The sequence below is a fragment of the Perissodus microlepis genome, chromosome 16 (assembly GCF_051167445.1).
Source record: "Perissodus microlepis isolate ML-2025 ecotype Zambia chromosome 16, ASM5116744v1, whole genome shotgun sequence".
Lineage (NCBI taxonomy): Eukaryota > Metazoa > Chordata > Actinopteri > Cichliformes > Cichlidae > Perissodus > Perissodus microlepis.
Genome location: NC_140476.1, coordinates 32,402,759 through 32,546,937, shown reverse-complemented (window position 1 = coordinate 32,546,937; position 144,179 = coordinate 32,402,759). Strand labels below are relative to the sequence as shown.

Here is a 144,179-nt window from a genome sequence, read left to right as displayed (position 1 = left end):
CTGAAAAAGAACAGAGGCCAACTTTGACATTAAAAGGTGTAAAAACAAGTACAAGATATTTACAATAAGCAGACCTCAGTGCAAGAAAGAGTCTTTCCAACACTGAAAAGCACAAAGGCCAACTTTGACATTAAAAGGTGTTCAAACAAGTACAAGATATTTACAATAAGCAGCCCTCAGTGCAAGAAAGAGACTTCCCAACACTGAAAAAGCACAAAGGCCAACTTTGACATTAAAATGTGCAAAAACAAGTACAAGATATTTACAATAAGCAGACCTCAGTGCAAGAAAGAATCTTTCCAACACTGAAAAAGCACAAAGGCCAACTTTGACATTAAAATGTGTAAAACAAGTACAAGATATTTACAATAAGCAGACCTCAGTGCAAGAAAGACTCTTTCCAACACTGAAAAGCACAAAGACCAACTTTGACATTAAAAGGTTTAAAAACAAGTACAAGATATTTACAATAAGCAGACCTCAGTGCAAGAAAGAGTCTTTCCACCACTGAAAAAGCACAAAGGCCAACTTTGACATTAAGATGTCTAAATAGAAGTACAAGATATTTACAATAAGCAGACCTCAGTGCAAGAAAGAGTCTTTCCAACACTGAAAAGCACAAAGACCAACTTTGACATTAAAAGGTGTAAAAACAAGTACAAGATATTTACAATAAGCAGACCTCAGTGCAAGAAAGAGTCTTTCCACCACTGAAAAAGCACAAAGGCCAACTTTGACATTAAGATGTGTAAATAGAAGTACAAGATATTTACAATAAGCAGACCTCAGTGCAAGAAAGAGTCTTTCCAACACTGAAAAAGAACAAAGGCCAACTTTGACATTAAAAGGTGTAAAAACAAGTACAAGATATTTACAATAAGCAGACCTCAGTGCAAGAAAGAGTCTTTCCAACACTGAAAAGCACAAAGGCCAACTTTGACATTAAAAGGTGTAAAAACTAGTACAAGATATTTACAATAAGCAGACCTCAGTGCAAGAAAGAGTCTTTCCAACACTGAAAAGCACAAAGGCCAACTTTGACATTAAAAGGTGTTCAAACAAGTACAAGATATTTACAATAAGCAGCCCTCAGTGCAAGAAAGACTCTTTCCAACACTGAAAAAGCACAAAGGCCAACTTTGACATTAAAACAAGTACAAGATATTTACAATAAGCAGACCTCAGTGCAAGAAAGAGTCTTTCCAACACTGAAAAGCACAAAGACCAACTTTGACATTAAAATGTGCAAAATAAGTACAATATATTTACAATAAGCAGACCTCAGTGCAAGAAAGAGTCTTTCCAACACTGAAAAAGCACAGAGGCCAACTTTGACATTAAAATGTGCAAAACAAGTACAAGATATTTACAACAAGCAGACCTCAGTGCAAGAAAGAGTCTTTCCAACACTGAAAAGCACAAAGGCCAACTTTGACATTAAAAGGTGTTCAAACAAGTACAAGATATTTACAATAAGCAGCCCTCAGTGCAAGAAAGACTCTTTCCAACACTGAAAAAGCACAAAGGCCAACTTTGACATTAAAATGTGCAAAAACAAGTACAAGATATTTACAATAAGCAGACCTCAGTGCAAGAAAGACTCTTTCCACCACTGAAAAAGCACAGAGGCCAACTTTGACATTAAAAGGTGTAAAAACAAGTACAAGATATTTACAATAAGCAGCCCTCAGTGCAAGAAAGACTCTTTCCAACACTGAAAAAGCACAAAGGCCAACTTTGACATTAAAATGTGCAAAAACAAGTACAAGATATTTACAATAAGCAGACCTCAGTGCAAGAAAGAATCTTTCAAACACTGAAAAAGCACAAAGGCCAACTTTGACATTAAAAGGTGTTCAAACAAGTACAAGATATTTACAATAAGCAGACCTCAGTGCAAGAAAGACTCTTTCCAACACTGAAAAAGCAAAAAAGGCCAACTTTGACATTAAAAGGTGTTCAAACAAGTACAAGATATTTAAAATAAGCAGCCCTCAGTGCAAGAAAGACTCTTTCCAACACTGAAAAAGCACAAAGGCCAACTTTGACATTAAAATGTGCAAAAACAAGTACAAGATATTTACAATAAGCAGACCTCAGTGCAAGAAAGACTCTTTCCAACACTGAAAAAGCACAAAGGCCAACTTTGACATTAAAAGGTGTTCAAACAAGTACAAGATATTTACAATAAGCAGCCCTCAGTGCAAGAAAGACTCTTTCCACCACTGAAAAAGCACAAAGGCCAACTTTGACATTAAAATGTGCAAAAACAAGTACAAGATATTTACAATAAGCAGACCTCAGTGCAAGAAAGAGTCTTTCCAACACTGAAAAGCACAAAGACCAACTTTGACATTAAAATGTGCAAAACAAGTACAAGATATTTACAATAAGCAGACCTCAGTGCAAGAAAGAGTCTTTCCAACACTGAAAAAGCACAAAGGCCAACTTTGACATTAAAATGTGCAAAAACAAGTACAAGATATTTACAATAAGCAGACCTCAGTGCAAGAAAGAGTCTTTCCAACACTGAAAAAGCACAAAGGCCAACTTTGACATTAAAACAAGTACAATATATTTACAATAAGCAGACCTCAGTGCAAGAAAGAGTCTTTCCAACACTGAAAAAGCACAGAGGCCAACTTTGACATTAAAACAAGTACAATATATTTACAATAAGCAGACCTCAGTGCAAGAAAGACTCTTTCCAACACTGAAAAAGCACAGAGGCCAACTTTGACATTAAAAGGTGTAAAAACAAGTACAATATATTTACAATAAGCAGACCTCAGTGCAAGAAAGAATCTTTCCAACACTGAAAAAGCACAAAGGCCAACTTTGACATTAAAATATGCAAAAACAAGTACAAGATATTTACAATAAGCAGACCTCAGTGCAAGAAAGACTCTTTCCAACACTGAAAAGCACAAAGGCCAACTTTGACATTAAAAGGTGTTCAAACAAGTACAAGATATTTACAATAAGCAGACATCAGCGCAAGAAACACTCTTTCCAACACTGAAAAAGCACAAAGGCCAACTTTGACATTAAAATGTGCAAAAACAAGTACAAGATATTTACAATAAGCAGACCTCAGTGCAAGAAAGAGTCTTTCCAACACTGAAAAAGCACAGAGGCCAACTTTGACATTAAAAGGTGTAAAAACAAGTACAAGATATTTACAATAAGCTGACCTCAGTGCAAGAAAGAGTCTTTCCAACACTGAAAAAGCACAGAGGCCAACTTTGACATTAAAACAAGTACAATATATTTACAATAAGCAGACCTCAGTGCAAGAAAGACTCTTTCCAACACTGAAAAAGCACAGAGGCCAACTTTGACATTAAAAGGTGTAAAAACAAGTACAAGATATTTACAATAAGCAGACCTCAGTGCAAGAAAGAATCTTTCCAACACTGAAAAAGCACAAAGGCCAACTTTGACATTAAAATGTGCAAAACAAGTACAAGATATTTACAATAAGCAGACCTCAGTGCAAGAAACACTCTTTCCAACACTGAAAAGCACAAAGACCAACTTTGACATTAAAATGTGCAAAACAAGTACAAGATATTTACAATAAGCAGACCTCAGTGCAAGAAAGAGTCTTTCCAACACTGAAAAAGCACAAAGACCAACTTTGACATTAAAAGGTGTAAAAACAAGTACAAGATATTTACAATAAGCAGACCTCAGTGCAAGAAAGAGTCTTTCCAACACTGAAAAGCACAAAGGCCAACTTTGACATTAAAAGGTGTTCAAACAAGTACAAGATATTTACAATAAGCAGCCCTCAGTGCAAGAAAGACTCTTTCCAACACTGAAAAAGCACAGAGGCCAACTTTGACATTAAAATGTGCAAAAACAAGTACAAGATATTTACAATAAGCAGACCTCAGTGCAAGAAAGAGTCTTTCCAACACTGAAAAGCACAAAGACCAACTTTGACATTAAAATGTGCAAAAAAAGTACAATATATTTACAATAAGCAGACCTCAGTGCAAGAAAGACTCTTTCCAACACTGAAAAGCACAAAGGCCAACTTTGACATTAAAAGGTGTTCAAACAAGTACAATATATTTACAATAAGCAGACCTCAGTGCAAGAAAGAGTCTTTCCAACACTGAAAAGCACAAAGGCCAACTTTGACATTAAAAGGTGTTCAAACAAGTACAAGATATTTACAATAAGCAGCCCTCAGTGCAAGAAAGAGTCTTTCCAACACTGAAAAGCACAAAGACCAACTTTGACATTAAAATGTGCAAAAAAAGTACAATATATTTACAATAAGCAGACCTCAGTGCAAGAAAGACTCTTTCCAACACTGAAAAGCACAAAGGCCAACTTTGACATTAAAAGGTGTTCAAACAAGTACAATATATTTACAATAAGCAGACCTCAGTGCAAGAAAGAATCTTTCCAACACTGAAAAGCACAGAGGCAAACTTTGACATTAAAATGTGCAAAAACAAGTACAAGATATTTACAATAAGCAGACCTCAGTGCAAGAAAGAGTCTTTCCAACACTGAAAAGCACAAAGACCAACATTGACATTAAAATGTGCAAAAAAAGTACAATATATTTACAATAAGCAGACCTCAGTGCAAGAAAGACTCTTTCCAACACTGAAAAAGCACAGAGGCCAACTTTGACATTAAAATGTGCAAAAACAAGTACAAGATATTTACAATAAGCAGACCTCAGTGCAAGAAAGAGTCTTTCCAACACTGAAAAGCACAAAGACCAACTTTGACATTAAAATGTGCAAAAAAAGTACAATATATTTACAATAAGCAGACCTCAGTGCAAGAAAGACTCTTTCCAACACTGAAAAGCACAAAGGCCAACTTTGACATTAAAAGGTGTTCAAACAAGTACAATATATTTACAATAAGCAGACCTCAGTGCAAGAAAGAATCTTTCCAACACTGAAAAGCACAAAGGCCAACTTTGACATTAAAACAAGTACAAGATATTTACAATAAGCAGACCTCAGTGCAAGAAAGACTCTTTCCAACACTGAAAAGCACAAAGGCCAACTTTGACATTAAAAGGTGTTCAAACAAGTACAATATATTTACAATAAGCAGACCTCAGTGCAAGAAAGAGTCTTTCCAACATTGAAAAGCACAAAGACCAACTTTGACATTAAAATGTGCAAAAAAAGTACAATATATTTACAATAAGCAGACCTCAGTGCAAGAAAGAGTCTTTCCAACACTGAAAAAGCACAAAGGCCAACTTTGACATTAAAATGTGCAAAAACAAGTACAAGATATTTACAATAAGCAGACCTCAGTGCAAGAAAGAGTCTTTCCAACACTGAAAAGCACAAAGACCAACTTTGACATTAAAATGTGCAAAACAAGTACAAGATATTTACAATAAGCAGACCTCAGTGCAAGAAAGACTCTTTCCAACACTGAAAAAGTACAAAGGCCAACTTTGACATTAAAATGTGCAAAAAAAGTACAATATATTTACAATAAGCAGACCTCAGTGCAAGAAAGACTCTTTCCAACACTGAAAAGCACAAAGGCCAACTTTGACATTAAAAGGTGTTCAAACAAGTACAAGATATTTACAATAAGCAGACCTCAGTGCAAGAAAGAATCTTTCCAACACTGAAAAGCACAAAGGCCAACTTTGACATTAAAACAAGTACAAGATATTTACAATAAGCAGACCTCAGTGCAAGAAAGGCTCTTTCCAACACTGAAAAGCACAAAGACCAACTTTGACATTAAAATGTGCAAAAAAAGTACAATATATTTACAATAAGCAGACCTCAGTGCAAGAAAGAGTCTTTCCAACACTGAAAAGCACAAAGGCCAACTTTGACATTAAAAGGTGTAAAAACAAGTACAAGATATTTACAATAAGCAGACCTCAGTGCAAGAAAGACTCTTTCCAACACTGAAAAAGCACAAAGGCCAACTTTGACATTAAAACAAGTACGAGATATTTACCATAAGCAGACCTCAGTGCAAGAAAGACTCTTTCCAACACTGAAAAGCACAAAGGCCAACTTTGACATTAAAAGGTGTTCAAACAAGTACAAGATATTTACAATAAGCAGACCTCAGTGCAAGAAAGACTCTTTCCAACACTGAAAAAGCACAAAGGCCAACTTTGACATTAAAACAAGTACGAGATATTTACCATAAGCAGACCTCAGTGCAAGAAAGACTCTTTCCAACACTGAAAAAGCACAAAGGCCAACTTTGACATTAAAACAAGTACGAGATATTTACCATAAGCAGACCTCAGCGCAAGAAACACTCTTTCCAACACTGAAAAAGCACAAAGGCCAACTTTGACATTAAAATGTGCAAAAACAAGTACAAGATATTTACAATAAGCAGACCTCAGTGCAAGCAAGAGAATTTCCAACACTGAAAAAGCACAAAGGCCAACTTTGACATTAAAACAAGTACAATATATTTACAATAAGCAGACCTCAGTGCAAGAAAGAGTCTTTCCAACACTGAAAAAGCACAGAGGCCAACTTTGACATTAAAATGTGCAAAAACAAGTACAAGATATTTACAATAAGCAGACCTCAGTGCAAGAAAGACTCTTTCCAACACTGAAAAGCACAGAGGCCAACTTTGACATTAAAATGTGTAAAACAAGTACAAGATATTTACAATAAGCAGACCTCAGTGCAAGAAAGACTCTTTCCACCACTGAAAAAGCACAGAGGCCAACTTTGACATTAAAAGGTGTAAAAACAAGTACAAGATATTTACAATAAGCAGCCCTCAGTGCAAGAAAGAGACTTTCCAACACTGAAAAAGCACAAAGGCCAACTTTGACATTAAAACAAGTACAAGATATTTACAATAAGCAGACCTCAGTGCAAGAAAGACTCTTTCCAACACTGAAAAAGCACAAAGGCCAACTTTGACATTAAAACAAGTACAAGATATTTACAATAAGCAGACCTCAGTGCAAGAAAGACTCTTTCCAACACTGAAAAAGCACAAAGGCCAACTTTGACATGAAAATGTGCAAAAACATGTACAAGATATTTACAATAAGCAGACCTCAGTGCAAGAAAGAGTCTTTCCAACACTGAAAAAGCACAGAGGCCAACTTTGACATTGAAAGGTGTAAAAACAAGTACAAGATATTTACAATAAGCAGACCTCAGTGCAAGAAAGAATCTTTCCAACACTGAAAAAGCACAAAGGCCAACTTTGACATTAAAACAAGTACAAGATATTTACAATAAGCAGACCTCAGTGCAAGAAAGAGTCTTTCCAACACTGAAAAGCACAAAGACCAACTTTGACATTAAAATGTGCAAAATAAGTACAATATATTTACAATAAGCAGACCTCAGTGCAAGAAAGAGTCTTTCCAACACTGAAAAACCACAGAGGCCAACTTTGACATTAAAAGGTGTAAAAACAAGTACAAGATATTTACAATAAGCAGACCTCAGTGCAAGAAAGAGTCTTTCCAACACTGAAAAGCACAAAGGCCAACTTTGACATTAAAATGTGCAAAAACAAGTACAAGATATTTACAATAAGCAGACCTCAGTGCAAGAAAGACTCTTTCCAACACTGAAAAAGCACAAAGGCCAACTTTGACATTAAAATGTGCAAAAACAAGTACAAGATATTTACAATAAGCAGACCTCAGTGCAAGAAAGACTCTTTCCAACACTGAAAAAGCACAAAGGCCAACTTTGACATTAAAAGGTGTAAAAACAAGTACAAGATATTTACAATAAGCAGACCTCAGTGCAAGAAAGACTCTTTCCAACACTGAAAAAGCACAAAGGCCAACTTTGACATTAAAATGTGCAAAAACAAGTACAAGATATTTACAATAAGCAGACCTCAGTGCAAGAAAGAGTCTTTCCAACACTGAAAAAGCACAGAGGCCAACTTTGACATTAAAACAAGTACAAGATATTTACAATAAGCAGACCTCAGTGCAAGAAAGAGTCTTTCCAACACTGAAAAGCACAAAGACCAACTTTGACATTAAAATGTGCAAAATAAGTACAATATATTTACAATAAGCAGACCTCAGTGCAAGAAAGAGTCTTTCCAACACTGAAAAACCACAGAGGCCAACTTTGACATTAAAAGGTGTAAAAACAAGTACAAGATATTTACAATAAGCAGACCTCAGTGCAAGAAAGACTCTTTCCAACACTGAAAAGCACAAAGGCCAACTTTGACATTAAAAGGTGTAAAAACAAGTACAAGATATTTACAATAAGCAGACCTCAGTGCAAGAAAGAGTCTTTCCAACACTGAAAAGCACAAAGGCCAACTTTGACATTAAAATGTGCAAAAACAAGTACAAGATATTTACAATAAGCAGACCTCAGTGCAAGAAAGACTCTTTCCAACACTGAAAAAGCACAAAGGCCAACTTTGACATTAAAATGTGCAAAAACAAGTACAAGATATTTACAATAAGCAGACCTCAGTGCAAGAAAGACTCTTTCCAACACTGAAAAAGCACAGAGGCCAACTTTGACAATAAAAGGTGTAAAAACAAGTACAAGATATTAACAATAAGCAGACCTCAGTGCAAGAAAGACTCTTTCCAACACTGAAAAAGCACAAAGGCCAACTTTGACATTAAAATGTGCAAAAACAAGTACAAGATATTTACAATAAGCAGACCTCAGTGCAAGAAAGAATCTTTCAAACACTGAAAAAGCACAAAGGCCAACTTTGACATTAAAAGGTGTAAAAACAAGTACAAGATATTTACAATAAGCAGACCTCAGTGCAAGAAAGACTCTTTCCAACACTGAAAAAGCACAAAGGCCAACTTTGACATTAAAAGGTGTAAAAACAAGTACAAGATATTTACAATAAGCAGACCTCAGTGCAAGAAAGACTCTTTCCAACACTGAAAAAGCACAGAGGCCAACTTTGACATTAAAAGGTGTAAAAACAAGTACAAGATATTTACAATAAGCAGACCTCAGTGCAAGAAAGACTCTTTCCAACACTGAAAAAGCACAAAGGCCAACTTTGACATTAAAATGTGCAAAAACAAGTACAAGATATTTACAATAAGCAGACCTCAGTGCAAGAAAGACTCTTTCCACCACTGAAAAAGCACAGAGGCCAACTTTGACAATAAAAGGTGTAAAAACAAGTACAAGATATTAACAATAAGCAGACCTCAGTGCAAGAAAGACTCTTTCCAACACTGAAAAAGCACAAAGGCCAACTTTGACATTAAAATGTGCAAAAACAAGTACAAGATATTTACAATAAGCAGACCTCAGTGCAAGAAAGAGTCTTTCCAACACTGAAAAAGCACAGAGGCCAACTTTGACATTAAAAGGTGTAAAAACAAGTACAAGATATTTACAATAAGCAGACCTCAGTGCAAGAAAATATCTTTCCAACACTGAAAAAGCAAAAAGGCCAACTTTGACATTAAAAGGTGTAAAAACAAGTACAAGATATTTACAATAAGCAGACCTCAGTGCAAGAAAGACTCTTTCCAACACTGAAAAAGCACAAAGGCCAACTTTGACATTAAAAGGTGTTCAAACAAGTACAAGATATTTACAATAAGCAGACATCAGTGCAAGAAACACTCTTTCCAACACTGAAAAAGCACAAAGGCCAAGTTTGACATTAAAATGTGCAAAAACAAGTACAAGATATTTACAATAAGCAGCCCTCAGTGCAAGAAAGACTCTTTCCAACACTGAAAAAGCACAAAGGCCAACTTTGACATTAAAATGTGCAAAAACAAGTACAAGATATTTACAATAAGCTGACATCAGTGCAAGAAACACTCTTTCCAAAACTGAAAAAGCACAAAGGCCAACTTTGACATTAAAATGTGCAAAACAAGTACAATATATTTACAATAAGCAGCCCTCAGTGCAAGAAAGAGTCTTTCCAACACTGAAAAAGCACAAAGGCCAACTTTGACATTAAAAGGTGTTCAAACAAGTACAAGATATTTACAATAAGCAGACCTCAGTGCAAGAAAGAGTCTTTCCAACACTGAAAAGCACAAAGACCAACTTTGACATTAAAATGTGCAAAACAAGTACAATATATTTACAATAAGCAGACCTCAGTGCAAGAAAGACTCTTTCCACCACTGAAAAAGCACAGAGGCCAACTTTGACATTAAAAGGTGTAAAAACAAGTACAAGATATTTACAATAAGCAGCCCTCAGTGCAAGAAAGAGACTTTCCAACACTGAAAAAGCACAAAGGCCAACTTTGACATTAAAACAAGTACAAGATATTTACAATAAGCAGACCTCAGTGCAAGAAAGACTCTTTCCAACACTGAAAAAGCACAAAGGCCAACTTTGACATGAAAATGTGCAAAAACAAGTACAAGATATTTACAATAAGCAGACCTCAGTGCAAGAAAGAGTCTTTCCAACACTGAAAAAGCACAGAGGCCAACTTTGACATTGAAAGGTGTAAAAACAAGTACAAGATATTTACAATAAGCAGACCTCAGTGCAAGAAAGAATCTTTCCAACACTGAAAAAGCACAAAGGCCAACTTTGACATTAAAACAAGTACAAGATATTTACAATAAGCAGACCTCAGTGCAAGAAAGAGTCTTTCCAACACTGAAAAGCACAAAGACCAACTTTGACATTAAAATGTGCAAAATAAGTACAATATATTTACAATAAGCAGACCTCAGTGCAAGAAAGAGTCTTTCCAACACTGAAAAACCACAGAGGCCAACTTTGACATTAAAAGGTGTAAAAACAAGTACAAGATATTTACAATAAGCAGACCTCAGTGCAAGAAAGACTCTTTCCAACACTGAAAAGCTCAAAGGCCAACTTTGACATTAAAAGGTGTAAAAACAAGTACAAGATATTTACAATAAGCAGACCTCAGTGCAAGAAAGAGTCTTTCCAACACTGAAAAGCACAAAGGCCAACTTTGACATTAAAATGTGCAAAAACAAGTACAAGATATTTACAATAAGCAGACCTCAGTGCAAGAAAGACTCTTTCCAACACTGAAAAAGCACAAAGGCCAACTTTGACATTAAAATGTGCAAAAACAAGTACAAGATATTTACAATAAGCAGACCTCAGTGCAAGAAAGACTCTTTCCACCACTGAAAAAGCACAGAGGCCAACTTTGACATTAAAAGGTGTAAAAACAAGTACAAGATATTTACAATAAGCAGACCTCAGTGCAAGAAAGACTCTTTCCAACACTGAAAAAGCACAAAGGCCAACTTTGACATTAAAATGTGCAAAACAAGTACAAGATATTTACAATAAGCAGACCTCAGTGCAAGAAAGACTCTTTCCAACACTGAAAAAGCACAAAGGCCAACTTTGACATTAAAATGTGCAAAAACAAGTACAAGATATTTACAATAAGCAGACCTCAGTGCAAGAAAGAATCTTTCAAACACTGAAAAAGCACAAAGGCCAACTTTGACATTAAAACAAGTACAAGATATTTACAATAAGCAGACCTCAGTGCAAGAAAGAGTCTTTCCAACACTGAAAAAGCACAGAGGCCAACTTTGACATTAAAAGGTGTAAAAACAAGTACAAGATATTTACAATAAGCAGACCTCAGTGCAAGAAAATATCTTTCCAACACTGAAAAAGCAAAAAGGCCAACTTTGACATTAAAAGGTGTAAAAACAAGTACAAGATATTTACAATAAGCAGACCTCAGTGCAAGAAAGACTCTTTCCAACACTGAAAAAGCACAAAGGCCAACTTTGACATTAAAAGGTGTTCAAACAAGTACAAGATATTTACAATAAGCAGACATCAGTGCAAGAAACACTCTTTCCAACACTGAAAAAGCACAAAGGCCAAGTTTGACATTAAAATGTGCAAAAACAAGTACAAGATATTTACAATAAGCAGCCCTCAGTGCAAGAAAGACTCTTTCCAACACTGAAAAAGCACAAAGGCCAACTTTGACATTAAAATGTGCAAAAACAAGTACAAGATATTTACAATAAGCTGACATCAGTGCAAGAAACACTCTTTCCAAAACTGAAAAAGCACAAAGGCCAACTTTGACATTAAAATGTGCAAAACAAGTACAATATATTTACAATAAGCAGCCCTCAGTGCAAGAAAGAGTCTTTCCAACACTGAAAAGCACAAAGGCCAACTTTGACATTAAAATGTGCAAAAACAAGTACAAGATATTTACAATAAGCAGACCTCAGTGCAAGAAAGAGTCTTTCCAACACTGAAAAAGCACAAAGGCCAACTTTGACATTAAAATGTGCAAAACAAGTACAATATATTTACAATAAGCAGCCCTCAGTGCAAGAAAGAGTCTTTCCAACACTGAAAAGAACAAAGGCCAACTTTGACATTAAAATGTGCAAAACAAGTACAATATATTTACAATAAGCAGACCTCAGTGCAAGAAAGAGTCTTTCCAACACTGAAAAGAACAAAGGCCAACTTTGACATTAAAATGTGCAAAACAAGTACAATATATTTACAATAAGCAGCCCTCAGTGCAAGAAAGAGTCTTTCCAACACTGAAAAAGCACAAAGGCCAACTTTGACATTAAAATGTGCAAAAACAAGTACAAGATATTTACAATAAGCAGACCTCAGTGCAAGAAAGAGTCTTTCCAACACTGAAAAAGCACAAAGGCCAACTTTGACATTAAAACAAGTACAAGATATTTACAATAAGCAGACCTCAGTGCAAGAAAGAGTCTTTCCAACACTGAAAAAGCACAGAGGCCAACTTTGACATTAAAAGGTGTAAAAACAAGTACAAGATATTTACAATAAGCAGACCTCAGTGCAAGAAAGAATCTTTCCAACACTGAAAAAGCACAAAGGCCAACTTTAACATTAAAACAAGTACAATATATTTACAATAAGCAGACCTCAGTGCAAGAAAGACTCTTTCCAACACTGAAAAGCACAAAGACCAACTTTGACATTAAAATGTGCAAAACAAGTACAAGATATTTACAATAAGCAGACCTCAGTGCAAGAAAGAGTCTTTCCAACACTGAAAAAGCACAGAGGCCAACTTTGACATTAAAAGGTGTTCAAACAAGTACAAGATATTTACAATAAGCAGACCTCAGTGCAAGAAAGACTCTTTCCAACACTGAAAAAGCACAGAGGCCAACTTTGACATTAAAATGTGCAAAAACAAGTACAAGATATTTACAATAAGCAGACCTCAGTGCAAGAAAGAGTCTTTCCAACACTGAAAAAGCACAAAGGCCAACTTTGACATTAAAATGTGCAAAACAAGTACAATATATTTACAATAAGCAGCCCTCAGTGCAAGAAAGAGTCTTTCCAACACTGAAAAGAACAAAGGCCAACTTTGACATTAAAATGTGCAAAACAAGTACAATATATTTACAATAAGCAGACCTCAGTGCAAGAAAGAGTCTTTCCAACACTGAAAAGAACAAAGGCCAACTTTGACATTAAAATGTGCAAAACAAGTACAATATATTTACAATAAGCAGCCCTCAGTGCAAGAAAGAGTCTTTCCAACACTGAAAAAGCACAAAGGCCAACTTTGACATTAAAATGTGCAAAAACAAGTACAAGATATTTACAATAAGCAGACCTCAGTGCAAGAAAGAGTCTTTCCAACACTGAAAAAGCACAAAGGCCAACTTTGACATTAAAACAAGTACAAGATATTTACAATAAGCAGACCTCAGTGCAAGAAAGAGTCTTTCCAACACTGAAAAAGCACAGAGGCCAACTTTGACATTAAAAGGTGTAAAAACAAGTACAAGATATTTACAATAAGCAGACCTCAGTGCAAGAAAGAATCTTTCCAACACTGAAAAAGCACAAAGGCCAACTTTAACATTAAAACAAGTACAATATATTTACAATAAGCAGACCTCAGTGCAAGAAAGACTCTTTCCAACACTGAAAAGCACAAAGACCAACTTTGACATTAAAATGTGCAAAACAAGTACAAGATATTTACAATAAGCAGACCTCAGTGCAAGAAAGAGTCTTTCCAACACTGAAAAAGCACAGAGGCCAACTTTGACATTAAAAGGTGTTCAAACAAGTACAAGATATTTACAATAAGCAGACCTCAGTGCAAGAAAGACTCTTTCCAACACTGAAAAAGCACAGAGGCCAACTTTGACATTAAAATGTGCAAAAACAAGTACAAGATATTTACAATAAGCAGACCTCAGTGCAAGAAAGAGTCTTTCCAACACTGAAAAGCACAAAGACCAACTTTGACATTAAAATGTGCAAAAAAAGTACAATATATTTACAATAAGCAGACCTCAGTGCAAGAAAGAGTCTTTCCAACACTGAAAAAGCACAAAGGCCAACTTTAACATTAAAACAAGTACAATATATTTACAATAAGCAGACCTCAGTGCAAGAAAGACTCTTTCCAACACTGAAAAGCACAAAGACCAACTTTGACATTAAAATGTGCAAAACAAGTACAAGATATTTACAATAAGCAGACCTCAGTGCAAGAAAGACTCTTTCCAACACTGAAAAAGCACAAAGGCCAACTTTGACATTAAAACAAGTACGAGATATTTACCATAAGCAGACCTCAGTGCAAGAAAGACTCTTTCCAACACTGAAAAGCACAAAGGCCAACTTTGACATTAAAAGGTGTTCAAACAAGTACAAGATATTTACAATAAGCAGACATCAGCGCAAGAAACACTCTTTCCAACACTGAAAAAGCACAAAGGCCAACTTTGACATTAAAAGGTGTTCAAACAAGTACAAGATATTTACAATAAGCAGACATCAGCGCAAGAAACACTCTTTCCAACACTGAAAAAGCACAAAGGCCAACTTTGACATTAAAATGTGCAAAAACAAGTACAAGATATTTACAATAAGCAGACCTCAGTGCAAGAAAGAGAATTTCCAAGACTGAAAAAGCACAAAGGCCAACTTTGACATTAAAACAAGTACAATATATTTACAATAAGCAGACCTCAGTGCAAGAAAGAGTCTTTCCAACAATGAAAAAGCACAGAGGCCAACTTTGACATTGAAAGGTGTAAAAACAAGTACAAGATATTTACAATAAGCAGACCTCAGTGCAAGAAAGAATCTTTCCAACACTGAAAAAGCACAAAGGCCAACTTTGACATTAAAACAAGTACAATATATTTACAATAAGCAGACCTCAGTGCAAGAAAGACTCTTTCCAACACTGAAAAAGCACAGAGGCCAACTTTGACATTAAAATGTGCAAAAACAAGTACAAGATATTTACAATAAGCAGACCTCAGTGCAAGAAAGACTCTTTCCAACACTGAAAAGCACAAAGGCCAACTTTGACATTAAAAGGTGTTCAAACAAGTACAAGATATTTACAATAAGCAGACATCAGCGCAAGAAACACTCTTTCCAACACTGAAAAAGCACAAAGGCCAACTTTGACATTAAAATGTGCAAAAACAAGTACAAGATATTTACAATAAGCAGACCTCAGTGCAAGAAAGAGTCTTTCCAACACTGAAAAAGCAAAGAGGCCAACTTTGACATTGAAATGTGCAAAAACAAGTACAAGATATTTACAATAAGCAGCCCTCAGTGCAAGAAAGACTCTTTCCAACACTGAAAAAGCACAAAGGCCAACTTTGACATTAAAATGTGCAAAAACAAGTACAAGATATTTACAATAAGCTGACATCAGTGCAAGAAACACTCTTTCCAAAACTGAAAAAGCACAAAGGCCAACTTTGACATTAAAATGTGCAAAACAAGTACAATATATTTACAATAAGCAGCCCTCAGTGCAAGAAAGAGTCTTTCCAACACTGAAAAAGCACAAAGGCCAACTTTGACATTAAAATGTGCAAAAACAAGTACAAGATATTTACAATAAGCAGACCTCAGTGCAAGAAAGAGTCTTTCCAACACTGAAAAAGCACAAAGGCCAACTTTGACATTAAAATGTGCAAAACAAGTACAATATATTTACAATAAGCAGCCCTCAGTGCAAGAAAGAGTCTTTCCAACACTGAAAAGAACAAAGGCCAACTTTGACATTAAAATGTGCAAAACAAGTACAATATATTTACAATAAGCAGACCTCAGTGCAAGAAAGAGTCTTTCCAACACTGAAAAGAACAAAGGCCAACTTTGACATTAAAATGTGCAAAACAAGTACAATATATTTACAATAAGCAGCCCTCAGTGCAAGAAAGAGTCTTTCCAACACTGAAAAAGCACAAAGGCCAACTTTGACATTAAAATGTGCAAAAACAAGTACAAGATATTTACAATAAGCAGACCTCAGTGCAAGAAAGAGTCTTTCCAACACTGAAAAAGCACAAAGGCCAACTTTGACATTAAAACAAGTACAAGATATTTACAATAAGCAGACCTCAGTGCAAGAAAGAGTCTTTCCAACACTGAAAAAGCACAGAGGCCAACTTTGACATTAAAAGGTGTAAAAACAAGTACAAGATATTTACAATAAGCAGACCTCAGTGCAAGAAAGAATCTTTCCAACACTGAAAAAGCACAAAGGCCAACTTTAACATTAAAACAAGTACAATATATTTACAATAAGCAGACCTCAGTGCAAGAAAGACTCTTTCCAACACTGAAAAGCACAAAGACCAACTTTGACATTAAAATGTGCAAAACAAGTACAAGATATTTACAATAAGCAGACCTCAGTGCAAGAAAGAGTCTTTCCAACACTGAAAAAGCACAGAGGCCAACTTTGACATTAAAAGGTGTTCAAACAAGTACAAGATATTTACGATAAGCAGACCTCAGTGCAAGAAAGACTCTTTCCAACACTGAAAAAGCACAGAGGCCAACTTTGACATTAAAATGTGCAAAAACAAGTACAAGATATTTACAATAAGCAGACCTCAGTGCAAGAAAGAGTCTTTCCAACACTGAAAAGCACAAAGACCAACTTTGACATTAAAATGTGCAAAAAAAGTACAATATATTTACAATAAGCAGACCTCAGTGCAAGAAAGAGTCTTTCCAACACTGAAAAAGCACAAAGGCCAACTTTAACATTAAAACAAGTACAATATATTTACAATAAGCAGACCTCAGTGCAAGAAAGACTCTTTCCAACACTGAAAAGCACAAAGACCAACTTTGACATTAAAATGTGCAAAACAAGTACAAGATATTTACAATAAGCAGACCTCAGTGCAAGAAAGACTCTTTCCAACACTGAAAAAGCACAAAGGCCAACTTTGACATTAAAACAAGTACGAGATATTTACCATAAGCAGACCTCAGTGCAAGAAAGACTCTTTCCAACACTGAAAAGCACAGAGGCCAACTTTGACATTAAAAGGTGTTCAAACAAGTACAAGATATTTACAATAAGCAGACATCAGCGCAAGAAACACTCTTTCCAACACTGAAAAAGCACAAAGGCCAACTTTGACATTAAAAGGTGTTCAAACAAGTACAAGATATTTACAATAAGCAGACATCAGCGCAAGAAACACTCTTTCCAACACTGAAAAAGCACAAAGGCCAACTTTGACATTAAAATGTGCAAAAACAAGTACAAGATATTTACAATAAGCAGACCTCAGTGCAAGAAAGAGAATTTCCAACACTGAAAAAGCACAGAGGCCAACTTTGACATTAAAACAAGTACAATATATTTACAATAAGCAGACCTCAGTGCAAGAAAGAGTCTTTCCAACAATGAAAAAGCACAGAGGCCAACTTTGACATTGAAAGGTGTAAAAACAAGTACAAGATATTTACAATAAGCAGACCTCAGTGCAAGAAAGAATCTTTCCAACACTGAAAAAGCACAAAGGCCAACTTTGACATTAAAACAAGTACAATATATTTACAATAAGCAGACCTCAGTGCAAGAAAGACTCTTTCCAACACTGAAAAAGCACAGAGGCCAACTTTGACATTAAAATGTGCAAAAACAAGTACAAGATATTTACAATAAGCAGACCTCAGTGCAAGAAAGACTCTTTCCAACACTGAAAAGCACAAAGGCCAACTTTGACATTAAAAGGTGTTCAAACAAGTACAAGATATTTACAATAAGCAGACATCAGCGCAAGAAACACTCTTTCCAACACTGAAAAAGCACAAAGGCCAACTTTGACATTAAAATGTGCAAAAACAAGTACAAGATATTTACAATAAGCAGACCTCAGTGCAAGAAAGAGTCTTTCCAACACTGAAAAAGCAAAGAGGCCAACTTTGACATTGAAAGGTGTAAAAACAAGTACAAGATATTTACAATAAGCAGACCTCAGTGCAAGAAAGAATCTTTCCAACACTGAAAAAGCACAAAGGCCAACTTTGACATTAAAACAAGTACAAGATATTTACAATAAGCAGACCTCAGTGCAAGAAAGAATCTTTCCAACACTGAAAAAGCACAAAGGCCAACTTTGACATTAAAACAAGTACAATATATTTACAATAAGCAGACCTCAGTGCAAGAAAGACTCTTTCCAACACTGAAAAAGCACAGAGGCCAACTTTGACATTAAAATGTGCAAAAACAAGTACAAGATATTTACAATAAGCAGACCTCAGTGCAAGAAAGACTCTTTCCAACACTGAAAAAGCACAAAGGCCAACTTTGACATTAAAAGGTGTTCAAACAAGTACAAGATATTTACAATAAGCAGACATCAGTGCAAGAAAGACTCTTTCCAAAACTGAAAAAGCACAAAGGCCAACTTTGACATTAAAAGGTGTTCAAACAAGTACAAGATATTTACAATAAGCAGACCTCAGTGCAAGAAAGACTCTTTCCAACACTGAAAAAGCACAAAGGCCAACTTTGACATTAAAAGGTGTTCAAACAAGTACAAGATATTTACAATAAGCAGACCTCAGTGCAAGAAACACTCTTTTCAACACTGAAAAAGCACAAAGGCCAACTTTGACATTAAAACAAGTACAAGATATTTACAATAAGCAGACATCAGTGCAAGAAACACTCTTTCCAACACTGAAAAAGCACAAAGGCCAACTTTGACATTAAAAGGTGTTCAAACAAGTACAAGATATTTACAATAAGCAGACCTCAGTGCAAGAAAGACTCTTTCCAACACTGAAAAAGCACAAAGGCCAACTTTGACATTAAAAGGTGTTCAAACAAGTACAAGATATTTACAATAAGCAGTCCTCAGTGCAAGAAAGAGTCTTTCCAACACTGAAAAAGCACAAAGGCCAACTTTGACATTAAAACAAGTACAAGATATTTACAATAAGCAGACCTCAGTGCAAGAAACACTCTTTCCAACACTGAAAAAGCACAGAGGCCAACTTTGACATTAAAAGGTGTAAAAACAAGTACAAGATATTTACAATAAGCAGACCGCAGTGCAAGAAACACTCTTTCCAACACTGAAAAAGCACAAAGGCCAACTTTGACATTAAAAGGTGTTCAAACAAGTACAAGATATTTACAATAAGCAGACCGCAGTGCAAGAAACACTCTTTCCAACACTGAAAAAGCACAAAGGCCAACTTTGACATTAAAACAAGTACAAGATATTTACAATAAGTAGACCTCAGTGCAAGAAACACTCTTTCCAACACTGAAAAAGCACAGAGGCCAACTTTGACATTAAAAGGTGTAAAAACAAGTACAAGATATTTACAATAAGCAGACCGCAGTGCAAGAAACACTCTTTCCAACACTGAAAAAGCACAGAGGCCAACTTTGACATGAAAAGGTGTTCAAACAAGTACAAGATATTTACAATAAGCAGACCTCGGTGCAAGAAAGTCTTTCCACCACTGAAAAAGCACAGAGGCCAACTTTGACATTAAAAGGTGTAAAAACAAGTACAGGATATTTACAATAAGCAGACCTCAGTGCAAGAAAGACTCTTTCCACCACTGAAAAAGCACAGAGGCCAACTTTGACATTAAAAGGTGTAAAAACAAGTACAAGATATTTACAATAAGCAGCCCTCAGTACAAGAAAGACTCTTTCCAACACTGAAAAAGCACAAAGGCCAACTTTGACATTAAAATGTGCAAAAACAAGTACAAGATATTTACAATAAGCAGACCTCAGTGCAAGAAAGAATCTTTCAAACACTGAAAAAGCACAAAGGCCAACTTTGACATTAAAACAAGTACAAGATATTTACAATAAGCAGACCTAAGTGCAAGAAAGAGTCTTTCCAACACTGAAAAAGCACAGAGGCCAACTTTGACGTTAAAAGGTGTAAAAACAAGTACAAGATATTTACAATAAGCAGACCTCAGTGCAAGAAAATATCTTTCCAACACTGAAAAAGCAAAAAGGCCAACTTTGACATTAAAAGGTGTAAAAACAAGTACAAGATATTTACAATAAGCAGACCTCAGTGCAAGAAAGACTCTTTCCAACACTGAAAAAGCACAAAGGCCAACTTTGACATTAAAAGGTGTTCAAACAAGTACAAGATATTTACAATAAGCAGACATCAGTGCAAGAAACACTCTTTCCAACACTGAAAAAGCACAAAGGCCAACTTTGACATTAAAATGTGCAAAAACAAGTACAAGATATTTACAATAAGCTGACCTCAGTGCAAGAAAGAGTCTTTCCAAAACTGAAAAGCACAAAGGCCAACTTTGACATTAAAAGGTGTTCAAACAAGTACAAGATATTTACAATAAGCAGACCTCAGTGCAAGAAAGAGTCTTTCCAACACTGAAAAAGCACAAAGGCCAACTTTGACATTAAAATGTGCAAAAACAAGTACAAGATATTTACAATAAGCAGACCTCAGTGCAAGAAAGAGTCTTTCCAACACTGAAAAAGCACAAAGGCCAACTTTGACATTAAAAGGTGTTCAAACAAGTACAAGATATTTACAATAAGCAGACATCAGCGCAAGAAACACTCTTTCCAACACTGAAAAAGCACAAAGGCCAACTTTGACATTAAAATGTGCAAAAACAAGTACAAGATATTTACAATAAGCAGACCTCAGTGCAAGAAAGAGTCTTTCCAACACTGAAAAAGCACAAAGGCCAACTTTGACATTAAAACAAGTACAATATATTTACAATAAGCAGACCGCAGTGCAAGAAAGAATCTTTCCAACACTGAAAAAGCACAAAGGCCAACTTTGACATTAAAACAAGTACAAGATATTTACAATAAGCAGACCTCAGTGCAAGAAAGAATCTTTCCAACACTGAAAAGCACAAAGACCAACTTTGACATTAAAATGTGCAAAACAAGTACAAGATATTTACAATAAGCAGACCTCAGTGCAAGAAAGAGTCTTTCCAACACTGAAAAAGCACAGAGGCCAACTTTGACATTAAAAGGTGTAAAAACAAGTACAAGATATTTACAATAAGCAGACCTCAGTGCAAGAAAGAGTCTTTCCAACACTGAAAAGCACAAAGGCCAACTTTGACATTAAAAGGTGTTCAAACAAGTACAAGATATTTACAATAAGCAGCCCTCAGTGCAAGAAAGACTCTTTCCAACACTGAAAAAGCACAGAGGCCAACTTTGACATTAAAATGTGCAAAAACAAGTACAAGATATTTACAATAAGCAGACCTCAGTGCAAGAAAGAGTCTTTCCAACACTGAAAAGCACAAAGACCAACTTTGACATTAAAATGTGCAAAAAAAGTACAATATATTTACAATAAGCAGACCTCAGTGCAAGAAAGACTCTTTCCAACACTGAAAAGCACAAAGGCCAACTTTGACATTAAAAGGTGTTCAAACAAGTACAATATATTTACAATAAGCAGACCTCAGTGCAAGAAAGAGTCTTTCCAACACTGAAAAGCACAAAGGCCAACTTTGACATTAAAAGGTATAAAAACAAGTACAAGATATTTACAATAAGCAGACCTCAGTGCAAGAAAGACTCTTTCCAACACTGAAAAAGCACAAAGGCCAACTTTGACATTAAAACAAGTACGAGATATTTACAATAAGCAGACCTCAGTGCAAGAAAGACTCTTTCCAACACTGAAAAAGCACAAAGGCCAACTTTGACATTAAAACAAGTACAAGATATTTACAATAAGCAGACCTCAGTGCAAGAAAGACTCTTTCCAACACTGAAAAAGCACAAAGGCCAACTTTGACATTAAAACAAGTACAAGATATTTACAATAAGCAGCCCTCAGTGCAAGAAAGACTCTTTCCAACACTGAAAAAGCACAAAGGCCAACTTTGACATTAAAACAAGTACAAGATATTTACAATAAGCAGACCTCAGTGCAAGAAAGACTCTTTCCAACACTGAAAAAGCACAAAGGCCAACTTTGACATTAAAACAAGTACAAGATATTTACAATAAGCAGACCTCAGTGCAAGAAAGACTCTTTCCAACACTGAAAAAGCACAAAGGCCAACTTTGACATTAAAACAAGTACGAGATATTTACCATAAGCAGACCTCAGTGCAAGAAAGACTCTTTCCAACACTGAAAAGCACAAAGGCCAACTTTGACATTAAAAGGTGTTCAAACAAGTACAAGATATTTACAATAAGCAGACATCAGCGCAAGAAACACTCTTTCCAACACTGAAAAAGCACAAAGGCCAACTTTGACATTAAAATGTGCAAAAACAAGTACAAGATATTTACAATAAGCAGACCTCAGTGCAAGAAAGAGAATTTCCAACACTGAAAAAGCACAAAGGCCAACTTTGACATTAAAACAAGTACAATATATTTACAATAAGCAGACCTCAGTGCAAGAAAGAGTCTTTCCAACAATGAAAAAGCACAGAGGCCAACTTTGACATTGAAAGGTGTAAAAACAAGTACAAGATATTTACAATAAGCAGACCTCAGTGCAAGAAAGAATCTTTCCAACACTGAAAAAGCACAAAGGCCAACTTTGACATTAAAACAAGTACAATATATTTACAATAAGCAGACCTCAGTGCAAGAAAGAGTCTTTCCAACACTGAAAAAGCACAGAGGCCAACTTTGAAATTAAAATGTGCAAAAACAAGTACAAGATATTTACAATAAGCAGACCTCAGTGCAAGAAAGACTCTTTCCAACACTGAAAAGCACAAAGGCCAACTTTGACATTAAAAGGTGTTCAAACAAGTACAAGATATTTACAATAAGCAGACATCAGCGCAAGAAACACTCTTTCCAACACTGAAAAAGCACAAAGGCCAACTTTGACATTAAAATGTGCAAAAACAAGTACAAGATATTTACAATAAGCAGACCTCAGTGCAAGAAAGAGTCTTTCCAACAATGAAAAAGCACAGAGGCCAACTTTGACATTGAAAGGTGTAAAAACAAGTACAAGATATTTACAATAAGCAGACCTCAGTGCAAGAAAGAATCTTTCCAACACTGAAAAAGCACAAAGGCCAACTTTGACATTAAAACAAGTACAATATATTTACAATAAGCAGACCTCAGTGCAAGAAAGAGTCTTTCCAACACTGAAAAAGCACAAAGGCCAACTTTGACATTAAAATGTGCAAAAACAAGTACAAGATATTTACAATAAGCAGACCTCAGTGCAAGAAAGACTCTTTCCAACACTGAAAAGCACAAAGGCCAACTTTGACATTAAAAGGTGTTCAAACAAGTACAAGATATTTACAATAAGCAGACATCAGCGCAAGAAACACTCTTTCCAACACTGAAAAAGCACAAAGGCCAACTTTGACATTAAAATGTGCAAAAACAAGTACAAGATATTTACAATAAGCAGACCTCAGTGCAAGAAAGAGTCTTTCCAACACTGAAAAAGCAAAGAGGCCAACTTTGACATTGAAAGGTGTAAAAACAAGTACAAGATATTTACAATAAGCAGACCTCAGTGCAAGAAAGAATCTTTCCAACACTGAAAAAGCACAAAGGCCAACTTTGACATTAAAACAAGTACAATATATTTACAATAAGCAGACCTCAGTGCAAGAAAGAGTCTTTCCAACACTGAAAAAGCAAAGAGGCCAACTTTGACATTGAAAGGTGTAAAAACAAGTACAAGATATTTACAATAAGCAGACCTCAGTGCAAGAAAGAATCTTTCCAACACTGAAAAAGCACAAAGGCCAACTTTGACATTAAAACAAGTACAATATATTTACAATAAGCAGACCTCAGTGCAAGAAAGAGTCTTTCCAACACTGAAAAAGCACAGAGGCCAACTTTGACATTAAAATGTGCAAAAACAAGTACAAGATATTTACAATAAGCAGACCTCAGTGCAAGAAAGACTCTTTCCAACACTGAAAAAGCACAAAGGCCAACTTTGACATTAAAAGGTGTTCAAACAAGTACAAGATATTTACAATAAGCAGACATCAGTGCAAGAAACACTCTTTCCAAAACTGAAAAAGCACAAAGGCCAACTTTGACATTAAAAGGTGTTCAAACAAGTACAAGATATTTACAATAAGCAGACCTCAGTGCAAGAAAGACTCTTTCCAACACTGAAAAATCACAAAGGCCAACTTTGACATTAAAAGGTGTTCAAACAAGTACAAGATATTTACAATAAGCAGCCCTCAGTGCAAGAAAGAGTCTTTCCAACACTGAAAAAGCACAAAGGCCAACTTTGACATTAAAACAAGTACAAGATATTTACAATAAGCAGACATCAGTGCAAGAAAGACTCTTTCCAACACTGAAAAAGCACAAAGGCCAACTTTGACATTAAAAGGTGTTCAAACAAGTACAAGATATTTACAATAAGCAGACCTCAGTGCAAGAAAGACTCTTTCCAACACTGAAAAAGCACAAAGGCCAACTTTGACATTAAAAGGTGTTCAAACAAGTACAAGATATTTACAATAAGCAGACCTCAGTGCAAGAAAGAGTCTTTCCAACACTGAAAAAGCACAAAGGCCAACTTTGACATTAAAACAAGTACAAGATATTTACAATAAGCAGACCTCAGTGCAAGAAACACTCTTTCCAACACTGAAAAAGCACAGAGGCCAACTTTGACATTAAAAGGTGTAAAAACAAGTACAAGATATTTACAATAAGCAGACCGCAGTGCAAGAAACACTCTTTCCAACACTGAAAAAGCACAAAGGCCAACTTTGACATTAAAAGGTGTTCAAACAAGTACAAGATATTTACAATAAGCAGACCGCAGTGCAACAAACACTCTTTCCAACACTGAAAAAGCACAAAGGCCAACTTTGACATTAAAACAAGTACAAGATATTTACAATAAGTAGACCTCAGTGCAAGAAACACTCTTTCCAACACTGAAAAAGCACAGAGGCCAACTTTGACATTAAAAGGTGTAAAAACAAGTACAAGATATTTACAATAAGCAGACCGCAGTGCAAGAAACACTCTTTCCAACACTGAAAAAGCACAGAGGCCAACTTTGACATTAAAAGGTGTAAAAACAAGTACAAGATATTTACAATAAGCAGACATCAGTGCAAGAAACACTCTTTCCAACACTGAAAAAGCACAAAGGCCAACTTTGACATTAAAAGAAGTACAAGATATTTACAATAAGCAGACCTCAGTGCAAGAAAGAGTCTTTCCAACACTGAAAAAGCACAAAGGCCAACTTTGACATTAAAACAAGTACAAGATATTTACAATAAGCAGACCTCAGTGCAAGAAAGACTCTTTCCAACACTGAAAAAGCACAAAGGCCAACTTTGACATTAAAACAAGTACAAGATATTTACAATAAGCAGACCTCAGTGCAAGAAAGACTCTTTCCAACACTGAAAAAGCACAAAGGCCAACTTTGACATTAAAACAAGTACGAGATATTTACAATAAGCAGACCTCAGTGCAAGAAAGACTCTTTCCAACACTGAAAAAGCACAAAGGCCAACTTTGACATTAAAACAAGTACAAGATATTTACAATAAGCAGACCTCAGTGCAAGAAAGACTCTTTCCAACACTGAAAAAGCACAAAGGCCAACTTTGACATTAAAACAAGTACGAGATATTTACCATAAGCAGACCTCAGTGCAAGAAAGACTCTTTCCAACACTGAAAAGCACAAAGGCCAACTTTGACATTAAAAGGTGTTCAAACAAGTACAAGATATTTACAATAAGCAGACATCAGCGCAAGAAACACTCTTTCCAACACTGAAAAAGCACAAAGGCCAACTTTGACATTAAAATGTGCAAAAACAAGTACAAGATATTTACAACAAGCAGACCTCAGTGCAAGAAAGAGAATTTCCAACACTGAAAAAGCACAAAGGCCAACTTTGACATTAAAACAAGTACAATATATTTACAATAAGCAGACCTCAGTGCAAGAAAGAGTCTTTCCAACAATGAAAAAGCACAGAGGCCAACTTTGACATTGAAAGGTGTAAAAACAAGTACAAGATATTTACAATAAGCAGACCTCAGTGCAAGAAAGAATCTTTCCAACACTGAAAAAGCACAAAGGCCAACTTTGACATTAAAACAAGTACAATATATTTACAATAAGCAGACCTCAGTGCAAGAAAGTGTCTTTCCAACACTGAAAAAGCACAGAGGCCAACTTTGAAATTAAAATGTGCAAAAACAAGTACAAGATATTTACAATAAGCAGACCTCAGTGCAAGAAAGACTCTTTCCAACACTGAAAAGCACAAAGGCCAACTTTGACATTAAAAGGTGTTCAAACAAGTACAAGATATTTACAATAAGCAGACATCAGCGCAAGAAACACTCTTTCCAACACTGAAAAAGCACAAAGGCCAACTTTGACATTAAAATGTGCAAAAACAAGTACAAGATATTTACAATAAGCAGACCTCAGTGCAAGAAAGAGTCTTTCCAACAATGAAAAAGCACAGAGGCCAACTTTGACATTGAAAGGTGTAAAAACAAGTACAAGATATTTACAATAAGCAGACCTCAGTGCAAGAAAGAATCTTTCCAACACTGAAAAAGCACAAAGGCCAACTTTGACATTAAAACAAGTACAATATATTTACAATAAGCAGACCTCAGTGCAAGAAAGAGTCTTTCCAACACTGAAAAAGCACAAAGGCCAACTTTGACATTAAAATGTGCAAAAACAAGTACAAGATATTTACAATAAGCAGACCTCAGTGCAAGAAAGACTCTTTCCAACACTGAAAAGCACAAAGGCCAACTTTGACATTAAAAGGTGTTCAAACAAGTACAAGATATTTACAATAAGCAGACATCAGCGCAAGAAAGACTCTTTCCAACACTGAAAAAGCACAAAGGCCACCTTTGACATTAAAATGTGCAAAAACAAGTACAAGATATTTACAATAAGCAGACCTCAGTGCAAGAAAGAGTCTTTCCAACACTGAAAAAGCAAAGAGGCCAACTTTGACATTGAAAGGTGTAAAAACAAGTACAAGATATTTACAATAAGCAGACCTCAGTGCAAGAAAGAATCTTTCCAACACTGAAAAAGCACAAAGGCCAACTTTGACATTAAAACAAGTACAATATATTTACAATAAGCAGACCTCAGTGCAAGAAAGAGTCTTTCCAACACTGAAAAAGCAAAGAGGCCAACTTTGACATTGAAAGGTGTAAAAACAAGTACAAGATATTTACAATAAGCAGACCTCAGTGCAAGAAAGAATCTTTCCAACACTGAAAAAGCACAAAGGCCAACTTTGACATTAAAACAAGTACAATATATTTACAATAAGCAGACCTCAGTGCAAGAAAGAGTCTTTCCAACACTGAAAAAGCACAGAGGCCAACTTTGACATTAAAATGTGCAAAAACAAGTACAAGATATTTACAATAAGCAGACCTCAGTGCAAGAAAGACTCTTTCCAACACTGAAAAAGCACAAAGGCCAACTTTGACATTAAAAGGTGTTCAAACAAGTACAAGATATTTACAATAAGCAGACATCAGTGCAAGAAACACTCTTTCCAAAACTGAAAAAGCACAAAGGCCAACTTTGACATTAAAAGGTGTTCAAACAAGTACAAGATATTTACAATAAGCAGACCTCAGTGCAAGAAAGACTCTTTCCAACACTGAAAAATCACAAAGGCCACCTTTGACATTAAAATGTGCAAAAACAAGTACAAGATATTTACAATAAGCAGACCTCAGTGCAAGAAAGAGTCTTTCCAACACTGAAAAAGCAAAGAGGCCAACTTTGACATTGAAAGGTGTAAAAACAAGTACAAGATATTTACAATAAGCAGACCTCAGTGCAAGAAAGAATCTTTCCAACACTGAAAAAGCACAAAGGCCAACTTTGACATTAAAACAAGTACAATATATTTACAATAAGCAGACCTCAGTGCAAGAAAGAGTCTTTCCAACACTGAAAAAGCAAAGAGGCCAACTTTGACATTGAAAGGTGTAAAAACAAGTACAAGATATTTACAATAAGCAGACCTCAGTGCAAGAAAGAATCTTTCCAACACTGAAAAAGCACAAAGGCCAACTTTGACATTAAAACAAGTACAATATATTTACAATAAGCAGACCTCAGTGCAAGAAAGAGTCTTTCCAACACTGAAAAAGCACAGAGGCCAACTTTGACATTAAAATGTGCAAAAACAAGTACAAGATATTTACAATAAGCAGACCTCAGTGCAAGAAAGACTCTTTCCAACACTGAAAAAGCACAAAGGCCAACTTTGACATTAAAAGGTGTTCAAACAAGTACAAGATATTTACAATAAGCAGACATCAGTGCAAGAAACACTCTTTCCAAAACTGAAAAAGCACAAAGGCCAACTTTGACATTAAAAGGTGTTCAAACAAGTACAAGATATTTACAATAAGCAGACCTCAGTGCAAGAAAGACTCTTTCCAACACTGAAAAATCACAAAGGCCAACTTTGACATTAAAAGGTGTTCAAACAAGTACAAGATATTTACAATAAGCAGCCCTCAGTGCAAGAAAGAGTCTTTCCAACACTGAAAAAGCACAAAGGCCAACTTTGACATTAAAACAAGTACAAGATATTTACAATAAGCAGACATCAGTGCAAGAAAGACTCTTTCCAACACTGAAAAAGCACAAAGGCCAACTTTGACATTAAAAGGTGTTCAAACAAGTACAAGATATTTACAATAAGCAGACCTCAGTGCAAGAAAGACTCTTTCCAACACTGAAAAAGCACAAAGGCCAACTTTGACATTAAAAGGTGTTCAAACAAGTACAAGATATTTACAATAAGCAGACCTCAGTGCAAGAAAGAGTCTTTCCAACACTGAAAAAGCACAAAGGCCAACTTTGACATTAAAACAAGTACAAGATATTTACAATAAGCAGACCTCAGTGCAAGAAACACTCTTTCCAACACTGAAAAAGCACAGAGGCCAACTTTGACATTAAAAGGTGTAAAAACAAGTACAAGATATTTACAATAAGCAGACCGCAGTGCAAGAAAGACTCTTTCCAACACTGAAAAAGCACAAAGGCCAACTTTGACATTAAAAGGTGTTCAAACAAGTACAAGATATTTACAATAAGCAGACCGCAGTGCAAGAAACACTCTTTCCAACACTGAAAAAGCACAAAGGCCAACTTTGACATTAAAACAAGTACAAGATATTTACAATAAGTAGACCTCAGTGCAAGAAACACTCTTTCCAACACTGAAAAAGCACAGAGGCCAACTTTGACATTAAAAGGTGTAAAAACAAGTACAAGATATTTACAATAAGCAGACCGCAGTGCAAGAAACACTCTTTCCAACACTGAAAAAGCACAGAGGCCAACTTTGACATTAAAAGGTGTAAAAACAAGTACAAGATATTTACAATAAGCAGACATCAGTGCAAGAAACACTCTTTCCAACACTGAAAAAGCACAAAGGCCAACTTTGACATTAAAAGAAGTACAAGATATTTACAATAAGCAGACCTCAGTGCAAGAAAGAGTCTTTCCAACACTGAAAAAGCACAAAGGCCAACTTTGACATTAAAACAAGTACAAGATATTTACAATAAGCAGACCTCAGTGCAAGAAAGACTCTTTCCAACACTGAAAAAGCACAAAGGCCAACTTTGACATTAAAACAAGTACAAGATATTTACAATAAGCAGACCTCAGTGCAAGAAAGACTCTTTCCAACACTGAAAAAGCACAAAGGCCAACTTTGACATTAAAACAAGTACGAGATATTTACAATAAGCAGACCTCAGTGCAAGAAAGACTCTTTCCAACACTGAAAAAGCACAAAGGCCAACTTTGACATTAAAACAAGTACAAGATATTTACAATAAGCAGACCTCAGTGCAAGAAAGACTCTTTCCAACACTGAAAAAGCACAAAGGCCAACTTTGACATTAAAACAAGTACGAGATATTTACCATAAGCAGACCTCAGTGCAAGAAAGACTCTTTCCAACACTGAAAAGCACAAAGGCCAACTTTGACATTAAAAGGTGTTCAAACAAGTACAAGATATTTACAATAAGCAGACATCAGCGCAAGAAACACTCTTTCCAACACTGAAAAAGCACAAAGGCCAACTTTGACATTAAAATGTGCAAAAACAAGTACAAGATATTTACAACAAGCAGACCTCAGTGCAAGAAAGAGAATTTCCAACACTGAAAAAGCACAAAGGCCAACTTTGACATTAAAACAAGTACAATATATTTACAATAAGCAGACCTCAGTGCAAGAAAGAGTCTTTCCAACAATGAAAAAGCACAGAGGCCAACTTTGACATTGAAAGGTGTAAAAACAAGTACAAGATATTTACAATAAGCAGACCTCAGTGCAAGAAAGAATCTTTCCAACACTGAAAAAGCACAAAGGCCAACTTTGACATTAAAACAAGTACAATATATTTACAATAAGCAGACCTCAGTGCAAGAAAGTGTCTTTCCAACACTGAAAAAGCACAGAGGCCAACTTTGAAATTAAAATTTGCAAAAACAAGTACAAGATATTTACAATAAGCAGACCTCAGTGCAAGAAAGACTCTTTCCAACACTGAAAAGCACAAAGGCCAACTTTGACATTAAAAGGTGTTCAAACAAGTACAAGATATTTACAATAAGCAGACATCAGCGCAAGAAACACTCTTTCCAACACTGAAAAAGCACAAAGGCCAACTTTGACATTAAAATGTGCAAAAACAAGTACAAGATATTTACAATAAGCAGACCTCAGTGCAAGAAAGAGTCTTTCCAACAATGAAAAAGCACAGAGGCCAACTTTGACATTGAAAGGTGTAAAAACAAGTACAAGATATTTACAATAAGCAGACCTCAGTGCAAGAAAGAATCTTTCCAACACTGAAAAAGCACAAAGGCCAACTTTGACATTAAAACAAGTACAATATATTTACAATAAGCAGACCTCAGTGCAAGAAAGAGTCTTTCCAACACTGAAAAAGCACAAAGGCCAACTTTGACATTAAAATGTGCAAAAACAAGTACAAGATATTTACAATAAGCAGACCTCAGTGCAAGAAAGACTCTTTCCAACACTGAAAAGCACAAAGGCCAACTTTGACATTAAAAGGTGTTCAAACAAGTACAAGATATTTACAATAAGCAGACATCAGCGCAAGAAAGACTCTTTCCAACACTGAAAAAGCACAAAGGCCACCTTTGACATTAAAATGTGCAAAAACAAGTACAAGATATTTACAATAAGCAGACCTCAGTGCAAGAAAGAGTCTTTCCAACACTGAAAAAGCAAAGAGGCCAACTTTGACATTGAAAGGTGTAAAAACAAGTACAAGATATTTACAATAAGCAGACCTCAGTGCAAGAAAGAATCTTTCCAACACTGAAAAAGCACAAAGGCCAACTTTGACATTAAAACAAGTACAATATATTTACAATAAGCAGACCTCAGTGCAAGAAAGAGTCTTTCCAACACTGAAAAAGCAAAGAGGCCAACTTTGACATTGAAAGGTGTAAAAACAAGTACAAGATATTTACAATAAGCAGACCTCAGTGCAAGAAAGAATCTTTCCAACACTGAAAAAGCACAAAGGCCAACTTTGACATTAAAACAAGTACAATATATTTACAATAAGCAGACCTCAGTGCAAGAAAGAGTCTTTCCAACACTGAAAAAGCACAGAGGCCAACTTTGACATTAAAATGTGCAAAAACAAGTACAAGATATTTACAATAAGCAGACCTCAGTGCAAGAAAGACTCTTTCCAACACTGAAAAAGCACAAAGGCCAACTTTGACATTAAAAGGTGTTCAAACAAGTACAAGATATTTACAATAAGCAGACATCAGTGCAAGAAACACTCTTTCCAAAACTGAAAAAGCACAAAGGCCAACTTTGACATTAAAAGGTGTTCAAACAAGTACAAGATATTTACAATAAGCAGACCTCAGTGCAAGAAAGACTCTTTCCAACACTGAAAAATCACAAAGGCCAACTTTGACATTAAAAGGTGTTCAAACAAGTACAAGATATTTACAATAAGCAGCCCTCAGTGCAAGAAAGAGTCTTTCCAACACTGAAAAAGCACAAAGGCCAACTTTGACATTAAAACAAGTACAAGATATTTACAATAAGCAGACATCAGTGCAAGAAAGACTCTTTCCAACACTGAAAAAGCACAAAGGCCAACTTTGACATTAAAAGGTGTTCAAACAAGTACAAGATATTTACAATAAGCAGACCTCAGTGCAAGAAAGACTCTTTCCAACACTGAAAAAGCACAAAGGCCAACTTTGACATTAAAAGGTGTTCAAACAAGTACAAGATATTTACAATAAGCAGACCTCAGTGCAAGAAAGAGTCTTTCCAACACTGAAAAAGCACAAAGGCCAACTTTGACATTAAAACAAGTACAAGATATTTACAATAAGCAGACCTCAGTGCAAGAAACACTCTTTCCAACACTGAAAAAGCACAGAGGCCAACTTTGACATTAAAAGGTGTAAAAACAAGTACAAGATATTTACAATAAGCAGACCGCAGTGCAAGAAACACTCTTTCCAACACTGAAAAAGCACAAAGGCCAACTTTGACATTAAAAGGTGTTCAAACAAGTACAAGATATTTACAATAAGCAGACCGCAGTGCAAGAAACACTCTTTCCAACACTGAAAAAGCACAAAGGCCAACTTTGACATTAAAACAAGTACAAGATATTTACAATAAGTAGACCTCAGTGCAAGAAACACTCTTTCCAACACTGAAAAAGCACAGAGGCCAACTTTGACATTAAAAGGTGTAAAAACAAGTACAAGATATTTACAATAAGCAGACCGCAGTGCAAGAAACACTCTTTCCAACACTGAAAAAGCACAGAGGCCAACTTTGACATTAAAAGGTGTAAAAACAAGTACAAGATATTTACAATAAGCAGACATCAGTGCAAGAAACACTCTTTCCAACACTGAAAAAGCACAAAGGCCAACTTTGACATTAAAAGAAGTACAAGATATTTACAATAAGCAGACCTCAGTGCAAGAAAGAGTCTTTCCAACACTGAAAAAGCACAAAGGCCAACTTTGACATTAAAACAAGTACAAGATATTTACAATAAGCAGACCTCAGTGCAAGAAAGACTCTTTCCAACACTGAAAAAGCACAAAGGCCAACTTTGACATTAAAACAAGTACAAGATATTTACAATAAGCAGACCTCAGTGCAAGAAAGACTCTTTCCAACACTGAAAAAGCACAAAGGCCAACTTTGACATTAAAACAAGTACGAGATATTTACAATAAGCAGACCTCAGTGCAAGAAAGACTCTTTCCAACACTGAAAAAGCACAAAGGCCAACTTTGACATTAAAACAAGTACAAGATATTTACAATAAGCAGACCTCAGTGCAAGAAAGACTCTTTCCAACACTGAAAAAGCACAAAGGCCAACTTTGACATTAAAACAAGTACGAGATATTTACCATAAGCAGACCTCAGTGCAAGAAAGACTCTTTCCAACACTGAAAAGCACAAAGGCCAACTTTGACATTAAAAGGTGTTCAAACAAGTACAAGATATTTACAATAAGCAGACATCAGCGCAAGAAACACTCTTTCCAACACTGAAAAAGCACAAAGGCCAACTTTGACATTAAAATGTGCAAAAACAAGTACAAGATATTTACAATAAGCAGACCTCAGTGCAAGAAAGAGAATTTCCAACACTGAAAAAGCACAAAGGCCAACTTTGACATTAAAACAAGTACAATATATTTACAATAAGCAGACCTCAGTGCAAGAAAGAGTCTTTCCAACAATGAAAAAGCACAGAGGCCAACTTTGACATTGAAAGGTGTAAAAACAAGTACAAGATATTTACAATAAGCAGACCTCAGTGCAAGAAAGAATCTTTCCAACACTGAAAAAGCACAAAGGCCAACTTTGACATTAAAACAAGTACAATATATTTACAATAAGCAGACCTCAGTGCAAGAAAGTGTCTTTCCAACACTGAAAAAGCACAGAGGCCAACTTTGAAATTAAAATTTGCAAAAACAAGTACAAGATATTTACAATAAGCAGACCTCAGTGCAAGAAAGACTCTTTCCAACACTGAAAAGCACAAAGGCCAACTTTGACATTAAAAGGTGTTCAAACAAGTACAAGATATTTACAATAAGCAGACATCAGCGCAAGAAACACTCTTTCCAACACTGAAAAAGCACAAAGGCCAACTTTGACATTAAAATGTGCAAAAACAAGTACAAGATATTTACAATAAGCAGACCTCAGTGCAAGAAAGAGTCTTTCCAACAATGAAAAAGCACAGAGGCCAACTTTGACATTGAAAGGTGTAAAAACAAGTACAAGATATTTACAATAAGCAGACCTCAGTGCAAGAAAGAATCTTTCCAACACTGAAAAAGCACAAAGGCCAACTTTGACATTAAAACAAGTACAATATATTTACAATAAGCAGACCTCAGTGCAAGAAAGAGTCTTTCCAACACTGAAAAAGCACAAAGGCCAACTTTGACATTAAAATGTGCAAAAACAAGTACAAGATATTTACAATAAGCAGACCTCAGTGCAAGAAAGACTCTTTCCAACACTGAAAAGCACAAAGGCCAACTTTGACATTAAAAGGTGTTCAAACAAGTACAAGATATTTACAATAAGCAGACATCAGCGCAAGAAAGACTCTTTCCAACACTGAAAAAGCACAAAGGCCAACTTTGACATTAAAATGTGCAAAAACAAGTACAAGATATTTACAATAAGCAGACCTCAGTGCAAGAAAGAGTCTTTCCAACACTGAAAAAGCAAAGAGGCCAACTTTGACATTGAAAGGTGTAAAAACAAGTACAAGATATTTACAATAAGCAGACCTCAGTGCAAGAAAGAATCTTTCCAACACTGAAAAAGCACAAAGGCCAACTTTGACATTAAAACAAGTACAATATATTTACAATAAGCAGACCTCAGTGCAAGAAAGAGTCTTTCCAACACTGAAAAAGCAAAGAGGCCAACTTTGACATTGAAAGGTGTAAAAACAAGTACAAGATATTTACAATAAGCAGACCTCAGTGCAAGAAAGAATCTTTCCAACACTGAAAAAGCACAAAGGCCAACTTTGACATTAAAACAAGTACAATATATTTACAATAAGCAGACCTCAGTGCAAGAAAGAGTCTTTCCAACACTGAAAAAGCACAGAGGCCAACTTTGACATTAAAATGTGCAAAAACAAGTACAAGATATTTACAATAAGCAGACCTCAGTGCAAGAAAGACTCTTTCCAACACTGAAAAAGCACAAAGGCCAACTTTGACATTAAAAGGTGTTCAAACAAGTACAAGATATTTACAATAAGCAGACATCAGTGCAAGAAACACTCTTTCCAAAACTGAAAAAGCACAAAGGCCAACTTTGACATTAAAAGGTGTTCAAACAAGTACAAGATATTTACAATAAGCAGACCTCAGTGCAAGAAAGACTCTTTCCAACACTGAAAAAGCACAAAGGCCAACTTTGACATTAAAAGGTGTTCAAACAAGTACAAGATATTTACAATAAGCAGCCCTCAGTGCAAGAAAGAGTCTTTCCAACACTGAAAAAGCACAAAGGCCAACTTTGACATTAAAACAAGTACAAGATATTTACAATAAGCAGACCTCAGTGCAAGAAAGAGTCTTTCCAACACTGAAAAAGCACAAAGGCCAACTTTGACATTAAAAGGTGTTCAAACAAGTACAAGATATTTACAATAAGCAGACCTCAGTGCAAGAAAGACTCTTTCCAACACTGAAAAAGCACAAAGGCCAACTTTGACATTAAAAGGTGTTCAAACAAGTACAAGATATTTACAATAAGCAGACCTCAGTGCAAGAAAGAGTCTTTCCAACACTGAAAAAGCACAAAGGCCAACTTTGACATTAAAACAAGTACAAGATATTTACAATAAGCAGACCTCAGTGCAAGAAACACTCTTTCCAACACTGAAAAAGCACAGAGGCCAACTTTGACATTAAAAGGTGTAAAAACAAGTACAAGATATTTACAATAAGCAGACCGCAGTGCAAGAAACACTCTTTCCAACACTGAAAAAGCACAAAGGCCAACTTTGACATGAAAAAGGTGTTCAAACAAGTACAAGATATTTACAATAAGCAGACCGCAGTGCAAGAAACACTCTTTCCAACACTGAAAAAGCACAAAGGCCAACTTTGACATTAAAACAAGTACAAGATATTTACAATAAGCAGACCTCAGTGCAAGAAAGAGTCTTTCCAACACTGAAAAAGCAAAGAGGCCAACTTTGACATTGAAAGGTGTAAAAACAAGTACAAGATATTTACAATAAGCAGACCTCAGTGCAAGAAAGAATCTTTCCAACACTGAAAAAGCACAAAGGCCAACTTTGACATTAAAACAAGTACAATATATTTACAATAAGCAGACCTCAGTGCAAGAAAGAGTCTTTCCAACACTGAAAAAGCAAAGAGGCCAACTTTGACATTGAAAGGTGTAAAAACAAGTACAAGATATTTACAATAAGCAGACCTCAGTGCAAGAAAGAATCTTTCCAACACTGAAAAAGCACAAAGGCCAACTTTGACATTAAAACAAGTACAATATATTTACAATAAGCAGACCTCAGTGCAAGAAAGAGTCTTTCCAACACTGAAAAAGCACAGAGGCCAACTTTGACATTAAAATGTGCAAAAACAAGTACAAGATATTTACAATAAGCAGACCTCAGTGCAAGAAAGACTCTTTCCAACACTGAAAAAGCACAAAGGCCAACTTTGACATTAAAAGGTGTTCAAACAAGTACAAGATATTTACAATAAGCAGACATCAGTGCAAGAAACACTCTTTCCAAAACTGAAAAAGCACAAAGGCCAACTTTGACATTAAAAGGTGTTCAAACAAGTACAAGATATTTACAATAAGCAGACCTCAGTGCAAGAAAGACTCTTTCCAACACTGAAAAAGCACAAAGGCCAACTTTGACATTAAAAGGTGTTCAAACAAGTACAAGATATTTACAATAAGCAGCCCTCAGTGCAAGAAAGAGTCTTTCCAACACTGAAAAAGCACAAAGGCCAACTTTGACATTAAAACAAGTACAAGATATTTACAATAAGCAGACCTCAGTGCAAGAAAGAGTCTTTCCAACACTGAAAAAGCACAAAGGCCAACTTTGACATTAAAAGGTGTTCAAACAAGTACAAGATATTTACAATAAGCAGACCTCAGTGCAAGAAAGACTCTTTCCAACACTGAAAAAGCACAAAGGCCAACTTTGACATTAAAAGGTGTTCAAACAAGTACAAGATATTTACAATAAGCAGACCTCAGTGCAAGAAAGAGTCTTTCCAACACTGAAAAAGCACAAAGGCCAACTTTGACATTAAAACAAGTACAAGATATTTACAATAAGCAGACCTCAGTGCAAGAAACACTCTTTCCAACACTGAAAAAGCACAGAGGCCAACTTTGACATTAAAAGGTGTAAAAACAAGTACAAGATATTTACAATAAGCAGACCGCAGTGCAAGAAACACTCTTTCCAACACTGAAAAAGCACAAAGGCCAACTTTGACATGAAAAAGGTGTTCAAACAAGTACAAGATATTTACAATAAGCAGACCGCAGTGCAAGAAACACTCTTTCCAACACTGAAAAAGCACAAAGGCCAACTTTGACATTAAAACAAGTACAAGATATTTACAATAAGTAGACCTCAGTGCAAGAAACACTCTTTCCAACACTGAAAAAGCACAGAGGCCAACTTTGACATTAAAAGGTGTAAAAACAAGTACAAGATATTTACAATAAGCAGACCGCAGTGCAAGAAACACTCTTTCCAACACTGAAAAAGCACAGAGGCCAACTTTGACATTAAAAGGTGTAAAAACAAGTACAAGATATTTACAATAAGCAGACATCAGTGCAAGAAACACTCTTTCCAACACTGAAAAAGCACAAAGGCCAACTTTGACATTAAAAGAAGTACAAGATATTTACAATAAGCAGACCTCAGTGCAAGAAAGAGTCTTTCCAACACTGAAAAAGCACAAAGGCCAACTTTGACATTAAAACAAGTACAAGATATTTACAATAAGCAGACCTCAGTGCAAGAAAGACTCTTTCCAACACTGAAAAAGCACAAAGGCCAACTTTGACATTAAAACAAGTACAAGATATTTACAATAAGCAGACCTCAGTGCAAGAAAGACTCTTTCCAACACTGAAAAGCACAAAGACCAACTTTGACATTAAAATGTGTAAAACAAGTACAAGATATTTACAATAAGCAGACCTCAGTGCAAGAAAGAGTCTTTCCAACACTGAAAAAGCACAAAGGCCAACTTTGACATTAAAATGTGCAAAAACAAGTACAAGATATTTACAATAAGCAGACCTCAGTGCAAGAAAGAGTCTTTCCAACACTGAAAAGCACAAAGACCAACTTTGACATTAAAACAAGTACAAGATATTTACAATAAGAGGACCTCAGTGCAAGAAAGAGTCTTTCCAACACTGAAAAAGCACAAAGGCCAACTTTGACATTAAAACAAGTACAAGATATTTACAATAAGCAGACCTCAGTGCAAGAAAGACTCTTTCCAACACTGAAAAAGCACAAAGGCCAACTTTGACATTAAAACAAGTACAAGATATTTACAATAAGCAGACCTCAGTGCAAGAAAGACTCTTTCCAACACTGAAAAAGCACAAAGGCCAACTTTGACATTAAAACAAGTACAAGATATTTACAATAAGCAGACCTCAGTGCAAGAAAGACTCTTTCCAACACTGAAAAAGCACAAAGGCCAACTTTGACATTAAAACAAGTACAAGATATTTACAATAAGCAGACCTCAGTGCAAGAAAGACTCTTTCCAACACTGAAAAAGCACAAAGGCCAACTTTGACATTAAAACAAGTACAAGATATTTACAATAAGCAGCCCTCAGTGCAAGAAAGAGTCTTTCCAACACTGAAAAAGCACAAAGGCCAACTTTGACATTAAAACAAGTACAAGATATTTACAATAAGCAGACCTCAGTGCAAGAAAGACTCTTTCCAACACTGAAAAAGCACAAAGGCCAACTTTGACATTAAAACAAGTACAAGATATTTACAATAAGCAGACCTCAGTGCAAGAAAGACTCTTTCCAACACTGAAAAAGCACAAAGGCCAACTTTGACATTAAAACAAGTACAAGATATTTACAATAAGCAGACCTCAGTGCAAGAAAGAGTCTTTCCAACACTGAAAAAGCACAAAGGCCAACTTTGACATTAAAATGTGCAAAAACAAGTACAAGATATTTACAATAAGCAGACCTCAGTGCAAGAAAGAGTCTTTCCAACACTGAAAAAGCACAAAGGCCAACTTTGACATTAAAACAAGTACAAGATATTTACAATAAGCAGACCTCAGTGCAAGAAAGACTCTTTCCAACACTGAAAAAGCACAAAGGCCAACTTTGACATTAAAAGGTGTTCAAACAAGTACAAGATATTTACAATAAGCAGACATCAGTGCAAGAAACACTCTTTCCAAAACTGAAAAAGCACAGAGGCCAACTTTGACATTAAAAGGTGTTCAAACAAGTACAAGATATTTACAATAAGCAGACCTCAGTGCAAGAAAGACTCTTTCCAACACTGAAAGAGCACAAAGGCCAACTTTGACATTAAAAGGTGTAAAAACAAGTACAAGATATTTACAATAAGCAGACCGCAGTGCAAGAAACACTCTTTCCAACACTGAAAAAGCACAGAGGCCAACTTTGACATTAAAAGGTGTAAAAACAAGTACAAGATATTTACAATAAGCAGACCTCAGTGCAAGAAACACTCTTTCCAACACTGAAAAAGCACAAAGGCCAACTTTGACATTAAAAGAAGTACAAGATATTTACAATAAGCAGACCTCAGTGCAAGAAAGAGTCTTTCCAACACTGAAAAAGCACAAAGGCCAACTTTGACATTAAAACAAGTACAAGATATTTACAATAAGCAGACCTCAGTGCAAGAAAGACTCTTTCCAACACTGAAAAAGCACAAAGGCCAACTTTGACATTAAAACAAGTACAAGATATTTACAATAAGCAGACCTCAGTGCAAGAAAGACTCTTTCCAACACTGAAAAGCACAAAGACCAACTTTGACATTAAAATGTGTAAAACAAGTACAAGATATTTACAATAAGCAGACCTCAGTGCAAGAAAGAGTCTTTCCAACACTGAAAAAGCACAAAGGCCAACTTTGACATTAAAATGTGCAAAAACAAGTACAAGATATTTACAATAAGCAGACCTCAGTGCAAGAAAGAGTCTTTCCAACACTGAAAAGCACAAAGACCAACTTTGACATTAAAACAAGTACAAGATATTTACAATAAGAGGACCTCAGTGCAAGAAAGAGTCTTTCCAACACTGAAAAAGCACAAAGGCCAACTTTGACATTAAAACAAGTACAAGATATTTACAATAAGCAGACCTCAGTGCAAGAAAGACTCTTTCCAACACTGAAAAAGCACAAAGGCCAACTTTGACATTAAAACAAGTACAAGATATTTACAATAAGCAGACCTCAGTGCAAGAAAGACTCTTTCCAACACTGAAAAAGCACAAAGGCCAACTTTGACATTAAAACAAGTACAAGATATTTACAATAAGCAGACCTCAGTGCAAGAAAGACTCTTTCCAACACTGAAAAAGCACAAAGGCCAACTTTGACATTAAAACAAGTACAAGATATTTACAATAAGCAGCCCTCAGTGCAAGAAAGAGTCTTTCCAACACTGAAAAAGCACAAAGGCCAACTTTGACATTAAAACAAGTACAAGATATTTACAATAAGCAGACCTCAGTGCAAGAAAGACTCTTTCCAACACTGAAAAAGCACAAAGGCCAACTTTGACATTAAAACAAGTACAAGATATTTACAATAAGCAGACCTCAGTGCAAGAAAGACTCTTTCCAACACTGAAAAAGCACAAAGGCCAACTTTGACATTAAAACAAGTACAAGATATTTACAATAAGCAGACCTCAGTGCAAGAAAGAGTCTTTCCAACACTGAAAAAGCACAAAGGCCAACTTTGACATTAAAATGTGCAAAAACAAGTACAAGATATTTACAATAAGCAGACCTCAGTGCAAGAAAGAGTCTTTCCAACACGGAAAAAGCACAAAGGCCAACTTTGACATTAAAACAAGTACAAGATATTTACAATAAGCAGACCTCAGTGCAAGAAAGAGTCTTTCCAACACTGAAAAAGCACAAAGGCCAACTTTGACATTAAAAGGTGTTCAAACAAGTACAAGATATTTACAATAAGCAGACATCAGTGCAAGAAACACTCTTTCCAAAACTGAAAAAGCACAGAGGCCAACTTTGACATTAAAAGGTGTTCAAACAAGTACAAGATATTTACAATAAGCAGACCTCAGTGCAAGAAAGACTCTTTCCAACACTGAAAGAGCACAAAGGCCAACTTTGACATTAAAAGGTGTTCAAACAAGTACAAGATATTTACAATAAGCAGCCCTCAGTGCAAGAAAGAGTCTTTCCAACACTGAAAAAGCACAAAGGCCAACTTTGACATTAAAACAAGTACAAGATATTTACAATAAGCAGACATCAGTGCAAGAAACACTCTTTCCAACACTGAAAAAGCACAGAGGCCAACTTTGACATTAAAAGGTGTAAAAACAAGTACAAGATATTTACAATAAGCAGACCGCAGTGCAAGAAACACTCTTTCCAACACTGAAAAAGCACAGAGGCCAACTTTGACATTAAAAGGTGTAAAAACAAGTACAAGATATTTACAATAAGCAGACATCAGTGCAAGAAACACTCTTTCCAACACTGAAAAAGCACAAAGGCCAACTTTGACATTAAAAGAAGTACAAGATATTTACAATAAGCAGACCTCAGTGCAAGAAAGAGTCTTTCCAACACTGAAAAAGCACAAAGGCCAACTTTGACATTAAAACAAGTACAAGATATTTACAATAAGCAGACCTCAGTGCAAGAAAGACTCTTTCCAACACTGAAAAAGCACAAAGGCCAACTTTGACATTAAAACAAGTACAAGATATTTACAATAAGCAGACCTCAGTGCAAGAAAGACTCTTTCCAACACTGAAAAGCACAAAGACCAACTTTGACATTAAAATGTGTAAAACAAGTACAAGATATTTACAATAAGCAGACCTCAGTGCAAGAAAGAGTCTTTCCAACACTGAAAAAGCACAAAGGCCAACTTTGACATTAAAATGTGCAAAAACAAGTACAAGATATTTACAATAAGCAGACCTCAGTGCAAGAAAGAGTCTTTCCAACACTGAAAAGCACAAAGACCAACTTTGACATTAAAACAAGTACAAGATATTTACAATAAGAGGACCTCAGTGCAAGAAAGAGTCTTTCCAACACTGAAAAAGCACAAAGGCCAACTTTGACATTAAAACAAGTACAAGATATTTACAATAAGCAGACCTCAGTGCAAGAAAGACTCTTTCCAACACTGAAAAAGCACAAAGGCCAACTTTGACATTAAAACAAGTACAAGATATTTACAATAAGCAGACCTCAGTGCAAGAAAGACTCTTTCCAACACTGAAAAAGCACAAAGGCCAACTTTGACATTAAAACAAGTACAAGATATTTACAATAAGCAGACCTCAGTGCAAGAAAGACTCTTTCCAACACTGAAAAAGCACAAAGGCCAACTTTGACATTAAAACAAGTACAAGATATTTACAATAAGCAGACCTCAGTGCAAGAAAGACTCTTTCCAACACTGAAAAAGCACAAAGGCCAACTTTGACATTAAAACAAGTACAAGATATTTACAATAAGCAGCCCTCAGTGCAAGAAAGACTCTTTCCAACACTGAAAAAGCACAAAGGCCAACTTTGACATTAAAACAAGTACAAGATATTTACAATAAGCAGACCTCAGTGCAAGAAAGACTCTTTCCAACACTGAAAAAGCACAAAGGCCAACTTTGACATTAAAACAAGTACAAGATATTTACAATAAGCAGACCTCAGTGCAAGAAAGACTCTTTCCAACACTGAAAAAGCACAAAGGCCAACTTTGACATTAAAACAAGTACAAGATATTTACAATAAGCAGACCTCAGTGCAAGAAAGAGTCTTTCCAACACTGAAAAAGCACAAAGGCCAACTTTGACATTAAAATGTGCAAAAACAAGTACAAGATATTTACAATAAGCAGACCTCAGTGCAAGAAAGAGTCTTTCCAACACTGAAAAAGCACAAAGGCCAACTTTGACATTAAAACAAGTACAAGATATTTACAATAAGCAGACCTCAGTGCAAGAAAGACTCTTTCCAACACTGAAAAAGCACAAAGGCCAACTTTGACATTAAAACAAGTACAAGATATTTACAATAAGCAGACCTCAGTGCAAGAAAGACTCTTTCCAACACTGAAAAAGCACAAAGGCCAACTTTGACATTAAAACAAGTACAAGATATTTACAATAAGCAGACCTCAGTGCAAGAAAGACTCTTTCCAACACTGAAAAAGCAAAGAGGCCAACTTTGACATTGAAAGGTGTAAAAACAAGTACAAGATATTTACAATAAGCAGACCTCAGTGCAAGAAAGAATCTTTCCAACACTGAAAAAGCACAAAGGCCAACTTTGACATTAAAACAAGTACAATATATTTACAATAAGCAGACCTCAGTGCAAGAAAGAGTCTTTCCAACACTGAAAAAGCAAAGAGGCCAACTTTGACATTGAAAGGTGTAAAAACAAGTACAAGATATTTACAATAAGCAGACCTCAGTGCAAGAAAGAATCTTTCCAACACTGAAAAAGCACAAAGGCCAACTTTGACATTAAAACAAGTACAATATATTTACAATAAGCAGACCTCAGTGCAAGAAAGAGTCTTTCCAACACTGAAAAAGCACAGAGGCCAACTTTGACATTAAAATGTGCAAAAACAAGTACAAGATATTTACAATAAGCAGACCTCAGTGCAAGAAAGACTCTTTCCAACACTGAAAAAGCACAAAGGCCAACTTTGACATTAAAAGGTGTTCAAACAAGTACAAGATATTTACAATAAGCAGACATCAGTGCAAGAAACACTCTTTCCAAAACTGAAAAAGCACAAAGGCCAACTTTGACATTAAAAGGTGTTCAAACAAGTACAAGATATTTACAATAAGCAGACCTCAGTGCAAGAAAGACTCTTTCCAACACTGAAAAAGCACAAAGGCCAACTTTGACATTAAAAGGTGTTCAAACAAGTACAAGATATTTACAATAAGCAGCCCTCAGTGCAAGAAAGAGTCTTTCCAACACTGAAAAAGCACAAAGGCCAACTTTGACATTAAAACAAGTACAAGATATTTACAATAAGCAGACCTCAGTGCAAGAAAGAGTCTTTCCAACACTGAAAAAGCACAAAGGCCAACTTTGACATTAAAAGGTGTTCAAACAAGTACAAGATATTTACAATAAGCAGACCTCAGTGCAAGAAAGACTCTTTCCAACACTGAAAAAGCACAAAGGCCAACTTTGACATTAAAAGGTGTTCAAACAAGTACAAGATATTTACAATAAGCAGACCTCAGTGCAAGAAAGAGTCTTTCCAACACTGAAAAAGCACAAAGGCCAACTTTGACATTAAAACAAGTACAAGATATTTACAATAAGCAGACCTCAGTGCAAGAAACACTCTTTCCAACACTGAAAAAGCACAGAGGCCAACTTTGACATTAAAAGGTGTAAAAACAAGTACAAGATATTTACAATAAGCAGACCGCAGTGCAAGAAACACTCTTTCCAACACTGAAAAAGCACAAAGGCCAACTTTGACATGAAAAAGGTGTTCAAACAAGTACAAGATATTTACAATAAGCAGACCGCAGTGCAAGAAACACTCTTTCCAACACTGAAAAAGCACAAAGGCCAACTTTGACATTAAAACAAGTACAAGATATTTACAATAAGTAGACCTCAGTGCAAGAAACACTCTTTCCAACACTGAAAAAGCACAGAGGCCAACTTTGACATTAAAAGGTGTAAAAACAAGTACAAGATATTTACAATAAGCAGACCGCAGTGCAAGAAACACTCTTTCCAACACTGAAAAAGCACAGAGGCCAACTTTGACATTAAAAGGTGTAAAAACAAGTACAAGATATTTACAATAAGCAGACATCAGTGCAAGAAACACTCTTTCCAACACTGAAAAAGCACAAAGGCCAACTTTGACATTAAAAGAAGTACAAGATATTTACAATAAGCAGACCTCAGTGCAAGAAAGAGTCTTTCCAACACTGAAAAAGCACAAAGGCCAACTTTGACATTAAAACAAGTACAAGATATTTACAATAAGCAGACCTCAGTGCAAGAAAGACTCTTTCCAACACTGAAAAAGCACAAAGGCCAACTTTGACATTAAAACAAGTACAAGATATTTACAATAAGCAGACCTCAGTGCAAGAAAGACTCTTTCCAACACTGAAAAGCACAAAGACCAACTTTGACATTAAAATGTGTAAAACAAGTACAAGATATTTACAATAAGCAGACCTCAGTGCAAGAAAGAGTCTTTCCAACACTGAAAAAGCACAAAGGCCAACTTTGACATTAAAATGTGCAAAAACAAGTACAAGATATTTACAATAAGCAGACCTCAGTGCAAGAAAGAGTCTTTCCAACACTGAAAAGCACAAAGACCAACTTTGACATTAAAACAAGTACAAGATATTTACAATAAGAGGACCTCAGTGCAAGAAAGAGTCTTTCCAACACTGAAAAAGCACAAAGGCCAACTTTGACATTAAAACAAGTACAAGATATTTACAATAAGCAGACCTCAGTGCAAGAAAGACTCTTTCCAACACTGAAAAAGCACAAAGGCCAACTTTGACATTAAAACAAGTACAAGATATTTACAATAAGCAGACCTCAGTGCAAGAAAGACTCTTTCCAACACTGAAAAAGCACAAAGGCCAACTTTGACATTAAAACAAGTACAAGATATTTACAATAAGCAGACCTCAGTGCAAGAAAGACTCTTTCCAACACTGAAAAAGCACAAAGGCCAACTTTGACATTAAAACAAGTACAAGATATTTACAATAAGCAGACCTCAGTGCAAGAAAGACTCTTTCCAACACTGAAAAAGCACAAAGGCCAACTTTGACATTAAAACAAGTACAAGATATTTACAATAAGCAGCCCTCAGTGGAAGAAAGAGTCTTTCCAACACTGAAAAAGCACAAAGGCCAACTTTGACATTAAAACAAGTACAAGATATTTACAATAAGCAGACCTCAGTGCAAGAAAGACTATTTCCAACACTGAAAAAGCACAAAGGCCAACTTTGACATTAAAACAAGTACAAGATATTTACAATAAGCAGACCTCAGTGCAAGAAAGACTCTTTCCAACACTGAAAAAGCACAAAGGCCAACTTTGACATTAAAATGTGCAAAAACAAGTACAAGATATTTACAATAAGCAGACCTCAGTGCAAGAAAGAGTCTTTCCAACACTGAAAAAGCACAAAGGCCAACTTTGACATTAAAACAAGTACAAGATATTTACAATAAGCAGACCTCAGTGCAAGAAAGACTCTTTCCAACACTGAAAAAGCACAAAGGCCAACTTTGACATTAAAAGGTGTTCAAACAAGTACAAGATATTTACAATAAGCAGACATCAGTGCAAGAAACACTCTTTCCAAAACTGAAAAAGCACAGAGGCCAACTTTGACATTAAAAGGTGTTCAAACAAGTACAAGATATTTACAATAAGCAGACCTCAGTGCAAGAAAGACTCTTTCCAACACTGAAAGAGCACAAAGGCCAACTTTGACATTAAAAGGTGTAAAAACAAGTACAAGATATTTACAATAAGCAGACCGCAGTGCAAGAAACACTCTTTCCAACACTGAAAAAGCACAGAGGCCAACTTTGACATTAAAAGGTGTAAAAACAAGTACAAGATATTTACAATAAGCAGACATCAGTGCAAGAAACACTCTTTCCAACACTGAAAAAGCACAAAGGCCAACTTTGACATTAAAACAAGTACAAGATATTTACAATAAGCAGACCTCAGTGCAAGAAAGACTCTTTCCAACACTGAAAAAGCACAAAGGCCAACTTTGACATTAAAACAAGTACAAGATATTTACAATAAGCAGACCTCAGTGCAAGAAAGACTCTTTCCAACACTGAAAAGCACAAAGACCAACTTTGACATTAAAATGTGTAAAACAAGTACAAGATATTTACAATAAGCAGACCTCAGTGCAAGAAAGAGTCTTTCCAACACTGAAAAAGCACAAAGGCCAACTTTGACATTAAAATGTGCAAAAACAAGTACAAGATATTTACAATAAGCAGACCTCAGTGCAAGAAAGAGTCTTTCCAACACTGAAAAGCACAAAGACCAACTTTGACATTAAAACAAGTACAAGATATTTACAATAAGAGGACCTCAGTGCAAGAAAGAGTCTTTCCAACACTGAAAAAGCACAAAGGCCAACTTTGACATTAAAACAAGTACAAGATATTTACAATAAGCAGACCTCAGTGCAAGAAAGACTCTTTCCAACACTGAAAAAGCACAAAGGCCAACTTTGACATTAAAACAAGTACAAGATATTTACAATAAGCAGACCTCAGTGCAAGAAAGACTCTTTCCAACACTGAAAAAGCACAAAGGCCAACTTTGACATTAAAACAAGTACAAGATATTTACAATAAGCAGACCTCAGTGCAAGAAAGACTCTTTCCAACACTGAAAAAGCACAAAGGCCAACTTTGACATTAAAACAAGTACAAGATATTTACAATAAGCAGACCTCAGTGCAAGAAAGACTCTTTCCAACACTGAAAAAGCACAAAGGCCAACTTTGACATTAAAACAAGTACAAGATATTTACAATAAGCAGCCCTCAGTGCAAGAAAGAGTCTTTCCAACACTGAAAAAGCACAAAGGCCAACTTTGACATTAAAACAAGTACAAGATATTTACAATAAGCAGACCTCAGTGCAAGAAAGACTCTTTCCAACACTGAAAAAGCACAAAGGCCAACTTTGACATTAAAACAAGTACAAGATATTTACAATAAGCAGACCTCAGTGCAAGAAAGACTCTTTCCAACACTGAAAAAGCACAAAGGCCAACTTTGACATTAAAACAAGTACAAGATATTTACAATAAGCAGACCTCAGTGCAAGAAAGAGTCTTTCCAACACTGAAAAAGCACAAAGGCCAACTTTGACATTAAAATGTGCAAAAACAAGTACAAGATATTTACAATAAGCAGACCTCAGTGCAAGAAAGAGTCTTTCCAACACTGAAAAAGCACAAAGGCCAACTTTGACATTAAAACAAGTACAAGATATTTACAATAAGCAGACCTCAGTGCAAGAAAGACTCTTTCCAACACTGAAAAAGCACAAAGGCCAACTTTGACATTAAAAGGTGTTCAAACAAGTACAAGATATTTACAATAAGCAGACATCAGTGCAAGAAACACTCTTTCCAAAACTGAAAAAGCACAGAGGCCAACTTTGACATTAAAAGGTGTTCAAACAAGTACAAGATATTTACAATAAGCAGACCTCAGTGCAAGAAAGACTCTTTCCAACACTGAAAGAGCACAAAGGCCAACTTTGACATTAAAAGGTGTTCAAACAAGTACAAGATATTTACAATAAGCAGCCCTCAGTGCAAGAAAGAGTCTTTCCAACACTGAAAAAGCACAAAGGCCAACTTTGACATTAAAACAAGTACAAGATATTTACAATAAGCAGACATCAGTGCAAGAAAGACTCTTTCCAACACTGAAAAAGCACAAAGGCCAACTTTGACATTAAAAGGTGTTCAAACAAGTACAAGATATTTACAATAAGCAGACCTCAGTGCAAGAAAGACTCTTTCCAACACTGAAAAAGCACAAAGGCCAACTTTGACATTAAAAGGTGTTCAAACAAGTACAAGATATTTACAATAAGCAGACCTCAGTGCAAGAAAGAGTCTTTCCAACACTGAAAAAGCACAAAGGCCAACTTTGACATTAAAACAAGTACAAGATATTTACAATAAGCAGACCTCAGTGCAAGAAACACTCTTTCCAACACTGAAAAAGCACAGAGGCCAACTTTGACATTAAAAGGTGTAAAAACAAGTACAAGATATTTACAATAAGCAGACCGCAGTGCAAGAAACACTCTTTCCAACACTGAAAAAGCACAAAGGCCAACTTTGACATTAAAAGGTGTTCAAACAAGTACAAGATATTTACAATAAGCAGACCGCAGTGCAAGAAAGAGTCTTTCCAACACTGAAAAAGCACAAAGGCCAACTTTGACATTAAAACAAGTACAAGATATTTACAATAAGTAGACCTCAGTGCAAGAAACACTCTTTCCAACACTGAAAAAGCACAGAGGCCAACTTTGACATTAAAAGGTGTAAAAACAAGTACAAGATATTTACAATAAGCAGACCTCAGTGCAAGAAAGACTCTTTCCAACACTGAAAAAGCACAAAGGCCAACTTTGACATTAAAACAAGTACAAGATATTTACAATAAGCAGACCTCAGTGCAAGAAAGAGTCTTTCCAACACTGAAAAAGCACAAAGGCCAACTTTGACATTAAAACAAGTACAAGATATTTACAATAAGCAGACCTCAGTGCAAGAAAGACTCTTTCCAACACTGAAAGAGCACAAAGGCCAACTTTGACATTAAAAGGTGTTCAAACAAGTACAAGATATTTACAATAAGCAGCCCTCAGTGCAAGAAAGAGTCTTTCCAACACTGAAAAAGCACAAAGGCCAACTTTGACATTAAAACAAGTACAAGATATTTACAATAAGCAGACATCAGTGCAAGAAAGACTCTTTCCAACACTGAAAAAGCACAAAGGCCAACTTTGACATTAAAAGGTGTTCAAACAAGTACAAGATATTTACAATAAGCAGACCTCAGTGCAAGAAAGACTCTTTCCAACACTGAAAAAGCACAAAGGCCAACTTTGACATTAAAAGGTGTTCAAACAAGTACAAGATATTTACAATAAGCAGACCTCAGTGCAAGAAAGAGTCTTTCCAACACTGAAAAAGCACAAAGGCCAACTTTGACATTAAAACAAGTACAAGATATTTACAATAAGCAGACCTCAGTGCAAGAAACACTCTTTCCAACACTGAAAAAGCACAGAGGCCAACTTTGACATTAAAAGGTGTAAAAACAAGTACAAGATATTTACAATAAGCAGACCGCAGTGCAAGAAACACTCTTTCCAACACTGAAAAAGCACAAAGGCCAACTTTGACATTAAAAGGTGTTCAAACAAGTACAAGATATTTACAATAAGCAGACCGCAGTGCAAGAAAGAGTCTTTCCAACACTGAAAAAGCACAAAGGCCAACTTTGACATTAAAACAAGTACAAGATATTTACAATAAGTAGACCTCAGTGCAAGAAACACTCTTTCCAACACTGAAAAAGCACAGAGGCCAACTTTGACATTAAAAGGTGTAAAAACAAGTACAAGATATTTACAATAAGCAGACCGCAGTGCAAGAAACACTCTTTCCAACACTGAAAAAGCACAGAGGCCAACTTTGACATTAAAAGGTGTAAAAACAAGTACAAGATATTTACAATAAGCAGACATCAGTGCAAGAAACACTCTTTCCAACACTGAAAAAGCACAAAGGCCAACTTTGACATTAAAAGAAGTACAAGATATTTACAATAAGCAGACCTCAGTGCAAGAAAGAGTCTTTCCAACACTGAAAAAGCACAAAGGCCAACTTTGACATTAAAACAAGTACAAGATATTTACAATAAGCAGACCTCAGTGCAAGAAAGACTCTTTCCAACACTGAAAAAGCACAAAGGCCAACTTTGACATTAAAACAAGTACAAGATATTTACAATAAGCAGACCTCAGTGCAAGAAAGACTCTTTCCAATACTGAAAAGCACAAAGACCAACTTTGACATTAAAATGTGTAAAACAAGTACAAGATATTTACAATAAGCAGACCTCAGTGCAAGAAAGAGTCTTTCCAACACTGAAAAAGCACAAAGGCCAACTTTGACATTAAAATGTGCAAAAACAAGTACAAGATATTTACAATAAGCAGACCTCAGTGCAAGAAAGAGTCTTTCCAACACTGAAAAGCACAAAGACCAACTTTGACATTAAAACAAGTACAAGATATTTACAATAAGAGGACCTCAGTGCAAGAAAGAGTCTTTCCAACACTGAAAAAGCACAAAGGCCAACTTTGACATTAAAATGTGCAAAAACAAGTACAAGATATTTACAATAAGCAGACCTCAGTGCAAGAAAGAGTCTTTCCAACACTGAAAAGCACAAAGACCAACTTTGACATTAAAACAAGTACAAGATATTTACAATAAGAGGACCTCAGTGCAAGAAAGAGTCTTTCCAACACTGAAAAAGCACAAAGGCCAACTTTGACATTAAAACAAGTACAAGATATTTACAATAAGCAGACCTCAGTGCAAGAAAGACTCTTTCCAACACTGAAAAAGCACAAAGGCCAACTTTGACATTAAAACAAGTACAAGATATTTACAATAAGCAGACCTCAGTGCAAGAAAGACTCTTTCCAATACTGAAAAGCACAAAGACCAACTTTGACATTAAAATGTGTAAAACAAGTACAAGATATTTACAATAAGCAGACCTCAGTGCAAGAAAGAGTCTTTCCAACACTGAAAAAGCACAAAGGCCAACTTTGACATTAAAATGTGCAAAAACAAGTACAAGATATTTACAATAAGCAGACCTCAGTGCAAGAAAGAGTCTTTCCAACACTGAAAAGCACAAAGACCAACTTTGACATTAAAACAAGTACAAGATATTTACAATAAGAGGACCTCAGTGCAAGAAAGAGTCTTTCCAACACTGAAAAAGCACAAAGGCCAACTTTGACATTAAAACAAGTACAAGATATTTACAATAAGCAGACCTCAGTGCAAGAAAGACTCTTTCCAACACTGAAAAAGCACAAAGGCCAACTTTGACATTAAAACAAGTACAAGATATTTACAATAAGCAGACCTCAGTGCAAGAAAGACTCTTTCCAACACTGAAAAAGCACAAAGGCCAACTTTGACATTAAAACAAGTACAAGATATTTACAATAAGCAGACCTCAGTGCAAGAAAGACTCTTTCCAACACTGAAAAAGCACAAAGGCCAACTTTGACATTAAAACAAGTACAAGATATTTACAATAAGCAGACCTCAGTGCAAGAAAGACTCTTTCCAACACTGAAAAAGCACAAAGGCCAACTTTGACATTAAAACAAGTACAAGATATTTACAATAAGCAGCCCTCAGTGCAAGAAAGACTCTTTCCAACACTGAAAAAGCACAAAGGCCAACTTTGACATTAAAACAAGTACAAGATATTTACAATAAGCAGACCTCAGTGCAAGAAAGACTCTTTCCAACACTGAAAAAGCACAAAGGCCAACTTTGACATTAAAACAAGTACAAGATATTTACAATAAGCAGACCTCAGTGCAAGAAAGACTCTTTCCAACACTGAAAAAGCACAAAGGCCAACTTTGACATTAAAACAAGTACAAGATATTTACAATAAGCAGACCTCAGTGCAAGAAAGAGTCTTTCCAACACTGAAAAAGCACAAAGGCCAACTTTGACATTAAAATGTGCAAAAACAAGTACAAGATATTTACAATAAGCAGACCTCAGTGCAAGAAAGAGTCTTTCCAACACTGAAAAAGCACAAAGGCCAACTTTGACATTAAAACAAGTACAAGATATTTACAATAAGCAGACCTCAGTGCAAGAAAGACTCTTTCCAACACTGAAAAAGCACAAAGGCCAACTTTGACATTAAAACAAGTACAAGATATTTACAATAAGCAGACCTCAGTGCAAGAAAGACTCTTTCCAACACTGAAAAAGCACAAAGGCCAACTTTGACATTAAAACAAGTACAAGATATTTACAATAAGCAGACCTCAGTGCAAGAAAGACTCTTTCCAACACTGAAAAAGCACAAAGGCCAACTTTGACATTAAAACAAGTACAAGATATTTACAATAAGCAGACCTCAGTGCAAGAAAGACTCTTTCCAACACTGAAAAAGCACAAAGGCCAACTTTGACATTAAAACAAGTACAAGATATTTACAATAAGCAGACCTCAGTGCAAGAAAGACTCTTTCCAAAACTGAAAAAGCACAAAGGCCAACTTTGACATTAAAACAAGTACAAGATATTTACAATAAGCAGACCTCAGTGCAAGAAAGACTCTTTCCAACACTGAAAAGCACAGAGGCCAACTTTGACATTAAAATGTGTAAAACAAGTACAAGATATTTACAATAAGCAGACCTCAGTGCAAGAAAGAGTCTTTCCAACACTGAAAAAGCACAAAGGCCAACTTTGACATTAAAATGTGCAAAAACAAGTACAAGATATTTACAATAAGCAGACCTCAGTGCAAGAAAGAGTCTTTCCAACACTGAAAAAGCACAAAGGCCAACTTTGACATTAAAACAAGTACAAGATATTTACAATAAGCAGACCTCAGTGCAAGAAAGAGTCTTTCCAACACTGAAAAAGCACAAAGGCCAACTTTGACATTAAAACAAGTACAAGATATTTACAATAAGCAGACCTCAGTGCAAGAAAGACTCTTTCCAAAACTGAAAAAGCACAAAGGCCAACTTTGACATTAAAACAAGTACAAGATATTTACAATAAGCAGACCGCAGTGCAAGAAAGACTCTTTCCAACACTGAAAAGCACAGAGGCCAACTTTGACATTAAAATGTGTAAAACAAGTACAAGATATTTACAATAAGCAGACCTCAGTGCAAGAAAGAGTCTTTCCAACACTGAAAAAGCACAAAGGCCAACTTTGACATTAAAATGTGCAAAAACAAGTACAAGATATTTACAATAAGCAGACCTCAGTGCAAGAAAGAGTCTTTCCAACACTGAAAAAGCACAAAGGCCAACTTTGACATTAAAATGTGCAAAAACAAGTACAAGATATTTACAATAAGCAGACCTCAGTGCAAGAAAGAGTCTTTCCAACACTGAAAAAGCACAAAGGCCAACTTTGACATTAAAATGTGCAAAAACAAGTACAAGATATTTACAATAAGCAGACCTCAGTGCAAGAAAGAGTCTTTCCAACACTGAAAAAGCACAAAGGCCAACTTTGACATTAAAACAAGTACAAGATATTTACAATAAGCAGACCTCAGTGCAAGAAAGACTCTTTCCAACACTGAAAAAGCACAAAGGCCAACTTTGACATTAAAACAAGTACAAGATATTTACAATAAGCAGACCTCAGTGCAAGAAAGACTCTTTCCAAAACTGAAAAAGCACAAAGGCCAACTTTGACATTAAAACAAGTACAAGATATTTACAATAAGCAGACCTCAGTGCAAGAAAGACTCTTTCCAACACTGAAAAGCACAGAGGCCAACTTTGACATTAAAATGTGTAAAACAAGTACAAGATATTTACAATAAGCAGACCTCAGTGCAAGAAAGAGTCTTTCCAACACTGAAAAAGCACAAAGGCCAACTTTGACATTAAAATGTGCAAAAACAAGTACAAGATATTTACAATAAGCAGACCTCAGTGCAAGAAAGAGTCTTTCCAACACTGAAAAAGCACAAAGGCCAACTTTGACATTAAAACAAGTACAAGATATTTACAATAAGCAGACATCAGTGCAAGAAAGACTCTTTCCAACACTGAAAAAGCACAAAGGCCAACTTTGACATTAAAAGGTGTTCAAACAAGTACAAGATATTTACAATAAGCAGACCTCAGTGCAAGAAAGACTCTTTCCAACACTGAAAAAGCACAAAGGCCAACTTTGACATTAAAAGGTGTTCAAACAAGTACAAGATATTTACAATAAGCAGACCTCAGTGCAAGAAAGAGTCTTTCCAACACTGAAAAAGCACAAAGGCCAACTTTGACATTAAAACAAGTACAAGATATTTACAATAAGCAGACCTCAGTGCAAGAAACACTCTTTCCAACACTGAAAAAGCACAGAGGCCAACTTTGACATTAAAAGGTGTAAAAACAAGTACAAGATATTTACAATAAGCAGACCGCAGTGCAAGAAACACTCTTTCCAACACTGAAAAAGCACAAAGGCCAACTTTGACATTAAAAGGTGTTCAAACAAGTACAAGATATTTACAATAAGCAGACCGCAGTGCAAGAAAGAGTCTTTCCAACACTGAAAAAGCACAAAGGCCAACTTTGACATTAAAACAAGTACAAGATATTTACAATAAGTAGACCTCAGTGCAAGAAACACTCTCTCCAACACTGAAAAAGCACAGAGGCCAACTTTGACATTAAAAGGTGTAAAAACAAGTACAAGATATTTACAATAAGCAGACCGCAGTGCAAGAAACACTCTTTCCAACACTGAAAAAGCACAGAGGCCAACTTTGACATTAAAAGGTGTAAAAACAAGTACAAGATATTTACAATAAGCAGACATCAGTGCAAGAAACACTCTTTCCAACACTGAAAAAGCACAAAGGCCAACTTTGACATTAAAAGAAGTACAAGATATTTACAATAAGCAGACCTCAGTGCAAGAAAGAGTCTTTCCAACACTGAAAAAGCACAAAGGCCAACTTTGACATTAAAACAAGTACAAGATATTTACAATAAGCAGACCTCAGTGCAAGAAAGACTCTTTCCAACACTGAAAAAGCACAAAGGCCAACTTTGACATTAAAACAAGTACAAGATATTTACAATAAGCAGACCTCAGTGCAAGAAAGACTCTTTCCAATACTGAAAAGCACAAAGACCAACTTTGACATTAAAATGTGTAAAACAAGTACAAGATATTTACAATAAGCAGACCTCAGTGCAAGAAAGAGTCTTTCCAACACTGAAAAAGCACAAAGGCCAACTTTGACATTAAAATGTGCAAAAACAAGTACAAGATATTTACAATAAGCAGACCTCAGTGCAAGAAAGAGTCTTTCCAACACTGAAAAGCACAAAGACCAACTTTGACATTAAAACAAGTACAAGATATTTACAATAAGAGGACCTCAGTGCAAGAAAGAGTCTTTCCAACACTGAAAAAGCACAAAGGCCAACTTTGACATTAAAACAAGTACAAGATATTTACAATAAGCAGACCTCAGTGCAAGAAAGACTCTTTCCAACACTGAAAAAGCACAAAGGCCAACTTTGACATTAAAACAAGTACAAGATATTTACAATAAGCAGACCTCAGTGCAAGAAAGACTCTTTCCAACACTGAAAAAGCACAAAGGCCAACTTTGACATTAAAACAAGTACAAGATATTTACAATAAGCAGACCTCAGTGCAAGAAAGACTCTTTCCAACACTGAAAAAGCACAAAGGCCAACTTTGACATTAAAACAAGTACAAGATATTTACAATAAGCAGACCTCAGTGCAAGAAAGACTCTTTCCAACACTGAAAAAGCACAAAGGCCAACTTTGACATTAAAACAAGTACAAGATATTTACAATAAGCAGCCCTCAGTGCAAGAAAGACTCTTTCCAACACTGAAAAAGCACAAAGGCCAACTTTGACATTAAAACAAGTACAAGATATTTACAATAAGCAGACCTCAGTGCAAGAAAGACTCTTTCCAACACTGAAAAAGCACAAAGGCCAACTTTGACATTAAAACAAGTACAAGATATTTACAATAAGCAGACCTCAGTGCAAGAAAGACTCTTTCCAACACTGAAAAAGCACAAAGGCCAACTTTGACATTAAAACAAGTACAAGATATTTACAATAAGCAGACCTCAGTGCAAGAAAGAGTCTTTCCAACACTGAAAAAGCACAAAGGCCAACTTTGACATTAAAATGTGCAAAAACAAGTACAAGATATTTACAATAAGCAGACCTCAGTGCAAGAAAGAGTCTTTCCAACACTGAAAAAGCACAAAGGCCAACTTTGACATTAAAACAAGTACAAGATATTTACAATAAGCAGACCTCAGTGCAAGAAAGACTCTTTCCAACACTGAAAAAGCACAAAGGCCAACTTTGACATTAAAACAAGTACAAGATATTTACAATAAGCAGACCTCAGTGCAAGAAAGACTCTTTCCAACACTGAAAAAGCACAAAGGCCAACTTTGACATTAAAACAAGTACAAGATATTTACAATAAGCAGACCTCAGTGCAAGAAAGACTCTTTCCAACACTGAAAAAGCACAAAGGCCAACTTTGACATTAAAACAAGTACAAGATATTTACAATAAGCAGACCTCAGTGCAAGAAAGACTCTTTCCAACACTGAAAAAGCACAAAGGCCAAGTTTGACATTAAAACAAGTACAAGATATTTACAATAAGCAGACCTCAGTGCAAGAAAGACTCTTTCCAACACTGAAAAAGCACAAAGGCCAACTTTGACATTAAAACAAGTACAAGATATTTACAATAAGCAGACCTCAGTGCAAGAAAGACTCTTTCCAAAACTGAAAAAGCACAAAGGCCAACTTTGACATTAAAACAAGTACAAGATATTTACAATAAGCAGACCTCAGTGCAAGAAAGACTCTTTCCAACACTGAAAAGCACAGAGGCCAACTTTGACATTAAAATGTGTAAAACAAGTACAAGATATTTACAATAAGCAGACCTCAGTGCAAGAAAGAGTCTTTCCAACACTGAAAAAGCACAAAGGCCAACTTTGACATTAAAACAAGTACAAGATATTTACAATAAGCAGACCTCAGTGCAAGAAAGACTCTTTCCAACACTGAAAAAGCACAAAGGCCAACTTTGACATTAAAACAAGTACAAGATATTTACAATAAGCAGACCTCAGTGCAAGAAAGACTCTTTCCAACACTGAAAAAGCACAAAGGCCAACTTTGACATTAAAACAAGTACAAGATATTTACAATAAGCAGACCTCAGTGCAAGAAAGACTCTTTCCAACACTGAAAAAGCACAAAGGCCAACTTTGACATTAAAACAAGTACAAGATATTTACAATAAGCAGACCTCAGTGCAAGAAAGACTCTTTCCAACACTGAAAAAGCACAAAGGCCAACTTTGACATTAAAACAAGTACAAGATATTTACAATAAGCAGACCTCAGTGCAAGAAAGACTCTTTCCAACACTGAAAAAACACAAAGGCCAACTTTGACATTAAAACAAGTACAAGATATTTACAATAAGCAGACCTCAGTGCAAGAAAGAGTCTTTCCAACACTGAAAAAGCACAAAGGCCAACTTTGACATTAAAACAAGTACAAGATATTTACAATAAGCAGACCTCAGTGCAAGAAAGACTCTTTCCAACACTGAAAAAGCACAAAGGCCAACTTTGACATTAAAACAAGTACAAGATATTTACAATAAGCAGACCTCAGTGCAAGAAAGACTCTTTCCAACACTGAAAAAACACAAAGGCCAACTTTGACATTAAAACAAGTACAAGATATTTACAATAAGCAGACCTCAGTGCAAGAAAGACTCTTTCCAACACTGAAAAGCACAAAGACAAACTTTGAAATTAAAATGTGCAAAACAAGTACAAGATATTTACAATAAGCAGACCTCAGTGCAAGAAAGACTCTTTCCAACACTGAAAAGCACAAAGACCAACTTTGACATTAAAATGTGCAAAAACAAGTACAAGATATTTACAATAAGCAGACCTCAGTGCAAGAAAGACTCTTTCCAACACTGAAAAGCACAAAGACCAACTTTGACATTAAAACAAGTACAAGATATTTACAATAAGCAGACCTCAGTGCAAGAAAGAGTCTTTCCAACAATGAAAAACCACAAAGGCCAACTTTGACATTAAAAGGTGTAAAAACAAGTACAAGATATTTACAATAAGCAGACCTCCGTGCAAGAAAGACTCTTTCCAACACTGAAAAGCACAAAGACCAACTTTGACATTAAAATGTGCAAAACAAGTACAAGATATTTACAATAAGCAGACCTCAGTGCAAGAAAGACTCTTTCCAACACTGAAAAAGCACAAAGGCCAACTTTGACATTAAAACAAGTACAAGATATTTACAATAAGCAGACCTCAGTGCAAGAAAGACTCTTTCCAACACTGAAAAGCACAAAGACCAACTTTGACATGAAAAGGTGTAAAAACAAGTACAAGATATTTACAATAAGCAGCCCTCAGTGCAAGAAAGAGTCTTTCCAACACTGAAAAAGCACAAAGGCCAACTTTGACATTAAAACAAGTACAAGATATTTACAATAAGCAGACCTCAGTGCAAGAAAGAGTCTTTCCAACACTGAAAAAGCACAAAGGCCAACTTTGACATTAAAACAAGTACAAGATATTTACAATAAGCAGACCTCAGTGCAAGAAAGACTCTTTCCAACACTGAAAAGCACAAAGACCAACTTTGACATTAAAATGTGCAAAACAAGTACAAGATATTTACAATAAGCAGACCTCAGTGCAAGAAAGACTCTTTCCAACACTGAAAAAGCACAAAGGCCAACTTTGACATTAAAACAAGTACAAGATATTTACAATAAGCAGACCTCAGTGCAAGAAAGAGTCTTTCCAACACTGAAAAAGCACAAAGGCCAACTTTGACATTAAAATGTGCAAAAACAAGTACAAGATATTTACAATAAGCAGACCTCAGTGCAAGAAAGACTCTTTCCAACACTGAAAAAGCACAAAGACCAGATTTGACATTAAAATGTGCAAAACAAGTACAAGATATTTACAATAAGCAGACCTCAGTGCAAGAAAGACTCTTTCCAACACTGAAAAGCACAGAGACCAACTTTGACATTAAAATGTGCAAAACAAGTACAAGATATTTACAATAAGCAGCCCTCAGTGCAAGAAAGACTCTTTCCAACACTGAAAAGCACAAAGACCAACTTTGACATTAAAATGTGCAAAACAAGTACAAGATATTTACAATAAGCAGACCTCAGTGCAAGAAAGAGTCTTTCCAACAATGAAAAGCACAAAGACCAACTTTGACATTAAAATCTGCAAAACAAGTACAAGATATTTACAATAAGCAGACCTCAGTGCAAGAAAGACTCTTTCCAACACTGAAAAAGCACAAAGGCCAACTTTGACATTAAAACAAGTACAAGATATTTACAATAAGCAGACCTCAGTGCAAGAAAGAGTCTTTCCAACACTGAAAAGCACAAAGACCAACATTGACATTAAAATGTGCAAAAACAAGTACAAGATATTTACAATAAGCAGACCTCAGTGCAAGAAAGACTCTTTCCAACACTGAAAAAGCACAAAGGCCAACTTTGACATTAAAACAAGTACAAGATATTTACAATAAGCAGACCTCAGTGCAAGAAAGAGTGTTTCCAACAATGAAAAACCACAAAGGCCAACTTTGACATTAAAAGGTGTAAAAACAAGTACAAGATATTTACAATAAGCAGACCTCAGTGCAAGAAAGACTCTTTCCAACACTGAAAAGCACAAAGACCAACTTTGACATTAAAATGTGCAAAACAAGTACAAGATATTTACAATAAGCAGACCTCAGTGCAAGAAAGAGTCTTTCCACCACTGAAAAACCACAAAGGCCAACTTTGACATGAAAAGGTGTAAAAACAAGTACAAGATATTTACAATAAGCAGACCTCAGTGCAAGAAAGACTCTTTCCAACACTGAAAAGCACAAAGACCAACTTTGACATTAAAATGTGCAAAACAAGTACAAGATATTTACAATAAGCAGACCTCAGTGCAAGAAAGACTCTTTCCAACACTGAAAAAGCACAAAGGCCAACTTTGACATTAAAATGTGCAAAACAAGTACAAGATATTTACAATAAGCAGACCTCAGTGCAAGAAAGAGTCTTTCCAACACTGAAAAAGCACAAAGGCCAACTTTGACATTAAAACAAGTACAAGATATTTACAATAAGCAGACCTCAGTGCAAGAAAGAGTCTTTCCAACACTGAAAAAGCACAAAGGCCAACTTTGACATTAAAATGTGCAAAACAAGTACAAGATATTTACAATAAGCAGACCTCAGTGCAAGAAAGACTCTTTCCAACACTGAAAAGCACAGAGACCAACTTTGACATTAAAATGTGCAAAACAAGTACAAGATATTTACAATAAGCAGCCCTCAGTGCAAGAAAGACTCTTTCCAACACTGAAAAGCACAGAGACCAACTTTGACATTAAAATGTGCAAAACAAGTACAAGATATTTACAATAAGCAGACCTCAGTGCAAGAAAGACTCTTTCCAACACTGAAAAAGCACAAAGACCAACTTTGACATTAAAATGTGCAAAACAAGTACAAGATATTTACAATAAGCAGACCTCAGTGCAAGAAAGACTCTTTCCAACACTGAAAAGCACAGAGACCAACTTTGACATTAAAATGTGCAAAACAAGTACAAGATATTTACAATAAGCAGCCCTCAGTGCAAGAAAGACTCTTTCCAACACTGAAAAGCACAAAGACCAACTTTGACATTAAAATGTGCAAAACAAGTACAAGATATTTACAATAAGCAGACCTCAGTGCAAGAAAGACTCTTTCCAACACTGAAAAGCACAAAGACCAACTTTGACATTAAAATCTGCAAAACAAGTACAAGATATTTACAATAAGCAGACCTCAGTGCAAGAAAGACTCTTTCCAACACTGAAAAAGCACAAAGGCCAACTTTGACATTAAAACAAGTACAAGATATTTACAATAAGCAGACCTCAGTGCAGGAAAGACTCTTTCCAACACTGAAAAGCACAAAGACCAACATTGACATTAAAATGTGCAAAACAAGTACAAGATATTTACAATAAGCAGACCTCAGTGCAAGAAAGAGTCTTTCCAACACTGAAAAGCACAAAGACCAACATTGACATTAAAATGTGCAAAACAAGTACAAGATATTTACAATAAGCAGACCTCAGTGCAAGAAAGAGTCTTTCCAACACTGAAAAAGCACAAAGGCCAACTTTGACATTAAAACAAGTACAAGATATTTACAATAAGCAGACCTCAGTGCAAGAAAGACTCTTTCCAACACTGAAAAGCACAAAGACCAACATTGACATTAAAATGTGCAAAACAAGTACAAGATATTTACAATAAGCAGACCTCAGTGCAAGAAAGAGTCTTTCCAACACTGAAAAAGCACAAAGGCCAACTTTGACATTAAAACAAGTACAAGATATTTACAATAAGCAGACCTCAGTGCAAGAAAGACTCTTTCCAACACTGAAAAGCACAAAGGCCAACTTTGACATTAAAATCTGCAAAACAAGTACAAGATATTTACAATAAGCAGACCTCAGTGCAAGAAAGACTCTTTCCAACACTGAAAAGCACAAAGACCAACACTGACATTAAAATGTGCAAAACAAGTACAAGATATTTACAATAAGCAGACCTCAGTGCAAGAAAGAGTCTTTCCAACACTGAAAAGCACAAAGACCAACTTTGACATTAAAATGTGCAAAAACAAGTACAAGATATTTACAATAAGCAGACCTCAGTGCAAGAAAGACTCTTTCCAACACTGAAAAGCACAAAGACCAACTTTGACATTAAAATGTGCAAAACAAGTACAAGATATTTACAATAAGCAGCCCTCAGTGCAAGAAAGAGTCTTTCCAACAATGAAAAGCACAAAGACCAACTTTGACATTAAAATGTGCAAAACAAGTACAAGATATTTACAATAAGCAGACCTCAGTGCAAGAAAGAGTCTTTCCAACACTGAAAAAGCACAAAGGCCAACTTTGACATTAAAACAAGTACAAGATATTTACAATAAGCAGACCTCAGTGCAAGAAAGAGTCTTTCCACCACTGAAAAACCACAAAGGCCAACTTTGACATGAAAAGGTGTAAAAACAAGTACAAGATATTTACAATAAGCAGACCTCAGTGCAAGAAAGACTCTTTCCAACACTGAAAAAGCACAAAGGCCAACTTTGACATTAAAACAAGTACAAGATATTTACAATAAGCAGACCTCAGTGCAAGAAAGACTCTTTCCAACACTGAAAAGCACAAAGACCAACTTTGACATTAAAATGTGCAAAACAAGTACAAGATATTTACAATAAGCAGACCTCAGTGCAAGAAAGAGTCTTTCCAACACTGAAAAGCACAAAGACCAACTTTGACATTAAAATGTGCAAAACAAGTAAAAGATATTTACAATAAGCAGACCTCAGTGCAAGAAAGAGTCTTTCCACCACTGAAAAACCACAAAGGCCAACTTTGACATGAAAAGGTGTAAAAACAAGTACAAGATATTTACAATAAGCAGACCTCAGTGCAAGAAAGACTCTTTCCAACACTGAAAAAGCACAAAGGCCAACTTTGACATTAAAACAAGTACAAGATATTTACAATAAGCAGACCTCAGTGCAAGAAAGACTCTTTCCAACACTGAAAAGCACAAAGACCAACTTTGACATTAAAATGTGCAAAACAAGTACAAGATATTTACAATAAGCAGACCTCAGTGCAAGAAAGAGTCTTTCCAACAATGAAAAGCACAAAGACCAACTTTGACATTAAAATGTGCAAAACAAGTACAAGATATTTACAATAAGCAGACCTCAGTGCAAGAAAGACTCTTTCCAACACTGAAAAAGCACAAAGGCCAACTTTGACATTAAAACAAGTACAAGATATTTACAATAAGCAGACCTCGGTGCAAGAAAGAGTCTTTCCAACAATGAAAAGCACAAAGGCCAACTTTGACATTAAAATGTGTAAAACAAGTACAAGATATTTACAATAAGCAGACCTCAGTGCAAGAAAGAGTCTTTCCAACACTGAAAAAGCACAAAGGCCAACTTTGACATTAAAACAAGTACAAGATATTTACAATAAGCAGACCTCAGTGCAAGAAAGACTCTTTCCAACACTGAAAAGCACAAAGACAAACTTTGACATTAAAATGTGCAAAACAAGTACAAGATTTTTACAATAAGCAGACCTCAGTGCAAGAAAGACTCTTTCCAACACTGAAAAGCACAAAGACCAACTTTGACATTAAAATGTGCAAAAACAAGTACAAGATATTTACAATAAGCAGACCTCAGTGCAAGAAAGACTCTTTCCAACACTGAAAAGCACAAAGACCAACTTTGACATTAAAACAAGTACAAGATATTTACAATAAGCAGACCTCAGTGCAAGAAAGAGTCTTTCCAACAATGAAAAAGCACAAAGGCCAACTTTGACATTAAAAGGTGTAAAAACAAGTACAAGATATTTACAATAAGCAGACCTCAGTGCAAGAAAGACTCTTTCCAACACTGAAAAAGCACAAAGGCCAACTTTGACATTAAAACAAGTACAAGATATTTACAATAAGCAGACCTCAGTGCAAGAAAGACTCTTTCCAACACTGAAAAGCACAAAGACCAACTTTGACATTAAAATGTGCAAAACAAGTACAAGATATTTACAATAAGCAGACCTCAGTGCAAGAAAGACTCTTTCCAACACTGAAAAAGCACAAAGGCCAACTTTGACATTAAAACAAGTACAAGATATTTACAATAAGCAGACCTCAGTGCAAGAAAGAGTCTTTCCAACACTGAAAAAGCACAAAGGCCAACTTTGACATTAACATGTGCAAAAACAAGTACAAGATATTTACAATAAGCAGACCTCAGTGCAAGAAAGACTCTTTCCAACACTGAAAAGCACAAAGACCAACTTTGACATTAAAATGTGCAAAACAAGTACAAGATATTTACAATAAGCAGCCCTCAGTGCAAGAAAGACTCTTTCCAACACTGAAAAGCACAAAGACCAACTTTGACATTAAAATGTGCAAAACAAGTACAAGATATTTACAATAAGCAGACCTCAGTGCAAGAAAGAGTCTTTCCAACAATGAAAAGCACAAAGACCAACTTTGACATTAAAATGTGCAAAACAAGTACAAGATATTTACAATAAGCAGACCTCAGTGCAAGAAAGAGTCTTTCCAACACTGAAGAAGCACAGAGGCCAACTTTGACATTAAAACAAGTACAAGATATTTACAATAAGCAGACCTCAGTGCGAGAAAGCGAGGTGGGGAGGGGGCACTCACCTTCCTCTTCACTGACACGCATCAGCATCCAGTTCTTCATGAGAAGAGGGGGAGGATGAGAGGGCGATGTACTCACCTTTACTGACACACTCGGTATCAGTGTCCCACGCTTCATCAGAAGAGATGCCGCTCAGGAGACTGTCATCAAGGATCCTGATGACTTCAGAAAGGTCTCGTTCTTGGGACGTTCAACAATGTAGTCAAGACAGCCTGTAAGGAAACAAAGTTTAAAATAACAGTAGGAATGTAGTAAACACCCAGTGCTAAAGCTACAGGCTACATTCATATCAGACTGAATGACACTTTACTTGTTCATGTGAGAAGAAAACAAGATTTCAACTATGTCCACAATCATTAAGTGAAGCATCCAAATCTCTGCCAAGGCAGCTCACTCTGTGCACACTACACTTTTAAGGTAACAGTATTGTATTTTGTACACATTCGTTTTGTTTATTTGTTCTTTTTAAACCTTTATGCAAACACTACGTTGGAGTAAGTAATGGATAATAGGTACTGATGTGTAAAGAACTGGACATGAATAGCATACTACAGTAAATTCATAAATAACTTTGCAGCTCATTCCCGTACTTTTTTTTATTCTTTCATTAACGATGTAAAATATAAAGCAACATTTAATCTCCCCATGTACCAATTCCATGTCCTAAATATTGCTAATACAAAAAAGGCAGTAGAACTCCAAGCACAATTTTAAAAATAAAACACATTTTTGTAACAGTTTGACTTCATGATTATTTTTGACTATGATTGATGTTTTCAATATTCTTTTTTATATTATTTCATTTTATTTTTTTATTTTTTTTATCATCACATATGTAGCTGGGAAAAAGTTATAGTTTATTTAAATGAAGCCTTTGATCCAGAGAAGAAAATGATGTCAGGACCTACAGGGGATCTGGTGTGTTTACTCCTATATGTTCTACCATTGTGAGGAGATGCTGTTACCATAGAAACCGATAAACACATATACATATGTATATTTGGGGGAGGGGGGCATTTTACGAATTTTAAGCTAATTTTAACCATTTCATTGGAAAAAAAAGTGTCAAATTTGAGGGCTTCAAATCAAAGTAAAACCTTTTTTCACATTCATACACCAGTCGTAATAAATTCTACACCTCTCCTGGAAAATTTAAAGCATAAAAGCAATTTGCCAGGAAAAGTCTTGGAACACACTTATTTTGATCACATTAAAACGTGATATTCACACTGGAACCTGTAAAATTATTATAGTCATCTAGTGACTCTTGAAATAATTGAAGAAATTTTGAAATGTACCAGGTGTCTGTCGACGAGTCGGGGTCCACGATCTTCAAGCTTTGCTGTTATGATGAAACACAAGTACAAAAGATCCAAAGATGCAGTAGTTGTTGTCGCTTTGTAGTAAAATCCGCTTTCTGTAGAAATATTCTCCAAACGTTATCTTTCCACAAGCTGAGCTTGGAGCAGGTCAAGACAAGTCCAAGAGCAAGTGTAAAGGAACGGCTGGAACCTTGTGCAGCATTCATATACCAACAGCCTGCGTGGTTACGGTTGCTAACATGCATGTGCACGTGATAGAACTATATGAACTGAGCCCATCAGTGTAATTTACAGTAAAGTTATGGTCATTTATAGTTACTGCCTTTGTCACCCTTTATGTGGGATGTCTAATAACCATGTAGGTATATCCAGAAATAAACACAGATATTAGAAAGCAGTAAGTCAGTACCTGAGATGTTTGTTTGAGTGAATAACATTAGCATAGCTCATGCTAATATTACAGCTTCACATTCTTCTTTTCAAAGGTAACAAAAACTTAGCGTTCTCGCTACTTACCATGCTGTAATACAGGTATATGCTAGCAATGACAACATTTAACAAATGTTTTTTAAAATGCTAGCCGTGCTAATTAGCCTTAGGATTGCTTGAGGTCTTGTTTCCAGCTCTAGTTGTCATAAGGGAACTTAGGCCTGTGCGAGCCTTTGGCACGAAAATGAGTCTCGTAAAGCTCACTATTAAACTGACAAAAAGCCTTAGGACCTAGAAACTATTATTCTTACAACTGTGCTGTGTTTATGTTATAACATATATAGGGCTTTGGAGCGTGATGTCACGGGAGATGGGCCACGCCCCCTTCCGCCATGACAGTAGGCCAGACAAACGATACCATTTCAGCTATGGATCGTACGTGTTGTGTTGTCGGTTGCAACGTTAGATCACACGATCGTGAAGGCAAGAAGCTGGATAATGGGCTCTCTTTTAATCGTTTTCCATCCTGGAGGCAACGTGAGGGATCCCATGTATCCGATATTACTAAACAAAGACGTCAGGCTTGGATTGCAGCGGTGAGACGAGCGGATATCGAGTTCTCTGCAATCCCCAGCTTTTTTTGGTTTGCTCGCGGCATTTTCTTTCCGGTGAGTTCTAAATTAATTCATATCACTCTTGAAAGGCTTTTAGTGTTATTTTCAATGTGCTGAGGTCATAGATAATGAGATAAAACATGCTAATGTGTGATGCTGCAGAACCACGTCATGTCGACTGAGTAGCTTATGATTTGGCATTATTGCAGGCAAACCAGCATATGAAATGGATGTAACAAATCCAGACTGGGCACCAACACTGCACATGGGGCACGACGACATACCTGTATCAGACTCGGACCGGCACTCAAGGCGTACGCAACGGAAGCGAAAAAGAGCACCCATCGGAGGTAAACAACCCCCCTCCCCTCTAAAAACATACTAAATTGCTATCACTGTACACTAATCCGCACATAACTTCCAGATGAATCACACACCTGTCATTGGAATATTGGTGTACATTTACCTTATGTCTAGTTTTATCTTACAGGCTTTCGTTATGCAGCTGCAGAGTCTGAAGGTGTGCCCCGTGCAGAAGTGATCGATGAAGATCTGACAGAAGACCAACAACAAAATCACAATGTCATGGAGGCAGTGGACAGCAGTTGTGTTGGACAAGTGGAGGTTGAGGTACCAGCTGCAAATGTGGACAGTGGTGATCGGACAGACAGCGTCTCGGAAGCTAAAGGGCAGACGAAGGATTGTGTGTGCAATGAACAGGGCAGAGCAGAAATAAACCGGCTGTTGGAGGAGAACAGACTGCTTCAATCACAGTTGCAAAAGACAGAGCTGAATGAACATTTCTTAAAGGATGATACTGAAAAAGTAAGATATTACACTGGACTACATTGTTATGCTGTCTTAATGTCCCTCTTCAACACTGTCAAAGATTTCCTGCCAATATCGAAGAAACTGACAGGTTTCCAAATGCTCTTACTCACACTAATGCGTCTGAGAGGGGGGGCGTGCATCAGATAAACACATCACAGAGAAATGTGGCATTCTTCAAAAGCTGTTACCAGGGGACGTAGTATTGGCTGACAGAGGCTTTGACATCAGAGATGCTGTAGGAATGATGTGTGCGGAGGTCAAGATTCCAGCTTTCACAAAAGGCTACTGTCAACTTGCTGCAAGGGACTTTGAACAAACGAGAGCAATTGCCCACCTGAGAATTCATGTTGAGCGAGTAATAGGTAGTTTGCGCAACAAGTTCAAAATGCTACACACTACAATGCCAATCCGATTAACTCATATCATGTGAGGGTGAAGACACAACACTGCTTGATAAGATTGTTAAGGTTTGCTGTGTTTTGGTGAATGCCCCAGTGTGGTTGTCAAACCAGTGCAAAATGAAACCTGCTCTTGTTGAGTATTCATAAAGCTGTTGTGTTGCATGTGTAGTTCATTGTAAATAATTGTACTTTGTGTGAAGTGGTTTCAATAAAACAGAAAAGAATAGTATATTTGTTTGTTTTTTTATTCTTGATCTGTTCACATGTACTTAGCAAGTACATAAAAATGAAATGCAAACTATTTACATGGCAACACACAGCTGGCATCAATCTTGAACCACAAAATGAAACATTACAGGCTATTTAGAGCAGCACGTTGTTTGGAGAAGTATTTCCCAACAAGTTCAGGAAGGCACACTTTAAGAAAGAAGTCTTGTGCTTGGTTTAAACGCGGTTCCCAGAAATCCACATCAGGGAAGATGCGTATCACAGCAAGGTCTTTCTGTGTCCACACAACGAGGTCACAGTGGTCGTCTGGGTTTCCACTACACTTCCTTATTTCATACGGGTCCACATTACCGATGCACGCAATTTTTTCAAAGTACCGTCTCTTGGCGTCTGGGCGCAATCGGTCGCGATACAGCCCTTTGCCTTTGCGCTGATTTTGAGCATGGTTCTGGCAGTCCCGATTCCAACACTCCAACACTGTGCGCTTGTTCTGCTTCCTGGCCTACTGACATGGCGCCGCGATCCCACAATGCACTGCGGCGTGACGTCAACTCCAAAGCCCTATAGCAAGAACCTATACCGATAATTGACATTTGACCTCACTGTATGATTATAGCAGCTGTGTGTTATGTCATGGCATGTTTTAAAAATGCCACCTGAAATTTAGGAGGTGGGTTCTTGAGAGTTTTGTACTTTCATCTGATAACGCATACTGTTTATGTATATTTAACACAACAGGCAAGGGATTGTGGTATAATTATAATTAACACAGATTGTGTAGTCTTTAAATAGATGAGCATTTTTAAAAGCACACATATTATTTGAACACTTCCGTAACTTATTTTTAGTTTTGCTGCACATAAGTTGAATGCAATTAAATCTCATTACCTTTTATTATCCTTGAACTTATTTCTAATTCAACACGTAATATAAACACTGCTTATTTAAAAAATAATAATTAAAACACTCCTCGTAATGCGTTAAAATCAGCCCAACTTTTATTTTCAAATTTAAAGCATTTCAGCCAACATACTGGACACTGTTCTGCTGAACAACACACATATTTCCAATATTGTAGCTGGTGTTACTTAATAATTTATTATTTTATTTGTCACACACTTTAAAACTTTAATAACTTTTCAATAAAACAAAGTCTCAGATTTAATTATTCTGAAACTAAGTTTAAGCTTCCCATAACTTTTTATTGCAAGTTACATTACTAATATAATAAATATAAAATGTTTTTATTGTTCATCCACAAGTGCAGTCGAACAACACAGAAGCTTGGTATGTTCGTTTGTCAGTCGAGGCATTACTGCTTGAGTGCCTGTCATGAATTTAGCTCATCCAAATGCAATTGTCTGAAGAAAGTCTTTAACATTGTCCCAACTTCCCTTAAGTACAGTGGCAGTAGATGTGGGCTGGAGATGCAATGACCTTGAACCTGCAGGTGACCACACCATCTGTGATGGAGGGCTCATCTCTCCTGGTGTCCTGCAAGGAAACAACAATATTCTTTAGAACACCAAGTTATATTTGATCTACTTATTTCACTTATCTGTGGCCGGGTTGTGGGGGCAGCAGCCCAAGCAGAGAACTCCAGACCTCCTTTTCCACATCCACCTCCTCCAGCTTATCTAGGGGAACTCCATCATGTCTTGGGTCTGATTCAGGGCCTCCTCCTGGTGGGAGCTCGGCCAGTACACCTCACCTGGGAGACGCCCAGGAGGAATCCTTGTCAGATGCCAGAACCACTTTAACCTGCTCCTTTTGATGTGGATGAGAGAAAAATACAGAAAAAACCCAATAATCATATGATTTCTAATGAGCATGCGCTTTGGCAACAGTGGGAAGGAAAAACTCCATTTTAAAAGAAAGAATCCTCCAGTAGCACCAGGCTGAGGAAGGGACAGCCATCTGCCACAACCTGTTGGGATGAGCAGAGGAAGACAGGACAAAAGATAAGCTGTGGAGGAGAGCCAGAGATTGATGATAAGTAATGATTCAATGCAGAGAGGTGTATAAACACATAGTGAGTTAGAAAGGTGACTGAAGAAGAAATACTCAGTGTATCATGGGAATCCGCCACCAGCCTACGCCTATTGCAGTATAACTAAGGGAGAATTCAGAGTCACCTGGTCCAGCCCTAACTATGTGCTTTAGCAAAAAGGAAAGTTTGAAGCCTAATCTTAAAAGTAGAGATAGTTTCTGTCTCCTGAATCCAAACTGGAAGCTGGTTCCACAGAAGAGGGGCCTGAAAACTGAAGGCTCTGCCTCCCATTCTACTTTTAAATACTCTAGGAACAACAAGTAGGCCTGCAGAGCGAGAGCGAAGTGCTCTAATAGGGTGATATGGTACTACAAGGTCATTAAGATAAGATGGGGCCTGATTATTTAAGACCTTGTATGTGAGGAGCAGGATTTTGAATTCAATTCTGGATTTAACAGGGAGCCATAGTCTGTCCCCCAGTGCATGTAGCAGGCATGGAGGAGATCCAGGCCCCAGACACCCAGAGGCTCCCAGAATGTGAGAGCCCAAGGAGGACCATCGGAGTTGCAGCCATGCCACCCTCCTGTGAAGCGCTGAGGAGAGCCCCAGATTAGAGGTCACCCAGCAGCCACGGAGCAGAAGCCACAGGGGGCCCGTGATGTGGCCGTGGGCTCTGCCGGCAGACAGCTGCGCCAGAGTGACCTGAGCCACAGGCCCAGAGGCCAGAGGACTGAGAGCCCCCCACCCCCCGGAAGTGGCCTGACGGAGCCACGGGTGTGCCAGGCCCCGCCAAGCAGTCACTGGGAGTGAGCCGGTACATACCTGAGCGCCCAGCCCCGGACACCAGAACCACCAACACACCGACGCCTGAGGGCATCAGCCAATGGCAAGGAGTGTAGTGAATCGAGATAGGCCTCCATACTTTGGAGGGCCTGAGATGTTCCCAGAGAGGTGGAGTGTAAGACCCACCCTGACATACAGACACAGTCGAACAGGCGCACGCAGCCACCAACGGGCATTCCCACCCTCATGCACACATATTCAAATACTCCACAATCACCCAACGTGGAGACAGACACAAGTGGACACTGTACACAGTCCTCTTTTAAGGAAGAAAAATCATTGCAGATTCATGCATTACTGACTTTGAAACAGTTACAACAACATATCTAATAAAATGGACATTCTCAGTCACCCACACATGAAGTCCTCTACCCCACCACCCTCGGAAAAAAACATACGTTACTTATGTTGTTTCTTTTTATGTTTTTTACAACTGTGAAAGATTCACTGACTCTTACTAAATGACCTCACACAGTGCCTAATTTCTAAAAAGGATTTCACACTAATAGAAACACATCGACTTCTCTTTTTTCCAGAGAGAAACATGTAAACCTGCACTCACACTGTATTCTTTTTGTTAAACCGTCACTGGCTCCTTCACTGGCCTCCTCATGTTTGGGTGACACTTAACAGCTAATTACTGAAATGTTCTCACTGCATGTTTGTATATCAACTAACGCACTGTTGGATCACCCAGAGAACTTTCCGCTCACATGAAACATTTTTTGCAAATGCATCCTGACGCTAATTTGACCTGCAGGCTTTCAATTGCTCCTCTGTTGTAAACCCCACAGCAGCTTTTTCAGGCCAAAAGAAGGTTTTGCACTAGCACAGAATCCGACCCTGAATATCACCATGATAGCTCTGACCACTTGATTTCTCGCTATTAACTTTATCAAATGAAACACTCTGAAGATGACAGCTGAATTCCAATCAATTAAACTAACTCTGCATATGGTATTCCTGTCTTGGGATCAAAGTGCTGGAGAGGTGATCCGGTGAGTTCCTGCAGGACAACATGATGTGAAAAATTCTTGTTTGGTTTGAACAACAAAACTGATGAGTTGCTGACTGAGCTGCAGCTAGTGTAAATCATGCTTTTGATGGATATTTCTCACTGACACACTTTTTGACCTCCTCTAATAACAAATGTTACCTGAGTTCAGTGTGTACTGCTTTCGTGTCAAGTAGATATGTGTCAGATGTTCTTGATTGAACCTCCTGGTCTGGTTGTTTCATGCAGGCTATACTTATGTTCTTGATCAAAACCGACCTCAAAAATCAATGATGTTTATCTTAAGATAGACACTCAGTGATGCTGCAATAGCAGGAACTGACCTTCAAACCCTCATCCTGCCCTGCACCAGTGGTCACAGTGGGAGATTGAAGTAGTTTAAGCAGTTTTGTCCTGTTGAAATCAGCTGATCTTTAGTGAGCCCCTCTGATAAATATTTAGACTTTCACACATTTCTGGTTGTAGGAGTGGGCTGATTAAAGTGTCTACTTTCTTCACTTTACAAGCAGCTTAAATATCGTACAAGGACATTGCTCAAAATTTTATAACACATCTGTTCTGCTATCACTCCTGTCAGCTAAGAACAGAAAGCTGAGGCTACAGTTCATATGGGCTTGGAAGATTGGGAAACAATGCCGAGTCTCAATTTCAATCTTGTTGTAACACAGATTATATTTTTCATGAATAGAGTCAGCCAGGACACAGCCTTCCTCTGCACCCGTACCTACTCCTAATACACAGAAGAGTAAACACAGTCAGTAAGCTTGTCACTTACAGAACTCATCAGGAATCAGAAGACTGCAAATCCTATAAAAGAGTTAAAGATGCAGCGTTAAGAGCTTATGAGCTGGCATTATGGTTAGTTTATTGAAATTTAATTTTACACTTTGTTATTTAACAAGCTTAGGAGCCCTGGCCAGTGTGAGTGTAGAATAATCAAGTCTCCTCTTCTGATAAACCTCCATCTGTATTACTGAAAACAGTTAATGAGACTGAGTGTGAACATCTTCTATATTATGTGTCCTAAACTGACATACATGGCCTGCTACACTAAACCAAAGGAATCCCAAAAAGTTGGCTCTGTGCATCTGGATGTAGGGTTTTCAGTGGGAGAAACGTTTTATCGCTCATCCGAGTGACATCTTCAACCTCAGCTGACTGCAGGTTTAATCAAACTTATACAAGAGTACATTTCCATAATGACTGACACTAACACCACTGGAGAACAGTTTTAGCCATTATGCAACAGCCCAGCCACAGTTCACCATCAATTTAAACTGAATAGACATTCGAAGCTAACCTCTAAGAGAAAATCTTTTCACTTTGTGCCATAAGTCTTAATGCAAACTGAACATTTAACAGTCTTTCCTGAAAACCCTCTCTTATCTGATCATTTTCTAATAACAGTTTAATATACAATAAATGATTACACAGCAGTGGGGAGATTTCATCACAGTGAATGTCTTCATATGTCTTTCTGAAAGTGCTATAACTGAGTTTAAGAATATAATTCACCCACTGTTATCATCTTCAATGCTTTGTACCAACAAAGAGCAGAGCAGCTACCTGAACGCTACTCCACCAGAGGTTGATTAACTTGTTTATAATTTTACCTCCTTACTACATATGACACTGGATACTGTAGCTCCTGTGAAAAAGAGAGCTTCAAAACAGAAGTACTTAACTCCCTGGTATAACTCTCAAACATGTAGCTTAAAGCAGATAACTCGTAAGCTGGAGAGGAAATTGAGGATCACAGATTTAGAAAGCGAACCGTACAGCTCGAACATCTTACTATTCATACCGTAGACAGAGTGTCAGAGTGGGTAAGAACACCTCTTCCACCCTTGTGGTCAACACCGGTGCCCCTCAGGGGTGTGTCCTGAGCCCTCTGCTATACACTCTCTTCACCCATGACTGTATTTCCTCCTGCGCGTCCAATCTCATTGTTAAGTTTGCCGATGACACTACAGTGCTCGGACTTATATCCAACAACGATGAGACAAACTACAGGACAGAGGTGCAACAACTAGAGTCATGGTGCCACGACAATAACTTGGTCTTAAACACCAAAAAGACCAAGGAGATCATTGTAGATTTCCGGAGGAAGGGTCATAACAACCATCTGCCTCTCTTCATTGGCAGTGAGGCGGTGGAGAGGGTGAGTAGTTTTAAATTCTTGGGGGTAACTGTGACCGAGGACCTGTCCTGGGGCAACCATATCACCTCAGTTGCACGGAAGGCCCAACAGCGCCTCTACTACCTGAGGAGACTGCGGAGCGCACACATTCCCAGATCTCTGATGTTGAACTTCTACAACTGTGCCATCAGCAGTGTTCTGACGTATGGATTTCTAGTGTGGTTCCCCAGCTGCACCAAGGCCGATCAGCAAGCACTCCAGCGGGTGGTGAAAGAAGCTGGCAGAATTATTGGAACAAGTCTGCCAGAGATTAGTAATATCTTCCCCACTCGCTGTCTGAGGAGGGTGCATAGTATCCTGCGGGACCAACATCACCCTGCGCGCCACCTTTTCCACCTGCTGCCCTCAGGGAGAAGGTACAGGTCTATACAGGCCAGAACATCCAGATTGGCCAACAGCCTGTATCCACAGGCTGTGAGGCTTCTGAACTCTCTGCCCCCCTCTCACGGACAATAACCATATCCAACTCTTTAATAGCACTGAACTGGTCTGCATTGGTGCATCATATCTTTATTCTCTTTCCCCCTCCTGCCCCCCCCCCCCCCCCCTTTCTTAAATAGATAACTATCATATCTGACATCATATCTCACAGTACAATAATAATATTGTATGGGTTGCATTGTTGTACTTTGTCATGTTTCTCAGGTCTTTGTCTGAATTTCTTATGAACATTACTTGTCATGTTCTCATGTTGTTGCTAAGGATTGTCTTATTGCACTGGAGTCACACTGGGTTAAATATTTACAGTTGGGTTTTAAGGGGTATTTATTATTTTCTTTATTATTGTATTTATGGGTTGTACGGAAGCTCCAAACGCAATTTCATTGTTCTCTGACAATGACAATAAATACTTATCTATCTATCATTACTGACTGAAGAAAATGAGAACAACCCTAGGTTTCTCTTCAGCACTACACTGCACTTCAGCACAGCCAACCATTCCTTTAACGTTAAGTAGACCGGGCAGCACGGTGGCACGGTGGTTAGCATTGTTGTCTTGCAGCAAGAAGGGCCTGAGTTCAATTCCACCATCAGGCCAGGGTTTGCATGTTCTCCGAGTGTTTGCGTGGGTTCTCCCTGGGTACTCCGGCTTCCTCCCACAGTCCAAAGACATGCACTTTGTGGGGAAAGGTTAATTGAAAAATCTAAATTGCCCATAGGTGTGAATGTGAGTGCAAGTGGTTGTCTGTCCCTGTGTGTTGGCCCTGTGACAGACAGGTGACCTGTCCAGGGTGTACCCTACCTCTTGCCTTATGACACCTGGCTCCAACACCCCCCGCGACCATGAAAAGGATAGATGGATAGTAATGACTTTATGAAATTCCTCACAAATACAATTTTAACCATTAGAGGAAAAAAACACTCATAATCATGTAACAGATGTAACATTATCTACAGCCACTTTCATTCATTGATATTCATTTAGAGATCTTTCTCCAATTGATCTTTCTGAGTTAACATCAGTAATTACTTCCTCCAAACCATCAACGTGTCTTTTAGACCCCATTCCTACAAAACTGCTCAAAGAAGTCCTGCCATTAATTAATGCTTCAATCTTAAATATGATCAAACCCTCTCTAATGATCCACAGGCCTTCAAGCTGGCTGTAGATAAACTGTCACTTAAAAAGCATCTCTAGACCCAGCAGTCTTAGCTAATTATAGGCCAATCTCCAACCTTCCTTTCATATCAAACATCCTTGAAAGAGTAGTTGTCAAACAGCTAACAGATCATCTGCAGAACCTTTCTTGTGAACCTTTTTTGTCTTATTGGTCAGTTTCATTGCAGGGTAAGTGTTTGACGGGACATATCACCGATCTCAGGATGTGTGTGTGACATGGCTTATGAGTGATCGCTGATTGCAAGGCGTTTCTGTGACGTAATTTATCGGCGATCGCCAGGCGTGGGTTTGACGTGACGTATTAGCGATAGCAGGGCGTGGGTTTAATGTGACATATGAGTGATCACCGATCAAAAGGCATGAATCGCAGGGTGTGTGTGTGACATGACGAATCAGGTATCTCAGGGCGTGTGTGTGATATGTCTTTTGAGCGATCGCCATTTTCAGTTTGTGTCTGTGACATAACCAATCAGCGATACACCCATACACCCATACAAACATACACACACATACATACATACATACATACATGTAGCCGGCCTTTTCCACTCCTGCATCACTGTACCTCTTGGCCATTCCCTGGTACATGGGCTCCAAGGACCTTTCCGTCTCAGACTGAACCATGACCCATGAAACAATCAGCCAGTTTTCATTCATTATGGAAAATCTGGACATGACCCCAGATGCCAGCATGACTTTTCGTGCCACCTTCCTGGTGTGGTCAGACCTGTGGATGTGCCCAAAAGTGCCTTGGAGGAGTTTGGATATGGCTGGATGTTGACGTCGGAATTCGTCGAGCCGGCAGTCAGTCAAGTAATGGCTGGACACAGAGATGCCACACCAGGCATGTGGGTCTTCCTAAGACCTGAAATCCGGTGGCTTATTTTCCTTCCTCAGGAACTTCCCAATGGTCCTCTGTCCATGGGCTCCTGCCTCAGAATCCCAGACCGATTCTGTGGCATGGAGGTACGCCAGGGGAGCTCGCTCGTACTTGAGGTGCATGAGTTCATTTATTTGGTTTGCCATGTCTGCTGGAGATTTGCCAGTCCTCCTGAGCTCATTCATAACAGACTTGCAGATGGCCTTTTTGTATGTAAGAAAAGCAGGGAGAAGGTTGGTAAACCTTTTGGGCAGTTTCTCCAGCCATCGTGGATTGTCAGCAAACCAGTTCCTGCGACAAGCCCTGCAGCAGAGTCGTGAGGACAGGATGTAATACTCACCACTGGTGCCAACAATTACTCGTGGCCTGCCCACACCAGCAGAGACCACTTGTGAACGAAAGCAAACATGGAGACATGGCAAGATTTAATTGTTTCTTAAGCTGACCATGATAGCTGTCATGGCTGTGTGTAGGTAGGCAGGAAGCGAGGACCCAAAATGCAGGACTCAAGGAGGTGGAAGAAACTCAAAATACACAGCTTTTTAGCTGGGATGAAGCAGAACAGAAAAACACTAACTAAACTGGGAGTACCGAATAACTAGACAGGTTGGCAGGCTGGCGAAACAAAACAAAATACCAGGAGCACAAGTCCAGATATACAAAACAAAACTAGACTGGGCTAAACCATGAGTCCACGAAAAAGTTCGGGGGGTCGACCCGAAGGTAGACAGCACGGGGCCAAAACAGTTCAGTTCCGGAGGCCGACCGTGCGGACGGCAACGGCGTGGAAACAGTTCAGGGGGCCGACCGTGCAGACGGCAACGGCGGCGACGGGCAAACAGTTCTGGGGGCCGACCGTGCAGACGGCAACGGCGGCGATGGGCAAACAGTTCTGGGGGCCGACCGTGCGGACGGCAACAGCGGCGACGGGGATGACAGTGCTGATTCGGAGGCCACCCACGACGGCGATGACGTACGGCAAAAGGCCCGGAAAGTGGCCGGCGACGCTGAGGTGGCAGTTTGGGACCTGAAGACGGCGTGGCCCCCGCAGCACCAGGCGAGACAGAGGCTTGGACAGACGAAGCAGAGGTTGGGCCAGGCGAAGCTGAAGCCCATGCAGGTGAGGCTGACCAGGTTGCTGCAGGCGACGCTGAAGCCGTTGCAGAGGCTGCTGCAGGCGGCGTGGATGAAGCTGGTGGTGGAGCAGCTGGTGGCTGGACGGGCTCCTCGGGCCCCCCAGCTGACGAGGAAGGTTGCTGGACGGGCTCCTCAGGCCCCCCAGCGACAACAGTCACAGAACCAGTGGGCACCAGGGCCCCTGGCACACACAGGGCTGAATCAGCAGGCACGGGGGCCCCTGGCAGGGACAGAACAGAACCAGCAGGTGCACAGACCTCTGGCAGGATTAACTCTCCCAGGCTCTCAGCGGAGAATGATGGCTGAGAGGTCTCAGAGTTTTCAGGTAACATGAGATTTGCCAGCTTCTTGGTTTCCAGGGGTCCAGAGTCAGCTGAGGGTTGGAGCTCAGCCTCTGGGGAGGCCCTGGAGAGAGTAGCAGTCTTTATGAGTGTGTCTTCCTGTTTAACATGAGTGAGAAAAGGGGGCGGCTCAACAAGAGACGGAGCTGCTAAAGACTGAGGTGGTGGTTGAAATGAGAATGAAACTGGTGGTGGAGAAGATGGTTGAGCTACAGGTAATGAGGACACTGGAGGCTGAACTGATGATAAAGTTAATGATTCTTCTACAAACTGAGCTACTGCCTGGGCCATGGACTGTAACAGAGTTTGTAGTAAGTCTGGCTGTGGTAGTGACTGAGCTATGGGTAGTGAGGCTGAATGTGGTGGAGGTGGCGACTGGGCTTCAGGCTGGGCGGCTAACTGGGCTGATGTGGCTGAGTAGCTAACTGGGTTGCTGACTGAGCTGAGGGCTGGGGAACACAGTTCATTTTTAACAGAACCCTCAGGACCCTTCGTTTCAGTTAGTAGCTCACAATCATCTGATACAAAAACAGTCTTTGGATCTTTGGAGTTATTGAGCACAGAGACACCCATCTTCCTGGTTTCATTGACAGGCTCAAAAGGAGCAGGAGTGACACAGTTTGTATGGCTCAATGAGTCGGTATAATTGTCCTTATAACAAGCAGTCCTTTCATCTCCAGTGCCGCTTACACAACAAGCCGGCCCGGAATTAACAGTTTTTATTTCAGCAGGAGCCAAAAGAGTAGCCCCGCCACTCACCCTAGCCGGCTGTACAGAAAGAAATCCAGGCTCCCGCTGGAGCTGTGAATGCTGGCGGGGCGTCTGCCGCTTCCCTGTTGAAGAGGGAGCAGGGCAGGCTGAAGGTGATGTGAAAAAACCCGGCTGCTGCGGTGGCGTGGACAAACTCTGCTGCGGTTGCTCCTGCTGCGGTGTGGAAATGTTGGATACACTGGGGGGAACAATGATAATCCCCAGCATCTTATAAAACGCCTGTGCTGGTGTGAGCTGCTCGCAGGTTCATAGTATTCCTCCCGGTGCCGCCTCTGGCGCTTTCCTCGGGTCCGGGTTGCAGGCGTCGACAGTGGGGAGGAAACGGAAGAGTGAGTAGAGGGGTTAGTGGCAAACGAAGGCGACCGGCTACACGGTGGACCCCCAAGAACCAGCCGGGTCCCATCAAAAGCCGAGCGGCGCCTCCTCACTGAGTCCGCTGGATCCATTTTGTGGTCGCGTCGTTCTGTCATGGCTGCGTGTAGGTAGGCAGGAAGAGAGGACCCAAAATGCAGGACTCAAGGAGGCGGAAGAAACTCAAAATACACAGCTTTATTGCTGGGATGAAGCAGAACAGAAAAACACTAACTAAACTGGGAGTACCGAATAACTAGACAGGTTGGCAGGCTGGCAAACAGAAAACACAGAGGGAGTGAGGGCAGAAGACGTTAACGACGCGACGCTGAACACTGGAGGACACGCACTATAAATACTGAGGCAGGAATAAGAGGGAACGAGGAACAGGTGGGACACAGCCGGGAGAAATTACACTTAACGAGACACGGGGAGCAAAGCTAGACACACAGACATAAGACAGGAACATGAACCTCCAAAGTAAAGCAGGAAACAAGACACACTTTACTAGGACACGGACTCGACAGAGTGAGACAGACAAGACATTGAACTAAACCTGCAATAACAACGAAATACAACCCGAACATTAATCCTAATACAGAAACACAGATTCATAATAATAAAAATCAAAGCACCAGAGAAACATAAAGAACAATCCATCATTCAAAAATAAACCAAAACATAAGGAACTCAAAATGCTGGGTCGAACCGACCCAGAACCATGACACTATCAGGATTGGGTAGTCGCCAATATCACTAATTTTGCATTCCAAGTTTCCAAAAAAGGGGGGGTCGTCAATGTTTGGTGCATAGATGTTGCTTAAAATCATCCTATGGCCTTGAATCTCAGCCAAGAGTAGCAATGTGGGGGGGGGGACTTCTTTGCCTCCCTCCTGCTGTGTGCCCAGCCTGGTGGCTGCGGTCTGTGACCGGCTCCCGGTGCAGACGGCTCCCTGTGTAAGTGTTTCCTCACCTGGCTCATGTGTGCCCAGCCCAATTTTACTCTTTAAGTGTGTGTGCGTGCGGGGGGGGGGGGGGGGGGGGTATGTATCCATGATCGTTTATGTTAATGAGAGTGTGGGGAGTGAGTTGGAGGGCGGGGTGGGCTGCTTTTAACCATGTAAAGCACTTTGTGCTACATTTTTGTATGAAAAGTGCGTTATAAATAAAGATTGATTGAATGTCCGCTCATCTTCGTCCTTAACCATCCGGATGCATTTAAACTGTAGCTGCTTATGAATTAAAATTGTTACACCCCTACTCTGACTGCTGCCACGCGGAAAAAATACCTGACCCACCCAATCACGGCAAAGTATTTCTGACTCTTGGGGAGACAAGTGAGTCTCTTGAAGAAAGACAATGTCAACTTTTTTTAATTTGATAAATGTCATGATCTTCTTCTTTTTAATTGGATAATTAAGGCCCTTTACGTTCCAGGTCATTAAGGTAAGGGCCCTTTGGTACTTATTCGCCATCATGCAGTATGTATCAGACATATAACAGTGGGGTAACTTATTATTAAAACCAGGAGTTCAATACCGAGTGGACAATATTTGGAAGGCTGGCTGTAAGTAAAATAGGGGAGTATGGAAGTAAATAAAAATAACAGCCGATAAACATTTAAACAAATACCTCTGGGGTGACCAAGAACACTAGTCACCCTCAGGTGGGCTATGAGCCCCAGAAAGAAAACATAAAGTTTATGGTCCGTGACTCAGTGACCAGTCGAACAGTCATAAACAGGACCCGTCACCAGCAGCAGCAGCATAACAAGTCAATGTAATATGAGGAGAGCAGTCATTCTGGGACTTAGCTACCTGAACACACCTCTATGCAGGTTGGTTAGAACTGTCCCTTGACAAACTGAGAAGGGCTTTATGACAACTGAATTACTAAAAGAGGAATTTAATAATCTTAGGGAGCTTCTCTACCAAGCAGATTGTGTCGTATTCTCAAAAGTAGCACAACTGAATAAATCAAATCAAACCGCGAAGCCCTATAATGTTGAAACTAAACAGGAGGTGCAAAGTATATCGTGGATAGCATGTTAATTAATGCTAGGGCAAAAAAGGGTAGTGTTTAAATCCAAGCCTTTGACTGTAAATAACTCCCTTAACCTCCTAGGACCTGGCGTCCACATATGTGGACATCACATTTTGGGTTATTTAGACCAAAATACTCAATTTTGGTCTACAAGGGCCTGATATCCACTTACGAGGACATTATACTGCTACCGTGCTATCGAAATTTTAAACGAATATCCTCATATGTGGCTCTTATTTTTCTTAAAAACAAAAATAAGGTAAAAAAAAAATCTGGCAATTCTTTGTTTTTACATCGGGGCCCAATGTGACCAAATATCAAAGAGAAATTAATAATGCTGCCGTGGAAGAGTTCGGGTCTTAGGAGGTTAAGGTAAAGACAGAATGTAGTCCTGGGGGGTTTTTTGGTCGGTAAACTCACGTCTGTCCTCCGTCATTTTCAGCACCAGCACCGCTGGGAACAGTAGGGAGAACTTTATCTTCTATTTGGTGCAGCAACTGTTTACAGGGATTCAATCCCACTCGTTTGTCCGTGACAAGTTTGCAATAGTCAGGGAAGATCATGTTGTGGTGGCCGTTCCAGCTCAGCTGCCCTGGAACGTGTTCAGAGTTTCACATCAACTATCAAGGATGATCTTTAATGAAATTTTGAATATGATGCAACCAGGCTGTCCCAATGCAATGTGTGAGTCTAGCTAAACTCTTTCTGCACTGAAACACTGAAGATGTTCTATCCGGTCAGCTGTTCTGTGCTGAAGTCTGCTGGGGAGCATCCTTGTTTCTGACAAGTTGGTGGTAGAAAGGTGCACAATAAAGACCTTAAAGCCATCCTGAACAACTCTGATCACCCACTTTATAACATCTTGATGGAACAAAAAAAAACCCCCATCAGTACTGGAAGACTCGTCATCTCTTTGTTCTCTTTGTTGTAAAACAGAGAGATTCAGAAAATTATCTGCAGGTTTTTTCAGTTCTCATTACAAATAGCAGATAAGCTATTTCCCTCTGGAATCATAAAATGTATTCTTATTCTTTTTATTGTATATAAGGCATTGTCTTTTTTGTGGTTGGAAGCAGGAATTTTCCTTTTAATGCCATTTGGAAGTAATAGAAAAAGTAGCTCATATAGACAAAGTCAAAGGGCTTTTACTCTGAAATGCAAAATCAGACAGACTTGATATTAACAGGATACCACTGTGAGGTTGTGTGGTGTTGATATGCACTGCAATTAGCCTGTGGAAACAGGAATCTTCCTTTCACCAGCATTCCTAAGTCACTAAAAGAGTAGGTTATATATGGGCAATTTCAAAGGGCTTTTATTTTGGAAGGTAAAATCAGACTGACTTGATATTTACATGGAACCATCGTGAAGTTGTATGCTGTAAATATAGACTGCAATTATCCTGTGGAAACATAATGTTTTCTTTTAGCATTCTGAAGTCTTGAAGCGATCACAGGAAAAATAACCGCGGGTGAAGATAAACTTTCAGGAAGTTAAGAGATTATCAGTAAGAGTGAAGAATGTCTCAGATTGACATTCTGAGAAATACGGAACTGCATACTACACATTCAAATAACAAATATTGGGAAATACCATATTAATTAATGTTGTCACGAAAATATTGCAACTTTAATCACTAAACTAGGCCAGGATCTAGATCTAGAGCTCAGCCCCAAATATCTTTTTGAATTCAGGGATGATGTGAAGGGGAAATTATGGTTCAGTGGTGGAGCAGTCTAATGGAGGCTGCTCTTGTTCCTCAAAAACTGGAATGCTCCATTTCATTTTGCAAACAGTAGGGTGATATTTTCCTAAGTAATTCCTATGTGTTGATGTTAATTGCTGTGGAAGTGCAATCTTGTACGATATAGGTTAGAGAAACAGAATACAACTGTTGCAGCTCACTTTAGAACTAGTTAGCACATTAGTAAATGTATTTGTACCCCACGCCTTCGCCTACAGGAGAGGCGCAAGACTGTTTTTAATTAAAACAAATTAAAACAATATTTCCACACCGGAGCGTTAATGTGTGATCGTCCTTCCCGAGGAAGGAGGGGAGAAAAAGGCAGACGCGGAGAGTGAGCCGTGAAGTGTATCATGTGAACCACCCGCATCAACACAGACGCAGTCAGACGCTTTGGGAAGGTAACTGAAACACTTTGTGCTGTGTTTGCGAAGAGGACGTCCGATTTGTATCCTTCCTTTAAACGAGACATAGATGTGTTTGCTTTTAGACACGCCGCGTAAAACCGGTCAATTCCTCCTTTAAAATTTTTGTATTATTATTATTATTTTTATTTCTGTTATCAGGTGGCTCATCAGGGCACTTTCGATGTGGATCTCGACAGAAATTACAGTTATTGCACTTCTTCTGCAGCGCTGTCCCCATGTGAGCAGATATTTAACCCCCCCCCCCCCCCCCCCCACACACACACACACACCTTTTAGTAGGATTTTTAAACGCAAAATAGCAGTAATGGCAGTTTTCGTCTCTGCCTTAGGGCATATCCAGCGTTATAGCTCTTTCAGTGTGTTTACAGGTTGAAGCTGTTCGTCCTGAATGCGACCCAAACTACATTTTGCTCCAAGATGAAGTGTCCTGTTTGGAGCTGCTCAACAATACTTTCATCAGCCGAGGACAACAACAAGGCGAGTACCACATTTTATCTCGTAATAAGAAAGAAAGACTAAAAATAAATAAAATAACTTGTATTGTATATTGTAATGAAGATTTCACCATGACCTGCCCCAAAGATATCTGTTGTAATGTGGTTTAAAAAAAAACAAAAAAAAAACAAATACGAACAAACCACTAAGCTTGATAAAAAAACATCTACTTTATGTTATTACTGAATACATTTGTATTTTGTAAAAGAAAGGCAGCTATTGTGCCTTCTTAATGGTGGGCAATCTCAAGACAGTATTTTTTCTTCTGCTTATACAAACTACTTTAGTATTTTTGCAGTAACACGTGTTTGTTCTTTCATAAATTTTGCTGCCAGTAAATTTACTGAATTTATTTACATTTCTTACTGGGAATTACATGACATCACATTTGACCTCGCAGATAATAAACCTGAAAAAGGAGCAAAACCAAAAAGTACAAATAGCGAAAGTGAAACTGAGGCTGTTCACTCCAGTATAATCCAGCATTGTGATATAAACTTCAGCTTCACAGCTACTTTGACAGAATGGTTTAAGATTTTCTTGTTGTCATTGTAGATGTATTAGAGCTGAACTGAAGTATTTTCCTATGGCCTTATTTTTGTGCCACTATTCTGAGCGCACGTAAAAAAATTGCAGGTGCAAGTGTTGCATTTTGAAGAGAAATGTATTTTCTTTTGCGAAGAAAAGCTAAATTTGAGTGAACAAAATTCATTGCTGCATGCAAAAACTGTATTTCAGTGTTTGCTATTATACACACACACACACACACACACACACACACACACACACACACACACACACACACAACAGCAGCCCCTGTCGGTCAGTCTTTGCACTTGTGCTCGCTCGCAATGTGTTGCTCGCGCTCTCAACATTTCTGCCGTGCGCGCTCAACTCTTTCTCTACACAGTTATATTTGTGCCACAAACCAGCCAATCACAGACTTGGATGCAAAAGAAAAACTGATTGGCTGTTTTGGTCTCCAATCAGCTCGAAATGACAAAATGCAATATCCCAGAATCCATTTCGTCCAAAACTCAAACGAGGCAGTGGCGGAGGAACACAGAGTGGCGGAGTTTGAAATGTTTCTCTTTCTGGGTCACAAAATAAACTTTTAAGATATTTTCATGCGAGCATGTAGCTGTGTAAACTTCAAATATCTGCTCGATTCATCAAGACATCACATATTTGCATAAGTGCTCTAACGTTTTCAAACCCACTCAGAAAAGTTACCCACCAGCTGACCGGGTGGTCACTCGGGTTAAACATAATATAAAAGGCTGAACTGACAAAAAATCACCAACTACACCACCAGGTATTACAGGAAAAACCATAAAGCCTTTGAATAAAACAAACGCTGTTGTGACAGTGATGTACACTGTCTTGTTGATATATATGTATGATTTGTATCACCTTCATGTTTCCCTCTCACCACATATACAAACCGACATCGTGAGCAGCAGCTTTACAGCTGTGGCTCCAGCAAACATCAGCTGATACTAGAAATCAATATTAAATAAATTCTAACAACAGCTGATCAAGCTTGAACGTGCTGCTGTTGTTTAGCGCGACATCCGCTGGTTTCCTCTTTCTGGCGCAAAGTGGGCGATAAACAAACAAGAGAGACGATCAGCTGATCATTGATCAGTTTCATGATTGAAGTAGCAACAGGAGAGGGAGGGGAGAGAATTAGAGGAGAAGAGGCAGCTGTGCAGCAAAGACAGAATAACTCCAGCTTTGTGTCTTTTTCATTGTAGCTGAAGTCCGGGACAAATCGTGATCCTTTTCCCTTCAATACGGATGTGTTGTAATTGGTCCAGCCCAGAGTTGATCATGACCAGCTGGCTAATCCACCATCTTTCATTGTTTATACCGTTACAAAGACAAACAAACATAAAAACGAAAAATCACCATCGGCCCACCGGGCAAATGTCCGGTATGCCCAATGGCCAGTCCAGCTATGCGGTCAGCTGGTGGGTAACAGGCATCTCCGAAAACATTAGAGCACTTGTGCAAATATGTGATGTCTTGATGAATCGAGCAGATATTTGAAGTTTACACAGAAACATTCTCACATGAAAATATCTTAAAAGTTTATTTTGTGACTCAGAAAGAGAAATATTTCAAACTCCGCCACTCTGTTCCTCCGCCACTGCCTCGTTTGAGTTTTGGACGAAATGGATTTTTTTTTTTTTTTTTTTTTTTTACGTGAGCTCAGAATAGTGGCACAAAAATAACGCCATACTTTCCCTACAGTTCTTCACTAAGTACAGTCAGCTTACAAAGTAGAATTGGAGATGCTCATCATTTACATTCGAGGCAGTGGAAAGTTACATTGATGAACTAAAATTCTTCTAAACCTGTGCATTTTAGCAGTGTTTTTTTAATTAAAACTGTGCCAAACCAGTGAGTATCAGGGGAGAGCAACTTCGCTTTAGGCCGCGGAGGGCAGCAGCCTAAAAACACCCAGACCTCCATAGCCATCTCCTCCAACTTAACTGCTGGAACATTAATGAATCCACTGGCCAGCTGATAGTGTCAGGGCAGGCAGATCTAGCGCAATCGCAGACTGTAAATACACTGAACTGTTTATCATTAAATAGTTCTTTATTTACAGTCACCAGGTGCAATATATGAAAGTGGGGTGGGGTGGGTGGGTCCAAGGATTCATGGGACAGTCCAGAGAAAACAAACAGGTTCTTCTCACTTGCACCTCGATCACTGTTCCCCACGCTCCACTTCCTGCTCAATCGTTCCACTCAGGGAAATTCCACTTCTCACTGCCTATACATGCCAAACTGCCAAACACTCAGGCTTAGATTTCCAAGATACAGGGGTTACAGGACAGGTCCAAAAAGATGAGATGATCACAACCAGAAAAGCACGAAGAAACTCAGAAAGTCACGAAGCTGGGATTTACACTGACGTGTTTTACTCAATAGTCCAGTGACGAGAAGCTCAGAGCCATGGCCTTAAGAAGTGGCCAGAGAAAGGGTGATGAGCCACAGGTGAGTGATTAGTTGCAGGTGTGTGCACCAAAGCCGGGAGCCCGTGGTGAGCTCCGCCCAGGCAGTGATGAGAGAGAGAGAGAAAGCGAAACAAAAACACATGTGGCCTCGCTGGGTCCTTTAGGAGAAGGTTCCAGAGCCTGAGCTGTGCACTGTGCCTGGCTCTGTGGGCTAAGGCCCACTGGGTGTTCTACATGGAGCTCCCTTCCCAGGCCCAGCTCCAGGGAGGGCCTCAGTAATCCTATTCTGGGCAGGGTACACTGATTCCTCACTTTTCCCTTTTTTTATAGGGGTAGATTGAATCGCTTGTTTTCTAGCCCCTCAACCAGGATCAAATTGCCTTGGGAGACCCTACAAGGGGGGAAAGCAAAAGCCCCCGACAACATAGTTCCTGGGTTCACTGGGGAACACAAGCTCCACCGCGGTAAGGTGGCGATTCACAGACCGAGGCCTTATTCCTCTTAGCTAAATTTCTTTTAGCATCCATTTGAGTTCATGGCTTGAACCATGACATTTAGTATTTTGATCATTTTTTAATCATTTTAATTTTCTTTGCAACACTGTTGCAAATAAAATAAGAGATTAATGCTGCAGAAAATTGTTGATATTTTGATTTATTACACAGATCTGTAAAATAAACCATTTAATTCAAGTTAATTATTTTTCACTGAGTATACTATTAGTGCTGCTGTAAATTTAAGGGTGACCTGTACATTAGAGCACTGAAACATTACGACGGATACATTTAAACATTAAATAGCACTGAGTCAATGGCTTTAGGTTGTCAGTAGATCAAACGTAAATTAATTTTTTAAAATTGAATTGATATTCATGATGTGAATTCTGTGTTCTATTAGCTACAAATCCAGTAGTGTAAAACAGACTTAGCAGGCGACTAGAATCACATAAAAAACATTTATACATTTTCCAAAGCACCAAATGAATACATGCATATTCTTGTGACAGTGCAGTTCATTCAGTGGTTTAATCAATAAGTGAAAACTTGCATCTTTAGGAGCTTTCTCATCTTGATGTCAATGGTCAGCTTATTATCCAAGCAGGCTATTTTTCGTCACATTCGTATTGAATTCCTGCTGAAGGCTCATACAGCCTGTTGATTTTGTATAGTTCTAGGCATTCCAGGATCCCTATATGAGGCATTAATCAATAGGCCTTCTGGTAGTCAATTCAGGTGGTGTTTCGTTCCACTGCTGTTTAAGAAAATGTCTTTATGGGCCCAACTCATGTGTTGAGCTAATAGTAGGATGGGATCGGAGCCTTCTGGGAATCCTTGGGGATCAGGACTGCCGGGCCTTTGGTTAGCGCTTCTGGTTGCATCTCTTTCATTAGCAGCTTTTTCATTTGTGCTGCCAGATGTTCATACAGTGCAGTTAGCTTCTTTATCCACTATATGTGGCTCATGTCATGGTCTGGTGCTGTACAACTCTTCATCATAGGTGAGACTCTTTCTTAGATGTCTGCCACTGTGATGGTCACTGGGTCCTGCTTATGTGTTGCATCCTTCCATATGCTTTTCCAGTGTTGCTCCCTCTCCACCCTTGGCAGTGCTGTTGTCATAACATTCCCCTCCAAATCTTTTCTACGGGTAAACTTGGTTTATAGTTAAATAATATCAGTTAAAGGCTCCTTTACTCTGTGCAAAGACTTTAGTGAAGGAAACCTCTGTGTTTAGATCTTTAAATCCAGGCTTTCCCTGTCTATTTAAACCCAAGCTTCGATTCAGCAGCAGGTTTGAAGATGAAAGAAGATTGACAGAGTAGATGGTATTGCAATGCTGTATGGTGAACTGTAATGATTTTAACTGAATGTGGTAACTTGAGAAGAAACCCAGCATACATTTTCCCCATTACTGCAGCAGGTAATAGCATGATCTGTCAGCTAACAGCATTTGCAGTACAAAAAATCTTGTGTTGCCATGGTTTCCACTCCCAGGTTGGTTCTGGAAACGAGAGTACTGAAGAGAAATTACATTAGCTGTTCTGTTGATAGGTGGATTCATAGCATACACAAGGACATCACACATTTTTAGAGTTCCATATGGCCAAAGGGCATCATGTAATCTCTAGTAATGAATAACAGACACATCCTTCATGTTAAATGTTTTTAACAGTAGTCCTGCTCTGTTGTGAGATATTGAAACAATTTGGCATCCCTGGCCTATTTAAAGAATAATACTGTAAACATGGCTGAAAGTTATTTTCGGCTTCTCCGATATGCGTATTGAAGTGTCCTTTGAGTAGGTACTGAATCCTGAGTTGCCTTTGATATGTTCAGAGTTTTTAGCATATGCATGAATGTGTAAACAAGGCAATGAGTAATAGTCTGTTTTACCATTTACCTGTTTACCATAGCAAACATTTTTATGAAAAACATACAGATGTTTGTGACTGTGATGGGTAGACAACTTAGTCAAAGCATCATAAAAACTGCAGGCAAGGTTATTATTGTTCGAAACTAACAAAATAATTAAAACTAGAAGTAAAAAACATTTGAATAATTGAAAAAAAATTAGCCTTCACGGAATTCTTTTTTACTGAAACTATATTGAGCATTCACAAAACTAAATTCAACTGAATTTATAGAGAAAATGTGTGGGTTTTTTGTTTGTTTGTCTTTTTTTTTGCGGGTGGGGGTGGGGAGATCATATGTTAATCTAGGGTGAATATGAAGTCCAGTTTCTGGTTTGTTTTCCTGCTGTGCTACTTTATGCCAGCAGATGGAAAGTACATCCGTCACGTCGTCTGTGTTGCCGATCTGTCCACACTGAATGTGACTATTACGGGGCGACCGTGGCTCAGGGGGTTGGGAAGCGCATCTGTAACCGGAAGGTTGCCGGTTCGATCCCCGGACTCTCTGTCCTGGTCGTTGTGTCCTTGGGCAAGACACTTCACCTACTGGTGTTGGCCAGAGGGGCCGATGGCGCGATATGGCAGCCTTGCTTCTGTCAGTCTGCCCCAGAGCAGCTGTGGCTACAACTGTAGCTGCCTCCACCAGTGTGTGAATGAATAGTGGTATTGTAAAGCCTTGAAAAGCGCTATATAAATCCAATCAATTATTATTATTATTCAAGTTGGTGGTGTTTTGATCCCAGTCTGCCCCAGTCCTTGTGCCAAATATCCTTGGACAAGATAGTAACCCCATGTTGCTCTCCGATGCATCCATTGGAGTATGAATGCGTGTGTGAATGTTAGATTGGAAGCTTAGAAAAGGTGCTTGTGTGAATGGGTGTGATTTGGTAAATGAACAAGTTTTGTATAACCGCTGCTCAGAGTAGAAAAGTGCTATATAAGAACCAGTCCATTGACTATGTTTCAGATAAAAGTGTCATGTAGTGGAACAAGATCAAATATGTGGGACATTTCTAAAGGCGGAAAAATCCCATGACCCTTAAAGTCCACCTGAAAAGCTTGCACAAAAAGCCTAACCTGGCTTACCTCGAGAAGATAAGAGAGCATGCCCTACCCTCATCCCCAGAAACAGAAGCTAACCCCAGGCAAGGAAGCATGATACATCCCAAGACAACCTCACAAAAAACATTTTGTAGTACTTTCAACAGCGATCCGATACTGGTTAGTCACATCCCAAGTGAGAGGAATCATTGGTGAATATGTTTATTGAGACGGGGATATCCACACAACTATGTTAGCACTTCACTTGACGTAAAATTGAAAACACCCACAAGGCTCACCATGTCCAAGATGAAATGTGGATGGAATCTGAGTTGGAAAAGTCAGGAAAAGTGTGAGGAGAGTGGAGCTCACTGTGAGTGTCGTGATAGGAGCAAATACATTGTTGTTGTTTTTTTCTTTCTACTCATATAAATTAATTCACAATTCAACAGCATTTACAGCTAATGTGAAAGTTTCCTATTGGCTTTTCTGGTGGATATGAATATATAGAGAAGAAATCTACTTCTTCTCATTCACTGCAACTATGTTACAGAAAACATAGATGTTTGTCACCTTCCTGATTTCCTATTTTTTTGTATGTTTGGCACACTTATATGTTTCATATCATCAAACTAATCTAAGTATCAGAAATGACAAGTAAACACAAAGTGGCGTTTCTAGGTGTTTATTATTTAGAGGAAAAAACCCTACCAAACCTACATTGTATATCACTGAGGTCAAACAAGATATGTTTAATGAGCCATCTCTGTATCGCCCCAAAAATTTTTAAATTAAATCTGGTGTTGCATAATAACTGACATATACCAAATGTAGTGCCGGTGATAGTGTTTGACAAAACAATTAGCTGAATTATATAAAAGTGAGATATTTAATTAAATTCGTCACATACACAGTACAACATACAGTGAACATGTAGTGAAATGCTTGTATCCGGGCTGCGGACAGGCTGCAGACGTGGCTGCGCCATTCCAGGGCTTAGTTTTAGCATGGGGGGTCTAGCCAGGACACTTACTGGATACAGGGTGGGTATCAAACTTGTCTTAATTTATTCTGACCGAGTATTCGGCTAGAGGTTAGAGAAAGTCTTAGATAGAATTTAATTAGGGAAAAATGTCTATTTTCTGAAGTATATGTTGCTAGAGAAGGAGTAGAGTAACTCCTTCTGCACTGGTGAGAAAAAGTTTGAGGTTGATGGAGAGGAAAGCAGTCTAACAGTAAAGGCACTATTTAGTAGTCAAGCTGTCATATTTTGTTTGGTTTAGCTTGTGCTTAGAAAATGTCCTCAGTCGAACAGGCAGAACACTGGGCCTTACACAGAGTTTCTGTCTGATTTCTCAGACTTTATATCTAATTTAGTTCTGAGCTCAAATAAAATAATTATTGTGGGTGATTTTAACATCCATGTAGATGCTAAAAATGACAGCCTCAACATGGCATTTAGTCTGTTATTAGACTCAATTGGCTTCTCTCAAAATGTAAAAGAACCCACCCACCACTTTAATCACACTCTAGATCTTCTTTTAACATATGGCATAGAAACTGAACATTTAACAGTGTTTCCTGAAAACCCTCTCCTGTCTGATCATTTCCTGATAACATTTACATTTACAATAATTGATTACACAGCGGTGGAGAGTAGATTTTATCAAAGTAGATGTCTTTCTGAAAGCGCTGTAACTAAGTTTAAGAATATAATCCACCCACTGTTATCATCTTCAGTGCCCTGTACCAACACAGAGCAGAGCAGCTATCTGAACGCTACCCCAACAGAGGTTGATTATCTTGTTAATAATTTCACCTCCTCACTACGTACGACTCTGGATACTGTAGCTCCAGTGAAAACTAAGGTCTCTAATCAGAAGTACCTGACTCCGTGGTATAATTCTCAAACACGTACCCTAAAGCAGATGAGTCGTAAGCTGGAGAGGAAATGGCGTGTCACAAATTTAGAGGATCATCATTTAGCCTGGAGAAATAGTTTGCTGCTTTATAAGAAAGCCCTCCGCAAAGCCAGAACATCTTACTATTCATCACTGATTGAAGAAAATAAGAACAACCCCAGGTTTCTCTTCAGCTCTGTAGCCAGGCTGACAAACAGTCAGAGCTCTGTTGAGCCAACCATCCCTTTAACGTTAACTAGTAATGACTTCATGAACTTCTTCACTAATAAAATTTTTATCATTAGAGAAAAAATTACCAGTAATCATCCCACAGATGTAATATTATCTACAGCTACTCTTAGTACCATTGATGTTAAGTTAGACTCTTTTTCTCCAATTGATCTTTCTGAGTTAACTTCAATAATTACTTCCTCCAAACCATCAACGTGTCTTTTAGACCCCATTCCTACAAAACTGCTCAAAGAAGTCCTGCCATTAATTAATTCTTCGATCTTAAATATGATCAACCTATCTCTAATGGTCGGCTATGTACCACAGGCCTTCAAGCTGGCTGTAGTTAAACCTTTACTCAAAAAGCATCTCTAGACCCAGCAGTCTTAGCTAATTATAGGCCAATCTCCAACCTTCCTTTCATATCAAACATCCTTGAAAGAGTAGTTGTCAAACAGCTAACAGATCATCTGCAGAGGAATGGCTTATTTGAAGAGTTTCAGTCAGGTTTCAGAGCTCATCACAGCACAGAAACAGCTTTAGTGAAGGTTACAAATGATCTTCTTATGGCCTCTGACAGTGGACTCATCTCTGTGCTTGTCCTGCTAGACCTCAGTGCAGCGTTCGATACTGTCGACCATAATATCCTATTAGAGCGATTAGAACATGCTGTAGGTATTACAGGTACTGTGCTGCAGTGGTTTGTATCATATCTATCTAATAGACTCCAATTTGTGCATGTAAATGGAGAGTCCTCTTCACACACTGAGGTTAATTATGGAGTTCCACAGGGTTCAGTGCTAGGACCAATTCTGTTTACATTATACATGCTTCCCTTAGGCAGCATCATTAGAAGACATAGCATACATTTACACTGCTATGCAGATGATACCCAGCTCTATCTGTCCATGAAGCCAGATAACACACACCAATTAGTTAAACTGCAGGAATGTCTTAAAGACATAAAGACCTGGATGGCCGCTAACTTTCTGCTTCTTAATTCAGATAAAACTGAGGTTATTGTACTCGGCCCTGAAAATCTTAGAAATATGGTATCTAACCAGATTCATACTCTGGATGGCATTACCTTGGCGTCCAGTAACGCTGTGAGGAACCTTGGAGTCATTTTTGACCAGGACATGTCCTTCAACGCACATATTAAACAAATATGTAAGACTGCTTTCTTCCGTTTGCGCAACATCTCTAAAATTAGAAATATCCTGTCTCAGAGTGACGCTGAAAAACTAGTTCATGCATTTATTACTTCCAGGCTGGACGACTGTAATTCATTATTATCAGGATGTCCAAAAAACTCCCTGAAAAGCCTTCAGCTAATCCAAAATGCTGCAGCAAGAGTCCTGACAGGGACTAGAAGGAGAGAGCATATTTCTCCTGTTTTGGCTTCCCTTCATTGGCTTCCTGTTAAATCCAGAATTGAATTCAAAATCCTGCTCCTCACATACAAGGTCTTAAATAATCAGGCCCCATCTTATCTTAATGACCTTGTAGTACCATATCACCCTATTAGAGCACTTCGCTCTCGCTCTGCAGGCCTACTTGTTGTTCCTAGAGTATTTAAAAGTAGAATGGGAGGCAGAGCCTTCAGTTTTCAGGCCCCTCTTCTGTGGAACCAGCTTCCAGTTTGGATTCGGGAGACAGAAACTATCTCTACTTTTAAGATTAGGCTTAAAACTTTCCTTTTTGCTAAAGCATATAGTTAGGGCTGGACCAGGTGACCCTGAATCCTCCCTTAGTTATGCTGCAATAGACGTAGGCTGCCGGGGGATTCCCATGATGCATTGAGTTTTTCCTTTCCAGTCACCTTTCTCACTCACTATGTGTTCATAGACCTCTCTGCATTGAATCATATCTGTTATTAACCTCTGTCTCTCTTCCACAGCATGTCTTTTATCCTGTCTTCCTTCTCTCACCCCAACCGGTCGCAGCAGATGGCCGCCCCTCCCTGAGCCTGGTTCTGCCGGAGGTTTCTTCCTGTTAAAAGGGAGTTTTTCCTTCCCACTGTCGCCAAAGTGCTTGCTCATAGGGGGTCATATGATTGTTGGGTTTTTCTCTGTATCTATGAAGCGCCTTGAGGCGACTTTTGTTGTGATTTGGCGCTATATAAATAAAATTGAATTGAATTGAATTGAACACAAGATGAAAACTGACAAATACTGAGAAAAGGCACACAGACTTCCACCTCCAGTCTCAACAAAGCCTGTGAGGGCTTAGACCACCACCCAGCATCTGAGGACTATTTAGAAGACATTTGAAGCCCTTTATGCACACTTTCCTTAAATTTGTGCACATCTGCAAAGGCGGTCACACAGTTGTTAGTAAGTGAAAAAGATGTTTATGTGTGTAGTTGTGATTCCTTTCGTTTGACCAACCAAACATCCAACAGAACAAATAGCTCCAACAATGTGCAATGCTTTTTCATTTACTAACAACTGTGTTTTTGAAAAATAAACACTGACCAGAATATATGTTACAAAAATAAGAGGAATAGAAGGGCATTATATTATAGTCCTAACTGAGTTGTTAACCCAAGATTGTGCTTCGGATTGGCCCATTGCTCCAATACAGGAAGTTTGGATCAGCTCGCTATTTAAAGGGTCCAAGTCTTTGATTCCAAGGATGTGTGTCACCAGTGTGTGAATGTGTGTGTGAATGGGTGGATGACTGGATGTGTAAAGCGCTTTTGGGTCCTTAGGGACTAGTTAAGCGCTATATAAATACAGGCCATTTTTACCATTTTGCCCTATATGGATTTTTTTATATAGCACTTTTCTACTCTACCTGAGCTCTCAAAGCAGTTTATACAACTTGCCTCATTCCCCCATTCATACAACCCCATTGTACACACAGTACTGTGATGGATGCAAGCAAGAGCAAATTGGGGTTACTATCTTGTTACTATCCAGGGATATTTAGCATGCAGGGATCAAATCGCCAACCTCCTGATTAGTAGATGACCATCTCTACTTCCTGAGCTGCATCCAGAGCACAATATCTTGACCTGCCTATAACCAGATGTCGACGTCAATATTAAAATATTAAAAAAGTAAAACACAGCAAAACATGCACAATAAAACCCTAGGTAACTTGTCCCTTTCCACCCCGTGACATCATCAGTTGTCTGCTTGACGTTTATTCAGCTGTGTAAAACTATAACTTTAATCTCAGCCAAACCGATTTACTCAGGAACAAATAAAATACTAAAAAAAGCCAAACAATAACATTTTTAAGTTATCTAAGTGACTCATATATGTTTAACCTGAGTAGCGAAAGACGGCGGTGGGTTTGAAAACGATTTGCCAGGAGTCCGGTGTTCTCACCGGCTCTAGTGAGCCTTGCCCCCGGCTAGCTATCGAGCTAGTGGGTAACAGACGTCTCCGAAAACGTCGGAGCGCTTTTGAAAATATGTGGTGTCTTGATAAACTGAGCAGATATTTGAGGTGGGCTACATTCTCGCCAGAAAATATGTTAAACGTTTATTTTGTGACCCAGAAAGAATAATAAGAGTAATATTAAAACTAACTAGCTGCCGCCATTGTTGGAAACTGAGCAGGGCCGCGCTATGAATTCTGGGACAGAGCTACTTCTTCTTCTTCGGGGTTTAACGGCAGCTGGCATCCTTCTTCATGCAGTGCTGCCATCTTCTGTTTCAGTCCGTTATTACACTCTTAAATCCTGCTACTTATTCCTGCATCTTTTGTGATCTTACAAAGCTTCAAACGACGCGTCGACTATTAAATTAGTCGTCGACGATTTTGATAGTCGACTAATCGTGGCAGCCCTACTCAGAATACTCACCAACTTATATGGATGCAGCATTGAGAGTATTCTGTCCGGCTGCATGACGACCTGGTATGGCATTTCTGGTGGGGGAGCTCAGTCTCTTTGACAGCTCTTGATGCATCCATTGGTATGTGCGTGATAGTTTATGCCTTAAGAACCTGTAAGAAAGTGTTTTAGAGGCATAGTATAAAAGTGTTGCATGAATAGATTGTAGTAAAAGGTCCTTATGATTTCTCAGTTTAGCTATAGACATTAAGTACCAGTGGATTTCTTTTTTGCACATTCTTTCACACAAAAACCTGGAAGATGTTCAGATAAGGAACAATTTTAATTAACAGGTGTCTGTACTGTACATATTACACATTTTCCTGACTATTATTATTATCTATCCCTCCATCAATCCAAATACTTTTTTCCATCTCTCCAATGGTGGCTTGTGGGGGCAATTCAATTCAATTTTATTTTATTTATACAACGCCAAAGGCGCCTGTTATTGTGATTTGGTGGCAGCAGCAGCCTGAGCAGAGAAGCTCAAACCTCATTCAATTCAATTCAATTCAATTTTATTTATATAGCGCCAAATCACAACAAAAGTCGCCTCAAGGCGCTTCATAGATACAGAGAAAAACCCAACAATCATATGACTCTCCCTAGGCCCCTTATCAAACGTATCCCCCGGAGCACTGAGATATATCAGGCCATCAAAGAGATACAATATCTCCATTGTACCTTAGGTTTACCCTGGGGCCTCCTCCCAGGAGGACACGTTTGGAATGCCTCACACGGGAGGTTTCCAGGAGCCAACCTAGTTGGAAGGCTGAACTACCGCAACTGTTACCTTGCGATGTGGAGGAGCAGTGGCTCTACTCTGAGCCTGTCTTGAATGAACCACACTGAACTATTCACTTTTCTTTCTGTTCTCTAGAGGAAAGCCCAGCAAAAACTTTGAGGAAAATTAATCTCCCCGACTTGTTTTTCGGTCACAATCCAATCCATCTGTCAGGATCCTTCACTCATGATCAAATGAGATACCTAAACTCCTCCACTTGGAGAAGAAACTCTTCTCTTACTAGAAGTGGCTACTCCAGCCTTTTCTGGCTGACTGCTATGGACTCAGACCTGATTCTCATTCCCGTTCTCTCACAATAGACTGCAAATCGCTCCAGTGTGAGCTCGATGCTCACACTACCTGATGAAACCAACAGGACCACATCATCTACAAAAAAAGGACAGATGAGATGATGAGGCCACCAACGCGTAAGCCTTCAGTCACTTGGCTTCACCTAGAAATTCACTAAAAAAGGGCACCTCACCAGAAATGAATCCCTCTTATTGTTGGCATTTCAGACAAGCTCTTGTCACAATTGTACACGGTTGTAGCTTGTAACGGGCCCCATAGTCCTTAAGCACCACCTAAGTATACCCCAAGGGATGCTGTTGAATGCCACCCCCAAGTTTACAAAACTCATGTAGACTGGATGGCCAAACTCCCATAAACACTTGAAAATGTGTGAGTTCAACAAAGAGCTGGTCCAGCATGAAAACCAAATTGTTCTTCCTGGATTTGAAGTTTGACTAATGGACAAACTTTCTTTTCCTTTACCCTAGCACAGCGGTCTCCAACCTTTTTTGCGCCACGGACCGGTTTATGCCCGACAATATTTTCACGGACCGGCCTTTAAGGTGTCGCGGATAAATACAACAAAATAAAACTAGTACCGGTACCGAAAAAAAGAAAATTTATTCATAACACACGTGAAAAGACCCAGGAAAACCGAGTAAACGATAAAAACGATAACAAAATAATGCTGAAAACCGATAAAAACCCTGAAAACTATACATTTTACACCTGAGCCTCAACTCTCGCGGCCCGGTACCAAACGACTCACGGACCCGTACCGGTCCGAGGCCCGGGGATTGGGGACCGCTGCCCTAGCACAAACATTCCCAGGGAGACTGAGGAGAGCCGTCTCCCTCTAGTTGGAGCACACCCTTTCAGTCCCCCTTCTTAAATATAGAAACTATCACTCAAGTCTGTCATTTCACAGGCACCCCCCAGATCGCCATGCAACATTGCAGAGGTGTGTCAACAAGACAGTTCTACCACAGCCAGAGTGTTAAGGAACTCAGGGAAAACCTCATCCAGGGGCCCAGCCATCAAACTACCTCAGTGACCTTGACCCCAGTGATGTTTGAGTTCTTCTACAGAAAATGTGTCAGTGGGATTAAGGAGGTCATCAAAGTATTCCCTCCACCATCCAACTAGTTGAAGTCAGCAGCACTCCACCTGCACCAGAATTGCCTCAAGCCAAAAGTCTGTTTCCATGGCCTCACCAAACTCCTCCCACACCCATGTTGTGCTTTAGCAATCACCTGAGCTGTGAACAAAGTGAAATTTGATTTTCTTTGAAAATTTGATTTTCTTTTTTTGACAGAATGCAGGGGATGGTGGGATCATGTTAACTGTTGGCCCCATGCTGCAGTTGGAGATGTTGTGTCTCAGCCATGTCCTGGATTTCTACACACCACTGGTTAGTAGTAGGGCCATACAGTAGTGCATATTTTTAAACTCATAGCTCGGCTATGTTAGTCACATGATTTGATATCCCTGTGTTGCTGTAGGTTCTACATCATAATAATAATGTAAGTCTAGAATCAGTATCACAATTTACCAGTGATGCTGTCTGAGCATTCAGTTAGCATTAACCAAGAAACAAGCTAATGTTATTAAAAACAAACATGAACAAACTAACACAAGTTTAATATAACAGCACAACCAATTTCACAATATATTTATTATATGTATCATAAATATATTAATATATTGTATAAATTAATAAAGAAAACACTTGAAATGCTTACTATTTCTACCAGAAAAGAGTTTTCTATAAACAAGTACATTTCCCCCCACATTGCACAGTAATGGCATCACAAAGACATGATTGTTCAGTTGCAATGTTGATCCTGGACCAACACTCCTGATAACAAAGAAACAACAACACAGGGATGTTAGATACTTTAGGTCTTACCTTGATGTCCGTGGTGAGCTGGAGTGAACCTCTTGGATTGTGGTATAATTAGATTCACGCACTCATTGTCTCCAGGGGGTTGAACTAGATTAACCTTTATCCTATATATTACAAAAAAACCCTAAATTTCTGCTATTGTTTTTTATGTGTTAACAATAAAACACATTGTATATATGTGTTCCATTTCTGTAGGGCACGTTTTCAGGAACTGCACAGAGCTTGGCTGGACTGATCCCTACCCTCCACATGATATAGCATGCGACTATGGCTTTAATGAAAGCCTTCCTCTAGAAGTAAGCCCCTTCCTTCTTCCTTTCATGCTGTAGTATTCAGTCACCCATTGAACTAACTGAAGGGGGGGGGGGGGGGGGGGGGGGGGGGGTAACAAAACCTGTCTCCCCACTCGGTTATGTTCCCATGTCTGTTTCCTCCCAGTCCTTGTGTCAAGCCCACTTCTTAGTGTGTGTCTCATGTTTCCTATTTTTTTGATAATCCCTTGTCCTGTGTTCAAAGTGTTCAGTTTTGCTTCCTCCCTTTCTCGTTGTGTCAGATTAGTTCCAGCTGTGTTTTCCTTTTGTTTCCCATCCCCTCGTTATTCTGTTTTTTTGAAAATGGAGATTTTCCGTTTTCAGTGACCGAAAACGCCGTTTACGAGGGGACAAAAGGTGAAAACGCATAGAAAAATCTGCGTTTTCAAAAATCTGCGTGTACGTGTGAACGTAGCCTTAGTCTTCTGTCTTCCTCTGCCTCTTCTCACACTCTCCGCACAAAGAAGGAACGTGCAGGAACCCTGCAGATGCAGGGTGAGGGCTGCCAGTTCAGTTTGAATTAATCCTGTTTACATGGCAGTGTTATGGGGATTTTCTGATTAGGATGAGAGAAAGTTATGATACCAAAAATATTCTTGCCTTTCGTCCAATGAGATAAATAGATACATAGTCATGCAAAAATCTGCTGCTGCTGAACTCACTGGATATATTCATGTTTTTCCCAGGTGCACAGCTCCCAGAGGTACTTCCTGTTTGTGAGAATCATGTACTCTGTGGGTTACAGTGTTTCCCTTGTCTTCCTCATCACAGCTGTTGCTATTCTCTCCCTTCTGAGGTCAGTGATGAGAGAATTAACAAACAACAATATCTGCGTACAACACTGTCTGTTACTTTACCAACTGTGTGTGAGGCACAATTATTACAGATTTTATTAGAAAGTAGTTGTTTGATTTATTATAAGACATATACATTATAAGAGCTATTAGGCCCATGGCTAAGTACCCTGTAACTAAATGTAATTTCATTTGAATTTACATGAATTTTAAAAAAAGAAGAAAAACACCTTATATTGTAAGTAATTTGTAAGTAATTTTAAAACATCATATGTATTTTTAAGTGCACCGTAAGTAATGTTAATTACTTCATAATTTCATGGTAATTTCTGGAAAAACAAACAATACTTCCCCATCTTACACTGTAAGTATGCTGTACTGGGGTGCAGGCTGTATAACTATGAGGTATTTTTCAGGACACAAATAGCACTGCAAGAAATTTAAGTACAGTGTAAGTAATTTAAGTACAGTGTAAGTAATTTAAGTACAGTGTAAGTATTTTTAACTCATAAAATGACTTACGCTATTTGTCAATGATGTAAGTATACTGATTGGTTAGCACTTTTTTTGAAAAAAGTTTTGAAAACAAGAGCATCAAGTGATTTATGGAGATCCTTAGCAACTAACTCTGGTCTTAAATCATCATTTAAACTATGAACACAGCATCCTGGAGGTTCCTCTGCTCTCATCCCATTTGTCCAGCCAAAATCTAAAAGTCTATAGAAAAACAAAGAGAACCTGTATCTGTAGCTGATTTTTTTTTCTAATTTTCAACACCACCTGTGCCCACTTCAACCTCCTAGGACCTGGCGTCCACATATGTGGGCATCACATTTTGGGTTGTCTAGACCAAAATACTCAATTTTGCTCTACAAGGGCCTGATATCCACTTACGAGGACATTATACTACCACTGTTCCATCAAATTTTAAAACGAATGTCCTCATATGTGGCTCTCATTTTTCTTAGGAACAAAAATCGGGTAAAAAAAAAATCTGGTGTTTCTTTGTTTTTACATTGATCGGGTCCCAATCAGCCCAAATATCAAAGAGATATTAAAAATGCATGCTGTGGAAGAGTTCAGGTCTTAGGAGGTTAAAGCTTTAAATTATAAGAGCTGAACCATGAAAACAATTTTAGCATGTCTGGTATATGGACTGATTTTTATATAGTGCTTTTCTACTCTCCCAGAGCAAAGTGCTTTATACAACATGCCTCATTTACCCATTCACACAAGCACTTTTCCTATGCTTAAGTGCTTTCTATCCAACATTCACACACATTTATGCTCTGATGAATGCATCTCACCTTTTATGCAACTCACTGGTAAATGCTTCAGGCAAAGGTAGATTTGTGAAGCGTTTGTAGCTGAGTAGTAACAGTATTCGAGTCTGCAGGCTTCAACAAACCTTTTAGCTTAGCACAATCATTACAGATCACAGTTATAGATCCAGAGGGTAGATTTATAATCCTTAAGTTATCTATACTTTACAAAAGGTTATGTACTGTAAGCATATATGGCCCAAGTGTTGATGACTGATTTTTGCCCTTTTAGTAAAACTCAATATAATTATTTTTTTAACAATAATTTTCTTTTAATAATAAAACATGTAATTAAAGGTCCAACTACAAATCGTCATTACTGTGAGTCAAACAGTTGCAGCGTTGCAAAATAACACAGTGCTGCATCTGAATCACCACTTTATCTGAAATGCCACAAATATGATGAAGAAATAAAGAAATTTTGTTGTGGGAGAAATGAATGCAACATAGGGAATTCCTCACAATATATTTTTATTACAATATAGTTGATCTATGAACTGATGACTTCACTAAGAAGAAGAAATTAGCGCGTTTAATCACTCTTAAATCATGATGACTTCAGTTGTCACATTAACCCTCTGAGCTCCAAACCCTAAACTTGACCGTAACTTTTGATATCTGTTGCAGAAAAGCAAAGAACGTTTGTGGAAAAATGTAAATACCCGATAAGTGTCAGTTAATAATTGTCAATAATTACTGTTTTTTTTTCTTTTCATTGTAGTAGAAGTAGAGCCCAAAAGGTTACAAACAAAAGTGTAACTTTTTTGTTATGGTAAGGTTTACCAGTGATGATGACCTTAGAGGGTTAAATAATCTATTCTCAATACATAATTTATAATTTAACATGTATATATTATCACCACCAAATATATGCATGTATATACACATTTACATTATTAATCATTTTTGACCAGGACATGTCCTTCAACGCACATATTAAACAAATATGTAAGACTGCTTTCTTCCATTTGCGCAACATCTCTAAAATTAGAAATATCCTGTCTCAGAGTGACGCTGAAAAACTAGTTCATGCATTTATTACTTCCAGGCTGGACTACTGTAATTCATTATTATCAGGATGTCCAAAAAACTCACTGAAAAGCCTTCAGCTAATCCAAAATGCTGCAGCAAGAGTCCTGACAGGGACTAGAAAGAGAGAGCATATTTCTCCTGTTTTGGCTTCCCTTCATTGGCTTCCTGTTAAGTCCAGAATTGAATTCAAAATCCTGCTCCTCACATACAAGGTCTTAAATAATCAGGCCCCATCTTATCTTAATGACCTTGTAGTACCATATCACCCTATTAGAGCACTTCGCTCTCGCTCTGCAGGCCTACTTGTTGTTCCTAGAGTATTTAAAAGTAGAATGGGAGGCAGAGCCTTCAGTTTTCAGGCCCCTCTTCTGTGGAACCAGCTTCCAGTTTGGATTCGGGAGACAGAAACTATCTCTACTTTTAAGATTAGGCTTAAAACTTTCCTTTTTGCTAAAGCATATAGTTAGGGCTGGACCAGGTGACCCTGAATCCTCCCTTAGTTATGCTGCAATAGACGTCGGCTGCCGGGGGATTCCCATGATGCATTGAGTTTTTCCTTTCCAGTCACCTTTCTCACTCACTATGTGTTAACAGACCTCTCTGCATTGAATCATATCTGTTATTAACCTCTGTCTCTCTTCCACAGCATGTCTTTTATCCTGTCTTCCTTCTCTCACCCCAACCGGTCGCAGCAGATGGCCGCCCCTCCCTGAGCCTGGTTCTGCCGGAGGTTTCTTCCTGTTAAAAGGGAGTTTTTCCTTCCCACTGTCGCCAAAGTGCTTGCTCATAGGGGGTCATATGATTGTTGGGTTTTTCTCTGTATCTATGAAGCGCCTTGAGGCGACTTTTGTTGTGATTTGGCGCTATATAAATAAAATTGAATTGAATTGAATTGAATACATTATCTATGATATACATGTTATCAAATAATATGAACGATTCTAACATTTGATCCATGTCTGTGTCCCACAATCCTCAGGAGGCTCCACTGCACACGCAACTTTATCCATGTCCAGCTCTTCCTCTCCTTCATCTTCCGAGCCGTACTCATCTTTATTAGGGATGCAGTTCTGTTCTCAAATGAAGACAGTTTTCACTGTCACATCTATACGGTACTTTCTGTTTTTGTCTTAACAAAGAGAGAGAGAGAGGGCACATGCTATGTTGTGACTTGTTAACGTGAGACGTTTAACAAGACAAGACATTAACATTTAACATGTAGGGACAGACACATTCAGATAATGCTGTGCCACTTTTTTTTTCAAGTAATGAATTATAATATTCATATTTAGGTAAATCTAGCTGAACTTTGTTAATCACTCAAATGCAATTAATGCAAGTGGGTGATACTGAAAAATGAGTTTACTACTTCACAGCATCAACTGTTGATCCTGTGATCACTGCCGTGCCTCAGGAAGTAGAGCAAGTTATCCACCAATCATGGCTTTTCCCCAGTTTTTATCTACTGTGTTTGTGTCATAGATAAAAAGTGTTTAATGTAAATAGATTATGGATTCAAGCTCTGCACCAGTATAGTGACCATTTCTGAATGGTACATCACTGAAAAGCATTTAATATGAAATACTTGGATACAAAAATGAAGAACATGCAACTTTTATTTCATTTTCATGCTGACTGAGCAAATATGACGCGTTGTATGGCAAAAACAAAAATACGAGTAGATATAACAAAATCGTGGACTTTTATAAATCAGAAAATAATTTTGTTAAATGTTTGCGTGTTTTTCAATTTCAAGACCTTCAATCTCAGATTTTTAGAATATTTTCTGCTGCACCATCTCTGATCTGAATAAAATGTTTAAAGTTTGATCATAGAGTTTATAATGATTGTTTTTCATTTTAGAATGATATTTTATAGTTTTTAAGATATACTTTTTAAAAGGTTTGCACACTTTCATGCTATTTTTTCTTTTCTTTTTTTTGCAAATTGAAATCTGAGGCTGAGTTTGAACATGAAAATTTTGAAAACTACTAAAGATAAATGTGGGTTTTATGGAGTGATGAATCCCAAGAGATCAGGAAAGAGGCACAACAGTAAGAGTCATCTGTAAAACATAGTGGACGCTGTGCCGTGGTTGGTTCATTTCAGACTGGGGTTGTTGGGGATCTTGTCAATATTTAGGGAATTATGAACTTAGTACTGTCAGATTTTGATCCACCATCTGTTTCCTTGTAGAAAGAGTCTGATTGGCAGCAAGTTTGTTTTTTTTAGCATGACAATGATCTCAAGCACACTGCCAACACAGTAACACCATACTTGGTTAGAAAAACACACAATGAAAAAATATCAGTCAGGGTTTAGCCTCCCCGGAGCGCAGACCTCAACATTATTGAAGTGCGATCATGTTTAGGGAGAATGGAGCAAAAGGCAGAAACATGCAAAGAAGAGCTTTGAATCTCCTTCAAGAATGTCAGTGAAGGACATTCAATGTCAGTGACCTCACCCCCAGTCATAAGTGAGTCATCGCAGATCAGATAGGCCGTTTCTCTCAGTCACACTCCCCCCAGATCACACTATCACTTCCCATGTGGGTGACCCTGCAGACCCCCAGCAGAACAGTGGAGTCGGTGGATTAGAGTCCTTCACACAACAAAGCCACTCTAAGAAGCCTGGGTACAGTGAACCATCATTTGGCACAGAGGAAAAAACAACATGAGGACCCACTCCCTGACTCTGAGGCGCAGGGAAGCTACCCACTTGTCCACCAGGGAAAACCCCAATATGCATGCAGCGAATCCTGAGGAGCCCACCACCTTTCACCTAGGGGATCTTCAGTGGAAAAGAATCCAATCCCTCTCCAGAAACCTTGTTCCACAGCCAGAATTATGCGCTGAGATGAGCCCAGCTATATATAGTCGGTATCTCCCGACCTCACACACCAGCTCAGGCTCCTTCCCCACCAGAGAGGTGACGATCCGTGTGCCACAGGCCAGTTTTGGAAGCTGGGCATCAGAGTGCCAGGACCTCTGCCTCTGACTGCCACCCAATCCAAAGAGTATCAAACCCCTATAGACTCCTGTGGGTAGTGGACTCATAGGAGAATGGACACAGAGCCTGGTCAGGCCATACGGATTAAGGCTCAGTCACCAGACTGGAGCCTCTACGCCGGGCCAAGCTCCAGGGTAGGGACCTGGTGACCCTGTCCCGGGCAGGGTACACAGTGCAATAAATCAAGCCTCCAGGAATGCTCTTTGTCTGGCCCTGTCACAGCCAAGGTTTTTGGAGGAAAATATTAAAATGAATCACACTAAGATTAGCTGCACTGATCAGTTTTTCGCTGAGCTTTTTCCTCACCTACAGTGTTTAGAGCTGAGCATCGCATATTTCTGGCATGTTTCCGAAGAACAGTTGCACACTCGCCCATCTGTATCACAAGAAAACCCTCTGACAGCAATGATTAGTGTAAGAAGGAGGAGACGAATCCTCAGGAGATGATGCAACAGCTATAACATTAGATTACACCAGCACAAGTAGATAAGTGCTGGAGGAAGAATTCAGATGCAACATATAAATAGACCACAAGTCCAAGTATTGCAGTGAAAATGTCAGCAAGCTGTACTTCTATAATCCACTGCATATAATATAATCACTATATGATTATATAATACCAATTTAGAATCACCAGTTAAAACTAGCATGTATGTCTTTATACAACAGATTCACCTGTGAGAGATCTAACTGATAATGAAATTTGGGGAGTACTGTTACACTGTATTATATTTTGGGTCCACGTACCACCTAGCATAATGTGTGTGGTGGATTAAAATGGGCAATATTCATCTTCTACCACAGGTCAGAACTCATAATATAACAGAACTCATTTGTGGGTCATTTTTGGCAAGAGTCGAGTTTTTGGCAATATTTATCAGTTGTTACCAAATGTGTTAATGTTTAAAATACTGTAGAAACACTAATGTATCAGTGAATAATGTTTCAGCTGTCATCTTTTCTTTTTAAAATCTAGTTTTAGTTTAGTTTTATGTGACCATGATAACCCTCCAAAAGTTGATTCTTTTCATCTGGACGTAGCGTTTTCACTCATCCAGGTGACGTCTTCAGTCTCAGCTGACTGCAGGTTTCAATCTTATAAACAGTACATTTGCATAATGACTGAAACCAGCCCACTGAAGGAACAATGGGCTGGGAGGTGACCACTGATCTAACACCACTGATCAATGGTCATGAGAATTTGCATAATTAAGATTAAGGAACTGACCTCCCAGCCCATTGTTCCTTCAGTGGGCTGGTTTCAGTCATTATGCAAATGTCCTGTTTATAAGATTGAAACCTGCAGTCAGCTGAGACTGAAGACCTCACCTGGATGAGTGACGAAATGTTTCAAGATGACCATGATAACGCTGAGTTACACTGTGTGCACTGTGCCAGACACCTGCTTATCTTCTCTCTGCCCTCTGCTGCCCCCTGAAGGTCAGTTGTAAATTTGCCACTGTGCTGTCTAACTACTGCATCATGGCCAACTACAGCTGGCTGCTGGCTGAGGGCTACTACCTGTACAAACTTGTCAGCGCCTCGTTGTTCTCTCAGAGGAAACACTTGTCGTGGTACATCATCCTTGGCTGGGGTATGACAGCTCAGTAGCAGTCACTGTTACTATTCTTTATTATTATTTTTCTTTGTTTCACTCTGTTTATTTGGATGTCAGTATTTTGCTGATCTATATAGTCCTCTTATTGATAATAGCAGAACGTAAATGCTAACGTTTCTCTCGTCTTCCAGGTTCTCCAGTGATTATCATGAGTGGCTGGAGTTTTGCTAAGTACCTCCATGAAGATGAAGGGTAAGCTCAACACATATTAATCTGTATAGTACAAACAGTACACATGATCACATGTTTTTGGACATTAAAGGAATAAATGTAAAATGATTACATGCTGGGAATAAATACCTCCTTTTCTTCTGATTCCTAGGATTTCTCTTCATTTCAAATATCAAACTGTTATTTAAAATACAGGAGTTTATGGCCATATTAAGTGCTGTCACTAGCAACTTTGAGTGAGATGGTGATGAAATTCAGAATGAAGATTGTTACATGACCCATCTCTCTTGTATGAAGGAATATTAGCACTACGTCAATAAAAATATTTGGTAGCACTTTCTATTACAGGTCAGTAATAAAGGGGTAATAGTAGGGTAACAAGGGAAAACAAGAATGTAATAATGTTGTCATTCCCAAATTGTTACCATGCAATTACCAAAGTAATAACCACTTAATATCCAACTAATATCATGGCAGCAGCAGTCGTTACAGTTGAGTAATATTACCTTGAAGTGTATGTATTAGGATATCAATAGCCCAAAAACTGGGGGTAATAGTAATAGTAGGTTAATGAGGAGGAAACAAGACTCTAATAATGTGGTAATTGTTACCACTCAGTTGCCTTTGGTAGTTTCTGTGTAATAGGCAGGAAACAGAGCTGCAGAACACAAAGCTGGCTTTTTAAAAATTTAATAACAAATTAATAACCAGGTAATAATCTTATCTTTTATTTATTCAGCACCAAATCACAACAACAGTCGTGAGGTAGACCCTACAGTAATACATACATTTGTGGGTCAGCTGCCCGCTTGCAAACTGAAAAACTTTAGGTTTTGATGTTAAAGCAAGCGTGATGTAACTGGTAGATCTTTGAGCAACAATGTCACAGATACAGACTGTCCTATTAGAAAAATGCACCGTCATAATTTGTGTATAAAGTAAAATCATTAATTCATCCTTTTAATTTTCTGCCCAATATAACATTTTGGAATATTTCATTTAGAAATAAACCACTACAAAGTTTACTGTGGGTGGATAGCTCTATTCTGAGTACACCCTCACCAATTGTTGAAAACTGGAGTGCTCAATTTATGGGTAAATACATATATAAGTGCTAAAAGAGGAATAATTTCCCTTCTTGTTACTATAACTGATTCTAAAGTACAATTTTACTAACCCAGAGAAACAACTGTAATCTTTATTTTTAGATTTTTTTTCCCAAAATAGTATTTCTGCTTTTTTTCTCATGAGAGATTTTTGATTTTAATCTCCAAATTTTGAGTTAATTCTCAAAATGATCTTGTTTTTTTTTTCTTAATGTGGCCCTCATACTCCATCGTACGTCTGAGACAGGATGTATCTGTATCAGCAACAGACTAAATTGGAAGATCAGAAGCTTTATACAAAAAGGGGATGAGTAGAAAAGCTGAGAACCTTCAGTGTTTGTAAAATTATGGAAAATATCTCTGACTAATTTATGGTCAGCATAGTGTACAGTGCTGGGGGAGCAACACTGGAGCTGCTGACATCAAGAGACTGAAAAAACGACTGTCCCTGAGTCTCATCTGTCAGATTATTATTATTATTATCACCATCATCATCATCATCATCATCATCATTATTATTATTATTATTATTATTATTATTATTATTATTATTATTATTATTATCACCATCATCATTATTATTATTATTATTATTATTATCATCATCGTCGTCGTCGTCGTCGTCGTCGTTGTTGTTGTTGTTGTTATCATCATCATCATCATTATTATTATCATTATTATTATTATTATTATTATTGTTGTTGTTGTTGTTGTTGTTCTTATTATTATTATCACCATCATCATCACCATCATCATCATCATTATTATTATTATTATTGTTGTTGTTGTTATTGTTATTATTATTATTATTATTATTATTATTATTATTATTATTATTATTATTATTATTATTATTGTTGTTGTTGTTGTTGTTGTTCTTATTATTATTATCACCATCATCATCACCATCATCATCATCATTATTATTATTATTATTGTTGTTGTTGTTATTGTTATTATTATTATTATTATTATTATTATAATATCCCTTTAAAAGCAGGATACTTAATGTTATTCTCCACAGTTAGGGACTGATTGGATTGGGTTTGGGAATGTTAAACTACCACATATAGGTTGGTGGGATCAACTGTAAATATTTTGTGTCTAGATATTTTTGGCCATATATTAAATTCAGTAGCTTGAAATCCTGACCAATTACTGTGACCAGTTACTGTCACTGACATTTTGTTTGTTTATGTTTCCTCTCTTAAGTTGCTGGGAGATGAGAAGGAGTGAATGGATCTGGTGGATTCTCAGACTTCCTGTTCTACTCTTCATTATAGTCAGTTCTTCCTTATGTTGATCTTTCTGTAAAAAAAATGATTGCATGCTCCGAAAGCTTCCTTGTGATTGCTCTGGACACTAGCAGGTTGCTAAGGACATAATACAAGGACCTACAATCTACTGACCAAATGGTATTGGAAGTGCAAAGAGTGCAACACAAACCAGAAATGGAGAACATTTGCCTTCACAGTACAAGTTGTATCTGTGAAATGTGTTGGTCACAAACTTCAGGTGCAATTTGTACTTTGAAGACGAGATTTCACGGTTTCTGGTTTGGATCACACTTTTTCAAGTTTCACTATAATTCCATGAAAATGGAATGGCCAGGCTAGTCAGGTTCTTCCTTGTATAAGGAGAATGTTGGTGCAGCACACTCTTTCCAACTGATTCCCCCAAACAACAGCCACCAATCTCCGGCAATCACTTGACAGCCATTCACAGAAAGTTGTGGTGGATCTTTAGTATTAAAATTTCTGTATGGCTGTAAATATTTAATCTTTTATGATGAGCATAGACACAGTTTCACTTTAAGACATTATTAAAACTGTGGGTTATGATATAATTAACTATCGGGCCAGTGATTTAATGGTTCCAGAAATGAGCCCAACAGGAAACAGTCACATCAAAAACAACAAAGCAGAGATCCAATAAAGAGTGTTTACACTGTAGCAAGGCAGCAGTTTCTAATAATTGTGTGAAAGCGTCATTCATCCCAGGGAGCAGCGCCTGAAGCTGAAGCTCTGCCTGCTTTGTTTTCCAGGTGAACTTGTTGTTCTTCCTGTGTATCCTAAAAATACTGGTGGCCAAGCTAAGGACACAAGACATGCCCGGCAATGAATTCAATCACTACAGGTGAGTGACTTACTTCAGTTTTCTATTCCACAGAACTGTGAAATGATCCCAGTCAAAGCTAACCAGCTATTATGTGAAAGAGACTCTGAAGCGCCTTGAGGCAATTGTTGTTGTGATTTGGCACTATATGAATAAAATAAAACCGAATTGAATTAAAGAAGCTGGGTGGTGCAAAACGTTGTTTCAATGAAACTTTTTACTCCAACGTTTGTTTGCTGAAGGCAAGAAATGAGATAGAGGACATACAAACAGCATACAAACTGTATGTGTGGGGTGGCTGTAGTTCAGCCACTAACTAGAATGTCAGTGGTTCGATCCCAGTCTGCTCCAGTCTGCATGTCAAGTATCCTTGGGCAAGATACCAACCCCATGTTGCTCTCCCATGCGTCCATCAGAGTGTGAATGGTGTATGAATGTTAGATAGAGCACTTAAGAGCTTAGAAGAATGTGTGATTGGATGAATGAATTAGTTGTATAAAGCGCTTTGAGTGCTCAGACAGAGTCCATTTACCATTCTTCACTGATGTGAAGTTGCGGTGATGCATTTGATGAGTGTATAAAGATTAATCTGGCTTTTAGGTGGAAGAAGTAATTGGTTTCAGCTCACCTAGCAGAAAATAAGAAAAGCCTCTTTTATTCAAAAAAATGCTCATGATTCAGTAACATTTATTAAACAGGTCCAGTGTTCGTATCACTACTCAAATAAAAGTATGAAATATTACTCATATGTTTTAAATTTGCATTTAAACACCCATGTGATTTACTGCTGTAGAAAGTAATTTGTGAATCATTACATTACCTTTACTTTGTAATAGTACCTGGAATCCTGCCTGGAATCAATACTCTCATGTGTGTTTCTGGACTCTGTGTCTGTAAGCGTGTGCAATCCCTCAATAACTCATATCCTCCTCACAGTAGATTGGCCAATCATAGCGCTAGCCAAAAGCTCGTGACCCTCAAGAGACGAATTGAGCCACAACTCCTTTAAAGGCACAGAATGCAATATGTATAAAAAATCATTTCTACTTATAAGCTCTCCCCTTTATCCTAAAAATAAATCTATGTAATATCTGTATGTGTAAGCCTACATTATAACCACTACTTCCTAGAAATCAACGTGTCCCACAATTTCCCTCCAAAATTTGTACACAGCTTTAAAACACTGGCATTGTATCTTCTAAACAGGATTCAGTTCACTTCAATCCTTTAACCTTAACATAAAAATAACAGTTTCTGTTTACCATATCCAAATGACCAAAAAACCCAAAAGTCATAGAATGATCCTAAATTATTTAACAATTAAATTATTAAACCCTAAATTCCCCCTTTATTTTGACACACATTCACTGACCTGTAATCACACCATATTTTGCTAATAGTGGAGCCTCCCGCGTCAGATTCTCCACCCTCAGCAAAATGAGCTCATTCATTTTTTATTTTCGATAGGAAACTAATTCCTTATGTTTTGGACTGGATTGAATCGCTACAATCCTTTTCGACAGGGACTTACGACCTGATCGGATCCCCACAGGTAGCTTTCCCCTTGGCCAGTTGTAATCTGGAAAGCCCACCTTATATTTGCTCTTCCCGAGAATTTATCAGCGCTGTTATCCACTGTTGCAGGCCTGCTTAGAACAAAGATGAGAAATAAAAAGAGAGCTGATTATTAGCTCATGAAAACACAAAACAAAATCACCTGACAGGTTTTCTCTAAGTGCACTGTTACAAAAATAATGGGCCCCTCTCAGACATGTCCATGTTTCCTAAAACTCCCTCTATTAAAAACAAACACAACAACAACCCGAACCTCACTGACAGAATCAACCCATCACCACAACCTCAACAACCTTACACACACAAATATTGACCCCGCAGTCCTGACACTCCCGGGTCAACTCACATAATTACACCTCCTCAATACACCGAAAAGTCTTGTTAAAACCACACAATTTGCACACAACAATCGCCCCCTTACGACAACACATAATCACTAAACTATAAGTTTCCTATGCAAATCTGCACTCCTCTTCTGTCTGCTATGCTTAAAACTACTTTACTCACTTTTTCTTTGTTCATAACTCACTCCCTTTGTCATATAGCTTCTTTGAATTTCCTCTACTTCAAACTCAAATGTATTCTATTAAACATTCACACCATTCTATCACTCATACAAACAGCAAGCTGTTCTTCATTGCGTATGTTTGTGTTCGTAGCCAGGTTTAATCAATGTCTATGCATTAATCATTATGAGCTTGTCCTTGTAAGGCTAATGCATTTTCTGCTTGTGTATGTGAATTTGCATATGTTGCTTTTGCAGTGTTTCAGACTCCTGCACATTTCTCCACTTAAGCCGTCAGTTTTCCTACCCAAATTTGCTAACCCAAATTTTAAGTTCCCACCTTATTAACAGCATTCCTGGTCCTCAGCCAGAAGTTAGGGCCCACTTGTCAGGTCTATGGAGACATGGCGCTGTGAACAATTCAACCAGAAACTTGCCTTATCATATCCAGTCAAGTTAACCTATAGGTTTCTTCTGACCGCTGCACGTGGAGAATTGATCCAGGTCTGTTTCGCCCCTGAAGAAACACAACTGAGACATTTTATTATTATCGTGAGTACTTAAACTACCCGTTTCCCTCTCTCTGGTCAGAAATACCAGCTTATGTCAGGTGTATAAGTGTAAGCAGGTCTTCATTGCTTTTCCTATGTATTTTGTTAATGTTCAGTGAGTGTAAGCTGCTTTCTTCATTGCCTCTGTATGTTATAATCAGGTTTAATTCATACATCATTTCACTGATTTCTTAATTCAAAACTATCTCACTTCTGATTCTTTCCAGAAATAATTTCACATGTAACACTTTGTGTATGTGTGTTTTCCATTCATTCACGTAGTTGTCAGTTATTTTCTTTCTTCATTTTCCCTTTTTTCTGGTGGACACCTCTAAACACCATCATGAGTTCAGGGTTTCATTTCAATCCAATTATACCCTGTATTCTTGCAGTCGAACTCGTCCGGCTTCACCTCTCACTGGTCCCCGTCCTCTTTTCTCAGTGTCCTTTTGTTGTCTTGAAGTCTCCAGCAAACACAGTCCGTTTCTTCTCTGTTTCTCTTCAGTATTTTCCTTTTGGATTAAGTCCCAGCCTGAGTTTTTCTTTGAAAGAAGCCTCTAGTGTCCATTCTTATATTTCAGTACATAACTGAAACCAATTTAGTCGAGGAGGGTAAGAACAGCCTGCACTTTCGCCGTCCATGTTTCATCACGTGGTTTCTTCTTCTCTGTTGATCCTTTCAGTCGTCTATTTCAAGATTACTCCAAGCATGGCAAATCTGACAATCAGTGTCCAGTGCTTTCCCCCCGTTCAACTGTCCAGCCTGTCATTCACAGTGCACGTTTCCATCTCGTAGTTCCTTCCATGCTGCTGGTCCCATCAGTTTGGTTTCAGTGTTAACGGTTCAGTTGCACTATCTTTTGCCTGCTATTAATTCTTCCCAAATCCACGATGTTCTGTTGGTCTTCATCAGAAGATTAACTGTCCTTTGAGCTTCTCCTCAGGATGGGGACAAGTGGGAGGTCAAGCTGTAAAATTTTAAACCAAACTTTGGCTTGTTTTCTCCCAATTATGTTAATCTATGGTTTTGCTGCTATGCTCACAATTCTAGGTTGAGAAAAGTCCACCTTTATCTATTTGTGGCCTATATATATTGACACACTAAACCATAGCATTAATATCATTTTCATTTCTTTCCTTAAAGCCTCCATTGCTTCATGTGGCCAGAGTCTGCCTCTTCTGTTTTCCTCTCTGGGTGCTCACTCCTTATATGGGCATACAAACTTCCTGTCACACACACACACACAGCCCCCACCTTTTCTTTCTTTCAGGAACACAGAGCCACGCGGCTCTCATGCACTTCACCAAGCCCCCCTCTCTGCAGCTTCTTGAGACAGAGAGAGAGAGACGCTTTTCCTTTTTTCTCTACCACAAACAAAAGCAAGCCTGTACATGCAAGCTTTTAAACAATATAAGCGCTCTCAATGTAATTTACACTTTATTTACATACACGGGTAATTTACATTCTATTTACATACACGGGCCCGTATAAACGTATGAAAACACCATATGCCAGAACAACTTATCTTCTTCATTTCTCTACCGGTGTTCCTAAGTTTTTCCGACTAATTTAAAAGCATCTTTCAGCCCAGGGCCGCGCCTTGCTAATCAATTAAACCCGCTTCGAGGACGCCCCCGCCGAAAGCGGTCAGATTCCTAAGCCCTACTTAATTTATAACTGCTTCCCGCCAGGCAACAAGGACCTCCACCAGCCACGTGAAATATCACAGTTCACGCTTTTGGCTTTACTTAAAGTTCACAAGTCCCCGACGTTGAATAGTCGCAGCCGGGTCGCACCCTGTCAATCAAACAGCGCAGTAAGGAAAGTGATCCCCTTGATCACTTTAGTTTTTAAGGGGGGCTCGAAATCCCCCGGGTACCACCCGAGCTTTTAACCTGACCGTGGGTCCACGATTAGGGGTCGCCGCCACACGCTGAGCAACTGCACTCTTAGGGGCCGCGCCCCAGTCCTAAGACAATTTATTCAAGTGTATTATAAGCATCACTCCCGGGTCTTAGCCCGCGGTTATTTCGACGCCCGAACCGCGTTCTGCTGATCAATCAGACCGAATACCCTAAACTACTGGTTGGCTGGCTGGCCTCCCCAGTCAACCCACATCACTTTAAACACACACCGTATTGACTTAAACACATAACCTCTTAACTCAAAATTCACCCCCAAAATAAACAGCAATAAATTTAGTCAGTCCAATATTCCCCAAACTTTTATCACTAATTACCCCAAAATCACCACGGACACAGACCAGAAGCTCTACTGAGTGAACATTTAATTTAGCTTAATTTCCAATTTAGCACCTTTGGATATTTCTTGAATCAACAGGTGGTGCTTACCTCCTATTTCGGGGCCCATCACTCAGTCGACCTCCTGACTGTCCGTCTGTTTGACACCACTATACCTCAGCCAAACTCCATTTGTCCCTCCTCAAACCGGGTTTCCGGCACCAAAACTGTCATGGTTCAAATTTTTGAGGAAGAGACATACGACTGGAAGTCCATAGTGGGTCAACACAAATTATTTTATTAAAACACACAGTACAGTGTGGGAAGAAACTTGCAACAGCAACCCTACAATCTTCCTCGAGCAGACCGCTCCCCATCCTTATATTACCCTGATGACATCACAGCTAGATCTTACTGGAAATGATAACAGTTCCAAAGTTCTCCTTATATAGACATCCGATACTACTTTAGAGACAAACAAGTTTGTGATATGTTGTGCAATTTTGTGAGACTGTGTGTTCAACCGAGAGATTGTCCTGAGACGACCTCCCTGTTCTTAGTACGTGCGGGAGTGAACGTGCGTACTTTCCATGACTCTCTATGTGCATGTTGGTGTGGGCCTGAATATGTGTGTAAGTGAATGTAGAAGGCCCTACTGGACCCACAGCTTCGAGAGGTGTGAATACACTGATATGGATACCATTTGCAACAGCTTAAGCAGATAGAAAGAATGATAGAGAACAACAATAGACTAATTAAAGTGATGATAATATACATACATTAATATTTTGCTCAGATTACCATAGATATAATTCAGAGATTATTCTGTCAACTGGTTCGACAATGATGAATGATTGATCCATGATAGTTCTGATTATAAATCGTCACCATAAGAATACAAAATAAAATATCTCTTGTCCACAGCAGTTAACAGTGTAACACTAAACTTTTCAAATGCTCACAAATCTTTTTCTTTTTAGTACCTTAGATCTTAGTAATACCATAAAGCTTCCACCTAAGTCAGAACGCCTGGAAAACTTTATGGTGACAAGAGGAAATGTAATTACATCTAAGCCTGTTCTAGGTTGGAAAGTAGCAAATGGACTGACACTTGGAGAGAAAAGTTTACTACAGGCATCATTCACCCATCCACACACATATTTGTACAATACTTTATTCTGTGGCTTTAAGTGTTTATTAAATATCTATGCAACTCCAGATAAACATAAAAGCAACAGCAGCACTTTTTTATTAGTAACTATAATGTGATTCCTGAATTTAGTATTTGTTATACATTTTTACATTGTAGACAAATGCAATATGATTACAGTAATGCATTACTTTGAGGGTTTATACACCACAGTAATCCCACCATAAAAGGTGAGCTACTTCCCCACATAGCTCTAGCTGCATGTGTATAAGATAATCATTCAGGTCCTACTTGACTATGTCGGGTTTAACCACTGTAGCAATGGAAGAAGTGTTTGAAAGACATAAGTTAGCCACTGGATTCCTTCATACTCCTGTCACAGTAATAACAGTTGTGCTTCGTTGTTTTCTTTAAAGTGGGACTGATCGAGAAAATTTAAATCCAAAAGTTCTTAAGGTTCCTAATTTTAAGTCAGATAGTTGAATCTGAGCAATATGAACATGAACTTTATCCATTGGATGCATCTGGGACATTATTATGTCCCTGATGATCAGATCATGTTGTTGGTGTTGGGGTTGAGGTGGAGGTGAGACTGCTTCATAACATAATCAGATCAAGCTGCTGAGGTGAATTTGTGCAGCTGAGCAGTTACGCCCTGTGTTGCAATTTGCAGCTAGATGTGTTATTTTATTTAAAATCGAATGCCCTGACTCACAGAACCTGGAGAAGAAAACACATGTACGTTCATCTTTAACATTCGGGATGAATCGGTGTTGCGGAGTTTCTGTGTCACTCAACCTTTTGATCAAAATTTAAAAAAATGTTAGCTTATATTCTAAAAATGGATAAAAGGGCCGACATCTGCTTCAATTTTGATTTGAGGTCCATTTGTGTTTAAGTTTGCTCTTTTTGATCACATGTTTTTATTTTTTCCTTTATATCCCAGTGGTCTGTGTATTATTATTTGTCTGATATTTTCAAAGAGGTTTGTAGACTTTCTCACTTTAATTCTAATGGTTCATACACTGTTATTCTTCAAACAACAGGAAACTTGCCAAGTCATCCTTCCTCCTGGTGTCGCTCTTTGGCTTACACTACATTCTCTTTGCTTTCCTTCCACACAAAGTCCGTGGCAGGACCTATGAAATCTGGAACTTTATTGAGCTGGCTTTTGCTTCTACTCAGGTACAGTAAAGCCAACTGTAAGCTGTTGTCTAATCACCACCTTTAATTTTCTCCTAACACAGAAGTCTATTTGTACACGGCAGGAACATTGGTGTGTATTTGAACAGTGCATTTGTTTCTGCAGTGAAGAAAGTGTTCTTTGAAGAATCATTTGCTGCATTCAGCAGCTTCATTGTATGAGAGACTAGAACAGGAAGCTTCTAAAAATATCCACATGCACTAACAGCAGCCTGTCAGTTATGTTTCTGTACGTGTTGTTTCAGGGATTTGTCGTAGCGCTTCTGTACTGTTTCCTGAACGGGGAGGTAAGGTTTATTTTTCCCTTTATACCCATGAAACATTATGTTGTCATTTCACATGCAAAATTACAGAAAATGAACTTTTCAAAGTCTAATTAGCAGTGTGGTGGTTGTACCGTCCATCCTAGAAACAACCTAGAAATATTCAGGCTGTAATGAGGGTTTTTTGTATAACTTTTATATAATTTGATCAGTGCCAGACAACTGTATTATAACAGACACGTGACATTAGTGACAGTAATGCTGTGAGATCAAACTGGCTGTTTTATTTATGACTTTCTTTACATTTCAAACATCATCAAAGTTGCATTAATTTATGAAGTTTATCTTTTTGAACAGAACACAGTGTATCATCAGTTGAAATAAATATGGCTGTCCAACTTTAAAAATGACTGAACACATTAGGTAAACAGCTGGCACAGAAACAAACATTGCATTTATATTTAACTGCAAAAGATTCCTAGAAGAAAGCACTTTGATTTATTCAGTACAGACCAAATAAACAGTCGTCCAAGTTTTTCTTAATGAGCTTACACAAAGGCAGGGCAGGCCCAGATCGACATGTACAATAACAATATATGAGATCTTCACTATTTGTAACAAGTGTCACTTTGCCTGGAACCAGCAGCCTGCTTTTAGAAAAATAAGAAATAAAAACTAAAATTGCCCAAACTGTCCATTTAATAAAGAATCACAAGGTTAAGGTTCTTTGATAGTCCTGGTCCCAGTGTTAATTTTTCTCAGGCTCATACAACATCTTTCCCCATGTACACCCAGGAATTTTTACAGTTTAAATTCAACCTACTGTTGAACCTCCTGGAGTTTTGGCACTTTTACACCAACCATACACAAGACATTGCTGACATGATTAGTTCTTGAAAAATCAAATGGAAAATAATAATAATAATAATAATAATAATAACAACAACAACAACTAGGGCTGTGTGATATGACCAAAATCTCATATCCCGATATAAGTCATTTATCGTCCCGACAACAATATGTAATAACAAAAGTTTTACATTTTCTGCAAATTCTGTGAATCTCGGGCTACTCGACTTGCGTGAAGTGTTTTCAGCTGAGCGTGTACCTGGACTCGAGTGTTACATAAGTTGAAATGGCCTCAATTTTCTTTGTGAGTATTTATTACACGCGTGCTGCGGGGAAAAGCCTGTTCTAAGCTTCTAAGTCTGTTTTTTTAGCACCTGACGGCTCTTTTTAGCTTCTCATTTGTAAACACTCTGCATTCATGTGATTCCGTTTATTTTGAAAAATCTCAACAGGATCTTCAGCTTTATTGCGAAAGGTTTATATGGAAATAAACAGCGGACGGCAGAGCCACGCGATGGTTTTACCGTCGTTGTTGCTAACGACAACGCATAAAAACAGTCGTTTGTCCGTAGTGTGGTTATATCAAATATAAGAAAAAGAGAGAACGTCTTGAAACTCTACAGTGACCATCAAAACGATAAAATAAATATTACCTTAAACTGTTTATTTTGCAAAACAAACAATAGCGTAATTTGAAACGATAGACGTTTTCATATCATCATCCGATATATGTGGTTATATCGAACAGCCCTAATAATAACAATAATAATAATAAACCCATATAGTAATTAATATGTAATATCTGGGAAAGTAACACTTGGCTTTTAATTTTATGGCCAAGAAGTGAGGATCTGGTGCAATTTAAAAGTTTAAATCCACAGAAAATATTTCTTCTTTATCACCATTCTGACTGTGTTTAATCTTAAAATATAACTGCGAGCCAACTTTCCCCCAGTGTAGCAATAATTAATAGCAATAATTGTTCTCCAGGTACAGAACGAGATCCAGAGGAGGTGGCAGAGGTGGAAGATGAAGCACCACGTGCAGTTGGAGCACAGGAGGAAGTGTGGCAGCATGAGCCAGAGCGGGGGTGGCCCCACCAACATCACTCTTCTATTTAAATCAGCCTCCACACCCGAGTCTGGTCTGGTGTAGCATGATACGAGGTTCCTCAGCGAGAGAAATACAAGATGATGTCTTCTCCATTTTAGACACAAATGTGTGCAAAGAAGGCAGAGCAACAAAACTAAGTACACTTTTCCAAATGTATCTGAAATTCAATTTCAGATGATTTATATATATACAATCCTCATACACTCACATGTTAAAATATCCAGGTAAATGCCACTGAACGGGATGTTTGCATCATGACACAACAAATGTAGTACTATATATATATATATATATATATATATATATATATATATATATATATATATATATATATATATATATATATATATAGTTTCCCATTCATAACTGTACAGTGTGTAAATTATGAAACATCATTATTTGGATATTGATAAGTATCCAAATAATTCTCTTCAGTGTCAGCCAGTTTCTGTTGGCTCGGTCTGACCTCTGCTAAAGCAGGACACTGAGTGGACCTCTCCTGTTTGTTGTTTGAATATTTTAATTGAATTATCTGATGAATGATAATGCTGCTGAATATGAAGTCAGTTCTGTGGTTTTAGGAAGTAGAATTCTAGTATTTTATCTTTCTTAGCACTAGTTATATATAATATGTTGCAACATGCAAGATCTTGTTAATGTTATATGAGAACTTGCAAAATAAAATGTGAGAATGTGTAAAACATGTTGAAAAAAATTAAATGTTAATGTAACAAGTGTCACCTGGCAGTATGTTGCTCTCTGCCAGGTGATTGGCTGAAGAGCTGTGAAAAGGTAGTGGGTGTGTGGGGTGAGGTCAGCGCTCTTCTGTGGAAAAAACCAGAGGCGATTAATTGACTCGGGTGCGAGTGGGTCTACTGTCGGTAAGAGACTTTTGCCATTTTGTTTGGATCATTTGTTATTGAAGGTGCCCATTTTTAATGTGTGTCGTTGGACTTTTTTAGTGTGACCACGAGTTTTAATAGAAGAATTGATCAAGCCCTAGATCGACTGCGCGCAGGGAGACTGATCAATATTGTAGGTATATTGAGTGTGTTTTAGCTTTGTGATTTTGAATGGTTTCATAAAATTGATATTTTATTGGGTGATATTTTAATCGATAGTGTTGTTTGTGTTTTTCAGCTGTCCTGTCTCTGATGTCCCTTTTTTTCGTTCTTTTGATTGATTTGTAATTTTGTTTTGGTTAGTCCGTCCAGCTGTAAAGACGGTTATTGATTGGGAGTGAGTTGTGTAAGGGCGGACTAACCTCCTCCTTTGTTTTTTTGTTTATTTGTTTGTGCCACTACCCTTTATATTCCAGATTACAGGTCATGCATAGCGCTGCTTCCCAGCTGTGCTGAGACCCGAATTGTTTGCAGAGCGTGCCACAGGTGAATCGATTGCAGTGTCGCTAAGCGGGGTGTAACGGTTTGCAGTGTTGTGTAATTTTCACACCATTTGTGTGGTAAGTCTCATGTGCAGCTGGAATATCAGCAGGATGTGTTGTAAGTCCTGTCTGGAAATAACTGGGAATTTGTATGTTTAATTAATGTAATAAATAAATTATCAATTTATTTCTTTGCCCCATTTACTCATCCCTTGTCCTCGGTTACATTTTGGCGTTGTTACAAACAGGATTCAAGGGAGTGGCCATTTTGTTTTTTTGGTTTTTTTGTAAGGGCAGCAGGGACAGGTTTGTAAGATTGGAGCGAAGGAGCAGCCAGGTCTCGATCGCCATCATGGAGGGAAGTGAGCAACAAACAATGGGCCAACGTATACTGGAGTTGGAGAATGAACTTAGAGACTTGAAAACAGCATCTGTGGGTACAGAGAGGCCTTCGACGTCAACAGGAGCTTCAGGAAGTGAATCAGAGACTGTGAGACACAATCCTGTGGTATATGTTCAACAGGATAGAAAGTTGCCATTATTTTCAGGGAAGTTGGACAATATGGGCTCACTGACTCTAGATGAGTGGACTGAGCAAATGAGAGACTTTGTGCGCACGAGAGGCAGAACAGAAAAAGAGCAAGCTCTAATTATTTTTAACCATTTAGAGGGTGCTGCACGCACTGAGATGAAGTTTTTACCAAAGGGACAGAAAGAAAATGTTGAGAAAATTTTTGATACACTGAAAGAAACTTACAGTTGCTTAGATTCCCACATTTCTTGCAACGCAGATTTTTCAATCGTAAACAATTAGAAGATGAGTCCTTAATTGACTTTTCTCATTCTCTGATGGCCTTAATGGATCAGATTATTAAAACGGATGAGGAAGTTTTGTGATGGTGTTAGAGAATGAGACACTGAGGATCAGGCTGAGAGATTTGATTAATGCCAATCCACAGTGGACGATTCGTGAGGCGAGAGCCGAAGCGACCAGGTGGATGGCACAGTATGAGAATCAGCCTTTTAGGTCCAGACATAATCAGACTATTTCAGTTTCTGCAGATATGCAAGCTTCTTGTGAAAGTGTAGATTGTAGAACATCAGAATATGCTGAGTTGGTGTCCCTTTTTAAAGCCCAACAGACACAATTAGAGTTGGTCATTAAGGCATTAAACCCACAGGAGGTGGCTGCTTCTAGCAATCACTCTTCTCGACTTAGAAGAACGGTGAATGGTAAACCCATTTGTTTTAGGTGTGAGCAAATTGGACATATTGCCCGATTTTGCCCGACATTACCCAATTCTGATGGAAATCAGCTTGAAACAGCAGCTAGGGCTGATGGCCAAACTACTAGGGTGGCGGAAAACTAGTACCCACCAGTACACAGAGCCACACACTGGTGGGAGGGTTGCAAGGCTCCAATAATGTAGTACTCAGTCATCTAGTTGGTGAATGCTTGGAAGGGGAGGTTGATTTGGGTGGGGTTATTATCTCATGTTTGCTGGACACAGGGTCCATGGTCACAACAATCACAGAAAGCCTTTTTAAAAATAACTTTTCTCATCTCAGTGATGAAAAGCTTAAAGACTGTGGTTGGTTGGGACTTAAAGCAGCTAATGGTCTACAAATTCCTTATTCTGGGTATATTGAGTTGGATGTTACAATCCTGGGAATTCACCTACCGCGTCAAGGGGTGTTGATTGTGGGAGATCCAACAGATAACCACATGGCACAGAAAAAGACATCTGTACCTGGTGTATTAGGAATGAATGTACTGAACCCCTTGTACTCTGAATTGTGTAAACAATATGGTTCTGACCTCTGGGAGGCTCCAGTTTTGAAGACTGCGCCACGTGGTTGGAGAAGAGCGTTGAGATACTGCCAAATGATGGAGGCCATGGCAAATTCTCCTGAGCCCCATCGTGTTAGAGTACAGGGTAAGAAGTCCTTCTGTGTTCCAGTTGGAACGCAAAGTTATGTTCCTGTTACCTGTGAATACACCCATTGAGCTCTTGATTGAACCCCTCGAGCCTGATGATGGTTTTCTCCCGGAAGGCCTATTGGTGTCTCCTTCATTGGTAAAGGGAGAAGGAGGGGAGGCTTTTGTTCCAGTTACTAATGTGGGTAAAACTGATGTCTGGTTGACACCTCGTCGGGTGATTGCTACATTTCAACTGGCCAGTGTGCTAGCAGAGGGTAATTCTGAAATACAGGTCTCTGTATTGTTCAGTGTCGCTAAACGGGGTGTAACGGTTTGCAGTGTTGTGTAATTTTCACACCATTTGTGTGGTAAATCTCATGTGCAGCTGGGATATCAGCAGGATGTGTTGTAAGTCCTGTCTGGAAATAACTGGGAATTTGTATGTTTAATTAATGTAATAAATAAATTATCAATTTATTTCTTTGCCCCATTTACTCATCCCTTGTCCTCGGTTACAGTAACTTGTAAAAGTGTTACATTTGCAGAATTACAGAAAAAACGTTTTGCAAAGGTGTTGATTGATATTTGCACAAATATACAGAAAGCTGCAAAGTTCTAATTTTACTGAATTTTTTGCAGCTTTAAACCTCAACTCTACGATTATAACCTCTCAGTTCAATGAATACAAACATCTCCAGCTTGCACAGTCTGCAGCAAAGTGTTTAGCTTCTAGGATGAAATTTAGCACCCCAAGTCTGAGATGGAAAAAGATAGCGTGCACTCGCCAGGTTGGAAAGTTATTTCCAAATATCTAAGAATCTGGGATTCAATTCCATTTTATTTATATAGCGCAAAGCACAACAACAGTTGATTAAGGCGCTTTATATTGTCAGGTAAAGACCCTACAATGACACAAAGCTCCCCTTAAACAGGAAGAAACGTCCAGCAGAACCAGACTCAGGGAAGGGCCATCTAAACAATTGATATCATTCACAAGTGAGAGTGGAGCAGGACAGATAAAGGGATGTGTCCGAGTCTGTTGTGGTGAACAGAGAGCTAATCATTAAAGTAAGTCTACATTCCTACCCTCACATATGGCCACAAGCTGTAGGTAGTAAAATGTTCCAGCCGTGTCCTACTGGAAGGAGACTCTGGGGCAGACCCATGACATTACAACTTGATATGAGATTACAACTCTTGGCTGGCTTGGGAACTCACTGGGAGAGTAAGGTTTGGGTATCTCTGCTTAGACAGCTAGCCTTGCAGCTATACAGCCCATTTGATTAAAAACTTAGGGACTTATAACCATTTCACTATGAAATAACGACTTATTTCATAAAGTAAACTTCATGTGCTTTATCTATAACGGCTCTCCTCTTGTATACGAGATTGTGGATACAAGCAGCAGCAATGAGCTTCCTCTGAAGAGTGGCTGGCCTCTCCCTTAGAGATAGGGTGAGAAGTCATCCGAGAGGAAGTAGAGCCGCTGCTCCTCAACATCGAAAGGAGCCAGCTGAGATGGTTCGGGTATCTGACAAGGATGCCTCCTGGGTGCCTCCTGGGTAAAATGTTCCGGGCATGTCCCACTGGGAGGAGGCCCCGGGGCAGATCTAGGACGATTATATCTCTCGGCTGGCCTGGGAACGCCTTGGTGTTCCCCCGGACAAGCAGAAGGAGGTGGCTGGGGAGAGGGAGGTGTGGGGTTTTCTGCTTAGGCTGCTACCCCCGCGACCCGGCCCTGGATAAGCAGAAGAAGATGGATGGATGGACTCTCATCTGAATCACCTACTGATTATATTCACAGTATTTGTTCACTGAACAAACACTTCTTTAGGGATTTGCTACCTTAGCTTAGCTCATAGTCAACTTGCTAGCAAGATGGCCTCATTTTCCTGCTCAGTTTGGCAGATTTTTAGCTACACTTCGGCCTCCTTTTGTAATAATGTAATAAATGTACCATTTTTACAGTTCTGCTCACTGAATTGGAGAATTGGAAAATACTGTAGCTAATCAGGCCCCTGTAGTCAGTTTGGACAAACGTAGTTTAGCCACCATTAGCTTCCCCCCCAAGAGATTGTCCCAAGCAGCCAGGAAAACAGGCTGGCTGGATTACAGTGAGGAGGAAGCATAGTCCTAAATAGAAGCCTCTGGTACACCACCAATCTATTCATGTCTCTAATTGTTTTTGCCCACTAGGAGAATACTTTGGTTATTTGCAATTCTGTTTAGAGTCTTATGAAGTTAGCCATACAGTAAGGATTGTGCAAGGGGCGAGAGCAGGCAAGACTGAATCAAATTACAATTTACATTTTCAGTAATGACATCCGGTTACATCCATCAAAGTTTGCTAAAATTAATAATAATCAGTGTGTGTAACACTTGTCAGTTACCATGGAGTCACTGCCAAAGGTGGGAAGTAGTGAAGTACAAATACTTCGTTACTGTATTTAAGTAGAATTTTCAGGTATCTGCACTTTACTTGAATAGTTTTTTTTCTGATAAATTTTTATAATTACTCCCTACATTTTTACACATATCTGTACTTTCTACTCCTTGGATTTTCAAAACAGGCTCGTTACATTCGTTTAATGCATCTGAGGGGAGTTATTATTTCAGCATTCAAACCTCAGAGTGATTTGATCCTAAACAGTAACATGTTCATGTGTTAATCACCAGGGGATGATGCATGAAAAGAGATGAAAGAGGCAAAACTGTGTGCCTTAGTCAGTCTCCATCAGCGTAACAAACATCAGCAAACACACAAACTGTTTGTGCGCAGCCTGTCGCACAATGTGTTGCTAGCTAAAGGTCCAGCTGATGTATTTTAAAGAAAGAACTAACTTCACTCAGAGATGGAAGATGATAAGAAAGATGGGACAGGAAGAAGAGAGCTTAGATTTAAAGGTAAGGGCTGCTCAGTGGAAATGTGAAGCTTACATGTTAGTCCTTAAATCAAATATTGGGCCTGTACATGAAACATTGTGTTTTTTTTATATTGCGAAACACAGTGCAAAACAATCTCAGCTAGACTGTGTTATTTAAAGGCTGCATGAAAATCCTCTGCAGGTTAGTGCAGGATAAACAGGTCAGTTTGCTGCACTGTGATGGATTTACAGTAAAGAGCAGTGTGTGACGGTTTCATGGTCAGAGTCAAGTCACATCAAGTCCTGCAGGTTTCAGGGTTTCCCCACCAGTTGAATCCCACTCTAACCCTTTCCCTACTCATTTTCCTGTTTAGAGGCAACGTCACTCTCTACAATAGGCAACAGAAAATAGAGCTATTTTTATTTTCCTGATGTTCTGCTTAAGTGATTCAAGCTGAGTAGCTTTAACTGGAAACAGTATTTAGAGTGAAAATAAGGTTTGCATTCCTATCTACAATATTATTTTATTATTACATTAATATAGCACAAGGTTCAGTTAGTTTGGCATAGAAATAGGTGGTAGAAATGTTCATCATGGAGCTGTTTCTTACTTTCTTACTTTGAGTATATTTCAAAGCCAGTGCTTCAACTTTTTAACTCTAGTATAGACATTAAAGTAAAGACATTCTGTACAGTGGTCCCTCGCTATAACGTGGTTTACCCTTCGTGGCCTCGATGATGTTTTTGTTGTGCAAGTTTGCATGCTTTTTTTTTTTTTTTTTAACAGGGCATTGTGTTCTGCGTCAGAGAAAAAAAGTAAAGAAAAGCATCTCTGGGTCCAGGCAGGAACCAGAGATGCTCTACAAACTGTTTTGTTCCCAACTGACACATCGTTAGTTGTGTGTCTTGATGTCTTTGAGCCCGAGTCTATATCTGCCCATAGCACAAGAGGACCCATGCAGTGGGCAGTCCTCTTCAAGTGTCTCTGTGTCAGACCTGTAGACATCGAGCTCATTGAGTCTTTAGATAATCCAGATTTAAAAATGCATACAGAAGGTTTATGGTGATTGGAGAACCAGTGAAGTACATATGGGATCTTCCAAACTCACACATGAGGTGCACATAACATTGTTGGTTGAGATCACAGCCATTGTGAACAACTGACCACTTGTGCCTGTGTCCAGGGATCCTACAGATTCACACCTGTTTCATTGCTTACTCAGAAAGTAGATCCATGTGCAGTTCCAGCTGGAGAGTTTGACCATAAAGACAAAAGTGTCACAGGGTCCAAAACTTGTCTCATACACTCAAACTGTTCTATGACGTCATCAGAGACTATTACCTTGTTCCTCTTCTTAGTTCTATGAAGCGCCTTGGGGCATCTTTTGTTTGATTGTTTGATTTGGCACTATATAGATAAAATTGAATTGAATTAAATTGAGTTCTTCTTCACCACAGCCATTAAGTTTTTTTTTTCACAAAATCCACCACATCCTGTCATTCTGCATTTCTGTGTAGACAATTGTTATCCTGTATTTATCCACGTAAACGTCTCAATGAGATTGAAATTGTTTTCATACCAAAACACACAGATAAGCAGGAAACAATCCAAGTAGTTTTATAGATATAAAAAACAACCAATGGGGAAGTCTCTGGATACGCAAAAATAGCCACTTAGCAACAGGACACAACAGTGGTTTACATTCCACAGTCAGTAATAAAATGTAAGGCAGAAATTGTTATTAAATTGTTAAATTTACAATAATGGATTACACAGCATTCATCGCGGTAAATGTCTTTCTGAAAGTGCTGTAACTAATTAGAACTAATGCTAAACCACATCCAAGTCTTTATGGCCTCTAATAACTCGGCCCAGTATGGTATCCAATTAGATTCCTGCTCTGGATGACATTACCTTGGGTTACTAATAGCCTGTAATTTGTAATTATCGGGACGTCCTAAAAATCTCCTTTATCTCTGATATTTGGCTTCTCTTCATTGGCTCCCTGTTAAATCCAGGATCAAAATTTAAATCCTTCCCATTACATAATAATAATGATAATAATAATCAGGCCCCATAACTTTATAATACTTTATCACCCTATTAGAGCAGCTCACTCTTAGACTGGGGGCTTACTTATGGTTTGGGTATTTCAATGTAGAATGGGAGGCAGAGCCTTCTCTCTGGCTCTCTTCCACGCCATGCCTTCCTCGTCTTCCTCCACTCAGCCCAAGCCTGGTTCTGCTGGAGGTTTTTTCCTGTTAGGCAGTTTTTCCTTCCCACTGTAGCCAAAGCTCATGACGGGGTTTTCTCTCTTTTCTTTGCAACATAAAGTGCCATGAGGCAACTGTTGTTGTGATTTGGTGCCATATAAATAAAATTAAATTGAACTGAACAAATACTTAAAAAAAAAGTTGAAGATCTAAAATCACACTTTCAGATTAGTTTTTATTGAAATGACAGGACTTTCTGCAGAAACACATGAATACTGAAACTTGATATATACACAGTTTAAATGTGTCCATCAGCAGCTACTTGGGTCAGTTTCTAGGACTAGAAGCCATCCACCAGGTGTTCATGTGAGCTGTTTACGGACACACTTGTTGAGTTTTAAGGCGTTTTAACGGTGCAGGGATGGAGACTGGTGCCAGTCACAGTCCACGGAGCAGATTTCCCGGCCAGTTGGTTGTCATCACACAGCATTATATTCCATATTTCTGCTTTAGCTCCTCCACCAGGCTGATGTACTCGTTCATGGCGTTCTCATTGCTCTTACCTGACAGACAAATTAAAAATGTGTTATGGAGGGAAAAAAAGACAGACAGACCGACTTAATGAACAAGCTAGTCCTGCTTTTACTTTCAGAGACTCTTTTTCATAGTTTGTTGACATGAGGACTCAAAGCCCTGCTTGACAAACTACAACAACTCATGCAGTCCTGAAAGGGGGCTGCATGCAGCTGAGGACAATATGCAATAATCCAATTTACTACAAAGGATGAGGAACGCACCAGTCCAACTTTTTTTAATCAAATGAGCTGCACTCCTAACTCTGAGGAAATCATCCTTCATGTTTAAGGTAACATCAACTTATTCAGCCTTTATGCAATAAAATGTATTGAAATTGTACTTATTAGTAAAATAATAAATGACAACAAGAAAACAAAAAATTAACAAATTTGTAATTCATTTTTAATTAATGAATATAAATAAACTTAAAATTTATTTTAGGTTTATTTATATTAGGTCATGTTTTTTAGAATTACAGCTGGATATATTTCAAGTAAGCGTTCACTTTAAACATCATTTAAACACATCCATTTCCTTCCATTTATCCGGGGCCAGGTCACAGGGACCTGACCCAGACCTCCCTCTCCCCAGCCACCACCTCCATTCTTACTCACCCTTCTGCTTCTCCCAGGCATCCCATTTAGCTTTCCCAGTGAAATCAAACATCCCTGGACGAGCTTCAAAGACAAACAAAGCAAATTAAACAATTTAGTGGAATCCCGTGTAATACAGGTCAAATAAATATAGGACACATTCATTAAGGCCCAGTGTCTTCAGTACAGAGCAAAGGGCTGCATTACATTGCAACACAAAAACATAAGAAACACTACTGATAATTATCTAGAATATTTACATTTATGTGGAAATCTGAAAGTGAAACCACGATACACAGGAGCAGATCTAGCTCCTCAGAGAGTCTGTAGTACAGGTGTACGTCATGCATGTGCCAGTGGTTCTTATAGGGTGCATGTTCAGCGTAGCCAGTGTCAGACTCTTATCAACAGTTTGTGTGACAGCCGTAACAGTGCTGAGCGCAGTATCATTTGAAATCTCTCACATGTGTTCACATCACCCACGGTGGCCTGCTTGAACAGCGAGTAGATCTGCAACATCTCCTCATCAGTCGGCTTCGCCTTCAGCTGCTTGACCTCTGCTGCTGCTTCATCAAACTTAGTCTGTAGAAGACAGGACGACAACGTTGGGACAGTGCTACGTGCAAAAGGTAGATCTTTTTCTTCCCAGCTGGAAGAGGAAGGACTTCTTATCACAGCTTTTCCACACATCCCTGTTTTACACTGGATGCTTATACTATCTTAATTTGCACACAGAAAGAAAAAACTAAATGTACCAGGGTCAAAATTATTAGCCCTCTTGTGCTGAGAGACAAAGCGACTGTCTGGGTCCAGTTTGCTGCTGACTGCTTGAGGTTTTGTTTCAAATTGTCACATCCTTCTTTCTTAATGATTCCTTCTGCCTGGAAGAGATTCTACCAGGTCCATCCCCACAGCATAAGACTGCCATCAAAGTGTTTCACTGTGGGAATGGGGTTCTTTGGGGTTGTACACCGCCCTTCTTTCACAAAACATCTCTATGACCAAAAGGGCTCTAGCTTAATCTCAAAGGATGTGTTTCCAGTATGTGCAATCTTACTCCAGATTGCCCATGACGTTTTTAATACTGCTTGTAAATAGAAGATAAAGTGGAAACACTTCATGCATGAAGGCTAATTTACCCCAGAGCCTTCCTCCTCGGCACAGTTTTCATTTATAAAGCTTTACAAAACCAAATATCACGGCTAACAGGTGGATTTTCCTGTGTCAGTGCAGCCAGCCAAACCACAAAGAACCGCTTACTGCTTAAGAGAGAGACTGTATATAATTTCCCCTAAGGATCAATAAAGTATTCTGATTCTGATATCCTTAAATTCTGTAGATAAAACTGATTGTTACAGCTTGGGGAAATATAAAAGTGACCCCTTTAGTCTCGCTGTTTTCCCTGAGTTATGGTTACACAGTTTCGAGAGCATGTGGTGCTCCATGGTGTAAATTAGCCTTTACACATGATGTTCTTCATGTCCAATTTAACTTGATTTGAGTATTACAAAGCACATCAGTGAACACCAATGTTCTGTGCTATGGGTTAATAAAAAGGTCCGTTTTTGTGGGCTGACCTGGTCATTTTTTTCTGAAATAACTTGTTATTGTGTTCAAAAGAAAACTGGGATGTTTATAAATGACATTTAGGAAATCCTTCACTTCCTAATCAGGATAGAGAATCAGTCTAGTCCAACCAGACAGTGAACAACTGTTTTATAACTCGCAAGTAATCGGTGCAATAAAGAACCGTTTTACTCGAGCTTACATCACATATGCCTTTACCCAGTTTGCTCACATGGTTGCGACATTAGAGCTTCCCCATTCTTTGCTAAGTGGGCTGAAGGGCAGACTGAAGAAGACGTTATAAATGGCCAGTGGGGTGATTTTTCTGAAGTCGTACTCCAGATCAGTCTGCTTCCTGCACAAACACTACAGACATGAACAAAAGCTGCATCGGGACAATAGCTCTCGATGCACACACTGACTTTTTCTGCGCCCTCGGGCTGCATGAGCTGCTCTGTAGCTGCTAACAAGTCGTTGAACAAAGACTCCACACAGCTGTCTGGGATGCTTTCACTTCAGGACACACGGCCTGCAGCTAAACCGCTACATCAGCTAACGGTCTTCCTTAACAGAAGGCGGCGGAATATAAACCAGTAATTTTATTCTTTTATACAGACCTGGAGCTCAGCCATGCTCGGTTAGTAGACAAACATAAGCCGGGGACTTGACGGTCAAACCATTTCCTCCTTCACGCCCTCCTTCCTATTGGCTAAACCAATAACGTACCTCGGCCGTTCACTGGATGACGTGATCGCAATTGGAACCAATCATGTACTTACAACCAGAGCAGTCGTGTCAGCGGGGTTCAGGATTCACGCTGTCACGTGATACACGGAGACTTATGCCAAAAAGTGATCGTCCAACAACACATGATTTCCAATGTTTGTATGATGTCTTTACTTATATTGGTAAACAGACTGCACTCAGCAGGATTTACAAAGGAGTTATATATCCAGTGTATAACCAGTCCGGTCCTTTTGGCCACTTAAAATATGTTTACTAAACTATTATCTTATTTGTTATCATTTCTGCTGCCCTCATGGCCGGATCTCACTTAAAAAATTAAGTTTTAATGTCAACGAGACTTTTTTTTAACTGCTTAAATAAGGGACACTGCCAAAAGCTAATTGCGACTTCTATCTTGTAACAGGAATGTTGTTTGTGGCTCAAGATGGCTTGATATCATACACGAGGCATACATTACACATATGGTTCAAATATTACAGACTAACAAGTTATTTGTAGCATTTTAAATACGAGCAATCAATCCGTTTTTGGCAGACGATCACTATTTGGCACAACACTAGCAGTGCTTTCTGGAAAAACTATTAATGTATTGATTTACAATATTTACATACCATATACAATTGTGTATGTGGATACATCAATATATATGCACTTTAACAGTAAACTATGTGAGGATTTGCCTGAACAGTTACTATTACAGAATTATTCTCTAATTCTGTAATATTGGGTAAAACGCCAGTTATTGTCCTGCTAATGGTAACCGTGAACTGTACAGAACAAGTTCATTTTATCTGGGTGAGTTTTATTTTTAAACCTCTTATTGTCTTCAAGAGCACATCTCAGTCTTGTGTGCTGCTATATCTAGATTATATTGCTAACTTCAAGAACTATTGCAAGGCTACATAAAAACAAGGTCCATTATGATGGCTGGAGACCCGAAACACGAGACATGCATTTATCCCCGTTTGCCAGTACATGATGTCCAACAGCCCCAGATGGTAAGACAGGCATTGAGATGCCACCTCAACAGTACAAATAAGCTGTAAATATATATGGCCTGCCAGATACCCAGCTGGAACAATAAGCTGGTCACAAAAGGACATAGATGCGACTTGAAAATTCTATAAAATACATGGACTTCTCCACCCAAGGTCTAGCACCCTAAGACATATGAGCAACAGACAGAGAGAGGGTGAGGATTAGTGCGTGTCAGAGGCATGCATGAATACATCAGGAAGATGGAGCCCTGAGATGAACTGTGCCTCAGGGAGCTGAGGACAGACAGTGATAAGGAGCATGAAGAGAAACTACATTACCAAAAGTATTTGCTCATCTGCCTTGTAATATGTTGGCTCACATTTTGCAGCTATAACGGCTTCAGCTCTTTTAAGAAGCTTTTCCACAACACTAAAAATAACTATTTAAATAAACATAAAGAAATAATGAATCATTAATTCAATAATGATCCACATGATTAAATTGCTTTATTTTATTTATTTATTTTTACTCTTTATTTTGAGTCAACATAAAAGAAGGGTAACAGTTCTCAACCACTGAAGTGGCATTAAGCCCTTTATATAGTGTCCATTTCCACCAGTTCCGTTCGAAGGCATCCAGTTTGATTCGTCATAGAAACTTCAGTTTATCTCCTCCATTATTTCACTTTCAGCGACTCCTTTTTCAGCCAGTTCTTGTGATAACTTTCTTCACAGCCACAGTCATTATTTTAAACATGTAGATGTTCTCTTTTTTAATCATACCTTCTGGGATCAGACCAAGGTGTAAGACCTGTGGATCCCTGGGAAGTTCACACTGACAAAGTCCGTCTATCAGCTCGGCAACATCTGACCAGCATGGTTGTAGTTTATCACATGACCCACAGACGTGTAGGTGATTGGCCTTAATGTGACCACATTCTCTCCAACATTGTTTTTTTTTTTTTTTTGCTTTAACGTGTTTGCTTTTAATATAAAGTGTAATAAACGTATGGAATCCATAATCTTTCCGAGTTGGTCGTTGTCCCCTTTGAGGTCGGACCTCAGGTCTTTCAGAAGGTCACTCGGTGTTACGTCAGTCCAGGGTAGCCTTGGAGTTTCAGGTGGGCTAGAGTTAGCTTGCAGTGCTACTTCACTGGCTTTTGATGCTGATTTTCTTTTGATATTTTTGCATGGTTTGTTTATAATATTTGCCTCTTGTGAATCAGTTTCCCCTTTTATACCAATAGCGAATGATGAATCAACTTGTTTACTGGAGTTGAGTCCAACTTAATTTCATTGAGTTGATTCCTGCAAATGACAATTTTCCAACAAAAGAACTTAATGCTAATAGAAAGCAATTTATCAAAGTTGAAATCTGTTTCATGATTATTTTAAGTTCATGGTGTGATTAGAGTTATTCTTTGGATTGTTCAACATCAAGTCCAGAGTCTGGTTAACATAAAACTTTAATGGACTTATAACAACTTTCACATAGCTGTCACTCCATCCATCCTCTTCTGATGATCCTTATCAGGGTTGCAGGGGCGTCTGGAGCCTATCCCAGCTGTCATAGAGGCAGGGTACACCCTGGACAGGTCGCCAGTCTAACACATAGAGACAGACAACTATTCATACACACAGGCAATTTAGAATCACCAATAAACCAAACCCCACTAACAATTTAGTCCTCAGTCTTTGGACTGTGGGAGGCAGCCAGAGTACCCAGAGAAAACTTACACAAACACATCATGCAAACTCCACACAGGCTTTTCTGTGTGGACAGTTAGTGGATTTGAACTCAGAAACTTCTTGGTGTAAGGCAAGAGTGCTAACCTTTAATGAGGTTTGAAATCTCGCATGATCGTGTGACATGACGAGTCCAGACAACTAACCACTCTTTCTGGATTGTATCACATCATCTCAACAAGAATAACAAGTGTTAAGTTGTTGGATTTCATGCAGATTGTATATGATTTAATTATGTTCATCACAGAAACATATAATTATTTTGTTCAAATTCCAAGTTAGACTCTTGTAAACATAATAACCACCCAATTTCACTTTTTGAATGAAGGTTTAGTACTGCGTTTATGGGAACATTTGATCGTTCATCAGTGTATTTATGACGACAGGACATTTGTGAAGCATTGCCTCCTATAACAGTACCACACCGGAAGCTCTTGAGAGCACCTACTGTGGCCATGGAACCCGATGGTTAGGGACAAATGCAATCGCATGGCAGGATGCTGTAAACGGACCAAACTCCAGTCAGGAGAACAACAGAGATAATCCATCCACAATACGAGGTTAGTTATTAATATACTGCTGCATGGGCTGGGCTGTAGTTACATCTAAGGTTTTGAAAACTGAGCTTTAAAATGATTAGGGTAATAAAAACCTTGAGAGGCAGACAGTGATCACTGACTGTTTTTAGGGGCTTGTTGAGATTAAATAGAACAAGATACAAAGCACTAAAACATGTTAAAAACACAACAGCCTTATTAAATGCAGAGTCGTTTGGACCCGGAAGCAGGATTCGTCACGTCATCACTTAAAGACCGGATACACACACATGCAACCCACCTGTGAGAGAACGTGTGTGTTTGTCTGTGTCCATGTTTGTAAACATTGTTACAAATATGAACATGCACCTGTGTGTGTGTTTGTGTCAGAGGGGTGTTTACAAACACTCACAATCAGAAACATCCTGCTTAGAGTTTATAGCGTCACACTGAGCTGACTTCAGATCTGTGTCTCTTGTAAACCATTTATTTCAGCACGTCTTTTTTCAGTTTTTGGTACTGTTGCATTTTACACTCACGCTCGACATTTTGGTGATCTTATGCAAGTTCATTCAGCAAGTTTAAATTTGAATATTTCAAATATTTTAGCATGTTTTGTGCTAGAGAAAAATTAAAACTTTAAACAGGTCCCAAGACCTTGGATTATTAAAATATTACTAATTTTTTTATACGTTTTATGGTTTTCAAACAATGACAGTTTAAGTTTTGAAGAATTTGATTTTTCATGAATCACCCCGTCCACTGCATGACATCGCCTGCTGTTGAGGTTGACAATCTAAAAAAATGACTTTTCCACGCTCAAAGTTTCTGCCCTGCGAGTTTAATTTGAACTCATTGAGTCAGACTGCTTAATTGACATAGAAACACAGAGTCATACACTCCCACAACACTGTGTCACTGCCATGTGTGTCTGTATCTATACTTGTAAATGGTTTTAGGTGGGGATGTGCACGTATGTGTGTGTGTGTGTGTATGAGGGGCAGGGGGTTTTACAAAGTGCCACCAATCAGAGGCATGTTTTTGGTTTTATTTAGCACATTTTCAGTTTTTGGGACTCCTACTTCAAATAAAATACATTAACTCTGCTTTGACTATAACATGATGAGTTAAGAGTGTAATAAACCTCAGATAATCATTATGTGAAGGCAAACGTTAGAACAGAGTCTCAGACTTAAATGAGCTGTGGCCATTGCTGGCACTGTCATCTCATTGGAGGGCCGCAGTTTTTTTGTGCTACTTGAACACTAAACAAACAAGAAAACAACCACAAATATTTCTGGAAACATGGTGTTTCTTTGTTTTTTTAAAATTAAAAATATTGTATAAAAAGACAAAACTGCAAACGTGAAGGCAGTTCCCCCCTCACTCTTTACTAACCGAAGCCTTTCATTGAAGCAAATAAACACATTGGTCCTCTCTGTCTGCCCACACATGTGGCAGCACTTCTATCATTTTGCTCGTATTTAACAAAATAAAATTGCAAACATGAGTGTTTGCCTGTCACTGAACTAACATATTCGGTCATTTGGAGAATTTGTTTTAACATTGCACTCAACAAACAAATCCTCCCTAACAAAAAGTCACTTCAAGGGCCAAATTGCATTACATTCCATCACATCAATACACGTTCTGCAAGTAGGGGTGACGTGGGCTGCATGCGGGCCCCAGGCCACGAGTTTGAGACCCTTGTATTAGAACAATTAAGGAACTTCCCAAGAACATTATAGAGAATTCTGAGTCTGACAGACTTTATTCCATCCATTGTTGCTTCAAACGTTTTTTCCCCCCAAACAACAAAAATGGGAGGAGCTTCTCAGTGAAAGTGCGTCTGTGGGTGTAGACCTTTGTGTCGTTTTCAGAGTCATAGAAGGGTACAGGGTCTCTGGTACAGACAGTCATACTGTATGAGTCCTTTAAAATGTGAAACAAACTCCAAAGCTCTACGAGGTTCACTCAGTTTATACGGATGACGAGCTTCAAGAGAATCCTAAAGTTTCATGTAACTTCTTCTATTTCACATTTATTGAAACGAATGTTCCCCTGAGAACAGTCAAAGCTTTACAAATATGTTCACATCTTTCTCTCCATCTGTTTCAAAGAGGTCTACATCGTGTTCTTGAACCGCACAACATTTTATTAGCAAAAGTATCCACTCACAATTACATTGGCAACAAAGTATGAAAAAATATAAACGCTTCTGAAAACACATCTCTGAATTACACTGAGAACACAAACATTTTACTCATGATCACAGAGAGCAGAGCGAATGCTGGAGATGTAACATTGTTCCTTAAAACCTTTAAAACTTTCAGCATATCTACAACATCACCAACAACAGAAAGATGTTCATAAAAGACATATTCACATAAAATTAAAAAAAATATTTAATATTAAATAAAAAGGCCTGTTAGTCTGCTGGATAATAAGCTTTGACTTTAAAGGAGAAAAAAAAAAATCCCACAAATGAAAACAGTCCAGTAGAAACATGACAAAACTTGTTCCAGGCAGACCTGTGTATACGAACTGTCCTCTGACGCAGTCACCAGGCAGTTTGGGGGTTTGCTTTATAGAGACTGTAGTCTGCTTTCCTGAAGAAGGCCACTTCTGTCTCATGAGCTAAAGAGGACAAACATGTCAAAGTTAAAACACACTTCGGATTTTTAAACAGGTATGTTCAGAAAGTCTTCCATTTTTATGATGTTTGAAATGGATTACAGTCAATCACAGCTCTCCTTCATATAAGTCAGAAGACAGTTATTTTTATTCATTTATTTTTTTAATGGACAGTTGAGGTGGGATCTGAGATGTGTCTTGACTGAACTGTTACTAAATTCATAAACTGCCTGTCCCACAGCTGGTCGTGTATGTTCGAGAGAAGAACAACAAAATGTTTAAAGATTTGCCTGCTGAGTGTAACATACCCAAACTGGATTAAGGCATAAATCTACTGACAGATTAAAAAACAAGTCTAAACAATGCATCTCAGTCAAAATGATGAAGATCGGTAAACAGAAACCTGAGAGTCACTGTCCAGTTCCTTTATAGAGATGGAAGAACCTCACTGAAGGACAACTTTTGCCATTCAATTCTATTTATATCTTTATATTTATTTATTGAAATCACAACAACAGTTTCCTCTGCGTGCTTTGTTTATTATAAGGTAAAGACGTTACAATGATACACAGACAACTGAGCAAACCCCAAAAATCAGATGGCCCTCCAATCAGATATTTCAGTCTGACATGTTTTATTCATTTACAAAGGAAACTAAAATCCACTCAGCTTTGGTTGTTATGAAGAACTATGTTTAGACTGCTCTGGAAACAGTAAACTGAACAACGATGAAATCACTGAATGTACTGCGCATCACAGGCCTTTCTCGCTACATGATATTCAAACCACATGTTATTATTGTATCACTACTTCTATTTGAAATTCAATTTGAACAGGGTGAATTTTGGGGCATTGTGCAAATAGACTGAAAGGTTTAGGATTAGAAAACAATGAACTCGAGCAAAAGGCAACAGTGAATATAATCACAGGCACAAATGTAAAAAGAGATGTTTTGAGTCGCCCCTTATTTCTTTATATTTTCTAGGAAAATGGGAAATAAGAACAGGGCAAAAACAGCTTGTACAATTCTAACGTTACTGGGGTCAACACAGCTCACAGCTGACTGTTTTCTGGGATGTTACTCAAAGAGTAACATTGGTCGGCTGGTGATGGTGGCTGTGCTGATGCAAATCAGGCTCATTTTGACAAATTAGATTTATGATTGAAAATAATCCCTCTCTCTCTCAGATAGACATTGTTACTGATTTTGTTGCCTGTTATAATCAGGCTCTGGCTGCTGTGCTGAGGACAACACAAGTTTAGCTTTCGTGTCACTGTGTTCTTTGCTAGCTTCATGTTAGCATGTTTGTTTTGGACAGAAAAAATGTAAAGTGAATACAGTAATGTGTTACTTTGGACCAAATTATAACCAACACTGCTCTACAGCAAACACTCAGCAATGAAAATCTTACCAACACCAGCAGCTCTGAGGGTTTGGCCTTCATGTAGAACCAGAGTTTCATCATCATCTAAACTCATCACTAACTCGTTTGTCTGAAAACAAAGGAAAAAAGATAAAAAATTGCAAGTTTGAAATGCAAACTATTTCTGAAATAAGATTATATAATAACTGAAATAATATTTCTGGAATGTACGGCCAAAATTACTGAGAGTTGATTCTGAGATCAATCCCAAATTCTGAAACTGGATTAAAGGGAATTAAATGATTTAGTTGTTGAAATACCAGCTGATTCAAGGTAAGTGTACAGATTTTGATTTCCTTTATTTTCTCTCACAGGGATCATGCCATTACAAAAGAGGGAAGTTATATTAAAGTGGAAGACAAAATCGTCAGGTCCCTTTGAAAATGTCATTTTTTAAAGTACTCCTTAAGGGCAGACCACAACACTTGTGTGTCCTACAAGCGGACACTCTGCAGCCTTCACACAGATACCTTTGCTCCATGAGCCTGATGGATAATCTTCATCGTGTCTGTAAGGGGAAAAGGGATGGAGTCAGATTCAGAGCATAAATTTCACACCCACAAAGTTTACATAGACCTTTGGTCAAAACTTTAGAGATATCATGAAGGTTCATTTCAGTTGTTAATGGTTTTTCTTCCCCCATTGTGGAATGACTGTACAGCAGACATCTTTAATGGCCAACAAACAAGAACTGGGTGCAAAAGTGTGAATTTATTTTTACATTGTCTCTAATCCACACAGGGTCGATATACAACAGTGCTGTCACTCAACTTGCGGGAAGTGTTTCCAGCTGGGCGTCGTGTACCCGGAGTCGAGTGTTTTAACCGATGCATGAAACGATACGTTTTTAGACATAAGTTGTAACAGCCGCCGTTTTCTTTCAAAGTTTGAGTCTAAGGTTTATTTTTTAAGCACCTGACGGCTCTTTTTTTGCTTCTCATCCGTAAACACTCTGCATACTATTTCACATGATTCAGTTTATTTTGAAAAGTCTCAACAGGATCTTGAACTTTATTGTGAAAGCTTTATGTGGAAAACAAACAAGCGGACACCGGAGCCGCGTGATGGTTTTACCATCTTTGTTGCTAACGACAACACATAAAAACAGTCGCTTGTCCGTCCGTAGTGTGGTTATATTACATATAAGAGAAAGAGAGAACATTAAGAAATTAATAATAACTACAGTGACATCAGAACCATGAAAAAATATTGCTGTAAACGGTTTATTTTGCGACACCACGAAACAAACGATAGCGTAAAATGAAACGATAGATGTTTTTATATCGTCATCCGATATATATCGTTGTATCGAACAGCCCTAGTATAAACCTCTGACCACAACTGTATATAATGATCCCCATATGCATTTTCTTTTATATCCAAATGTTCATAAAGTGATTACATTTATTTATACAAATACAATTTGATTCTGACTTTAAGAGCTTTGTTAGCGGGCCCTTAAGAGCATCGCCTCACTCTATGTACATTTCTTTAAAGGTCCCGTTCAGCATGTATTTTTTGTCTGTTTGCTTTTTTTGTTTTTGCCCTTTATCACCGACCCTCTTCCCCGCTGTTTTTCTTTCCCTCTTTCTTTCTCCTTTTTCTTTTCCCCAGTCAAGTCTGTCCCGTGTGTAGCAAGTGAAAATAAAATAAAATAAAATAAACAATAAAAGGTGAATCAAATAGACCAATAGGCTGGGATGGTCCATTTGGTAAAGTAAATCCATTGGGCATCTTTCTTTGCCTTGAGACAATAATTCTGATGGCAAAAGAACCAAACAGGAGAGGCTGGGAAAAAAAAAAGGTCCCGTTCAGCCCTGTGATCCAGCAGGAACAAGGAGCACTCGGTGTGTGCAGCTTTTACACTGGGCAATATTTACCTTTAAGGGACCAGTATTATATTTTGTATATATTCGTTTTATTGTCTTAATCGATCAGAGAAGCACTTTATTAACAAGGGAAAAGTCGTTAGAGAGCAAAAAGGATTGCACAACACAATTTTATAATGCAATAAATTAGCTTTAGTCATGTTTCCGGTCCTTCACAACTCTTGTGAGAGCTGTGTTCACTAGTGATGTGCGACTCCACTGATTTCCTTTCTGATCTGATACCAAGTAAAATTCAGGGCGGTATCGACGATACTGATCTGATACTGATACTCTGTACAAAAACTTAATTTTTCATTGTATTTCATAATCCAATATATAATTGTATTATGTAACTGTAATAGTAATATAATAATATAGCTTCATAATGATTACAGGACATCAGACTACTTGTTCTTATTGCTTAATGATGCAGAATAATCATATAGAAATAAAAAACTGAAGTTGTGCTATTTGAACACGTCGCCTGCCTGCAGCACTGAAGGACTCCGTGAGAGACGTCTGTCTCGCCCTAGCAGCACCTGTCCCTCTCCTCCTCTTCACTTTGCCTCAACATAATTCATCCTATTCTGTGATGTGATTTACTCTGAGGTGTTTGACGAGGTCAGTGCTGTTGCCACAACATCTCACTTTCTTGCCACATGTATCGCAAGCCGCGTCTTGGCTGTTTGTTGAGGTAAAATACGTCCACACATGACTCCGTTTACGCTCAGCCATTGTTGTGAGTGCGCACGCCAGCGGCTGCAACACATTTATACAGCCGTGTTTCGCACATGACTATGAAAGGCGGAAGAGGAAGTAGTTCCTTCCAATGTAGACAATCCGAATGATATAGTTTCTTTCCACTGTGTTCCTGTTAATGATAAACTACAGATTTACCCCAAAGTACTAAAATATTGATATTTTAACATGAGAATCGATTCTAGAACATAAATTACTGGTATCGGAAGAATCGATATTTCAATATCGATCCGCACATCACTAGTGTTCACACTCCAAGTCGAACTCTCTCCCATGAAGTTCTGGACTCCACCAGGCTGCCATTTGTCATATTATTTATGGACAGAAAATCCAGGTGCAGCCAGTAGGCTAGCAGCTGAGTGGGAAACGAGTCTGAGGGCATGGTTCTCAGTCGGAAGGACCCACGCTGGATTTGGGGCAAATTTAAGTATCGGACTGTCTTGCTTGCAAATAAGAGAAAAGTGAATCACTAGAGTAACGGATTGGTGCAGCGCCTGCTGTGGCTACACCCACCTATGGTCACGGGCTGTGGGTAGTGACCAAAAGAACAAGTTGTGGAAATAACCTTCCCCCAAAGGGTCGCTGGTGTCTTAGAAATTTGGCGAGTAGCTCAGTCACTGGGGAGAGGGTCAGAATAGAGCCGCTACTCCTCTACACTGAAAACAGCCAGCTGAGGTGGTGTGAGACACCTAGGAGAGGAGTTCGTTATCTAACTTTGCCCCGTGTTTCACTATGGGAATCGCCTTGGTATGACCAACTACGGAAGCTCCAATGACACCACGTTTGAGCTGTGCTCAGGGCTCCGCCCCCTTATTCTAACACCAACCAGCCTCTCCTAACTCGGGATGGCAACATCCTGGGCTTTGCTCAGAGGTGTATCAGTCCAGTTCGTGCGGTTCTATAGGCTGGATGTTGCACAGTCATCCCTGGGTCAGTCAGTCCT

General features: G+C 38.4%; 4 protein-coding genes and 1 pseudogene across 4 annotated transcripts in view; 2 read left to right on the top strand and 3 right to left on the bottom strand.

The window, feature by feature from the left end:
* The first annotated feature begins 67,261 nt into the window (after positions 1 to 67,261).
* LOC146371256 (uncharacterized) lies at positions 67,262 to 69,363 on the top strand. The gene is made up of 3 exons (XM_084908607.1): positions 67,262 to 67,857; positions 68,013 to 68,153; positions 68,294 to 69,363. The coding sequence occupies exons 2-3, from the start codon at positions 68,030 to 68,032 to the stop codon at positions 68,779 to 68,781; spliced, it is 612 nt and encodes a 203-aa protein (XP_084764733.1). The 5' UTR covers positions 67,262 to 67,857; positions 68,013 to 68,029; the 3' UTR covers positions 68,782 to 69,363.
* A 1,295-nt stretch (positions 69,364 to 70,658) lies between these two features.
* LOC146371255 (uncharacterized) lies at positions 70,659 to 78,261 on the bottom strand (annotated as a pseudogene).
* A 9,858-nt stretch (positions 78,262 to 88,119) lies between these two features.
* On the top strand, positions 88,120 to 121,723 carry LOC146371254 (secretin receptor-like). The gene is made up of 14 exons (XM_084907531.1): positions 88,120 to 88,130; positions 88,255 to 88,365; positions 88,421 to 88,554; positions 99,909 to 100,004; positions 100,695 to 100,795; positions 101,497 to 101,606; positions 104,938 to 105,070; positions 108,408 to 108,561; positions 108,717 to 108,777; positions 111,075 to 111,144; positions 111,907 to 111,998; positions 119,046 to 119,184; positions 119,448 to 119,489; positions 121,305 to 121,723. Exons 1-14 carry the CDS (start codon positions 88,120 to 88,122, stop codon positions 121,467 to 121,469), a joined length of 1,419 nt encoding a protein of 472 aa, XP_084763657.1. The 3' UTR covers positions 121,470 to 121,723.
* An 8,302-nt stretch (positions 121,724 to 130,025) lies between these two features.
* Positions 130,026 to 133,290, bottom strand: dbi (diazepam binding inhibitor (GABA receptor modulator, acyl-CoA binding protein)). The gene is made up of 4 exons (XM_084908694.1): positions 133,163 to 133,290; positions 131,444 to 131,561; positions 131,001 to 131,063; positions 130,026 to 130,373 (listed from the first exon to the last, which is right to left on the bottom strand). The coding sequence occupies exons 1-4, from the start codon at positions 133,175 to 133,177 to the stop codon at positions 130,300 to 130,302; spliced, it is 270 nt and encodes an 89-aa protein (XP_084764820.1). The 5' UTR covers positions 133,178 to 133,290; the 3' UTR covers positions 130,026 to 130,299.
* A 5,395-nt stretch (positions 133,291 to 138,685) lies between these two features.
* c16h2orf76 (chromosome 16 C2orf76 homolog) overlaps positions 138,686 to 144,179 on the bottom strand; it is a 7,899-nt gene continuing 2,405 nt past the window's right edge. The window contains exons 3-5 of the mRNA XM_084908499.1: positions 141,080 to 141,117; positions 140,598 to 140,679; positions 138,686 to 139,188 (exon numbers count right to left, since the gene is read on the bottom strand). Coding sequence (XP_084764625.1) covers positions 139,112 to 139,188; positions 140,598 to 140,679; positions 141,080 to 141,117 — 197 coding nt within the window. The 3' untranslated portion in view covers positions 138,686 to 139,111. The remainder of the gene's footprint in view (positions 139,189 to 140,597; positions 140,680 to 141,079; positions 141,118 to 144,179) is intronic.

Excerpts from the sequence above, each read along its gene's own strand:
- LOC146371254 (XM_084907531.1), top strand. Across the intron at positions 101,607-104,937 it reads GCTATTCTCTCCCTTCTGAG|GAGGCTCCACTGCACACGCA; the intron begins GTCAGTGATGAG and ends CACAATCCTCAG. Across the intron at positions 108,778-111,074 it reads TACCTCCATGAAGATGAAGG|TTGCTGGGAGATGAGAAGGA; the intron begins GTAAGCTCAACA and ends TCCTCTCTTAAG.
- LOC146371256 (XM_084908607.1), top strand. The coding sequence starts at position 68,030 with ATGGATGTAACAAATCCAGACTGGGCACCAACACTGCACATGGGGCAC. Across the intron at positions 68,154-68,293 it reads AAAAAGAGCACCCATCGGAG|GCTTTCGTTATGCAGCTGCA; the intron begins GTAAACAACCCC and ends TTTATCTTACAG.
- dbi (XM_084908694.1), bottom strand. Across the intron at positions 131,064-131,443 it reads CGTGGGTGATGTGAACACAT|CTCGTCCAGGGATGTTTGAT; the intron begins GTGAGAGATTTC and ends TTGTCTTTGAAG. Across the intron at positions 130,374-131,000 it reads TGCCTGGGAGAAGCAGAAGG|GTAAGAGCAATGAGAACGCC; the intron begins GTGAGTAAGAAT and ends TTTGTCTGTCAG.